This window comes from Citrus sinensis, chromosome 3 (genome assembly GCF_022201045.2).
Source record: "Citrus sinensis cultivar Valencia sweet orange chromosome 3, DVS_A1.0, whole genome shotgun sequence".
NCBI classification, from domain to species: Eukaryota; Viridiplantae; Streptophyta; class Magnoliopsida; order Sapindales; family Rutaceae; genus Citrus; species Citrus sinensis.
The window spans coordinates 10,428,012-10,538,621 of NC_068558.1; the positions used below are offsets into that span (position 1 = coordinate 10,428,012).

Here is a 110,610-nt window from a genome sequence, read left to right on the forward strand (position 1 = left end):
AAAAATTCAATTTGGAATTGTCTACATCTACTTTTTAAAAAATTAAAAATGAAAATACCGCATGATCATTTTCGTAATTTTGTTGTAGCTGCAAATTGGACCAAATTTCCCATTTGGTATTAAGGTGTCATACCGTAAAAGTTATAATTACTGTTCAAATAAAAATTTTGATAGAACTAGTAAAGATGTTACAAGTTTTTTATTATATAAAAATTGAATTAAATTATTCTAATTTTTAAATTAATATGTAAAGATGCTCCAGTTTGCAAACCATAGTACCAAACAGGGTCCAATACTTGTTGAATGGACCATGCAGATGCAATTTATTGCATCATTTTGTTGCAAATTTCGCTGGGTATGCAGCCGACCATTTATTTTATGATTACGGATTGCCCATGCAAGACTCAAAACAGTCCAACTTCCATTTTTTGTTTCCGTGATCAACTGCCATCGTTTTTCTGTTTCCGTCGTGGAAAATTCAAATCAAACTAAAGAAATTAAAATCTTCTTGTCAAAACAAACTGTTTCTCTATTTAGTATTCACCTGAAAAAATCACTGCGAATCGCTTTCGCAATTGCTCTTCTTACAGTCAAAAAATCCCGAATATCCTACTAGAATTATTTCCAAGATTTCCAATACAATTAACATTTTTCACTGATTTACTTAAATCTTGTTAAATAATTATTAATAATTTAATAAATAATACATCACATATCATATCGTTTGAAAAAAAAAAGTTAAGATAAAAATTTAAAATATCATCTACCATTTCGATTTGTTAATATTCATGTTGCCCTTTTCCGGCCATTGGTAAGGTTGCTTTGCTGGTATGTTTGTCTTCATAGTCACTTTCACCGTTTGCTTAAAATAATCTCAATCTACATTTTACCTACCAAGTCTGCACTAATCTCTCTCCATGACCTTTTGCAAAACTTAATCATGGGCAAAAGTATCCTCCCAGCACAAATTCGACACTGCATCCCCACAATCGTCTGCTTCTTTATTGCAGTACCGGCATCTTATAGCGACGTAGATGAACGGTATGCATTATGCAGTAGGCAGTTCTATTGTGGGACATTGTCACCTGATATCGGGTATCCTTTCTGGGGAGACGGTTTTAGGCCACGGTACTGTGGTCGCCGAGGATTCCGTCTCCACTGTCAAGGCTATGGGAATCCGATTCCGAGTCCTAAAATATATATGGAAAATGAAAGTTTTCAAGTTTCAGGAATTGATGGCGGTCGTCAAACGATGACTATCACCCCTGCTCGACTTGATTTGCTTGGTGGTTATTGTCCTTCAGTCGAATGGCCGGAAACAATTATCAACCACACGCTCTTTAGTTACAGTGAGACCGTTCGAAACCTCAGCAAGTTCTTCAATTGCAGTGGTGGGTTCACATCGGTGGGTAAAAATAACTTCAGCTGTCCTTTAGAAGATGGAGTTATAAATGGCTTTTATACCATCGATGGTGACTTTGGCCCACTGCTTGAAAATCGTAGCAGCTCTTGTCGCAGCGTTGTCAAAGTCCCCGTTCAATTGACAGCTTCCAATTTTGATTATCTTACAGCTGGAAAGTTGAGTGAGGTTTTAATCCAAGGGTTTCAGGTGCGATATCGCGCGGACAATGAATCCTATTCGGCATGTTCGTCTTCACAAGGCATATGCGGATCTAACGAGACTTCAGATGAATTTGCGTGTCTTTGCCGCGATAAACCCCATATGTCTACCTGTCCAACTGGTATGCTTACTTCCTTCTCATGGTCATCCTCTTAAATATTACGGTAGGAGGTATTAATATGAAATTAAGTTCTTAACAAGGCTTATATATAGAAGCCTACCATAGAAGGGTGACAAGCTTATAAGAGAGAAGTCCGTGCGCTGAGAAGGTCTTTGGTGCTTTTGGAGCATTGCTCTTCATCTATTCAGTGCTTGCCACGAAAGTATGCATATTATCATGATTGTTTGAAACATACAAGTGGCAAGGAATGATGAGAAAAATGAGCAGTATTTTAGGAGCACCCAAGACTTTTTCCCATGTGCTTGAGACGGGGCGAATGACGAAGCCATTTATGGAAACTGATTCAGTCTCCTCCAATTGCTTCTGTGGGCAAAGTTTGAACTTTGTTTTTGCAATTACATGCTGGCTTTTCTTGTTGGTTAGAGTTAGTTTTGGTTGCTGTTTTCGTCACTAAAAATTCAGAATATTGATTATTTTTCTATTGGCCCCTATTGCTTATGGATTCTTTTACTCTGTTTTCCTCTTTTTGACTGATTGCATGTTCTGCCAGTACAAGTGTTAGAATTTTGAGCTTGTTCTATCTAGTCTGAATTTGAGGCTTGATTGAAGTGAGAATTTGTGCCTGAATTATGCACAACAAAATATCTGCAGTACATATGGGTGTCTGTACAGTCTGTTGCTGACTCTTCCTTTTTTTACCTTGAATTACAGGCAAAGTTCAGAGCGACAGACTGAAGCTTGTCATAGGTAACCGTAAAATAGCGACCTAATTCTTTTAGCTTCATCTTTTTCACTGCATTTCAAACTTTCCAACTTAGCGTGTCATATATTCTTGTGAAGTTTTGTGACTAGCTGATGAATATTTACAGTTTAACCCAAGATTCCACAAAGATGGTAGACAACATAGTGCAAGAGCATGATAAATTTTAATATCAAACAATTAAAAGCTTGGAAAACCTTTTATGGATAAAAAAATCTAATTAATCTTGAATTAGTTCATTTCATCCTTATCAAATTATTAAAAGAAACAAAACCAATATCTGTACTATAGTGACATTTTTCATTGAAAGCGGAGTTGTGAGTAAAAGAGTTTATTAAACAAAACAATAGTAATCTAGCTAGCTATTAACAGAACCGAAGAGATATAACAAAGCATTTTAGGGGCTATTCCATGTTGACAATAGAGACAACTGCCGCTGCAGAGATTGTGGCAACTTTTCAGTTTTGTTTTTGTAATTAATTTAGCTATGCAAAGGCGGAAGATGCTGGACAATTGTTCATACGTGCCAGATTATTTGTCTGCCTCTTCCTGACGGTTCGGAGTTATGGTTTCACTGTGAATATTCTGAAGGACATCAATTATTTCTACACTATCTGCTTCATGCTTGTTCGCGTTGCTTTTCCTATATAGGTTTAATCGTTGGAATAATTGGCATAACAACCGCCTGCATAACTATGCCTTCCGCTGTGGGTTATCAACCTACCCTTAGTACCGAAATGGGTTCTTTACAAGAAAGAATTACTTCTACCAAAGAGGGGTCCATAACTTCTATTCAAGCAGTTTATGTACCCGCGGATGATTTGACTGATCCCGCTCCTGCCACGACATTTGCCCATTTAGATGCTACTACCGTACTATCAAGAGGATTAGCTGCTAAAGGTATCTATCCAGCAGTTGATCCTTTAGACTCAACGTCAACTATGCTGCAACCTCGGATCGTTGGCGAGGAACATTATGAAACGGCGCAAAGAGTTAAGCAAACTTTACAACATCGAAGAAGTTCTCATCAACTCTGTCAGCGGCCTTTCGTAGAAAGATAACAAAGAGTGATAAAGATCTTGAGGCCTTCATTAGAAACTATGGACCTCTTCCTCTCAAAAGATACAACTTTTCGGATGTTAAGAAAACAACCAACTCATTTAAAGATAAGCTTGGCCAAGGAGGATTTGGCAGTGTCTACAAAGGAAAGCTGTTGGATGGTCGTTCGGTAGCAGTGAAGCTCCTAAACGCTTCCAAAGGGGATGGACAAGATTTTATTAATGAAGTTGCAAGCATTAGTAGAACATCCCATGTCAATGTCGTCACACTACTAGCCTTTTGTTTGGAGGGTGACAACAGAGCTCTTATCTACGAGTTCATGTCGAATGGATCGCTTGAAAAATTCGTTTACAACGGAGATACTTCAAAGCCCTGTCAGTATTTGAGATGGGAAAAGATGTACGAGATTGTTATTGGAATAGCCAAAGGCCTTGAATACTTGCATCGTGGATGCAGCACTAGGATTTTGCATTTTGACATAAAACCTCATAACATTCTTCTCGATGAAGATTTCTGTCCTAAGATCTCTGATTTTGGGCTGGCAAAACTCTGCACTACGAAAGAGGGTATAGTGTCGTCGTTACTGGGGGCTAGAGGGACAATCGGCTACATTGCTCCAGAAGTGTTCAGTAGAAACTTTGGAGAGGTGTCACACAAGTCTGATGTGTACAGCTTTGGAATGATGATAATGGAATTGGTTGGATGCAAAAATAATCTGGACTCTGGAGTTGATAATTCTAGCGAGGTATATTTTCCACATTGGATTTACAGGCATGTTGAGCAAGACAGAGAATTTAAATTGCCTGGTGTCGTAACCAGAAAGGGAAATGAAATTGCCAAAAAGATGATTATTGTGGGTTTGTGGTGCATACAGGCCCGTCCATCTGATAGGCCGCCAATGAATGAAGTGATAGAAATGTTGCAGGGAAGCACTGAAGCCTTGCAAATCCCACCAACGCCTTTCCTGTCTTCTCCTCCAAGAGCCCCAATAGATTCTTCCACTTTTTCAACGTTAGGGCATAATGATCAGAATTGAAATATCGATGCAAGTTAAGACTTTTATGTTGCGTCTATTTCTGTTAGCGAAACAAATGGTGCACGAAATTTGAATTGATCATATGTTACATTCTATTCCAGCATTCCTCCCTATTTCATCCCATTCTCCGTTCCTTTCTCATCTTGATTCCTTTCCTTATGTTCTCGGATCCAAACATGACCTAAATACAGTAATGCTTATTGAAAACTGGGGTCTTCCTGTCAAAATCAGAAATTTTTTTATGATATTTCTTTTTTCTCAACCCCCCATCACCCCAAATTCATACGGAGGGAAAATGCTTGATAACCAATCCATCAATTTTTATCATAATGATTGAATTCCCAAATTCATATGGGAATTTGTTATTTATTTATTTTATTTAAGATAGAGGGGTAGACAAATTCAAATCAATTTTTATCCGCTTACTCTCTGTGGCTAATTAAATAAAACAGTTTGAACACCAATCCGGTCTTATTCCTTGTATTAATTTAATTCTTTACATTGATTTTGAATAACTGATCCGTGTTGACTCAATTTGAGTCTGTATATTTTTGTCATTTTCACTATTTTCGAAAACAGAAAATTTCCATGCCCATTCCCTACGTCTCTTCTCCGGCCAAGAAGACTTTCCATAGCTTTTCGGTCTCACTCGTGGAAAATTCAAATGGATTCCTTTTCAATGAATTTAATAGTTTATGTTTGCTATAGTCATAGTATAACTAAGACTAAGAAATCTTTTATTTTTTCAGTCCAATTGTTGTTTTGATTTTGGAAAATAAAAAATAACTATCTTTATCAATAGACTGACTCTTCAACATATTTATCTCCAACCAACTACAGTAGAAACTCACTAATACATAGGACTCATTGCATAAATTGATAGTCTACTCATGGGAAAACTCCTCCCAGTTTTCCTGAAGTTGTTGTTAGAGCAAATTAAAATCGCTTTTATAAAACAAAATTTCAACAAATCGCTTTCAATATTGAATTTCAAATTAAAATCAACTTCTTTTTTAAAATAGTTTTCGACCTGATCTCAAATCAAACGGTTTGGTGTGCATGGAAAATGGGGACAGAAAAGAGAGGAATGTGAGAAACAAAAATTAGAATAAAATGGTTTGGGTGCATGAATTTGTAAGGAGATATCTAACTCTTTGTTAATTTTGTTTGAGATAATACTCCGACGAGACCAGACGTGATGAGCAGATGTTTGGTGGCAGAAGTCTGCGAGCAGGTGTGTCCTGTAAGAGCCAGGTAGCAGGGAAACAAGGGTAGGAATATCCTGCTCATCCACGAGCACGTCATCCGCGAGGCCAATTTCCTGTAAGAAGCATAAAGCCATTCCTGCTGTATTCTTGCTAAGGGTTGATTCGAGGAGACCCGGTCAACGACAGTTGGCGAGGCATGCTCTCCAGCCCGAGAATCTAGGCACGAAGGCCACGCAACCACCCACGACTACGGAAATGGGGAATCCACGTTCGAGAGGTGGGAGGATAACGGACGTAGACTGCGGAAAACTGGGATTCAGAGGAAGCATATAAAAAGGTAGCCAACGAAAGTAAGAGGGTTAGCAATTTTGATTCTAAAAGAGAGAAAACAACCTAACAGCCATAAGATTTGTGGCAAGCGTTCCCCGAACCTTCATATCTGACTTGAGCGTCGGAGGGTTTGTGCCGAGAAAACAACCGGCGTACTCTGACCTGTCTGTGTGCGCAGGAACCTCTGGAGAAGAAGCTTTACGATGAGAGATCCTGGTCGTGGTGAAGTTGATCGAGCAGAGACCCTGGTCGTAGAACGAGGAGAACCAGAATCTCGCATCAACAATTTTTTTTTTGTATATTAAACCATTTGTTAAATTATTTTTAAGTGCAAGTAAATTCATGCACCTATACCTGTGATAATTCTCAATTAGGAATCTCTTCTTATTTTCCTTTTACAGTTCTTGAATCTTTTTTTTTTCATAAGTTATTGAAAAAAATAATTTAATTATAAATAAAATAAAAAAATAACTTGATTGTCAATATTAAATTGATAAGTTAATTTTAAAAATAAGAAGCAAGGAGAGAGGTGGGGGGGGGGGGGGGGGGGGGAGAGAGATAAGACACGTCACCCGACGATTCTACTCAGTTAATAAGTCGCTAATCCGCGTAGACTCCATTTGATTGGACTCATAAATATTTGTCATTCCAAACTATTCAAAAGAGTGCGAAAGCACATGAGACAAAATAAAGTTCAATGTGGCATGCCCCTTCCTGACGTTACCTTCAGCCAAGAAAACTTTACTCCAGGACTACAAGTTGTCGGCTAAATGGAATTAATTTTCAACTAATTATTTTCTTAAATTAAAATGTAACTGATATTACAGGAGAAGTCTATGTTACAGATTCTGTAACATACATCCCCTACTCCATGCACTCCACGTGTCCCTGCATGTGGAAACAAAGCAAGCAAATGGCACCCTTGGGGGCTGGCTAACCTGGTCTGTATGTTACAGAATCTGTACCGTAGCCAGCTCCGATATTACATATTATTGTTTGGATAAAAGCTTGCATGGCACTATACTCCAGGGAGACGGTTCACGTGGCACAGCAGTTAGTTTTCGTGTGCAGTTCACTGATTTTTTTAATATTAAATTCGATGGGTTCTACTATAGGTCGCACTATTCTACCACATGACATGTGTAATTTACTGATTTTTTAATATTAAATTTAATGGATTCCACTATACGTCCCACTATTCTATTACATGACATAGCGACAGTAAATTATTCTGCCACCTCGACATCTTCCACATGACTTTGACCACTTACTTATTGTCATTAATTTACTTGCTTTTGCCTAGATCAACCTTCTTCAGGGACATGTCCTGGGATGCGGACGTTAAATCCTTAATTCAATGTTGGGCTTATATATGAATGATTATTTATTGTGAATTATCATATAAGGTATTAAGTTCAATTAAAGATAATTTATTAAGATTTTTAATAATTTGAATTTTAATATATCAAATAGAATGTAGACTTTTAATGTATAGAAACTTAAAGATAATTTTTATTTTTATGATGGGTTAAAATAGAAATACCAAAAATAATAGAGAAATTTGTCTATATAAGTAATTATGGTCCCTAAATCACACGTAAAATTCTATTTTTTCCTGACATCCTATATGAGAGAGAGGACATAGAGAAAGTTAAATGATTTCCTAGGAAAATATATTAATTTAGAAGACAAACCACATGACTATAGAGAACAATTAGTTATTATGGATTCATGTGTGCTTTCTCATATTTGATTTATTAATTCTTGGTGATATAATATGAATATTTCTGGAATTTATGTGATAGTCCTTACCAAAGGCTATTCTCTAACAGTAGAAACCAGCAAACATTACTGTAGCTGCTAATCCTACTCGAGGTATGCAATACATTATTATTTTTTAATTCATATATTTTAAAATAATAAATAAGGATATATACATTATTTTTCTTAATCTTTTCAAGCTGCTCTATACTATAAATTCTTTAAGGCTTAGAGCATCTTCAAAAGACTCTTCAAATATCAATTTACTTACTGATATGGCAAATAAGAGGATAGAAAAATACAATCTCCTCCAGAAGACTCATCAAATAAGAACAAGTTAGCATTATTTTAATTAAATCTTTCCCACTATCAAATTTAACTACCCTCCGTTTTTTAAAGGAAACATAAATAATAATTATAGCAGTCTTATCTTTTCAATTAATAATAATAAAATATTAATAGAAGAGGGAGAAACTTACTTGGCAATATTGAAGAGTGAGAAACAAATCTTATTTGAAAAATCTAAATTAACGTGTCTTTTGGAGTGTTTAATATTGATATGACTCTTCAAATAAAAAGTAAAATTTTATTTGAATAGTCTTTTAGAGATGCTCTTAGATATGACTTATGAGACTTGAGATTGATGAGAGAAATCAGACAACCTTGGTTCTTATTTATTGATAGCATTTAGAGATGTATTAAGTAAGCAAGTGTTGTGCAAATTTTAATATACTCATAAGTACACGAGTCTATTGAAATATAAACTAGGAATAACGAGATTGAACTCATAAAGATTGTCAAATTTTAGGAAAGTAAAATTTAATCTAAGCTAATTATAACCATACCTTAATTGAAAATAAAATATTTTGTTCGACAACATTAAAACCAAAGATGCAATTAAAATTAAAATGAGTAAGTTAACACAAGAATTCAAGAGGTTGATGCTACTAAGATTTCAAAATCCACCATTGTTCAACTTAACAATTATCTAATTATCAATCAATTCTTAATTTTAGAGTGACAACTCGAAATTAATATATGTCCACTCATGAATATAATAGTTAAGTTCAATTAAAATTAATCTTATATAGGTTATTTTTCTAGTTAATAATATGATATCTAAGCATCCCTTATAAGTAATATTGAATAATTAAGAGTCAAAAGTTTTCTAAGTATTTTATATAAATAATTTAATGAATGACACAAAATTAAAGATAATCATATGTAAACATTATACATTCAAGTACAAATTTAGTCAAATATTAATCATAACAATCAATAATATAAAAAAGAATTAGTGAAAAGATTTAATAATATTGAACTAAATATGTGAAATAAGAATCATAAACATTAAAACATGGAAATTAATTAAATAAAAAGTAATTTATTTCCTGCAACAAACTTCATAAAATCAGTCGTGGAAATAAATTCGTAGCTGCTGCTCAATTGCTTTCGGCGGCTTCCGTCTCTTTTATTCGTCCCCGTGTCAAGGCCGAAGGTTGGCTTTTATAATGTTAAGCCACCGACCTCTTCTGTTCCTAAAGCCATAAGGCTTTACAATTTTTAAAGCCCATAATCTTTTACAATTTGAAAAGGCTTTACCCGTTCAAGCCCTTTTAATGACATGCACGTGTGACTCCTTCATCATCATCATGGATTGGGCTTTATGTTTAATCTCTCTTATTTGGTGTGCGGCTCCATATCTGTGCTTAATCCCGATAATTTCTAATTCTCTCCAATTTGATTGCTTTGCTCCATATCTGTGCTTAATCCCGATAATTTCTAATTCTCTCCAATTTGATTCCATTAAGCAATGTTTATCTCTTATGCCCCACTTAGTATTGAAATTGCACAGTTATAGTTTTAAAACTACAATACTAAAATTTTTAGTAAATAATAGCGGCTGTAGTTTGGAATTCAAGTTGATTTGATCAACCACATTTATTTAGAAAAACTTATAATATTTTTACTTTTTTGAATTATTATTTGAAAATTATGATTATTATATATTATTAATAATTATTTCATAGTTATAATTTTTTTTCATAATAGTTGTAACTTAAAAATTACAGCGTCTAAATACCAAAATAGACCTTAATCTCTAATTTATTACCTGTTCAATAAAATAATTCAATCAATTAAAAATGACAAATAAAAATAACTAATACACTTATAATAAACAGTAAAATATGTAGATAAATTATACTCATAACCAAGTCACTTCTTGAACGAGGGATATGCATTGTCGATGTTAATAACCTCTCATAAAGTTATACTATTATATAATTTCAACTTAGATTTAATAACTAAGATTAGATCTTAGAGAGACAATGCTTCAAGATCAAGAGCACCTCAATATTTCCTATTATATTTTATAACGCAAGTGTTAGTTGCATGTCGATTCACATGATGTCAATCTTTAAACCATTAGAATTGTTCAAGTCTTGGTAAATTCCGCAAGCCCGACTTTTGGGTGCGTTACTGGAAGCCTTTTCGTTTCACGGACATGTAAAAGCTTCAGAGAATATATATGATCAGTTTTAACGTTCGTCCAATTGCTTTTAATTCATCTAATTAAATCGGTTCGATGGATTTGCAATCTCCCTGTAGCTGCAAATGGGACCAAAATTTATGTCAAAAGGAATCAGTTCACGGTACGTGATTCATAGTAAGGTATGTAGGGGTTAGGCGACCTTTTGTTAATAATTTCGCCCAATTTGCATCCAAGATCTAACCAATCTATCTTGTGATTTCCCTTCCCACATGTAAAATTATAGAATACATTACAAATACTATAATCAATTAATACACATATATAAATAATACAATTAATTTTCAAAGGTATCAAAGCAAATATTGTTTTTAGAGAGCCCTCTCATCTTGCATGTGTTCAACTAAATTAAATGGGACTCATGACATCTAGCCATTTGCTTTGCTATGCACACATATAAACTACTGTTTGAACAATTTCTTTTTCGCATTTTTGTTTTTTCATCGATATGATAATAATATATTTTTTTTTCAGATAAATTACTAAAAATATTTTCAGTTATTTCATTTTTTATATTAACTTCAAATTAAGCTATGAAACACATTTTCATATTCACAAAAACTAATTATTGAGACACATTTTCATTTTCCTCTGATTAATTATTGATTGGCCGGAGGATGGGGAGAGGTTCTGAATCAAGGGTTTGAGGTCATATATCATGCAGATAACACTTACTGTTCGGCATGTAGGAATTCTCAAGGGATATTTATGTGGAAACAAAATGTCTTCAATGGAACTTTGCTTCACGCCCTTCTCTTTCATATAGTCTGTTTTTAAAAAAATAGAGGAAGCAACTGAATAATTTAACTCCTAACATTAAGAACTAAATGAGCATTTACCTTTTTATATTTTTGAAATTTTATCCTACGTTAAGATTAAGAACTTGTATAATTATCTCTAATTAGATATACCAAAACATGTTTCCGTTCTCTTAAAGAAAACCAAAATAGAACTGAATTTGCAAAACTCAAATTGAACCATTGCCTCTACTTCTACCACAATTGTAGATAATCAAACAATTAAGACTACTCAAGTAATTTAGGACCCTGATTAATTTCTCTATTTCAGGTCATTCTTGGTATTTGAGGTGATGTAACCTTTAAATTACAGCTGCTATGAAAAAAAGTATAAATATAAAATAAAAATTAATAATATGTAATTAATATGATATTTAAATAATAATTTTGACAAAAAATAGAAAATATATTATAGTTTCTTTAATCACAAAAATGTGAGATCAAATTATCTTAACTTTCAAATTATAGTACTAAGTGTTTACTAAACACTTTGGTAATGTAGGATTTAAGCTACAATTGTCCATACCAAACAGCTGCCCTGCCTATAAGTATGGGAAAAATCTCAAAGACATACTAAAAAACAGGACTTACAATTCAGTCATCGGTAGCGAAGCATCCAAGGAGAAGAAAAATCAACATTGCTAACGAATTGAACAATAAGCATAGAATTACTTTTTAACTGAAGTTGCATCCAACCGCTATCATAAGCGGTCTTAATGGCAAAGATGATAGCCATTAATGCAGTGTCATGACCAAGAAAATAACCAAAATTATCCAAATAATTGCGCAAATGATCCCGAAAAATACCACCACAAGCAGCAACGACTGGATTACCCTTAGAAAGGCCATTGATGTACACTCTAACCCAGCCAATGAGAGGACAATGTCAAAGAGTAAATTGACATCTAGGAGCCTGAGAAGGATCCCTAAAGTATCGAGGACTGCCTATCCGTACTTGAAGTAATAGTCTGTGCAAAACTTCGCAATATGTAAAAGATGAGAAACACAGTCAGCTTGAACATTCTGAATAGAAGGCTGAAAATGGTCAAACTGATGTTTGATCCGTGTTTTACAAATAGAGTAAAAAGGATGAAAGCATGCAACCAACCACAAATTCTTTAATTGTGGACACAAAGATTTAGCAATTATGTCTTCCCACAGAATCGCCAAAGTCCCGCTAAGATGAGTACGAGACCAAGCAGCTACCCATTGCCAAAGCCGACTAGCAAAGCTACAACTAGCAAACAGATGATCCACCGACTCCGAACAATAAAAAGTATCACATAAAGAGCAAACTGATATTGTAGAACTGATATTGTAGAAATACCATGAATTTGAACAATATCATCGGTTGGAAGCTGATTTAGTGGACAAACTGACATGTCACGGCCTTGAGAATTCGAACAATGTAAAGACTCATAGAAATCAATTATATGGCCAGCGATAGCTTCTTTTTTGTCTGTGTAAAATCCCCAGATCTTCAACAAAAAAATTCTGGCCCGGGCTTCTTTTGATTTAGCAAAGATATGAAAAGGCCGAGAACTTTTATCACCCTTCTTAAGCCATTTAAGTTTAAACGTAGCTTTGTCTCTCCAAAAAGAACATTCCAAATCAATGGCATCAAGGACGTCTTTTCTTGCCTTGATCTCTACTTGTTTAACGTCGTCATTGTTATCACCCGCATCATTCAAAGCTTGAATATCAAAGAGCTTGCTTCTAGTAGTTTAGACCTTCTCATGAATGTTACCAAAAATGCAGCTTTGCTCTAGGAACGAAGATGCATTTTAGAAGTTTAAGCTTGAGAGTTACTATATACATAGGATAACTAGAAAGAGCTTGAGAATACTAAACTTAAAATCAACATGCTTTAACCACAAATTTAGGAAACGAAAATGTCTTGGCCTTCAAAACTTAGAGGTGATGTAACATTTAAATTACAACTGCTATGAAAAAACTATAATTATGAAATAAAAATTAATAATATGTAATTAATATGATATTTAAATAATAATTTTGAAAAAAATAGTAAATATATTATAGTTTTTTGCATCACAAAAAAGTGAAATCAAATTATCTTAACTTTCAAATTATAGTATTAAGTGTTTACTAAATACTTTAATCATACAGATTTTAAGCTACAATTGCCCATACCAAACAGTTGCCCTACTTATAAGTATGAGAAAAATCTCAAATGTTAAAAAGTCAAGCTTCAAGCATGCAATTGTTGAAGAGACAGTTAGCTTTGACTACATTTGCATGAGAAAGTTGGCATTGCCAAGTTTTACAATTTGGCAAATTGAAGCCAAATTGAAACCGTGTGGTAGGTGAGTAATGCTCCTTATAAATAGAGAAACATTTTGTAATTGTTAACATCTCATCCCAATTGAGAGCAATTGTAAGTGAAACAATTAGAGAGTTTTGAGAGAGCTTCCACTTGAGTGCTAGTGAGGATACAATTGGGTGTACTAGGGTTGTGAGTTTTGAAAGCTTTCCCATTTTTGTAAATACACATTTGTTAGTAAAATTATCTTTCAGTCTTTACCTGTGGACGTAAGCTTTAGGCTGAACCACGTAAAATTATTGTGTCTTTTTCTTTGCATTTGTTCACCACATTTATATTTCTCCAGAAGTTGCAGTTACCGTAATATTGGTAATTGTTCAACACGCGCTTTCTGCAACAATCGGTATCAGAGTCGAAGGTTCGTGCTTGGGGCATACGGTACTGTTCACGTATATGAAATTGTTCATAGATACGGTACTGTTCACGTATCCGATATTGTTCATTGATACGGTAGAGACAATCATTTATACTTGGGAGACAATCTATTGTAAATAGTGTGTATTTTTGCATATTTAGGAAAATTCTGTCAACAATGCGATAAGAGCCTAAGGAGTATGGGTTTTAAGTGGGACTGTTGTGACCCCTCCATTCTCTTAAGAAATTTCTTGGTGCATTTATTCACGCAAAATTAATATCATAGAGGTTGGTTTTCAAAATTAAATAGTTATTGAAGGTACTGATCATTTGAGTTAAGAAAAAATGGCAGAGGCATCGTCGTCGTCGTCATCAATGAGGACTATTGTGACTAATGTAAAGTTTGAAATGGAGAAATTCGATGGTACCAATAATTTTTGTATGTGGCAATGTGAGGTGTTAGATGTCTTATGTCAGCAAGAGTTGGATGTTGATCTTGAAGAAAAACCTGATAATATGGATGACAAAGAGTGGATAAAGATTAATAGACAGGCATGTGGTACTATTCACTTATGGCTGGCTAAAGATCAAATGTACTCTGTCATGAGGGGGACATTAGCAAAAACATTATAAGAGGCGCCGGAAGAAAAGTACAAGAAAAAAGCCTTGAAAATAGATTTTATATGAAGAAAAAAACTTTATCGATTCACATATGAACCTAGTATATCAATGAATAATCATGTGAACTCATTTAACAAGATATTAGTATATTTGCTAAATTTGGATGAGAAATTTGAAGATGAAGATAAGACACATGTAACAAAACATGGTGAAGAGTTAGACTTTAGTCTGGTTGGAATGACATTGACATATCATTCAGATGAGTAGATTTTGGATTCGGGTTGTACCTATTATATGTATCCTAACAAGGGCTGGTTTTCTAGTTTCAAGGAGTTGGACGGTGGAGTTATTTTTATTGGCAATGACAATGCTTTGTAAAACCATGAGAATAGGTTCAATCCAATTAAAGAATCATGACAGCTTAATCCAAGTCTTACAGATGTTCGTTATGTACCAAGTTTGAGAAAAATCTCATCTTATTAAGAGTTCTAGAATCTAAAGGGTTCACAATCACTTTGAGAGATGAATTGTTGAAGGTAGTAGCTAGCACACTGACAGTAATGAAAGGCATAAGAAGAAATAACTTGTATTATTTCCAAGGGAGTACAGTTATTGGATCAACATCAACAGTCTTTGGAAAAGATGCAGATTTAGAAGCAACCAAGTTGTGACATATGCCTTTAGGACATGCTGGTGAAAAAGCATTGCAAACTTTAGTGAAACAAGGCTTACTGAAGGGTGTAAATTCTTGCAAATTGAAATTTTATGAACATTGTGTTCTGGGCAAGCAGAAAAGGGTAAAGTTTGGTTCATCAATTCACAATACAAAAGGAATTCCGGACTATGCTTACAGTAATATGTGAGGACCTACCAAAACAACTTCTTTGGGAGGTATACACCATTTTGTTACTTTTGTTGATGATTATTCAAGAAAAGTATGGGTGTATTTGATGAAGAACAAAAATAAAATTTTTAGCATATTTCTGAAATGGAAGAAAATGGTCGAGACTCGGACTGATCGAAAGGTTAAAAGACTTCGCTCAAACAATGGCGGTGAGTACAAGAATGATCAATTTCATCAAACATGTCGAGATGAGGGCATTGTGCGACACTTCACTATTCGACATACACAACAGCAGAATAGAGTGGCAAAACGCATGAATCAAACTATTCTGGAGAAAGTTCAATGTATGTTGCCTAATGCTAGATGGGGCAAAGAGTTTTGGGCTGAGGTAGTTGTATATGCGTGCCATATGATCAATCGTTTTCCATCAGCTACAATTGAGGGCAAAGTTCAATGTATGTTGCCTAATGCTGGATGGGGCAAAGAGTTTTGGGCTGAGGCAGTTGTATATGCGTGCCATATGATCAATCGTTTGCCATCAGCTACAATTGAGGGCAAAACAATCATAGAGAAGTGGACGGGTAAACCTGCTACTAATTATAATTCTTTACATGTTTTTGGTTCCATTGCCTATTATCATGTAAAGGAGTAAAATGATATTGTCTCTAGGGTCCTATTATAGAGAAGATTATTTTCAGTAGAGATGTGACTTTTGATGAATCAGCCATGTTGAAACAAAAAGATACTTAAGAGGATGACAAAACCAATAGCACTTTGCAGTAGGTAGAGTTTGAAAAGATTAAAATAATCTAGCCGTTGTTGAGGAGACATATAGTGATTCTCCATGGACTGAAGATGAAGAAGAGATTCTAACCTTTACAGAGAAGCAATAAGTAGCCCTTAAAGTGTATAGTAGAAGCTAGCAATGAATAAAGAAATATAGCCTCTTCATAAAAATGGAACGTGGGAGTTACATTGCCCAAAGAGAAAAAAAATAATTGAGTGTAAATAGGCATATGCAAAAAAGGAAGAATTTCCTTGCAAAAATGAAATTCGATACAATGTTAGATTGGTAGCAAATGATTATGCTAAAAAAGAAGGAATAGAAAACAATGAAGTATTTTCTCCAATTGTGAAACACTCATCTATTAAAAATTTATAGCCATGATTGCGCGACTTGATCTTGAAGTATTCAGGTTGATGTAAAAACTACATTTTTACGTGGTGATTTGGAAGAGGAAATCTACATGGCTCAGCCAAATGGATTTAAAGTTACTGGAAAAGAAAATTGGGTTTGCAAATTAACAAAGTCACTTTATGGATTGAAACAATCTTCGACATAGTGGTATAAACAATTTGATCAGTTTAAGAAAGGGCAGAGGTACACAAGAAATAAATTTAATCATTGTGTGCATTTTCACATACTACAAGAGGGATCTTTTATATATTTACTCTTATATGTTGATGATATGCTAATAGCATCTAAGAGCAAAGATGAGATTGAAAAGTTAACGACTCAACTCAATCAAGAATTTGAAATGAAAGATTTGGGGCAAAAAAGATTCTTGGCATGGAGATATGTAGAGATAGAGCTCATGGCAAAGTCAATTTATCTCAGAAGCAATATTTGAAGAAGGTACTACAATAGTTTGGTATGACTGAGCAGACAAAACCTGTGAGTACTCCATTGGCTTTTCATTTCAAGCTTTCTACACAATTATCTCCTTTAATATATGCGGAACGAGAATACATGTTATAAGTTCCGTATTCAAATGCAGTGGGCAGGTTAATGTGTGCAATTGTGTGTACCAGGCCTGACATTTCACATGCAGTTGGTATAGTGAGCAGGTATATGCATAATCCTAGTTAAGGATATTAGCAAGCTATGAAATAGATTATATGATACATTTAGAAGACCGTAGATGTTTGTTTATTGTTTAAGCAAAATAATAGACTTGGTCAAGTTGTGATCGGGTAGGTCGATTCTGATTATACTGGTGATTTGGACAAACGATGGTCAACCACCAGATATGTATTTACTTTTGCTAGAGGGCCAATCAGTTGGAAATCTATACTATAGTCTACAGTTGCATTGTTAACCACAAAAGCAGAGTACATGACAATTACAGAGGCTGTTAAAGAGGCTATTTGATTACAAGACTTACTTGAAAACTTGAGATTGGTAAATGAGCACATTGATGTGTATTGTGACAGTTAAAATGTTATTCACTTAACAAAAAACTAAGTTTATCATGCACGTACAAAGTATATCGATCTATGATTTCACTTTGTACGAGAAATTATTGATGAGGGAAAGATTTTTCTTTAGAAAATCAAGGCTGCAGAGAATTCCGCAGATATGTTGACCAAGGTAGTGACGTCGATCAAGTTTGAAAGCAGTTGAAGAAGGTAAAGACTGGAGGATGGTTTGCTAATAGTCGACTCAAATTTAATAAATTTTCGCCGAGATGGAGAATTGTTGAAAAATCAAGCTTTAAGCATGCAATTGTTAAGTAATTGCATAAGACAACTAGCATGCAATTGTTGAAGAGACGACTAACTTTGACTACAATTCAATGGGAAAGTTGGCACCGATTGCCAAGTTTTCCAATTTGGCAAATTGAAGCCAAATTGAAACAGTGTGGTAGGTGAGCAATGCTCCCTATAAATAGATAAGCATTTTGCAATTGTTAGCATCCCATCCCAATTGAGAGCAATTGGAAGTTAAGCAATTAGAGAGTTTTGAGAGAGCTTCCACTTGAGTGTTCTAGTGATGATACAATTGGGTGTATTGGGGTTGTGGATTTTGAGAGTTTTTCTCACTTTTGTAAATTCTCATTTATTAGTAAAATTATCTTCCAGTCTTTACCCGTGGATGTAGGCTTTAGGCCGAACCACGTACAATTATTGTCTTTTTCTTTGCATTTGTTTATACCACATTTAAATTTCTCCAGAAGCTGTAGTCACCGTAATATTGGTAATTGCTCAACTTGTGCTTCCGCAACATCAAAGACATACAAAAAAATAGGACTTACAATTCAGTCATCGGTTGCGAAGCATCCAAGGAGAAGAAAAATCAATATTGCTAATGAATTGAACAACAAGCATATAATTACTTTTTAACTGAAGTTGTAGCCAACCGCTATTATAGGCCGTCTCAATGGCGAGAATGATAGCCATTAATGCAGTGTGATGACCAAGAAAATAACTAAAATTATCCAAATAATTGTGCAAATGATCCCTAAAAATGCCGCCACAAGCAGCAGCCACTGGATTACCATTAGAAAGGCCATCTGTATGCACTCTAACCCGGCCAATGAGAGGACAATTCAGAGAGTAAATTGACATTTGGGTGCCTGAGAAGGATCCTTAAAGTATCTAGGATCGCCTATCCGTACTTGAAGCAATATAGCATGTACAAAACTTCGCAATATGTAAAAGACGAGAAACACAATCGGTTTGAACATTCTGAATTGGAGGCTGAAAATGGTCAAACCGATGAAAGCATGCAATCAACCAAAATAAAAAGGATGAAAGCATGCAATCAACCACTAATTTTTTAATTGTGGACACAAAGATTTAGCAATTATGTCTTCCCACAATATTGCCAAAGAAGTCAAGTTAAGATGAGTACGAGATTGCGCATCTAGCCATTGCCAAATTCGATTAGCAAAGCTACAACCAGGAAATAGATGATCTGTCGACTCCGAACAATAAAAGGCATCACATAAGAACAAACTGATACTATAAGAATACTACGAATTTGAACAATATCATCAATTGGAAGCAGATTTAGTGGACAAACTGACATGTCACGGCTTTCAGAATTCGAACTATGTAAAGACTCATAGAAATCAATTATATGGTCAACGATAACTTCCTTGATGTCTGTGTAAGAATCCCCAAATCCTCAGCGAATAAATTCTTGTGCGGGCTCTTTTTTATTTAGCAAAGATATGAAAAGACCGAGAACTTCTATCACCCCTTTTAAGCTATTTAAGTTTAAATGTAGCTTTGTCTTTATAAAAGAAAATCCAAATCAATGGAGTCAATGACTCTTTTCTTGCCTTGATCTCTGCTTATTTAACATCGTCATTGTTATCATCCGCAACAATCAAACCCTGAATATCATAGAGCTAACTTCCAGCAGTTTCGACCTTCTCATAAATGTTACCAAATGTAGCTTTTCTCCAAGAACGAAGATACTTTTTAGAAGTTTAAGCTTAAAAGATATCATAAACCTGAATTTGTAAAAATTGACAAGCAAGACATCACTTTTCTAGAAGGCGGTGCTTGCCATTATTGAAGAAGAATGCGGCCGTTGCTACATTCTTTAAATCAAGAAAAAATAGAGAATGTGCAACAAAGTTTGAAGAAAAATAGAGGTAGACGACTTTGACAAGAAATAAGGAAGAAGAATGAAGAAAAATCAAAGGCAGTGCTATGAAGAAAATAATAATAGAATATTGCATGAACAATAGCCAATTTTGGCTATAAATAATAACGGTCCTCCTTCATTTTTATCATTCCATTTTCTTCTCTTCCTTTTCTCTTCTTTACAGAAAAATTAAGTGATTGAGAGGTTCATAACTATAAGCTCTTTCTTTAGTAATTTGAGAGATTAGGTGTATTGAGGTTTTGGGTAGTGAGCCAAAATATTGCAATACTTGTAATCCTCATTTCACTAGTAAAATATTTTTGATCTTCGCTCGTGGACATAGGCTAAAAGCTTAACCATGTAATTTTCTGATGTCCTTTGTGTGTTTGTTCTTTATTTTTTTTCAATTTCATTTTAGTTATGACCCTGTTTCATCCATAAAATTTATAATAGTGGTATCAAAGCTACTGATTACATTTTTTAGAGTCAAGGGTATTGTTCATGTATACAGTACTATTTATGTATACGGCACTATTTATATATACAGTTACTGTTCACGTGAAACAGTTGGAGCCAATCCTAGCAAAGTTAGTTCGTGGTGAAAAGTGATAGTGGCAAAATACAAAATTGAGAAGTTCAACTAGAATAATTTCTCGTTGTAGAAAATGAAGATGAAAGTTATTTTGAGGAAGAATAGTTACTTGGCAGCAATTAAAGAAAGACACACGGAGATAATTGATGATGACAAGTGGAATGAGATGAATGGCAATATTATTGCTGATCTACACTTGGCACTTGTGGATGAGGTGTTATTTAGTATGGCAGAGAAAAAAATAGTAAAGGAAATATGAGATACTCTCACAAAATTATATGAGACCAAGTCACTGCACAAAAAAAAATCTTCTTAAAAATGAGACTCTATACTTTTCGAATAGCGAAATCAACATCGATAACTAACCATATCAACACCTTGAAAACTCTATTTTCACAACTCACAACATTGGGTCATAATATAGAGGAAAATGAACATGCAAAGCTTCTACTTTAAAGTCTACCAGATTCGTATGATCAACTCATCATCAATCTGATGAACAACAACCCAGCAAAAAGTCTAATTTTCGATGATGTTATAGCTTCCATATTGAATGAGGAGAGCAGTTGAAAGAACAAAGAAGACAGACAAGAAAGTTCGTAGCAAGCAGAAGCATTATCGATGATGAGAGGGGGATCAATGGAACGTGACCCCAGTGGGAGTCACAACTAATGCAGATCAAAATAAAAAAGTAAGAAGAATGTCAAATGCTTCAACTGTGGCAAGAAAGAGTGTTGGAACAACGAGAAGAGCAAAAAAAGTAAAGATCCTGAGTCATCAAATGTTCAGGAGTTTGCAGCAAGTACCTCGGATGATGGCGAAATTCTCTACAACGAGGCGACAACTATTTCAGAAGGCATAAAATGGCTATCTGACGTCTGGCTTATAAACTCATGAGCTACCTGGCACATGACCTCTCGAAGAGAATGGTTCCACACATATAAACCTATCTCAAGAGGATCTGTATACATATGTAATGATCATGCCTTGGAGATCGCTGATATAAGTACTGTCAAAATAAAAATATTTGACGGTATAGTTCGCATAATTAAGGAGGTACGACATGTCAACGGTCTGAAAAAAAATATATTATCCTTAGGATAAATAGATAATCTTGAGTGCAAAACCCATGTTGAAAATGAGATTATGAAAATAGTCAAAGGCGCACTTGTACTGATGAAAGCATAAAAGATCGGTGCTAATCTATTCATACTTAAAGGAGACACACTATAGGAAGCTAATGCGTGTGTCGTGTCAAGTGGAGAAGAGTCGGCAATGATGTGGCATCTCAAATTCGGCCACATGTCAGAACAAGGTTTGGAGATTCTCTCTGAGCAAAAATTACTTCCAGGGCTCTAATCAGTGAATTTACTATTTTGCGAACATTGTGTTACAAGTATGCAACATAGATTGAAGTTCAGCAGATCTATTGCTAAAAGTAAATGCACTCTACACTTTGTTCATACTGATGCTTAGGAATCACCAGACATATTTATGAGAGGAGTAAAGTACACGGTGACTTTCATTGATAATTATTCCAATAAATGCTGGGTGTATTCAATCAAGAAAAAGTCATATGTATTTCCAATGTTTAAAGAATTCAAAGCACGGGTTGAACTTGAATTCGGGAAAAGGATAAAGTGCTTGAGGACCGATAATGGTGGAGAGTATACAGACGACGAGTTTCTTGTATACTGTAAGCAAGAATATATTCAGAGGTAATCACAGTGGCATACACTCCCCTATAAAATAGAGTGGCAGAACAGATGAACAGAACTCTTATAAAAAGAATAAGAGCTATGTTGAGAACTGGTGGTCTATCTAACTCATTCTAGGCAGAAATAAACAAAATTGTCTTTTATGTTGTAAATCAGTCGCCATCAACAACAATTGAGTTGAAAATATCGATGGAGATGTGGACTGGAAAACCAACTGATTACTCTCACCTACATGTATTTGAATGTTCTGTGTACGTGATTTACAATGCCCAAGAAAGAACATAATTGGATCCAAAATCCAAGTGGTGTATCTTCTTAGGGTATGCTGATGGAGTAAAGGGGTATTGTCTGTGGGACCCTACTGCCCACAAGATTTTCATCAGCAGAGATGTTATCATTGTAGAAGATCAACTTCAAAAGAGAGATGAGGATGATAGCACTATAACAGAAAAGTCAGAGATTGTACTGGTATATGTGAAAAGTAATCAGGGAAAAGAAGATTCAAATTTTTCTGAAGCATCATCAGAGCACGAGGCTAGTCGAGTTTGAGACTTTAGAAGTTCGTCAGTCAACTCGTGAGAGACAACGACCAACATGGCACTTGGAATATGTTACAGAGATCAATGTTGCATATTGTTTTCTAACAAATTATGGAGAGCTATTAACTTTCCATAAAGATTTAAACAATCCAGAAGTTGCTTTGTGGATGAGAGCAATGCAGGAAGAACTAGTTGAGTTTGAAGCTCTAGAAGTTCGTCGGTCAACTCGTGAAAGACAACAGCCAGCATGGCACTCAGAATATGTTACAGAGATCAATGTTGCATATTGTTTTCTAATAGAGGATAAAGAGTTATTAACTTTCCATGAACATTTAAACAATCCAGAAGTTGTTTTGTGGATGAGAGCAATACAAGAAGAAATTGAAGCTTTACATAAAAATAAAACATAGGAACTTGTATCACTACCATGTGGAAGAAAAGTCATTAGTAACACTTCGGTGGTTTGACTCACAATAGTCAGAATAGTCTCGGCGATGTGTGATACATACGACCTACAAGTAGAGCAGTTAGATGTGAAAACTACATTTCTTCATGGAGAACTTGAAGAAGAGATTTATATGCTCCAACTAGAAGGTTTTGTTGAAACATGCAAAGAGAACTTGATTTGCAGGTTGAACAAATCTTTATACAGTCTCAAATAAGCGCCGATGTGTTGGTATAAGAGATTTGATTCCTTCATCATGAGCCTTGGATATAACAGACTTATTTTAGACTATTGTGCATATTACAAGAGATTTAAGGATAATGATTTCACTATTTTACTGTTGTATATGGATGACATATTGGTAGTAGGCTCCAAAAAAGATCGAATCCAAGAATTAAAGGTACAATTGGGTAGGAATTTTGAAATGAAGGGCTTGGAACCAGTAAACAGGATTTTAGGGATGCAAATTCACCGAGACAAAAAAAACTAGAAAATTTGAATTTCTCAGAAGAATTACTTGAAGAAAATCTTGCAGCACTTCAATATGCAATATTGTAAGCTAATTTCTAGCCCACTTCATGTTAATTTCAATTTATCCTCAAGTATGTGTCCTAGCAATGAAGTAGAGAGGAAAGAGATGTCTCGAGTACCATATGCACCACCAGTAGGAAGTTTAATATTTGCTATGATATGTATTATACCGGACATTGCACAAGCAGTGAGAGCAATCAGTCGATACATGGCAAATCCTGGTGGAGAACATTGGAAAATTATGAAGAGGATTCTGAGATATATCAAAGGAACCTCAGATGTTGCATTATGTTATGAAGGATCAGAATTTACTGTCAGGGGCTATATGGATTCAAATTTTGTAGGAGACCTTGATAAAAGGAAATCCACCACTGGCTATGTGTTTATACTTGCATGATGAGCTATAAACTGCAAACCATTGTGGCCCTATCTATAATAGAAGCAGAATATATGACAACTACACATGCTTACAAGGAAGCTATTTGGATGGAAAGGTTATTGGAGGAGCCCAGACACAAACAAGAGAAAATACTCATGTTTTGTGACAGTCAGAGTGTCTTGCATATTGCAAGGAATCCAGCCTTTCATTCTAGGATATAGTATATAGGAGTTCAATATCACTTCGTTCATAAAGTAGTGGAAAGCATAAATGTGGATTTGCAGAAAATCCATACCAAGGAAAAATTAGCAGATGTTTTGACCAATCTAATAAATGTTGACATATTTGAATGGAGTAGATCATTTTTGTGGCCTTGTAGAAATGTAAGCAACATGATAGTGGCGAAGCAGAAAGGATGGTGTGGAGATTGATTGATCATCAATCAAATCTCCAAGTGGGAGAATGTGAAAAATGATCGACAAGTACCACCTTTCTAGAAGGCGGTGCCCGCCATTATGAAGAAGAATGCAGCTGTTGCTGCATTATTTGAATCAAGAAACAATGGAGAAAGTGCGACAAAGTTTGAAGAAAAATGGAGGCAGACGGCTTTGACGAGAAAGAAGGAAGAAGAATGAAGAAAAATCAAAGGCAATGCCATGAAGAAAATAATAATAATAAAATATTGCATGAACAGTAGCCAATTTTGGCTATAAATAAGAGGGGTTCCTCCCTCATTTATATCATCCCATTTTCTTACTTCCTTTTCTCTTCTTTATAGAAAAATTAAGTGATTAAGAGTGTCATAGTTATAAGCTCTTGTTCTAGTAATTTGAGAGATTAGGTGTATTGGGGTTCTGGGTAGTGAGCTAAAATATTGCAATACTTGTAACTCTCATTTCACTAGTAAAATATTTTTCTTCTGTCTTCGCCTGTAGACTTAGGCTAAAAGTCGAACCACGTAATTTTCTAGTGTCCTCTTTGTGCTTGTTCTTTATTTTCTTCTAATTTCATTTTAGTTGTGGCCCTGTTTCACCCACAAAATTTATAATAGAAATCAGAATGCTTTAACCACAAATTTAGGAAATGACAATGTCTAGACCCTCGAAACTTAGAGGTGGAACCAGAAACGATTAGTAGAGTGATTGAAGATAGTTCTTAGCATGACAAGGCAAAAAGAAATATTTCAATGAGAAGACCATGACTCATTATAACCAGCTCGATCAAGTTAATGACCTGAGACCTCATGTATAAAAGAGAATAGAGGGACTTGCATAAGATAACAACAATCCCAAAAATTATGGAAATCAGCACAAGAAATACAACGTGGTATTCTGCCACCTTGCTGCTCATGAACACCCAAAGTTGCATTGTAATCTCCCATAAGAAGCCACGGGCAATCAACAACAGAGTGAGCCTGCAAAAGCTCTACCCAAAGAGATCTATTTATCTGTACCACATACAAAACATTGGCTTGGCTAAAGCTTTTGTAAATTCTCTTGAGAATCCTACTTTTCATAACTTTGTTTCCTTTTTATCAGTAATTACTTTTGTTGGTCATTTTTTTCATCCAATGATTGGTCATGATCATCGTAATGTATGTAGTTGACTAGAATTTAACTTAATTTGATGTCTAGTTGAGTTATTTCCACCTCAACATGTTTGAACATGCCAACAGTCCAGTTCAAAGCGAGAAGCACCTTCGTATTTGCCTTTCGCTGGCCATTCCATAGTCAATGTGATTTTTCTTCCTGTTCAATTAAATTCTATCAACATTAAGATATTTTGCTCTGTACTTTAAAAAAAAACTTGCTCATATTATTCATATTTCCAAATTCATGTTTCCCAAAATTGGGTTTTATGAAAAAGGGATCAAACTCTTCTAAGTACAGCAGATAAAGATTCAGAACTAAACTGAATTTTTATTGAGAACTGAATTAATGGTTGTTAGGTATGAAAAATAAAAAATTAAAAACACAAAATAAATCGATCATTGATTCTTTGCTTTGCAAAATATAAGCACTGGATCCTAATTCAACTATAGCTGTGTATAGTTATAATACAATTAGATCTCAATATTTATCTCTCTATGCAGAATATTCACCCTAGCTTAAAAGGAAGTTTTTGATATTTTCGGTTTTAATGATTATGATTCCTTTTTGGATTTTATTCTTTCTTCATTTTGAGTACGTAATAGATTCTAAAACCATATGATGTCGCTGTTATTGTTGTCAATTCACAGGGACCTTTACTATTCGTCCAATTGCTCTCCTATTCAACTAATTAATTCACTTTGATCGATTGGGCAATTTCCTTAGACTGCAATTTAGACCAACACATGATAGCATATTAATATAGTAATGAAACGGTGAGTTTAAGATTGGCCAATTTGGGCATTGAACGACACCGTGTCTTGAAGCCTTTAAAAAAAATTCTAAGTGTTGGACATTCCTTTGAACTTCACATAGAAAACCCTAATTTCTACATCCAAACCGAATCACACAAAAATACACCATCACACTTGCCGACAACAAATTACTGTTGTTCGTCTTTGTCATCATCTTCATCCTCACTCCACAGCTTGCTGGCGATTCCCATTTCCCTTTGTTTATTTTCTTTAAGTAAATTTTATCGCTTGAACAACCGATCTTCTTCAATTTTGAGCCAATGTTACTAACTTCTTTCGCGAGAGGTAAGTGATTAGTTCTTTTTTTTAAGAGACAACAATCGCCATAAATTTCTCAAAATCCCTAAAATTATGCCAAAAAAAGAAAAAAATAAAGCCGCTCCATGGCCTTAAGGGACTGACTTCGAGTTCGTGGACTGACGTGCCAATGACTCCGCTTTATGGCTTTCGTGGAACGATTCCGTGACACGCGAGTGGCAGCGTGCTATTTACGTGGAGTCGGATCAGAGAAGATTTTACTACGAGGAGTTGGCAACGTGAGAAAGACAGCGAGTTAGTTGCTACGTCTTCGACTTAGGGTAAACTTTTGGCAGAATTTGAGCTGAAATTTAGTGAGTTTTAAGTGGTAAGACGAGGTTTTGAAAGAGGAAAAGGAGTGTTTGGCTGGCGAGAAAGTGAGAGAAATTTTTTGAGTGTGGAGTGATGGCTTCTCTGTTTTTACTTCTTTATTGTTCTTTATTGAGTAGATGGTGACGATACAAACTTTTAACATTGTTTACTTAATTAATTGGATAACAATCTCACATGATTGTTTTGATTTATCAGATAAATCAGTTAGAGAAGAATGGAGATGTTGTTGCTCAGGCACGAGCAATTACAACAGTCTAGACGCTCTGCCCCGTCTTTCTTTCAATGTTGTTGGCACACTGAATAATTTCCTTAGTGACAAGTTAATCAAATTTAGAGGTATATGTGGTTTTGATTTGACTTACTTTTAATGAAATACAATTAAGGAATTTTTCTGTTGTTTCTTGGCCTTTTGGAGAGTTAGGATTGAAGCAACGTTTGCCTTAGCTAATACAACATCTAAGGTATTGTTATTATTCTCACCTTTATTTATTAAATATATTGAGCACATGGTAGGTCCAATATTGTATGTTACCAAAATGTATGCAAAATCTATTCACCAGAGGTATTTGCATAAAGTGAATTTTTGTGAGAGACTATTCTTCAATTGTGAAAACTACTTTGGTAGTTCTCAAACCCATTACAATTGATTGGTGCTTGTGGCTTTCTATTAGAAAGATATCCTTAGTAAAATCTTTGTGAACTACATTTTTGGAAATGCAAATGCTTTGTGTGGTGGTGATTGTGCTTATTTGCTTGGCCTTCTAGCATTTCAGTTAAATGATTTATTTTGACTTGTGCTTATGACTAACTTGTTGATAGAGAAACTAGGCCGTTTATGGATGCACTGATATGAATCCTATAATTTTTCTCTTAAGTGACATGTTGAACTTTTTGGAAGATATTTTTTTTATTTGATTTGTCACATATTGTGCTTTATTAGTTGGAAATGTTTTGGTTTGTGGACCATGTTGCACTTACCAATTCTCAATATTGATATATGATATATATGCACTATTGTACAGGAAATTGATTGAGTTGGTTTGCTCCATCTGGTGAAATTTTATAAAAGTCGAAGGTTTGATGAGAATATTGGACTCCCCAAGTGAGATTCTATCTAAGTTTGAAATTGTTCTTATATCGTTGCTGCAGCACTTTGTTAACGTTTTTTGTTTTCTGCTGATCATTCCAGGCCAAATGATATCCGTGATTTTTCAGAGTATTTGTTCTTGAGGTAATGCCTTGAGGTAAGGTATGTAATGAGTTGTGTGAAGTGGGATGTGATAATAATTTTGCCCTTGCTTCATGTGATGAAATCTCATATAATTTGCCCTTGCTTTATGTGATGAAATCTTTGGTGGTTTATTTATTTAGTGTCTTTCTATTTCTTTTTATATGCTAATTTTCATAGTTTTAGAGCAAGTCTTTCTCTAGTCATTTTGAAATACTTCCACATGTTGTTTCTTAGCCAAGATTGTCTTGCCCTAATGAACAAGTTAAATGGATTTGCGTTGCTTGGAGTCTCAGTGTAATATATGTGTTTTAGAACTTAGATTGATAAACAAATTTGAACAAGTACATTGGAAGAAGAATAAAGAGAAGATTAAAAAAAAAAGAGAGTAGAAATAAAGAAAAGGATGGTGAAACTTTAGGAGAATAGGGGAATCAAGAGAAGAGGATAGAATTTTGATGGATTTTATTTAATTATGTAACAGAGGTTTTATGATGTTAGATGTTGTGCATTAATAAATTTGTAATCTTGGAAAAATACTTTACCATGAATTGAGTTAATTGTAAGTGGCCAATACGCTAATATATATTCTTCTAGCACTCATCTAAATGCAATCTGTGTTTCAGGTGATGTTGGTGGCTCTTGGGAATTTACTATCAGTGTTCTTTTTACGGATTAATTGTTTTTCTAATGATGGGGTAGTGATTGAATATTGTAGAGAATTTATGAGCTATTGTTACGGATTTGATTCACCATGTATTTTGATGATACTATTTGTTGGAAGTTTCAAGTAATTGAAATTTTTAGTATATGGTGATATTTGGTATTTGATAGTTTTTATGAATTTGAATATAATTTTTATTTCAGTTAATTCAAATTTTAAAATGTGGCTTTTGTTATTTCTATTTCAAAATTGTATAATTTAAATAGTATTAATTAGTATTATTATAATTTCAAAATTAAAAATAATAATTTTATTTTTTTAAACCTTAAATCTCATGACAGAGAATGTGAATCATTAATATATGAAAGATTTTGAAAAAGCCCACTAAATTCAATATAATTTAAATTACCTGCTAAAATTTCCAATTAATTCTCAAAAGTCTAGCAAAACGACGTCGCTTGGTTCGTGACATATGCGTGATAGATATACACTGTCACAGGAACATGTGATAAATAAATGTTGTCGTAGATTTATGACATGGGCTACAATGACAGATGGAAATTCTGTCATAAGTAGGGTCGTATGATAGATATTCTCTGTCATGGTAGCTCATTTTTCTAGCAGTGATGTCAAATATTAAGTAACAATTTTGATAGACCCATTTACTAAGTAATCAAATATTACGTTAATAAGTCTAATTTTGTTATGTCCTATAGATATAGAAATATATTATGGACAAATATAACATTTAATTGTGTTATTTTAACTTATAATAAAATGGACATTTTTATATTAACATATGAGAGATTCTTACAATCAACTATACTATTTAAATAACTCCGACCCATTAAAATTTACTGTTCTTTAGCCAAGAGTGTAGAGAACGTTTTCTCATTTTTGCTTCGCTGGGTTTTTGTGTATGCAACTTTAAAACTGGATCAATGCAGCAACTTGTAGATTTGAACTAAATGACAAGGCTGAAAAGGAAGCTGAGCGGCAATGATCAATTATTGCTAATCAAGGTACATAATTTTATTTCTCCCTCAAGCATGTGTTTGAATAGATTTAAAAGATTTTGGGTTTAAGTCTAAATATTTTACAGCAAATCTTTCGTTAAAAATTTTTGCCTAATTTGCATCCAAGATCTGTCCCACCTATTTTATGATTTTCCTTTGCAATACTCTCTATAAAATCATGAGTCAATCTACTTATAATCTCTATAAAATGATGAGTCATCTCAAATGTGGGTGGAGTAGAGTATAATCTTGTAAATTTTAAATGTTTCTAAATTTTGACAATTAAAAAAGAATTAAAATAACAATATGCAAAAAATGAGTATATCAAAACTATAATAAGTCTAAAATGAGTTAAATTTTAATAAACAATAGTAAGCTTAAAATGAGTGCCAAACAACAGTACATGAAAAGAACAATACACGTCAAATAAGTCATCAAAACAATAATAAACCTAAAATTATTTAAATTTAGGAAGTCACTAAAATCTTTGCAATATCCCCCGATAGTTGTGATCCCTTTTGGTGATTGTATACCAACTTGAACTCTGTAAATTGTAGACAATGAATGGTAAAACTAGAAAATTAAGACTAAGCAAAGATAATAAATAATAGAATTAATAGTAAAACCAGATTAAGGGCCAAAACAAGGGACAAAAAGAAATCAAGAGAGAAAAGCAGTTAAATATATGTAATTTTGCTGCTGTGAGAAAGCTCCAAGTCTGAAAATCTATGCATGAAAATCTAAACATGTTTGCATGGAAATCTTTTTTTGTGTGTGTATGTGTGCATGCACGAACACGTGCAATGATAAAATTAATATGATTACAAATTAAACCATTACTTTAATACCTCTAACAAACCTTGAAAACTACTTTCACCAAATTTCTCTAATGAATGGCAATCTCTAGGTTTGATTTAGGCTTATAAACTCTAGGAATTCTTTATGACAATAAACAACTAAAAACTCCATGTTGGCAATGGCAAGTATAAAAAAGGACGTACAAGCGAGTCAAGGCAAGTTCAATGATCTTAAAAGATGAAATATCGCAGAGATACACCGAAACTGAGATCCTTATGAAGTTGTCACACAAACTCATAGCAGGGCTATTTAGACGTTCTCCATTCTGATAAAATTTACGAAAATTAACCTGTTAGTTGTAGCTGCACTTCTGGAAAATAAAATGATGGGCTGCTGCTAATATCAGGTCTAACCCCACTATGGAAATCAAAGCACAGAGGCCCAACCTTGTTCAATTTCACCCTAATGGAAGCAACGTTCAAGACAAGTTAATCATGCCTTGTTGATGAAGAAAAACAGTCAGCTGAATATAAAAAGACAAATTGATTTCTGCATACATAGTACGCATTACAATGAAGGCTCTGTGACGTTTGGATTAAGGGCAAGATGATCCATGGTTAGATTGAGAGGATAGATTACTTGGAGAGCACAAATTAAAATCCTTAATAAATTCATACTTTGTAAAGAATTTCATAAATGATAAAACAATGAACTTTCAAAGAAAAGGCATAGTCTCTACACTTAAAATTTTAACTCCACTATCACTTCAGAGAAGGATTTGTAACTATAGACTCTGAGGAAAAGAGTTCAAAAGGGTTTAAAAATCCCCTTACTCACTCGTAGAATATCTTTAATCACCAGCTATTAATTTAATTTAATAAATTCAAGTGGGATTTAAATATAATTTTTTTTACCAAAAAAAAAATCTAAATATGAGGTTGAACAAGTTAAATTAGGGGATCTTTATTTCTTGACTTCCAAGCTAATGAGAAAGTTGACCATGTTTTATTGTTTAAAGGAAGGGATGGCAAATGTTGGACTTTTTTTGTTGGGCTCATCTTGGTCCGGCTTGGCTCTTTTGTTTGTTTCCTTTTTTTTTTTTTAAATGTTGGGCCAAAAAACATAAATTTTTCTGTTTAGTTTTTTTAAAATAATTTTATTATGTTTCGCAAATTTATAGTTTAAAAAATTATTTTTATTAGATTAGGCTTTAAAAACTGGGTTTTGTATGTTATGGCTGCGTTAAATAAACGTTAAAAAGTGTATTTTATTTGAAAAATATATTTTTTTTATTTTTATGTTTTTTTATTTACTTTTGAACCTAGCCTGAGTAAATTTTCTAACATCTGCAGAATATTTTTTATTATCATTTTTTTTCAATCCTCAGAATATATTCTACATTGGAAGTGGCACCTAGGGAAATTGGAGTTAATTAACCAATGTCCAATGTTATCCGGCTCTTCTCAAATTTTAGTTATTAGTAAAATTAGACGCTCTGTTTTTTTTTTTTTGTGTGTGAATCTGTTTTGATAAATATACTTTCAAAACACTTATTCAGTGACAGATGATAGAGTTTGTGGGTTCTGTGCCTCTGGCCTATTCCTTAATTAATATTTACTCCGAAGTCCAAATAAAGAATGAATCTATCACTTCAAAACCACCACAATCAATTGATTTCATCATCAATTGCGTACTAAAAATAAATTGATGAATTGTCAGAGTATATCAGCCATTCAAACAAGACTTCACATATCCAAATACTAGGAAGCTAGCAAAGGATTTCAAGTCAACCCTTGTATTTGGGCAAATTCTCTCAGTTAATTACTTCAAACTGGACCTCGTTTACTTCCAATTTCCATACCTTAAGTCAACAACTGAAAGGAGTTGGTTTATTTTAGTAAATTAATGGTGGCACTATCCTTTAACAGCTAATCTGTCTTTGAAAGTTTCCGCTGAATTATATATCTCGTGTTAATCAATTTGTGGATATGTTAATGTCTATGAGGAGGCATATTCCAACTGTTCTGCTTCTTTCAGCTGCGGAAATTTCACCGGTATTGGCTATCCTTTTTGGAGAAACGACCAGCCTGATTATTGTGGTCATCCAGGCATCAAGCTTGATTGCCAGGGAGAAAGAGCCACCATTGATATCAATTCCCAGAAGTATGATATCATCGAAATCTATCATGACACTCAAATCCTGAAGATTGCAAAAGCAGATTTCATGTTGAACATTTGTCCTGTAAGCTTTATCAACAGTATTTTGGAGTTCAATCTCTTCGAGTACACATTCAGCGACCAAAACGCCAGCTTGCTTTACAACTATGATCATCTGACTGAAGATCATCAGCCACGGTTACAGGAGTTTACTTGTCCGATAAATAACTGGTCCAGTAATTGTTACTTCACTGCGCCGGCAATTTCAAGTAATGACGAATTTTCAAGCAGATGCAAGATCAGTCTCTTGATTCCAGTGCTGGCATTTGCTGTTGAAAGATTTACAATTTATTTATGGAACTTTGATCAAGTTATAAAAGAGGGCTTCGAGGTTAAGTGGATTATAGACCAAGGGCCATGCAATGATTGCCTTATTTCAAGAGGGAAATGTGGATATAACAGGACTATTAATGATTTTACTTGCTTTTGCCCGTATCAACCTTAGCCAAGGACATGCTCCAGGACGCAGCCACCAGCAAACAGTGTCGCCGCTAACCCTAGTACAGTTCCAGGTATGCACACATGATGGTTCTTTATTTATTGATTTATTTTTAACCGATACAAAGGGATATATATACTATTTTTAGTTTTTCCAGTTTTTAAGTAGCTACCGAGCTAGTTATGAGAGATAAGATTGATGAGATGAACCAGCATTCTTAGCCCCAATATTGTGAGAAATAATTAATAATTAAGATTTCTTTTTGAAAAAATATTATACACAACATAATCAGAATCCAGTAAAATTGAAGTTTATAAATCAACCCAATATATCAAAGTATACTACAATTGAAGTCTAACATAATAATAAACTCTCACAATAATCCTTCACCTTAGAGTTAAGAGGAGGCACTATAGACTGATAAAGGACACTGATAATAAAAAATTAGGACTAGATATATGAGAATGAAAATCCTCTACATACTAATCTATACTCTGAATTTTTAATAAGCTTGTGCTATGCCGCTACTTATATGGTTTAGGGGACATTACTTTCATGCACATCAGTCTTCAGCCAAAGCCCATTTGTTTAGGTGACATGGAAAAGCAATAGAATATGAGGAGTTTATTATTCTTCCAATCGCTTTTTTTTTTTTTTTTTTTTGAAAGGAAATTGCTTTTTGGTTCAACAAAAGAATTAAAAGCTTCAATCGATTCTGCAATTTCCATGTAGCTGCAAATGGGTCCAAAGCTTGTTGAAAGGGGGATCGGTTAGGCCAACTTTTGTTAAATAAATTTAGCCCGATTTGCAATCCCAGATCCAACCCATATATTTACGAGTTTACTGGCAAACCCTCTCTAAAAGTCAGAGTCAACGGCCATTGGATTTCAGTCTGGCTCTCTCGTGGAAAATTCAAATGGGGTTCTTCACCTTTAATTAATTTATTTGTCATGGGACCTAGCTAGTTTATACGTTATAAAATTTTCTACAAATTGCTTTCGCAACTGCTTTTCAAATTATAAAAAAATTGTTTTCTCCATTGAAATGTTGCACTAGGCAATTACCTCTTCATACAAGCAAACAAACCCATATAATCTTACCAAGTCTTTGTTTCTTCCAAAGAGATTATAGTTGCACATAATCATGAGTCATCTCTTCCCTCCGCCAATTCTCATCTCCATCCTCACCTTCATGATCTGCATCTTGATTGCCGTTCCTGCATCTCAAGGCGATAGTGATAGTGACGAACAGTTCATGTCATGCAACAGCTCTCACTCGTGTGGGGACTTGCAGGATATCGGTTATCCATTCTGGGGAAGCAATATTAGGCCTCAGTATTGTGGTCGCCAAGGTTTCGAGCTCCAATGTTATGATGATGAGTATGCTACCATACGAATCGGACATCAAAGTTTTCGAGTTTTAGAGATTAACAATACACATCCAATCATGAGAATTGTTATAGCTGATTATTTAGGTAGAGATTGTCTTGAATCAATTCGGAAATCCAGTATCAGCGACCCTCTATTTAATTACACTGAGAAGGTTCGAAACCTCAGTTTATTCTATGATTGCTCCGGTGATTCCTCCTCACAGCTGGGCAAAAATAATTATAATTGTACCTCAGAAGGTGGAGTGGTTATAAGAAGCTTTTACACGATCGACAACTATAAAGACTCGCGGCTTCACAATCTTAGCAACTCATGTTCCAGTGTTATCAAAGTCCCCATACAACTGACACGTCCCAATATTGGTTATCTTGAGGAAGGTAAATTGATCGAGGCTCTGAATCAAGGGTTCGAAGTGAGATATGATGCGGAAGATAAGCTCTGTTCGACATGTACTTCTCATCATCCTCGAGGGATATGCGGATCTAATCAGTCTTCAGATGAATTTTCGTGCCTTTATCCTCCTCGTCATGGTATGCGTCTACGCCCTTCATTTTCCGTATTATCGTTACAAATCTTTTAATCGTCAAAACTTAGGCTCGGTTTGTTTGCCAGTTCATGCGGCTTTGCCGGTCCACGCTGTTTACATATTAAAAATTAGTTTTAAAAGTGATCCCAAAAAACTTTCACTTAGAAACTGTGTCTAGACGTTCCTAAACTTTGACAATATTAGACTAACTTACGTTGAAATGAAGAAGGGCTATTGCACAGTTTATTGGATTCCAAATTTTTATTTCTAACATTTTCCGTACTAGAGGAATTATAACACTCCTTCTTATCTTTTGAATTTTTATTTTTTTAGATTAAATTATAAAGAAATCCAAAACCGGCACGCAGCATAGGTACAATTGACACTAATTTAGCAAGCACAGGTGTCTGAATTTTGAGCTAATTCTAGCTAATTTAAATTTCTAGATTGTTTATTTGATTTTGAATTAGAGTTGGCACAAGTATGCACAACCATGTTTTTGCAATATGCGAATATCTTTTCTGACTCTTATTGCCTCGAATTATTACTCTCCAATTAGGAAATAAAATCATTAAATATAAATAGATTATTTTATTGTAAATTATGTTGAGATAACAAGATAAAAAAAATTAATCATCCAAAAATATTTATTTTATTATTTATTATATATACACAATAAAAAAAATCTATGCATACAATTTTATAAATGTATAAATAAATTTTATTCAATATTATATCTATTTTAGTTATTTGTATTCTTACAATAGTTTAACAGTTAGATTACTAAGCACATACAATTATTTTTAAAACTCATAGCACTTTTAAAAATAAATTTTACCACAATATTTAACTAATTCTCTTGAGAACTAATTATTTTTACAACACGATTAATGATAATTATTTTAAAAATTCCAACATTACCAAATTAGCTCTTAACTTCGAAACTACAATAATAAATATTTATAAACATGCTGTAACTTTTAAATGACAACAATCATACACAATGGCAAATAAGTCTTGAATTGCTTTGATCGATTAAGAAACTTCCATGTAGCTACAAATTGGACCAAAACTTGTTAAAAGGGACCGTAGAAATGCAACTTAGGAGCCATCTGTTTTTAACTAACCTCACCCGATTTGCACCAAGCCATACGCTCATTTTAGTGATTTTGGATGCAACACTCGAAAAAGTCAAGAGTCAACTCCCATCGCTTTTCCGTCTCTCTCGTGGAAAATTCTAAAGGGGTTCACCTTTGATTAATTTGTTTGTCTGAGCACCTATTTTCTGTGTTTACATAATGAAATTTCCACAGATCGCTCTCACAATTTCATTTCAAATTTGAAATTAAGCAAATTAAACCCATATAATCTTACCAAGTCTTCGTTCACCTCGACAAGACGAAGAGACTAGTTGTACAAAATCACGAGGCATCTCTCTTCCCTCCACCAATTCTCAACCCCATTCTTACCTTCATGATCTGCTTCTTGATTGCCGCTACTGCATCTCAAGGCGATGGCGATGTAGACGACCTGTACATGTCGTGCAACAGCCCCACTCGTGTGGGAACTTATGGGAAATCCGGTATCCATTCCGGGGAAATAGTAATAAGGCCTCTCTATTGTGGTGGCAAAGGTTTCGAGTCCAATATGAGGAATATCATTTTCCTACCCTACAAATTTGGGTCTAATTATATTGAACTTTTCTATGGTGGAGAACTGATGATAACTGTATGATTATAGAGATAAATATTAAATTTGTACTTACTGCTATAATTTGACAAACATCATCAATGCTCCATGATGGAGCAACTCTACCATAGCCATTACCTACAAATTAAGTTTTTAAAATGATTCTAAACAAGTTTCACTTAATGGTAAACCATGTTTAGACACTCCTAAACTTCCACAATATTAGACTAGTTAATTACTTAAGTTGAAACGAAGAAAGGTTACTGCATAATTTACTAAATTATGAATTTCTATTTTCAACATTTTCTTGTGAATTTACTATCTTTAAATCACTCTTTTATCTTTGAAAACCTTAATTTATTCTTTATTTTTGTAAGAACTAAAAAGAAAAAAAAAGTTCATCAACCCACTTCTATTTTTTTCTTCTTCTTTTAAACAAAAAATGTGAGTAAATTATAATTTTTCGAAAGTAAAGAATTGATTTAAACATAATCAATTTACAAGGGATAATCCGAAATTTATCCTTAGTGGAATTATATGATACTTTTTCTTGTCTGTTGAATTTCTAAATTAAATTATAAAGAAATCTAAAAGAGTCCTGAAATATACGTATAACTGACGCTAATTTAGCATGTACAAGTGTCTGAATTTTGAGCTAGTTCTAGCGAATCTAAATTTCTGGATTGTTTGACTTCGAATTAGAGTCAGCACATGAAGTATGCACAACCATATTATTGCAATATGCAGGTATCTGTTCTTTCTGACTCTTTATTCCCTTGATTTATTACTCTTTCAGACAATGGTAGCTGGACATCGAGGTTTGACGTAGGTAATATAACTGATCCATTCTTTTGTTTCTTTTTTCATTTGCATTTCTTGTTGACACAATGAATAACATCATTTCCATCAACTGTCACTGGGAGAGGGCACTTTTTTTTTTCCTGTGGCCTAGCAGTAAAAGAAACATATAGTTTAATGGGATATTCTATCCTAACCACATAGAGAGCATAATATTACTTAAAAAAGATTTCGAGCCATACTCTTTTGAACGATATTACGTCGAGTCTAAAAATCTTTATATACATATATATAATTCTTGATATGAAATAACAAAACAAAAATGAATCAAATTACTAAAAGAAACTGTGGATCCAAATGCATGTTTAGAAGAAACAGTTGACGTGTCAATTGCTTAGTTGGCAACTGCTGGACCCACTTGCAGAGTTAGTTAAAGCCGGTTGTAACAGCAAACAGATACTGAAGCAGGGTATAAAGTTGATGACCAGAGTAATATGGCAAGATATTTTGTTATTGAATCAGAATTAGGAAGAGTCAAGTAAGACAGAATCGTTCTCTGATACAAGCTGGGTTTATCTTATAATCCCGTGTCGTCAATAAAGCTTGCTGTGGCTATTTCGTAGTGCCGAAGCAAGCTAACCTTGCTGAACTACAAGAAATAACTGGTGTCTTTCTTTAATCTTTAATCAATCTTACTATTTTCAAATCGGTCTTAGGATTGATCTTGATTGACCATTCATTAGAGTTTGTTAACCAATTGATTGAAATTATTTATTAGAAAAGAAAGCATCATAAAATTATTTTAGCTACATAGATAATGACGAGCGTAGAGAAACAACTGTAGTCAGCATCTAATCAATACTTGCTTACTTATTTGTTTCGACAGCTTTAGGTGCCGGAATGATGGGAATAATAATCACCTGTGCAATTATTTGTATATTCAGAAAGAAAAACAACCCATCAATTTTATGGACCGTCTGTTGTAGAAAGGCAACAAAGAGTGATCAAGACCTTGAGGCTTTCATTAGAAATTATGTATCTCTTGCTCCCGAAAGGTACAGCTTTCCAAATGTTAAGAAAATGACTAACTCCTTCAAAGACGAGCTCGGTCAAGGAGGTTATGGCCGTGTGTACAAAGGGAAGTTATCTGACGGTCGTCTTGTAGCAGTAAAGCTCCTCAATACATCCAAAGGGAATGGACAAGAATTTATTAATGAGGTTGCAAGCATCAGTAGAACATCCCACGTTAATGTTGTCACATTACTGGGTTTTTGTTTGGAGGGCAGCAAGAGAGCCCTTATATATGAGTTCATGCCTAATGGATCCCTAGAAAAATTTGTGTACAATGGGAATACTTCGAAGCCTAGTGGTCAGCACTTGGGATGGGACAAAATGTATGAAATCGTTGTAGGCATAGCGAAAGGGCTTGAATACTTGCATCGGGGGTGCAGCACAAGGATTTTGCATTTCGACATAAAACCTCAAAACATTCTCCTTGATGAAGATTTTGTTCCTAAGATCTCCGATTTTGGTCTGGCAAAACTTTACCTTAAGAAAGAGAGCATCGTGTCGATGTTAGAGGCTAGAGGGACAATCGGCTACATTGCTCCAGAAGTTTTCAATAGAAACTTTGGAGAAGTTTCACACAAGTCCGATGTGTATAGCTACGGAATGATGATTATGGAATTGGTTGGATGCAAAAATTACCGTGATTCTGGCATTGATCATTCTAGCGAGATATACTTTCCCCATTGGATTTACAAGCATGTCGAGCAGGGCAGAGAATTTAAATTGCCTGGTGTTGTGACCGGTGAGGAAAGTGAAATTGTCAAGAAGATGATTATTGTTGGTTTGTGGTGTATCCAGACTCGTCCATCGAATAGGCCGCCCATGAACAGAGTGATAGAAATGTTGCAAGAAAGCAACGAAGCCTTGCAAATCCCACCAACGCCTTTCGTCGATTCTCCTCCACGAGCACCAATAACATCTTCTTCCACCATTTCAACTTCGTGACATAATCATCAAATTATGTCATTTCAACATATTCTGATTTTTCATGCGAATCAAGTGCCATTTTGAAAGCTGCTCTGTTCGCCATTTTGAAAGCTGCTCTGTTCACCATCTCCGTTGACGTGACTTTGGCAATCAAACGCCCAGAACGCAGCAGTCGGTTTTTAGGTTGGAAATCAATTTCATATGAAATTTTCTGAGAAATCAATTGTTGATTGCGTGAACTTGAGGAGATACTATTGTACGAATACTTGGCACTGTCTGATTAAGTCGTAGTTGCAAAAATATTTGGTATTGACTGGAAGTTAGGAAAGTGTACCGCGTGTCCCATTAGTTACCATATATGATTTAGAGAAGAACTTGTGCGGACTGGGCACATTGTCCGTCCATTGAGATGGCAGGTGTGATGGAAATAAAAAAAATTTGATTAAAATAAAAAAATTTGTCCCATTGTGAACCAAATAACATGCCGTCAGTGCGAGGGCTGAAGTGGTACCCTTCTCAATATCAGTTTTCTTTATGATTTATGTTTAAGTTTCGTTATAAACAATCTTTGATAAAAAGGATTTTGGTCGTGAGAAAGAGTACAAAGCACTTTCCTATGAAAATACTTGTCGGGTTAAGACGAATTGACCAACACTTTAGAGCCAAACTGAGCTATTTTTTAGATATTATCAATGGTTAAAATCTTTTCACCATAGAAAGAATTTCTAAGATGTTACTGATGGTTAAAATCTTTTGAAGATAAAACAGGGAAACAAAATTGTAGTTTCCCACAATTATCTTTCTCCCTAGATTTGCAAGCGTTAATTAGTATTCTTCAATAGCATTAAGTTATTGTCCTCAGAACCCAATAACTAGTTCTCCTTAAAGAACAAAATCCAACCTTAGTTGAACTGTATAATGGTCTAGTCCTTACTCCACACACTCAAAGAGATTAGATCATTACGTATCCGATAATCATATCTCTATTATTATAGTGATTGTTTATTGCTCCCTCTATTTAACATTAATATAAAATCTATCATCAAAGCGGATCAGGGATTAAAGATTCCAAATAAGGAAGATATTAAAAAAAATTAAAAAAATAAAACATAAAAAATATCAAATCAAGGTAAATCGGTAATATAAATAAAGTCATATTTTGCAAAATAAGAGCGAGCCCATTTTGAGATCAGGCCCTCCTAGCGCAGCGTCAAAAATGTCAACAATTTCTCCCTTTTCTCTTCCTTTTTCAAGAATGTCTTTTTTATTTCTCTTGACACCACGGATCAACTTATTTTACTCTACAAATTTATCATGTATTTGTTCTCAATAACAAATCAAACCATATTTTCATCTCTTTTTTTTTATTCGCCACCACTCAACAATGGCTTTGGTTCATAATAATTTTTGAAAATAAGGGTAAATCTAACCACAAAACCACTTTGAAGATAAGTTTTCTGTTCGAATTTGTGCCCAAACCATTAAAAAAAAAAAATGAGGTAAGCTAAGTATAAAAAGTTTTTTCTTTTATTTATTTTTTTTGGGGAAACCTTTAAACAAGTATGTAACTGCAAGATTATTGTTGTTTCATTTGCCTCTAACTTCGAAGAACCAGTTTTTTGGATTATTTACGGCTTTTAAAGTGCATATTTATTTGGCCATTTATTCGGGTAAGTATAGTTGTTCCCATCAGGCCCCCCCCCCCCCCCCCCCCTTCTTTTTTTCCTCATATATATCCAAGCTATAATATGTTTTTCTTTTGTGTACTATATGTTCATTTCCTTCGTCTTTCCTACAATTGTTTTTTCCCCTTGTTAAGTAAAAACGCTTCGATTTCTTTTTCCCTGATTTTGTTGTATTTGGACTTGGAGATAGATATATTGTAGAGGTACGTTTTCTTGACTTACTTTCTTCACTCGTAAAAGGTTTTATAATTTTTTTTTTAAACTTGAGATATTCTAGTATTCTTTATATTCCATAATTGTTATGTAAACTGTGTGATTTGAGTTTGGTGGATATTACCGAGCTTCTATCATTATTGTTATTCAATTTAAATTTCAAAGGTGAAAATAGTTTATGGTGCAATTGAAATCAAAATTAATTAGGTTGTAATTAATTTCCACATTATGATTTTTTTTTCTTTTTTTTTAATAATAAAAGATGAGGCCCAAACATTACGTGATAGGCATTACTAATATATGTCATCTATAAATTTATTACAATAGATGACATTTAAAATAGGATCATCTTTTGTTGACCACTATAGATGACCGTTACAAAGATGACACATTCGGACGACTCATTATAAGCCAGTTTTAACTTTTAAGTGTCATCTTTAAGCAGCTTTGTAGTAACCAAATCTTGAGCAACTGCTGCCACAATAAGCTTTAGTTTACAAGCTAGTGATTGAAGAAAACTTTAAAGGTGTCGTATCATGATTATCTAATGCGTATTTCAAAATACTAAATCTTACATCAAAAAATGAATAAACCTCTAGGGTGGTTTATAACAAGAAATTCGTCTTTATTTTTATAAGTCAAGCATGTGGATGTCTATACACAAGCTGGAGGCTCAATGGTAGTAAATAATGATTAAAATTGTTCCAAATGTGTGATCGAGTGGTTTTCAAGTAGTTTTATTTAACTGACCACCAGGTTTAAATTTGGGAAAGATAAAAGTCTAAAAAAAATAAATTAGGGCTTTGCCCATCCTCTAACTTTTAAAAGACTAAATAATGATTTAAATTAATTTAAATATAACTTTAACTACTTCTTCAACAAAGGTTAAAATAAAATTAAAAATTTTGTTGATCACCACCTTGGGATCCATCATACCTTCTAAATAGAAGAGTGAAAAGCACATATTACCGTAAAATTAGTTAGAGTTGAACTATTGGCAACCCTTAATAATTCTTATAATATTACTTTCCTATTATAATTACATTAAAGGACAAAATAAATATACTTAACCCCTATATTTCTCTCTTTAATTATTTACACCCGCACAACAACTCCAAAGTCTTTTCTATTTTTTTGTGACCTCACAAACATTTTGTACTTTAAAATCTTTTTTTTTTCATTGATCAAGTTTTTATTTAAAAAAATTATATCATAGCTAATTGAGTTCACTTTTAATTTTACTTTTTTTATAAGACTTTTAATTTTACTTAATACGTATATATGTATGATTTTTTTTGGAGTTAAATATATGTGATTTCATCATTCATTTTTTTTTTAAAGAAAAAATGTAATTGGAGTTGAATGGAAGAAACTGAAATATTTTTCTTTTCTGAATTGGAAAGAAATTGAAAAACTAGAAAAGGAAATTCTGGCTTCTGGGAATGAAATCAGATTTTAACAAGAAAAGGGGTTTCAAAAGAAAATCAAAAGGACGCTAACAGTCCAATTCAAGTACTTATTGGACTAAGACGATTTTAAAGCGATTTTAGAGCCCAAACTGAGCCCAGTATATAGTCACAAGTTTATTGTGAAAAAAATAGAAAAAGAATTTTGAGATATTTGGCGATGGTTAAAATGATAAAATCTTTTGAAGATAAAAAGCGGAAACGAAATTATAGTTAGCCACAATTATCTTTCTCCCCAGATTTGCAAGCATTATTGACAATGTAGGATTATGTAATCATACTACTAATTATCAAGAATTATGATGACTTCATGGAGAAATTAGAAACAATATTGTTTATTTAAATTTCTCAAGTCCGTGACTCAAGTGTCTGGAAGGAAAGACAAAGGCAAAGGAGTGCCATCAAGTCTTAAAAATGATCTAATTGATACTTTTTGGATATGATTTTAGTTAGACCCAATAGATAAAGAACACATGTACAGTTCTAAGAAAAAAAAATGGTCTTACTTGGGCAATGCTTGCTGAGACTAATGACCATGTTGAGTATTTTTAAACACCATATGCTATAATCTAATGAAATGATATCCCTTATTATTCTATAATAAATTATCTAAAACAATTTCTTATGTAAAGTTAGGGGGGAAAAAAAAAATCAGACTACTACTCATAGCGCAGCTGCTCTAAATACACCCTAAAACAGAAGGGTCAAAGGAAACGCCAATAAACAATAGGAAGGCATTGTGCTTAAATGATGACCTCAGTATAATTGTATAAGCATTAAAAGCGAACTCTTACTTATGTACATTAATCCCATTAAAGATCATAGCTAATGGCAGAGGGAAGAAGAAAATGAAGTCACCCAATCCTTTGCTTTCTCTTCCTTTTGTACTCGAAAATTTGGTGAAATGAGAAACAGAAAACTTAACTACTGGAAGTTGGTGTCGTCTTCGTGCTGGTCCAAGAGAGAGTGACAGAATCGGGGGATTGTGTCATCATCTCCTCATGTGTCTTCTTGTCATCGTACCCATCACTCTCTATATCCCTTAAAGCGTCCAAGACGTCCACCATATAAGGCCTCAAATCCTTCTCACTTTGCAGACACTGGAATGCCAACTCTGCCACTGCATTTATCGTCCTCCTTACCTTGTTGTCTGATTCATATCCAAGAGTTTGATCCACGAGCTCGTGCAATGCTTTGTTTTGGATCTTGTTGATTGCCAGATTTGACAAATTAATCTCATGTCGGTGTCTAGTAATATCAACTGCTGGCATTGATGATATTAACTCAATCAAAACAACTCCGAAGCTAAACACATCACTCTTGTCAGTAAGCTGATAGCATTGGTGGTATTCGGGATCAACGTATCCCGGAGTCCCCTGTGGAGCAGTCGAAACATGGGTGACATGATTTGGAAAGAGACGGGAAAGTCCAAAATCTGCAACTTTAACACAGAAGTTGTTGTCAAGAAGAATGTTGTTGGTCTTCACATCACGGTGGATGATATCAGAAGCATGAAGATATGTCAATGCGCTTGCTGTCTCAATGGCGATCTTCAAACGTGTAGGCCAAGGTAGGGCACCAGGCTTGGCACGTTCCCCGTGTAAATGATCAGCAACTGTGCCATTGGAGATGAATTCATACACAAGCAAGAGTTCACGACTGTGACGGGAAGTACATCCGTAAAGAGAGACAAGATTTTTGTGGCGCAAGCGAGCTAGTATATCAACTTCATTCATGAATTGTTCAACTCTTTTGTAATTGTTTTCATATAAACGCTTGACTGCAACAGCTCGCCCATCTTGCAGTTCACCTGATTAATTAAAATGTGAGTTTCCCTTTAACTTGTTCATTGAAATAATTAATGAAAGTTGGGAACATAGGGTCTTGACACTTACCATAATATACAGTGCCAAAGCCTCCATCACCAAGTTCTCTGGCAGAATCAAAATAATTGGTGGCCTCTTCGAGTTCACCATAGCTGAAGACTTGAACTCCATGATAGTTACCTCCCTTCTCAAGATCCACTTTTGATGAGGGTTCAGACGATGTGTTGCGAAATAACAGAGTTGAAGCAGAATGTTTGTTCTTCTTACGACGTAGATAAATCAAGAAAATAGCAGCCATAATGCCCATACCCCCGAAAGCTGCACCAACTCCTGTTTACAGTAGTGAGACCAATTATCAATTCTTGATGCATGTGTTTGTATATGTTACTGAAACAAATGGAGGACTCGTATAGTGTATTACCTATAGCAACCTTCAGTTTCAAGTTTGCACCATTACCTGTGTCAGTGAAGATTTAGAAAAATACAAAGGCACAAATTATTATTAAAAAAATTATAATTGTAAAATAACCTCTTCAGAAATTGCATTTACGTCAATGCAGAAATTAATATTCAAATCAACTCAAAACTTGAATTCCAATTGAGTTGGAATTACACAAAATTCAGACACTATGACAGGCGTTGGTGAACTGATATCTACTAGAAGCTGCATTAGAATTCTGTAATCTAATCTATGATCAACTTATATTAAGTAATATAAAATTATCAATAACATCAAGATAGAAGATGAGATGGTCCAAATATCAGTTTCCCGATGACAGATTCATAGACTGACAGAATAAACTTCCAGCTTTCTTTGATTATGTACAAAATATAAAGCAAAAGGTCAAATGTAATTTAGAACAGAGGAAACAGAGTAAGAGCATTCATGAGCAATGGAAGAAAAGGAAAGCTTAAATATGAGCCTATGAACAAATTTTCTTGCACCATCATTGATGAACAATATGATTAATAGCTAGGAATCATAAGTAATACCCCTTTCCCAAGTGGTTTAATGCTCAAAAGTCATAGAAAGTTTTTAGTTCTAAACTAGAAAATGAGACGAGAAACAGAAAATCCTATTCTGGTTTGGCCAAGAAACTTGAGGGGGCAAAAGAATTTCTTCTTCCAAGCCTGAAACCTTTAGTTCTTTCTAAATTTCCAATCATAGAAGTCGAACTTCACTGAATGAATGAGATTCTCAAAGCTATCCACATTTCAAATGCAAAGCATTTTAGAATCATAGTAACATATAACAATATGATACAAAATAGCAAAAATAGAACTGGAATTGTGCCATAATATTGATAACCATAGTAAAGCAAATAAAAATGAAGAAACAAGATCTAGCAAAAGGCAAAAAAAAAAAGGCAAATGCACTGAAGAGTTACCATCATCACATGTTTTGAGATGAGGTCTATCTTCGCAAAAGCAAACAAATTCATTATTACTGAATCCACAGCGTCCACCACTTGCCTCACAATTGCTGCAACTATGTGCAGTCCAATTCAAGAGGAACCCCATCTTTAAAATTTCAGTGTAATTCATTGACCCCAAACTAGCCAAATCAACACCATTATCTAGATGCACAGGTGCGTACGCAAAAGACTGGCACGACTCGAATGAATAGTTTGCATCCACCAACACATCCTTGTGAAAACCGGCAAAAGAATGGAGTGTAGCATTACTATAACAATTTATAGGATACGTACCGTACTGAGGAGGATTCTCAGTGCAGTTGTACCAGATAAAAAGATCTGTTTTACTACTAAAATTGAAAGGAGTTCGGTCAAGAGTAAGATTCTGAAGAGGAGTTTGACATGATTCTTCATAGACCAAAGAATTGGCCACAAGAAGTGAAGTGTTAGGATAGAAGATATCTTTAATGATGTAATCATAACGAGAAATGGTAAGTACAGGGTTTTTGTCATTACAGGTGATCCCAAAGTTTGGATAGCCACAGAAGGGTTCTTGTTCTTCAGAAATCCAAAAAGGGTAGCTTATTATGAGGTCGTTGCCGCATGTTCTTGGGGCACAAGCCTTGAATTTGGGGTCAAGAGAAAGGGTGTGGCTGGAAAAAGTGATGATGATGATGATACATCGAAGAAGAGTTATTTTGAGTGTGAAGATGTTTTGGAGATCCATATGGATTTGGAAAATGAAGGGAAGAAGAGAAGAAGCGTAAGTAAATGGAGAGAAGCATAATGGAAGAAAATTCTAATGTAGTTGGTAGTGGTTGGCAGCGGAGGCTTTTGAGTTTATAAGTTGTTTAGCTTGTATATTTTATTGTCAATTCAATTGTGTGATGTGAATTTGCAAGTGGAAAAGAGACCAAGTGGGAAACAAAGATCCAAAAGAAAGCAAAGATGTCAGCTTATGGGCGAGATCAGCTTGTGGGCTATTAAGCTGTTTCAATAGTTCATTAAATATTTTAAAAATTCATATGGATGTTAGAAAATTCTATCCAAGAGAAATCTCCCAGTCCTAGTTTTTTTTTTTTTTTTAACTCTTTAAATGTTTTTTTAAGAGTGATTTAAACTCTTAGCATCCCATTTCCACTACCAGAAGCAAACAAGGTTATATGAGCTATTCTTTAGAGATGCGTCATCTAATCCTACATGGAGCTAAGGACAATAAATTAAATGATGAGGATAATGCTTGAAGTCCTGTTGCTGTGAGTAGGCGGGTGGGGCATTTTTGCTGCCAAAATATTAATGATTCTGATTCACTGCCCGACTTGTTGAGTTTTGGTTGGCTGAACGAAAACGTGTGGACAAAAAGAGAGTAACTGTTGAGGTTGGCTTGACTCTTTGGGGGAGGATGAAAATGATTTTTAGGTTTAGGGGCTGGCTACGGTACAGATTCTGTACCTTACAGACCAGGTTAGCCAGCTTCCCAAGGGTGCCATTGGAAACAGCTATTTGCACCGAATTAAACCCCGAATCAAACTCCGACTTCAACGCACCGTTTTACTTAAGCTAAAAACGCACCATTTGTAGGGTTATCTCTTTTTCGTTATTGATCGAGGTCACACCAGCCACAACTAAAGTCGTCCCAAAGTACCCCAGCTGCCGCCACTGTCCTTCTCAACTGGGTTGTTGTCTTTTGTTGTGTTTTTTTTTGGGAATTTGCCCTCTTTGATTATTTGGTTAACTTTTTCTTTTTTATTGTTTTTTTATTGAATTAAAGTATCAAGTCCCTGTTTTGGCCATTTTCATATGTTCTTTTCTGGGTTTTTCATTTCTTAGTTGTAGTATGAATTTCAAATAAAGATCAAATTTTAAAATTGAGTTATAAGTTATTTCTTCCTATTTCAAGTTGCTTTAGTTTTAGGATTTTGAAAGTGGGGGTAATCTGGAAATGTTTTGTGGGTTTAATCTATAAACAATCATTTGAAGCCGAGTTTGAGATTGAGAATGGCTACCAGAGTGGAGATTGATGAAGACAGTGACTAACAAGGGCAGCTTGTGGGTCTTCCACTAGAAGCTTGATGAGCCCGTGGATGAAGAAGCTGGCAGGCTTAGAAATATGTACAAAGAAATATGTAAGCTGGGTTATAGTGGTTTGATAAGCTGGTTCTATTTGAGTTGGTGGTATTCTGTTTCCTAAAATGTTTTTCATGGTTTTCTAGATTTATGCTTGGTAAATAAGAATTTTCAAATTTTAAAAGAAGCTTAATCGTTTGCCGAGAAGGAAGATAATAGTCGAGAAGGAAGATAATAGTTGAGAGTGTGTTTGAGAAGAAAGAGGGAAGATAACAATTAAGAGAAAGTAGAAGTTATCCTTGGTGCAGCGCAGATAAAGCTTTCGATTGAAAAGAAAAAGAAAAACCTTAAAATGATGTCGTTTTTAGAATTTTTGGGGTTTGACCCGGGATTTGACCCAGGGTAAATAGCAGCGGGTGCCATTTGCTTGCTTTGTTTCCACATGCAGGGACACGTGGAGTGCATGGAGTGGGGGATGTATGTTACAGAATCTGTAACATACCTCTCCGTTTAGGTTTAATGTTGTTGCCCAGATCTCAAAGATCTAAGATTGAGGTATGTCTTCATGATCATTTCTGTTATTACGTATGTTTCGGGTTAGATACTTAGACAATTTTATGTTTAATTTACAATAAATGATATTAAAAAGGACTGAGACTTATAGTGTTTCTTTTTTTCCTCGTAAGAGAAAATTATTAAATCATATTTTGTAAATTAACAATGATGATTAAGTGCACGATTGCAAAGGTGTCAAGTTTCTATTGAGGAATTCTGTAATAGAGCCTACAACTGTCTAATTAAATCTTGACATAAGTCACGCTCTCTATAGGCTAATAAAGAAAAGAGTAATTGATTTATAAAAATAACAAAACTCTTCACCTAATAGGCCAATCTCTTAAATTTTATGTTTCCAAATTCTAGACTCAACCCTAAACAATCACAAATTTAGTACGTACTCGAAACGAATAGAGGAAAAAATCCAAAAAAGAATCATAACCATTAACCATTACCGCAAAAATAGGAAGAATTTCAATTTGAGCTGAGGTTGAATAATCAGCATAGACTGATCAATATCGAGCCCAAATTGTGGTCAAACTAAACAGCTGTAGAAGATTTTTCACCCCTTTCTCTAAAACCCCGTTTTGGAAAACTTGAATTTGGAAATACACACACAAAATAAGAGCAGGTTTTTCTAAACTGTAGAGCAAAATATCTAAATGTTGACTGAATTTAATTGGACACCAAACAAAAATCACATTGGCTATGGAGGAGGAGGGGCCTACCGGCGAAGGCAAACTAGACGGTTGACATGTTCAAAGACGTTGACGTGGAAATAAACTAAATCGCACCAGACACCCAATTAAATTAAAGCCTACTCAACTACATACATTGCGATGATCGTGACCATTGACCAGTCATTAGATGTGACTTTTTCTCATTTAATAAATAAACAAAGACCCAGAAAAGTAATTACAATGAACAATAAACTGTTGTATAATTCGACCAATAGAAACGCTGTTAAATTAAAGAGAAAATATAACCGTTTCTATATATATGTATTTTTTATATATTCTAAAAGTTTCTTAAAATTTAGAATCGAGCAAATTACTGAATAACCCTTCTTCGTTTCCACTTAACTTTTTTTTTTTTTTAACACCGTTTCCACTTAAATTAGATAGTTTAAGATTGTGAAATTTAAACTTAAACACAGTTTAATATCCAGTAGAAAGTTGTTTGGTATCATTTTTAAACCTAATTTTTTATAAACTGTGTGAAAATGAAGGGCGTAGATGCATACCAGGAGGATAAAAGCACGAAAATTCATCTGAAGACTGATTAGATCCGCATATCCCTCGAGGATGATGAGAAGTACACGTCGAACAGAGCTTATCTTCCGCATCATATCTCACTTCGAACCCTTGATTCAGAGCCTCGATCAATTTACCTTCCTCAAGATAACCAATATTGGGACGTGTCAGTTGTATGGGGACTTTGATAACACTGGAACATGAGTTGCTAAGATTGTGAAGCCGCGAGTCTTTATAGTTGTCGATCGTGTAAAAGCTTCTTATAACCACTCCACCTTCTGAGGTACAATTATAATTATTTTTGCCCAGCTGTGAGGAGGAATCACCGGAGCAATCATAGAATAAACTGAGGTTTCGAACCTTCTCAGCGTAATTAAATAGAGGGTCGCTGATACTGGATTTCCGAATTGATTCAAGACAATCTCTACCTATATAATCAGCTATAACAATTCTCATGATTGGATTTGTATTGTTAATCTCTAAAACTCGAAAACTTTGATGTCCGATTCGTATGGTAGCATAGTCATTGTCATGACATTGGAGCTCGAAACCTTGGCGACCACAATACTGAGGCCTAATGTTGCTTCCCCAGAATGGATACCCGATATCCTGCAAGTCCCCACACGAGTGAGAGCTGTTGCATGACATGAACTGTTCGTCAACATCGCCATCGCCTTGAGATGCAGGAACGGCAATCAAGATGCAGATCATGAAGGTGAGGATGGAGATGAGAATTGGCGGAGGGAAGAGATGACTCATGATTATGTACAGCTATAATCTCTTTGAAAGAAACAAAGACTTGGTAAGATTATATGGGTTTTGTTTGCTTGTATGAAGCGGTAATTTCCTAGTGCAACATTTCAATGGAGAAAACAATTTTTTTAATAATTTGAAAAGCAGTCGCGAAAGCAATTTGTAGAAAATTTTATAACGTATAGACTAGCTAGTTCCCATGACAAATAAATTAATTAAAGGTGAAGAACCCCATTAGAATTTTCCACGAGAGAGCCAGACTGAAATCCAATGGCCGTTGACTCTGACTTTTAGAGAGGGTTTGCCGGTAAACTCGTAAATATATGGGTTGGATCTTGGATTGCAAATCGAGCTAAATTTTTTAACAAAAGTTGGCCTAACCGATCCCCTTTCAACAAGCTTTGGACCCATTTGCAGCTACATGGAAATTGCAGAATCGATTGAAGCTTTTAATTCTTTAGTGGAATTAAAAAGCAATTGGAAGAATAATATAACTCCTCATATTCTATTGCTTTTCCATGTCACCTAAACGAATGGGCTTTGGCTGAAGACTGATGTACCCAAAAGTAATGTCCCCTAAAACATATAAATAGCGGCATAGCACAAACTTATTAAAAATTCAGAGTATAGATTAGTATGCAGAGGATTTTAATTCTCATATATCTAGTCCTAATTTTTAATTATCAATAACTGTTTTATTAGTCTATAGTGCCTCCTCTTAACTCTAAGGTAAAGGATTATTGTGGCAGTTTATTATTATACTAGACTTTAGTTGTAGGATACTTAATTTGATAAACTAGGTTGATTATACGCTTTAATTTTATTGGATTCTGATTATAGTGTATATAATTTTTTTTAAAAGATGTCTTAATTATTAATTATTTCTTACAATATTAGAGCTAAGGATGCTGGTCCATCTCATCAATTTTATCTCTCATAACTAGCTTGGTAGCTACTTAAAAACTAGAAAAAGTAAAAATAGTATATATATATATATATATATATCCCTTTGTATGGGTTAAAAATAAATCAATAAATAAATAAGTATCATGTATGCATACCTGGAGCTGTACTAGGATTAGCGGCGGCACTGTTTGCTGGTGGCTGCGTCCTGAAGCATGTCCTTGGCGAAGGTCGATACGGGCAAAAGCAAGTAAAATCATTAGTAGTCCCGTTATATCCACATTTCCCTCCTGAAATAAGGCAATCATTGCATGGCCCGTGGTCTATAATCCACTTAACCTCGAAGCCCTCTTTTATAACTTGATCAATACTCCATGAATGAATTGTAAATCCTTCAACAGCAAGTGCCAGCACTGGAATCAAGAGACTGATCTTGCATCTGCTTGTCAATTCATCATAACTTGAAATTGCCGGTGCACTGAAGGAACAATCAATGGACCTGTTATTTATCGGACAAGTAAACTTCTGTATCCGTGGCTGATGATGTTCAGTCAAATGATCACAGTAATAAAGCAAGCTGGCGTTTTGGTCGCTGAATGTGTACTCGAAGAGATTGAAATCCAAAGTACTGTTGATAAAGTTTATAAGACAAATGTTCGACATGAAATCTGCTTTTGCAATCTTCAGGATTTGAGATTCATGATAGATTTCGACGATATCATACTTCTGGGAATTGATATCAATGGTGGCTGTATCTCCCTGGCAATCAAGCTTGAAGCCTGGATGACCACAATAATCAGGCTGGTCGTTACTCCAAAAAGGATAGCCAATATCGGTGAAATTTCCGCAGCTGAAAGAAGCAGAACACTTGGAATATGCCTCCTCATAGACATTAACATATATCGAGAAAACTAGTGGGAATTGAAGCTGGCTGAACATAAGGATGAAAAGAGAGATTCTGAAAACAGAGGAACTCATGATCCACAAATTGATTAACACGAGATTATTCAGCGGAAACTTTCAAAGACAGATTAGCTGCTAAAGGATAGTGCCACCACTAAAATAAACTAACTCTTTTCAGTTGTTGACTTAAGGTATGGAAATTGGAAGTAAACGAGGTCCAGTTTGAAGTAATTAACTGAGAGAATTTGCCCAAATACAAGAGTTGACTTGAAATCCTTTGCTTGCTTCCTAGTATTTTCGATCTGTGAAGCCTTGTTTGAATACGCAATTCATCAATTCATTTTCAATACGCAAGTGATGATGTAATCAATTGATTGTCGTGGTTGGTGGATTCATCCTTTATTTGGACTTTGGAGCAAATACTAATTAAGGAATAGGCCAGAGGCCCAGAGCCGATAAACTCTAGTGGTTGTCAATTGTCATGAAATGAGTGTTTTGGAAGTATATTTATAAAAATAAATTCACAAAAGTAAGAAACAGAGCTTCTAATTTTGCTAATAACTAAAATTTGACTAAGTCTCTCAGCATACATTCTACATTGAGAGTGGCATATAGAGAAATATGAGTTAATTAACATTCTGAGGATGGTAGAAAATTACATTTAGGCTGGGTCCAAAAGTAAATTAAAAAAATTAAAAATAAAAAATATTTTATTTTAACTAAAACACACTTTTTAACATTTATTTAACCCATGTACAACATATATTTAAAGTTTTAAATTTTTTAAACCCAACTTTTAAAACCTAATCTAATAAAAATAATTTTTTAAACTATAAATTTGTCAAAGATAATAATTTTTCTTAAAACAAATACAAGATATGAAATTTGGGTTTTTCGGCCCAGCTTTAAGGACAAAAAACAAAATGATCCAAGCCTGACCAAGCCGAGCCCAACAAAAATGGGCTTGTAAAAGATAATAATTTTTAAAAAAAAAATACAAGAAATTCGGGTTCTTTGGCCCACCTCTAAGGACAAAAAAAAAATGATCCAAGCCTGACCATGCCAAGCCCAACAAAAAATAGGCCGGCATTTACCATTCCTAAACTTAGACAATACAAGATAGTCAAGTTTCTAATTAACTTAGAAGTCAAGAAATAAAGATCCCTTAATTTAACTAGTTCAACCTCATATTTGGATCTTTTCCCCAAAAAAAATAAAAAAATAAAAACCTCATATTTAGATCCCACTTGAATTTATTAAATTAAATTAATAGCTTGTCATTAAAGATAATCTACGGGTGGGTAAGAGGATTTTTAAACCCTTTTGAACTCCTTTCCTCACAGTTTATAGTTACAAAATTTTCTCTGAAGTGATAGTGGAGTTAAAGTTTTTAAGTGTAGAGACCATGCTTTTGTTAGTAAAAGTTCATTGTTTAATGAATTTTTTTACGATAGGAATTTATTAAGTACTTTAATTTGTGCTCTCCAAGTAACCTATGCTCTCAATCTAACCGTGGATCATCTTGCCCTTAATCCAAACGTTACAGAGCCTTCGTTGTAATGCGTACTATGTATGCAGAAATCAATCTGTCTTCATATATCCAGCACACTGTTTTTCTTCATCAACAAGGCTATAGTGTGAAATGGAACAATGTTGGGCCTCTGTGCTTTGATTTCTATGGGCTTTGGCCTGATATTAGGAGAGGCCCATCATGTTATTTTCTAGAAGTGCAACTAGAGCAACGAGGCTTATTTTCGTGAAATTTATCAGGATGGAGAACATCTAAACGAGAAACATGATTTCTTCGATATGCCTCCTTATTACACGAAACATATATATGAAATATCCTCTGTTGACTATTCGTAATTAAATATACACATGATTAGATAATTTTTACAAACTAATATAATACATGAACCACAAAAAAGAAATCTAGCATATAGTTTAATTTAACGACTAACTAAGACATGGATGTGAAGGAAGAACCCATTGAAGATAATCTTGGAGGAGAAGAGAGGAAAGGTTTTGGTGGGATTTGCAAGGCTTCAATGCTTCCTTGTAACATGTCTATAACCTTATTCATAGCCGGTCTATACGATGGATGAGTCTGTATACACCATAAGCCCACAATAACCATCTTCTTGGCAATTTCAATTTCATTTTCGTCGCTGCCCATAACACTAGGCAATTTAAACACCTTGCCCTGCTCAACGTGTTTGTATATCCAATGCGGAAAGTATATGTCGCTTGTTTCATCCACTCCAGCATCAGGGTTATTTTTGCATCCAACCATTTCCAATATCATCATTCCATAGCTATACACATCGGACTTGTGTGAAACTTCTCCAAAGCTTCTACTAAGAACTTCTGGAGCTACGTAGCCAATTGTTCCCCTGGCTTCAAATAGTGATACATTACTCTCCTTTCGAGGGCATAGCTTTGCAAGTCCGAAATCGGAGATCTTCGGGCAAAATTCTTCGTCGAGAAGAATGTTATGAGGTTTTATGTCAAGATGCAAAATCCTGGTGTTGCATCCGCGATGCAAGTACTCTAGCCCTCTTGCCGTTTCTATTGCAATGTGGTAGAATTTTTCCCATCCCAAGTGTTGGTGTGCTTTCGAAGTATCTCCGTTGTGTATGAATTTCTCGAGTGATCCATTAGGCATGTACTCGTAAACAAGAGCTCTCTTGCTACCCTCTAGACAAAACCCTAATAATGTGACAACGTTAACATGCGATGTTCTACTAATGCTTGCAACCTCGTTAACAAATTCTTGTACATTTTCTTTTGATGTATTTAACAGCTTCACTGCCACAAGACGACCATCCGGTAACTTCCCTTTGAACACACTGCCGTAGCCGCCTTGGCCTAATTTATGTTTGAATGAGTTCGTCATTTTCTTGATATAAGAAAAGCTGTACCTTTTGGGAGCTAGAGGTCCGTAATTGTTAATGACGGATTCAAGATCTTGATCATCCTTTGATAGCTTCCTGAAAATCGAATTTGATATAATTGATGAGATGTTAAATCCGTAACAGCGAATAATGATGCAGGTAACTGTTAATACGCCGATTCCTGCGCTAGCAACACCTGCAAAAATAAGTAATAATTCATGAGGCCATATTCAATGTTACAGCTTAGAATATTATAGAATAGTAAACCAAAACTGCGCTAAAACGAAACGTAATTTGGTTCCAACATGCACAACCGTATTATTGTCTGTGATAATACGTATCGATTTGATCATTTAAATTTGGCACATATTATCTCTTAATCAATTTATGGTTGCCAAGTCCATTCATGCACAACCGTATTATTTTCTGTGATAGGGTGAACCCTTAATATCAAAATTCAAAGTCTTAACTTCAAAAAAAATTCAGTGAGTGCTGCAGTGAAAGCAATAGTTGTTGGGACAATGTATACAAGATGGGTAAAGTAAAGAAAAGGGTATTATTGGTTCGCAATATAATATACGCCAAATTTTATATGTATATTTAACCAACATGGGATACACGTACTAGCTAGCCAAGATATTCTATCACGTGTTACATGACCACCCACAACCCACATGGTATTTTAATATAATTGTATCCTGAGACACTGAGACTTTCAAACAACTCTTTTGTTTTAATAACATTACTTTGATATCCTTTCAAAGAAAGAGGAAAGCTATTGGCACCTTCATTATTCTTACAAAACCCCACTTCAAATAAAATTTCTATTCTCGACAAATAAGAATTAATACATGCAGATTTTTTTTCCCTATCAAATCACTTACATTTATAATCAATCCTTTTTTATTTTTTATTTTTTGATTTTCTACCTGAAACTTCCTATCAAACTAAAATAAATTACATAATTTTAGAATAATCTACAATCCTTTTTCAATTTCTTATTGATTTATTATTTTTATATTTAAGATTGCTTTCAAATTATAATTTAAAATATGTGTAATTTAAGTCAATAATTAACATTAAAAAATTTGTCACCTAGAAAACTTTTTATTTTTGTCTGCCGGGTGACGATAAGATTGAAAAAGAGAAAAAAAAAATACACAATACTACTTTGAGTTTTAGCAATAAAAAATTAGAAGATTTATTAAAAAAGGAAATTTTTGGTAATAAAATAAATATAACTGAAAAAAGGGTTTCATGGGAGATTAGAGGGTGCCAATAATCCAACTCTCAAGGAAAATAATATTACTTTTATAAAATTCATAAATTCAACAGTAAAACATCTATAAACTACTAGGGTTTGTACCATATGAAATCTATCAATTAAAGAGATATTAAATAACCGACAAATTAATAATTTATTATTTAATCGATGAATTAATAATTTATTAAGTTACAGAGTTATTTACAATTCAATTAACATACATTTAATAACTAGACATTCAATGTATTTTAATAATATTGAAAAATAAGAGATGAAATCCAAATAAATTTAAATCTTAAGCAAAAACAAGTAAAAATATAGTCATATTTTATGTAAACAAGTAACAAGAGAGTCATATTTTATCTAATTCAAATATCATAGTCAACAACATTTGTAATTTTAACAAATTATTAATTTATTATATGAACCGGACAACAAAATTATATAAAAAATTTTAAAAAAAATTATTTTATATTTTATCGAAATTATTAATTTAGTCCATTGGCCAAGTTGGGACTGTGAAAATTTATTATATAATAGAGATTATTAATTTATCAAGTATTAATTTGAAAAAGAGATGCTGCGAAACATTAAAAATTTATCCAGAATGAGCAAGCAAAACATATTGGTCTGTCACCTTACCTATAACAAGCTTCATTCCCAAGTTCAAACCCTTGCCTGTAAGACAATCATTCAAGGTTATTGAAAAGTTAGATCATCATAAAACTTCTGTATGAATTATTGTAAAAATTCAGACAACATATCTAACGTTAATCGATTGATTGAAATTGAGTACTGGTGATGGTTCAAAAGGGAGAACTTAGTTTTGAAAATTTGTTGTGAAATCACACAAATTTTTTAAGCATTTAGATAAATTAAGGACGAGGTTATATTACTTCACCAAACTAACATATATGTTATAATGAAAGAAAATATGTTACTAAAATATACTCTCTTTCATTAGATTTCATAGTTAAGAAATAAATGTAACAAAATTAACAAAATATACTTCAAACTATTGTAAACCTCTACTTACCAAAAACGAAACAAAAAGAAAAGGACAAGCATATACGCACCAGAACAGGTGTTTGCCTGGGGTCCGTCATGGTAAAAGCATACAAATTTCTCTGAATTCGAGTGATTAGATCCGCAGATTCCTCCAGAAGACTTGCATTCAGAGCAGGGATGCGAATGATACCCTACATCAAACCCTTGTTTCAGAGCTTTTCCCAATTCTCCAGCCTTTATATAATTAACAGCAGTCAACAAAACTGGAACTTTGATACTCGAATTACACGTCTTTGAAAGATTAGGAAACTGAACCTCCCCCGAAGCCTCATCAATATTTGTAATATTTGGGTAAAAGACAACTCTTTTTCTGCCTCCTACGTTGCAGCTGACAGTATTCGGAGCTCTTTCAGGAAATATCTCATCACCACAATTAAAGAATAAAGTGACAAATCCGACGCTGTTTTGGCTGTAGTAAAACGGAGAGTTGTTGAATGATGCTTCGTTGAATATTCCAGGACAAAGAGTATCCCAAAGATCACCCCGGGCAATCGTCATTATTCTCTCGGAAGCATTGATTTTCAAAACCCTGAATTTTTGGGGGCCGCGCTGTATGATGGAGAATTGATTGCCTTGACATTTGAGCTCGAATCCTTCAGCACGGCCACAATACCGGGGCCTATTGTTTCCCCAGAAAGGGTAGCCTATGTCCTGTAGGCTTGACCCACAGGAATAGCGATGACTGCATGCCGCGTATTGCTCGTCATGACGGCCGTAAGCTGCTGGGACATTTACAACAGTGATCAAGGTGCAGAAGATGATGATCAGTTGATTACTCATTTTTGTGCAAAGGCTATGGAGGGAGAAGTGAGAGAGAAATGTTAAGTTATATATTAATTTAAGTTAATTAGTTAGTTCAATGGTTTGTAGGGTACACACGTGATAAAAAGGAATGCAACGATGAAGGAGATAATCTGTTAGTGGAAGACAGCACAGTGGTCTACCAGAACTCACAAATAAATGTGGAGTCAAAAGCGCCGCTATACTCAGATTCTAGAAAGTCTTAGTTAAATTGAGAGGCACCGCACTCTTTAGACTCTTTAAAAGAAAGCAAGCAAACCTATTTTGAACGCCGCGTTTCGGTTTGCGAGTATAAGCAATTTTTCACCGGCTTTTCTCTCTCTGTCAATATAGTATGAGCAACTTTTAATTTATTCATTTTATTACATTATTTAGTCATACATGCATGTAACAATTTTGAATGACTGTCCCGTCACTTTGTAATTTAAGATCTGGGTTTCAATGATTTAGTCCCACGTGGTGAAAACGTAAAAATGTTAAAAAAGAAAAACGTGACACACTTGTCATCCAAACATGTATTCATGATTTTAGCTAAATTAAAATTCATTCAACCTCTCTAGGATGTGATTATGGTCATGTTTGGGATTGAAGTACCGTAATTTTTAAATTACAAATGTTGTAGAAAAAAAACTATAATTATAAAATAAAAGTTAATATTATCTAGTAAACATAATTTTAAATAATAATTTTGATAAAATTAGTAAAAACATAATAGAGTTTTCATCATACAAGTGTAAAATTAAATCAATTTATCTTTTAAGTCACAGCAGCTAATGTTTATCAAACAATTTAATATTATAATTTTTAAACTACAACAGTCCAATCTCAATCTTAAACAAGTCCTATGTAGGCTAGTCCTTTAACTTTCTACTTACAATTTCGATCAAAAACTACCCAATTACGGTTGGGGAAAAAAAATTCCTATAATAATTGCCCTAAATTCATGCTATTCATTTTCCTTTAAATCATTTAAAGCACTCAAACAAATCAACATCTTGTTCCTCTCCACATAAAATATAATAGCTGTGTTTGTTCTTGGTACTTATGCTTTTTTCTTTTTTTTTTGTGAGTTGTTGCCTTGTTGGTTTTATTTTAACTCCATGCTTATCAAACAAATCAACACCTTTCTCCTCTCCGCACTAAAATAATAGTAATGCGAAGCAAAGATACTTTTAGTAATAGTAACGGACATGCTATCATTAATCGTTATACCATGAGCACTAATATTAAAATAAAATAAAATGAAATAAAATGTTACGAAAAACAACGTTAATCCATCTGGTTTTTGCACTTAATTGCTAAGACAATACCTCCGATCAGATGTATACGCTAATTTTGTATACATTTATTCTCTTTATCATTTTTTTATCACTGTACATCATCCTTTTTAACTCTTTTTGTCTATTTTTATATTTACTCACTTATTATATTATGTCGCATCACCTTTTTTTTCCTAAAATATAATAAGAAAATTTGCATAAAAATTTTGTACTCTTCGCCAAATGCCAAACGATTTACAGGGAAGAACTGGGGAAAAGAAGTGCAATTAAAATTTAATTGGGATTTAGAAAATTTATAACTTACTAAAATGTGAAATTTATTCTTATTTATAACTTGTCTAAATTGGGACAAAAATTTTCTATAATTACATGAGAGGTATTCCTATATAGAGTATAGATCATCATTAAATAGAAATTTCACTGTATTCCAACAATCAAGCTTCTCTGTGAATCATGTTCATTTTTTTTTCTTTTTTCTTCATTTTTCTTTTCAAATAATATTATAAAGATACAAGGGTAAATTGTAAAATTATGTGGGTATAGAAAGAAAATTTTTATTTTTAAATTTTAATCAAGGGTTTATTAAGTAAATTTGTTTAGGGAGCAATTTAGTGGTTTCAAATAACCTCACTAGAAAAAAAGTAAACATCAATTACCAATATTCGTATTATAAAAGATAATTAAAAAAATAAATGTAGAATAATAGAAATTATACCTTAGCCACTTTATCATCTATTATGTAGAATAAAACGCTTAAAACCATCATATAGAAGAGTTTTTATTAGAATATTACTATTTTAAATTAATTGTTTGATTTGAGCCGTTATTAAAGTATTATTTTATTGTGATTTATATTAGTAATTTTTAAATTGAATAAAATCGGATCAGATTTTATTCCTTCCTTGGAGGATTGAGTTGAATAACAAGAAAAAAAAAATCAAATCATGGACTATTGGTTCAAAATATCATGATTTTTTTTTAATTCCATTTTTGTTCACGATGTTCGACCTTCATTAAATTTTTATTTCTAAGCCAAAAAATTATTAATGGTTTTATGCCTCCTCTTTTCTGATAAATATATTTTTTCTACACATATGCAGATATGCTTGTCAACTTTATCAAGATATCTTCTTTCTAAACCAAGACAGCTCTGCTTGAGAAGTTCCTATGTTTCTTCCTCCTGTGCACGCAAACTCTACGAATACTTTCTTGAACACGTTGAACCCTAACTCTAAGTAGAACCAAAAGCTTAAACATAATAGACGCTTAAGTAGAGAATATAGGGTTAAGTTAGCAGTGGTAGAAATTCAATTTGTATTCCATAAATATGTCCAAAATTCTCTTAGGTTTGCCTGAAACATGGATATCATCTGAAGAAACTTTTCGTCATACTACAGATTTCCATCCTAGTTTATGACGAAACCATTTCCTTACAGGTGCTTTTGGTTTCAAGGTAATGAACCTAAACATCCTATTATTCGATTGTTAAGTTGCATGTAACTTGTCTGATGTAGAACGTTATTTTAGGTATTATAGAATTCTAGAATTTTATTATTTTAGAGCTTTTTAATTGGAATCTATTATGGTATGTGATTTAGTTTTTTATTTCCATTATGATTGTGATTTATTTTTCCTTTTTAAGTTAACTTAGGGAAGTGGGTTTCCTCTATTATAAATGGAGAGGTCTTGTTATCTTTTTTCATAATTTCAAATTAATTATTCAATAAAAATCTTTTTTTATAATTCTTGTAGAGTCATTTGGATTAGAACGTCGTCTATTATCTATCAAAATCTCTCTTGTAGCACATTATTAGAATGAAATCTAATTATATTTCGATTAGAGCATATGCTAATCGCATTGGCTTGGTCTAGTACTAGAACGATATCTACCAATTGATAGAGTGGCGTAGCAGAAGCGGAGTTGGGTAAGAAAATACTAGATATCATGGTAAGAGAGGGTGGTTTTAAAAGAATTGGGACTATACTGAAAATTGAATAAAAATACCGGGTGCAATGGTAATTATGCAAAAGTTTAGGTTTCTAGTAACGGTGGTCAGAAATTGGTCAAGGATAGGTAGATCTGGAAGATTTGATGTCGGTGAACGCAATGGTGGTGGTGATTTGGCTCAAATCGTCTTGGATTAACTGGAAAAGTGAATTGAAGTGGTGGCAGTTGATGGTTGTTCATGGCGGTTTATGGCCAACGTTCAGGGGCAAAGGGCGATTGGGTTTTAGACGGCAGAGGATAGGGATGCTTTTGGTTGTGGTGTCGACGATGAGGCAACAAGATCTGTGGTGGCGCGTGTGTGCAGCCGCGAGTTTTGGGTGATTTTCGCAGCGATTACAGACTGCGGTTGAGGACGGCAATGATTGCAGCTTGGTCGGCAGTGGCTAACGAGGTTGGTGGGTGTGTTGGCCGACGGTAAACAACCGGTGGAGAGGTGGGCGCGGTGGTTGCGTGGCAGCGGCTAGGGTTTTCAATTTTTAGGTTTTTTTTTTAATAAACAATGATTATTTGGTGGGGGATAGATATGAGTAGCCGAGAAAGCTGTGCAATTGGCACAGAACCGCTAGCGGAAGCGGAATTAAAAAATTAGATATCATTCTAGTACTGGACTAAATTAATGCGATTAGCTTACACTCTAATCGGAGCGTGATTAGATTTTGTCTAATCCAAATGGACTAAACTAATGCAATTAGCTTATACTATAATCGGAGCATGATTAGATTTTATCTAATCCAAATGACTCAATGAGATTTTTAATAATGCGTAATGCATAATGCAAGATTAGATGATGCCCTAATCTAAACGACTCTATAAGAGAAATTTTGATAGATAATTCCAGATAATTCCAGAGGGAATTATAAAAAAAAAGTTTTATTAAATAATTGAATTTAAAGTTTAAAATAAAAAGTACCGAAAATAATAACAAAAATACTAAAATCTTAAAAAGTTCAATTAAAATAAAAGGTTCAAAATAATAAAATTCTAGAATCTTAAAATACCAAAAATAACGTCCTATAGTATTGTCTTCAAGAGCTTAACCGAGTGGTTTTAAAATGCCTTTTTTGCATGACCATCCGTGTTAAAATCTTTGGAGAGATATGGACTAAAAAAAGCTAATTTATACTTTATCCACGCCCTATCTTAGAAAGAAAAAAAAAGTTGCATGTAGCTTGAAAAATATTGTATGAATTTGAATTTTTTTTTTTGTTTGGTGCTTCAGACAATTGATACAAGGCACTCAATGAAGAGGTAACGAGAATGATAACGGATAGTGCAGACAAGCCAGTTCACAAGTTACGCTTGATTGATGAAGTACAGCGCCTAGGGGTGGCTTACATCTTTGAGGAAAAAAAATAGAAGATGCAATACAAAAATTATGTCAAGACAATATTGACAGTGATAGCCATGATCTCTCCACCGTTTCTCTTCATTTTCGATTGCTTAAGCATTAAGGAATCAAGATTTCATTTGGCAAATAGTCTCACTTAAACAACTTAAACAAGCGTAATGCTATCCCCACGAGTTTGACCGAATGGTTTTCAAACAGCTTTCTTCAACAAACTCTCTAAGTTTGAATCGTGTAAGGTTGGGACTAAAAATCAATTTGGGTTATATTTTTGCCATACTTTCTCTCTCTCTCTCTTTTTCCTATAGTATGGGTTGATTAATAAAAATATAAAATAATAAAAATAAATCATGTGTATCATGTGATTGTTTCATCTAACTAAAATTATTATGCCACTTCATGAGTTGGTACTGTACCAAAAATTCATGGCTCTAATATTATTACAGTTACATAATCGTTAACTAGTTATTCGTTTAAGTTTTTAGTAATTTAGTTTTTGAATGTGATCATCAGTTGGGTTTGAATGGTTCAAAGATGATGAAGGTAAAATTCAAGTCATCTTTGATGAATGATTTTAAATGGATGATAAGTTTGTATGAGGGAGCAGACATGTCCATTCGCGTAGAAGATATTTTAGATGCCTGAAGTCATCGGTACGTAGATCAGGATCATGTAAGCCCTAATCTTACTCTGAGACCCATTGATTTTATAAATATTAAATTTACTCTGTGATTCATCAATAGTCTAACTGTAGCAGCCATAATTCACGTCTAAATACAGTAGCCACTATTCTATCACGTGGCAGGGTACCATTAATCCATCGTACTCAATTAAAACCCTCCGTGAGTTGGTCTCATGCAAATTTTCTTAATGCCAAACAGAGGATAAGAAGTATAATTAAATTTGAAAAAAATAATAAATGTACATTTAGTCCTTATATTTTTATTTAAGTGGCCATTAGTCATTAAATTTTTAAAGTACCTCAAAACACTCCTGCAATTAAATATATTACATCTTACCCTATTTTTTTTTATTTTCACAATAATACCCTTCCAACAATATTCTTGACATTAATTAATTTATCGATAAAAAAGTTTATTAGAAAATTAACTAATAAACATCAGTGTGAAAGAACTAGTATTTTTTGTATATGTGTAACAACTTACTAATAATTATCTATAAATAACTTAATATTAGCCAACTTAAAGCAATATTTAATATCCTTCCAATAATCTTACTAATAGTTATTTCATAAAAAAATTAATGTACCAAATTAATCCTAAAAGTGAAATAATAATATAAAAGTTTGTGTAAACTTTTATGCGATTTGTAAAGTTTGTTTGATAAATTATCATTTTTCATTAATATCCTTAAGAATATTGTTGCAAGGGTACTATTGTAAAAGAAAATAAGAGCAAAAATAGGAGTGTAACATATTAAACAATATAGAGACTAAACAGACACGTAAATCAAAATATAGAGACCAAACGAGCATTTACACCAAAGAAAGGTTAAAAATCTTATTGATAATATAGCAAAGTGTCAATCAATGTGGATACATAAATATGAAAAACATTATTTTCTATTGTTTTTAAAATCATTTTAGCTATATGAAATTTGAGTTTTATTATCAAGGTTGCGGATGCTCTAACTAAGGTGGCGTTTGTTTTTTTATCTGAAATCTAAATAGACCTGAATTAATTTGAATTTTGAATAGATCTGAATGTCTGAATCTGAATAATATGTTTATTTTTTTGTCTGAATGTCAGAAAATAAGTATTAAGTTATTTGTTTTTTTTCAACTTAAAAAGCTGAAAATATGTACTTTTACATTTTTATCCTTATTAAATTTGAATGTCAAATAAATAATAAATTAAATACCACAATATTTTAACATTTATAAGTAAAACTATATTCAAGTGAATATATAAAATACCATAAATTTTAAATTTTATCGTATATAATATAAGAAAGAAAAAATAGGGAAATTTTTATGTGGGGTAAATGTCTATGGGTGAGTTTTGGGATAAATATGAAAAATAAATTATAAAGCAGAGATATTTTTGAGATTAGCAAGTAATTGACTTAATTCTTATTTCCCCATTAAGTAAAAAGTCAAAAAAATTAGCTTATTTTATTAAGTCAAAATTATCTAAAAAGTCTCATTAAGTTATAAAAACAAACACCTCTAATTAACTTAAATAATTAAGTTAAGTCACTTTAAGTCATTGAGTTAAAAAACAAATGCCGCCTAAGTTTCCGTTCTATTGTGCTAGTTTTCTTATTTGAGTGGAAGATTTTTCACAACATTTATCTCAGAAAAATTGAGGATTATGCCCTTGGTTTTCAGAGAAACTAACTGAAGCCCCTCATATGTTTGAAAATGGGTTTAAACCCCTTAAGAGTTATAATAATACTAACTTTATATATCGTTTCACTATTTTATTCTTGGTGTTGATGTTAGCCATAAAATTTAAATATCTTTGAGAGTATAAATCAAACAAAAAACTTATATTTATCCTTAATGATTACAATAGTTTAATAAATATGGAGAAAACTTAGCTTTGATTTACTAGGGTACTAAGTCATTTGCTCATGGTATTTGTGCTTAGAAGAGGAAACCTTATTATATAACATGGAGTTTGTTGGATTTTATGGCAAAAGATAAAACAAAATGAATGCATAAATATACCCACCGTGGTATATTTTTGGTGCCATTATCATCTTTTTGTCATGTTCAAACGCATATATTGCAATGGATACATACGGCCAAATGTTATTGCAATTTTAAATATGACCATACAATATTTGCCTCCCTTTTATGTAGTGCTTCAATGGTCACATATGACCAAATGTTATTATAATTTAAATGGATACTTTATACAACTATTATGGGTAATTATGACATTTTTTCTACTTGAAATCTTTGTCCAAGTTTATAATTTATTATTAAAATAAATTTGATAATTAAGGGTATATAAATCATTTTACTTGATTTATATTCTCAAAATATTTAAAAATTTTGGCTAATCAAGATTATGGGTAGAATAGTAAAATGATGTATAAAGTTAATCTCATTATAACTCTAGAGTGGTTTGGAATAACATAAAGAGGTTTTGCTTAGGATCTCCAGATAACATGGGGTAATTCTCATTTTCCTATATATCTTTTTACTTTTGAGTTTTAGAATTTTGATCGAGTGAGTGGTTTCGCTCACCTTATGGAGTGATGCTGCATATGTTTAAATATGATTAGCGGACTTGTGAAGTGAGACCCACAGCTAAATAGAAACTACACAGGTGCAACATTCCTCATATGATCGCTACACTTGAGTTTTAAATCCATAAAAAGGAATAAGAATTGTTATTTCGGTCAAAAAAAAAAAAACTGATGTCGTTTTCATTGATTATGTTAGATAATACAAATGAGTGTCTGTGTGTGCATATAAAAACTATAATGACAAACACTTGCTATTAAGAACACTAGCCGTTGGAGGAAATCATGAAGGCTTTCTTTGTTTATTTTCTGCTCTAATTTAAATTATATCTGGAAAAAATAGACTAATTTTCATATAATTAATTTATCAATTAAGATTTTTTTACTAAAATTGAATATTATTATAATTTAACTAAAAAGAAATTAATTTATAAAAAGAAAGAGTAATAGGTAGAGATTCTTATAATTTAATTGAAACTGCGGGAAACCGAAGAAAAACCGAAGAGATTCTTCAGTTTCTAATCAATCTTTTGAATCTCTAGTATTACATTTTTCTTTACTTCACTAAAACTTTTTTTTTTAATTTCTAAAATTTACAAAAGGAGGAGAGGATAGACCGATAGAGGTATGGTGTTGTTGTGGTTTGTTATTATTATTATTTTTATGCCTTTTAAGAATTACACGCATGCTTGGTAGGTGTCTCTCATATGCACCTTCACCCCCATTATTCAATCACAATGCTAAAACATATATATGCATGTTTGCGATGCGTCACCCACACGCTTTTGCCCATTCAAACACAAGTCACAATGCAACATGCATGCTTGCAATGCGTGACTCACAACTTTGTTCTATGGATAAGTGGCAATGCCACAAGTATCATGGTTAGGGTAACACTCGATCGGCAACTTGATTATCTATAAATACCATATCAAACTAGAAGCAAGATCTCGCAAGAACTCAACCATTTAATTACTTTTTATTACACTAAAGAGAGAGTTATTTTATGTATGGAAGATTATGAAGACCGCACAAGGAAAAGCAGGTATTTTTGGTTATATAAGTTAAGTTGAGTATGATGTTTATTTCTTATATTAATATATATTATTTATGAAATAATTAATTATTTTCATAAGAAATTTTTAGGTAAGAACGAATGTTCAAAACTGCCTATAATTATGGTTGAGGCTTTTATTTAGTCCTGGGTCGTGGCTAATTTTGTTGATATAGTAAATAATAATCTCAATCTTCTTGTAGTTTTTTAACATGGGAGAAATCCTAACAGGATAGGTTAAATGGCTGAATATGAATGACGTAACATTATGATTAAAAGTTTGTGCTTTGAAAAAGAAGTGATGTTGCGGCACTTAAAAATGTCGTTTAATATCTCTTTGTAGGTAACATAGAAGGCTGCGGATTTTATAAGTGCAATGCTACTCATTTATGTTATCTTTAATTAAATAAAAATGATGTACACTATCCTATCCTTTGTTAGTTGTGTGAGTGTTAATCCGTTTAAATAAAACTAAAAAGCTCTCTTAATGCATACAAGACATTTTTTTTTGCACGTTATTTTTTTAATATGAATAAATAAAAATGTTGTGCAACAATTTATTGATAGGCTACCCACTTCACTGTCAATGTGTATTTTTAACTTTTACGTTTTTTTTTTTTACTCTTTCTTTCGCTATAAAATTTCAAACCAACTCCATTATCTGCGGAATAAAATTAAGCATCGTCTTTGGAATAAAATTATGATATTATCCTTTTGCACATTTACTAAGTTCAAATTAGATAAAATATATTTTACTAATGTTATATAGTACCGATCTAATCCATAATACGATATTTAGATATCTTATTAAGGGAGGACAATGCAAAAATTAATATTATATCGAAGAAAATCAGAGATGAACAAAATGCCTAATAGCTAGAAATTATAAATGTATAACTATTGAATGTTACACGAAGTTAAAGACTGGGTTTGTGTTTGGAAGCTGAGAAAATGAGAAGAACATACAGAGAAAATTGAACTGATTTTTGTGAATAAAACTGAATCTTAGTCCTTAGAATCTATTGCATTTACTGATTACATTTACATATATACTTGGGTCTTGACACTACTAGAAAAATGGTCTTTACTGACTTTAGAATAGTGTCAGAAATTACTTTTACTGACATTTGTTAATTGTGTCAGTAATCTGGGAGTCAGAAAAATAGTGACACTTGTAATTGGTGTTAGTGATTATTGTTACTATAGAATTACCAGATTTATGACACTATGGTATTAGTAATTACTGAGAATGATCACTTGTTAAAAGTTACTTTCACCATAGTATCACAAAATATTATGACACTATAGTAATAGTATTTACTAACAATTATTACATGTCAATAGTTTGTTTTACACTGGGATATGACATGATAGAATAAACGGATACTAATACTTTAGTGTCAGCAATTTGTAATACTATAGCATCACTAATATTATGATGCTGAATCATTTTTTAGCGCTAATGGCTTCGATTAAATGGTGCTGAAATTATTGTTGTTACTCGATTATTTTCATTATTCTTTTAGTTTTGCCAATCAAATAATGGTATTCAAAGAAAATCTATTCAAATTAAACTAAAGTACAAATTTGAATACTTAAATATAAGTATATAATATCCGTACCAACATTTAAATAGGTATCAAATAAAATAGTAATACAAATATCCAAAATATTGTTTGAAAACATGTCAAATATTTACATGAACATATAATGACAGTTTGCAGGAAACAATCAGTACATCTACTCTTTGATCTTTGCCTTTCCCTTCACCTTTGCCACCTATAATTGCAGTATATAGAATCAATTAGCTACTATGCTACAAAAATCAATTCTTTGATATTTACAAGCAAAAATATAATTTACCTCATTATTGTATGCTATAAGTAACTTTGCAACATACATCGCCCACTAATCGCGAAGTTGCGAAAGATCGTCCATAGTGTACTCATTACAGCCCTTGAACTTCAAAAATAAAGCAACAAAATATATTCATATATTATAAAATATGTCCTAAAATAGAACAACACAATAACAACATATATTTTTAAGTTTGCCAGGATTAACATCAAAACTGAAGAACATGCAAATAAATTGTATTACCATAGCAAACAACGGTTACCAAAGTTGTCTAAGAAGCTGATAATTTATAATATATTATTTGCTTTACTCAATATTACTTCTAACACTCAGCACTGGGATTTATATGCTTTATATCTGTACATGCAGCAGGTCCAATCATTGCTCAATAATACTTTAACACTGAACACTGAGATTTATATGCATTCTATTTGTACATGCAACAGCTCCAGTCATTTTGGTTTCACTAAAGTGCCTTAAATACATAGTAGAACACAGTAAAAATTGGCATTAATTTTTCCAAACATGTTGAATGCATTCAGTAAAATGTATATAGCGTTATAGCTTTTACCTATAATAAATATGGCAAATGAAGTGTATGTGATTATCCTAAACATACACAACACTTCCTCTAATCCCTAGCACAAGATATGATTATATTGCTAGTTTCAAGCATAAAGCAGCAAACTGTTCACCCATTAACCATCTTTAACCATCTTCACAATTCACTTAAGAAAATCCATTTCACAATGCATTCTTCGAACAAATATTAAACAAGTTCTGGAGAAACTCACATTGTTTTCAAGAATGCACAAATCGCAAACAATATCCTGGATGTACTTCATCACATAGTAACCACATTCAAAGGTTCCAGCTTGTTTCGAACACTAAAAAAAAAAACAAAAACTTAGTTTCAAATATACTGATGAAGTAACAATGGAAATCATAATTTTGTTTCATTAATACCTTCACAGAGACCCACTGCACAGCCTTCTTTTTATTACTCTTCACTTGATGCATTGTTATCCCACTATAAATAATAAATAACAGATGCAACAAATTAATCTACAACATAAAAAATTAATAAAGAATTAAGTAAACTAATTAAACTTACTCATTCACCATTTGCTTCAACTCATCATCAGGATTATCACCTAATGGATCAAGATAATAAATTTTTCGCCTCACCATATCAATTGCTACTAGCACCCAGTGGCCACTAAACAAACAAGTAAAAAAAAAAAAAAAACAGATTACAAGATAAATTTAAATAATTTATGTTAAAAAATAAAATAGACAAAAAATAAATAAACTATACCCTAGGTTATATGGGAAGACAATTATTTGGGCTATTTGAATCTTGTCCAAAAGGTCTGAAATATAGGAACACCTATTTGGGTAGCTTGCTTGACTTGGGTGTAACTTAGCTATGCATCCAAATTGAATTGGAATAACACCACTGCCATTATCCATCTCTTCATACAAGTGTCTATTAAAAAAAGAAACTTTCATGGCATGAATATAAGAAATAAATAAATGACAGTTTGTAAAATCAGAAAACATAGTAAAAACATAAATCAAGTTTTTTATTTCTTACTTGATCCATATCTCCAAAACAGAATTTGAGAGCTCTGTAAACTCAATGACTTCATTGCAAATCTGCTCGTCCAATCTGCTCTCCCAGTAGACACCAAAAGTCTTCAAATCATGGGCAATCATAATCGTCCGTGGCAGGGAGCTCTCAATCATCAAAGAAAAGATGTTCATTTGTGAACTTTTGTTCTCTTTTCTTGCTTTCACAGCTCCACGAGTATTCTTTCTCAGAACCAGTTTCCTTGCTGTCACTGGTTTTACAACAACGGGTTCCTTTGTTGTTCGTTTCTGTTCATATAGATATACCACGGCATTTGTAGGAGAGCTTTGGCCATCCACTTTTCTCTTTGAAGGAGTTAATCTTGGAGATCTTCTTTGGGTGATTTTTGAAGTGGCTTCACAAACTACTGGGGGTGGATTCTGTGCAGGGGATGGCAGGGGAGGTGTGTTGATGTTTTTGTCAGGTTTTGGACAAACAGTGGGGTCATTGGTCACTGACTTTGGTCACCGACTTGGGGGTAGCTTTGGGGTTGTTGTTGGTCACTGATTTTGGGGTAGCTTTGGGGTTGTTGGTCACTGACTTTGGAGTTGCTTTGGGGTTGTTAGTCACTGACTTTGGAGTAACTTTGTTGGGTGATCGACGATCTATCTCCATCTTAACACTGCAACCAGCTTTGGAGTTAGGAAAGTTGGAACTGCCAACTTCAGTGTTGTTACAGGCGTTGATCCTTGCATTCATTTGATCTAATTGAGCTTGCATAAACTGAAAACTCTCCTGATACATTCTCCGTTCTCGCGCCAACTCCGTGGGGTCAGGGACATTGAAATACATGGATGGGGTGATGAATTGACCCAATCCTTGCACCCGACTTCCATTAGGCTTCTTTTGAAGTGCTTCACCTAGGATATCATTCGGTCCTTGGGATTGGAACGTTCCCTGCTCAACTTGACTTCTTAGCTCACTCTACAAAATAAATACAAAAATAATTTGATCAAAATTAGGAATAAAAAAACAAATAAGTTAAATAATGACAGTGGTGGTGGAAACTTACAATTCTCTCAGCCACTTGCTGCACTTCAGGTGTATAAGTTCCATTTTTTCTCCTATGAGCCAATAACCAGGCTTCACTGCGGTCAATCTTGCGCTCAGTAACTCCGAGGTCCAACTGCTGTAATAATTCAACAAAAATTGAATTGAAAACTGGTTTGAATCATCCTATTATTTGTATTGAAAATGTCATAAGTTTGTATAGAGTGGTTATTATACTTACTCTTTTATGCAACAACCCAGCATATCCTGTGCTGCCCAAGTGATGATTGTACATATTCTTTGCTCTTTTTTCCTTTGCTGCCTTACTTTTGTCCTGCACAAAGCGGATATTGATTAAAATGGTTACATGAACTCAATAATATTATCTAACTAACATAATTTTAAACATACCTGAAAGGCTTCAGATAAAATCTTATCAACAAAGCTCTTCCAGTCTTCTTTTCTAATGCCTTCATACTCAAGAGGAGGTTTTTTCAGTGAACTCAAGTTGTTTGCATTGGGCAGAATATATTCATTGGCCAACTTACATCTAAAGCCCCTTAATGCAATTCCCATCCACTTCAACACTTGGGTTTTCGCCTTAAGACTCAACTTAAACTTTTTCTGAAAATGAGTCCATAACGTTTCCTTGATGTCTAATGGCACTTTCCTCCAATCATCATAGATAATTGGAACTCTTTCTCGTACAATCACCCCAATGTAGTTCCTCAGATAATTTCTCTTTTTGCCAACTGGAACTCCGTAGGAATTGTACATAACCTCAGTGTCGTCACTAGCTCCTCTATGCAGGTCTTTCTTCTTTGTAAGGTTTCGTCTTGGTCTGCCTTCTAGATCTGGATCAAATGTTGGCTCCTTTTTTTCTGCCATGTCTCCAACAAACCTGTAAATACATCAAAGTGGATGAGTGCACCACATACCAATCTAATATCCTAATATAATAATAAAATAATAAAAAACAAATTTGTTGGTGACTTACGGGAAGTAGTGGTAATAAGGCATAATAGTTGGATTATTCATTTTCCGCACCAATATTTACAAGAAAAACATCAACAACTACTCTGACACAAACTCCTCATCACCCAAACCTAACTTATATTCTAGAAAATTGTTGGATAATGGTGCATACTCATCGATGCCATCACACAAGTCCTCATTTGAATAATTACATTTTGAGCTCACTGAACAAACAATTGATTTACTATTATCTAACTGATCTTTCACATAAAACACTTGCTTTGCATGACGAGCTAGAATGAAACAGTCAGATTTGTAGCCTATTCGATCTAAATTGACTACAGTGAACCCTAACTCATCAACATTAACCCCTCTATCATCTACCCAATCGCACTTGAAAAGTACGTTCTTAACCCCTAGATAATCAAGCTGCCAAATTTCACTGACAACCCCATAAAAAGGCATATCCCCAAAATGAGGATTTTTGTCTTTCGAACTTGAAATCTGTAAAGTGTTAGCAACTACATAAACGCCACTGTTTTGTGTTATGCGGTTGCTGTCCCGATCTCTTATAGCAAAATTAAAACCATTAATACAGTAGCCATCATATGTAACCACGCTTGAGCGGGGTTTGTTTGCCAGCGACCATACTTTTTCGTCAACCACTACATTATTTGCTTTATCAGTTGTTACCTATTGTTCAATTAATAAAATCACAATTATTAGTTGAAAGAGAAAAGTTTGTGCGCTTTTACTTGGATACTTTTATTAGATCTAATGAAGTTAATCTAACCTTTTGTTTCAACCAATCAGCAAACGTACGGGAGTGCTCGGTTGGCAACCATAAAGGCTTTTTTAATTGACGAGGGTGTGTTGATTGCAATAAGGCCAAATGCTCCCTAAAATTATACCAACAGAATTATTAAAATTGAAAAAAAATTAACGAAAAAGAGGTTCAAATTTTCAGTCACATACTCTATGTATGGTTAAATCTCGGGGGTGTTCACCAGAACACATTGGTGCGCTTGCGCCAATGTAGGGCCATCAACCACCTTAATATTTGCACCTCCGAGTGGCCTTTCGACTGTAAAATCAATTAGACAACCAGTAGGTAGTCCGATTGAATTACAATTTGAAAAGTATTCAGCACAAAATTCAAGTGCTTCCTCAGCAATATAGCACTCTACAATGCAACCTTCAGGATGGTATCGGTTGCGTACATAGCCCTTTATAGGTTTCATTTCTCTCTCAAATGGATACATCTATTGAAGGTAAACCGGGCCACATAATCTAACTTCTTCAACTAGATGGACTGTTAAATGGACCATTATATCGAAGAAGGCAGGTAGGAAAAATTGTTCTAAATTGTATAAGGTGATTGTAAGTTCTTTTTGCAATTGGTCTAGAGAATTGGGCTCTACTACCTTAGAACACAAAGAATTAAAGAAAAGGCACAACCTGATTATGACAGATCTGACATTTTGAGGTAAACAATTTCGAATTGCTAATAGTAGTAGTTGTTGCACAAGGTATGACAATCATGAGACTTAAGCCCATGAAGACGACAATCATCCATTGAAATAATATTTCTAAAATTAGAACAATAGCCATCAGGAACTTTAACACTTTGCAAGGTTTCACAGAACATTTTTTTTTTCCTTCTTACTTAAAGTGTACGGGGCAGGGGGCAGGACTTTGTTTTGTTCATCAGGAGCTAATACAATCAATGCTTTGTTAATTTTTTCTCTAAGGTCTGGATGTGTAAGATCTTTTCTAGCATTAATTCCATCTTTTGTTTTCCCTGGTTGATGGAGTAATGTGCCATAGATGCTCTCGCATACATTTTTCTCAATATGCATCACATCTAGTTGATGGCGAACTAACAAATGTTCCCAATATTCTAAATCAAAGAAGATTGATCTCTTTTTGTACAGCAACTGAGCTACATCCCCTTTACCCTCACCCTCACCTTCAATCTCACTATCTCCCTCACACTCACCCTCACCCTTACCCTCAACATCACCCTCACCCTCACCTTTACCCTTACTGTTACCCTTACTGTTACCCTCACCTTTACCCTTATTGTGACCCTCAACCTCACCCCGTTTACGCTTTTTTTAGACCTTTTTCCCAAACTTGGTGTCAATGTCAGCCACCAAGTTTAAGATATTTGTACCAGACAAAGGCTTAGGAGAATTTTCAATAAACAGCCTATGACCCATATATGACATTTTCCGACTATGCGGTAGCCAACATGCACATGTGTTTATCCCACAAACTGGACAACCATAATACCGCTTAACAGTACACCCAGACAAGTTTCCATAAGCTGGAAAATCACTAATTGTCCACATCAACACAGCTCGTAAATTAAAAGTTTGTTTCCTATAACCATCAAACACATCGACGCCTACATCCCATAGGGTTTTTAAGTCCTCAATCAATGGTGCTAGGTATACATCTATGTCATTTCCAGGTTGTTTAGGACCAAATATCAGTAGAGACAACATCATAAATTTTCTTTTCATACACAACCACGAAGGAAGGTTATATGTTATCAATGTAACAGGCCAACAACTATAAGTAGTGCTAAGTGTGCTATGTGGGTTAATCCCATCAGATGATAAAGCGAACCGAAGATTTCTCGGCTCTTGGGCAAAATCAGGCCATTTCTTGTCAATTAACTGCCAAGCTGGTGAATCTGCTGGGTGGCGAAGCTTGCCATCTCTAATTCTTTTATTTTCATGCCATGTTAAGTTCTCAGCAGTTTGTGGTGATTGAAACATTCTTTTCAACCTAGGAATTATAGGAAAATACCATAACACCTTTTTAGGGACCCCCTTTCTAATTTTTTTTTATCCATCTTTTCTTATTTGCCACCTAGATGCTCCACACCTTGGGCATTCACTAAGATTCTCGAACTCATTCCTATAAAGAATGCAATCATTTCAACATGCATGTATTTTCTCATAATCTAAGCCTAATAGCTTCATTATTTTTCTGGCCTCATACATGGACTTAGGCAAATTATTATCATTTGGCAATATCTCATTAAGCACTTCCAATAAAACTGAAAACCCACTATCAGACCAGCCATAAAGTCCTTTTATATTGTACAGTTTCATTAGAGTCGATAACTTTGAATGCTTTGAACCCGGATATAGGTGCTTTTCAGCATCTTCAAGCACATTCTTAAAAGAACTAGGATCTTTATCACAATGCTCAAAAGCATCATGAACCATGTCATCTACATAACTATAATCCGGACATCTAAAACGTTGATTTTGTGGCTGGTCTTGGCATTTTACAGAGGTAGGTTTCCGGTCCACCTCACCATGCCAATTCCAAACTAAATAATTTTCTAGAAAACCTTTTTTGAATAGATGTAGCCTCACTTGTTGAGGACTCAAAAACTCCATATTACAACAAGTAGTACAAGGACATCTAATTGACATTCTATTTTCAGAATTAAGAATGGCAAACTCCAAGAAATCATCAACCCCATCACTATACTCATCAGACAATCTATCACAGAATATCCAAGTTTTGTCCATAACTTGTATTGTTACCTGTTCATTTGTTAGATGTTGTTAGTTTAATAAGTTTACTTAAATTGCACAAATAACTCCAAACTTTAGGTTTAAATTAAAAAATACAAATTGCAAAATAAATCTAAATTCTATTTGTTTAGAGTCACTTAAATATATGTACGCATTCAGCAACCCAACAGAGCATATATGTAAGCATTCAGCAACCCAACAGAGCATATATCTAAGTATTCAGCAACGTAACAGAGCATACATGTACACATTCAACAAGCCAACAGAGCATACATGTACACATTCACCAAGCCAGCAAATCTAACTTACATGTACACATTCAGCAAGCCAACAAAACATGCCACATCCACATTTTTCAAAATTTCTTTTTCATATTAGAACAAACAAAAGTATATATTAGAATAAAAAATTTTATTCCAGAACAGTCTATGCAACAAAAACGAAAGTAAAACTATACATGTCAATATTTAAAACATCTCAGTACAAGTAAAACTTAGAACACAACGATAATATAAATTGAAAGTAAGTGAGTGATTTAAAAGAATTACCAAATGAAGACAGCTGTTACACCGTAAACTTTTGTGATTCTTCAAAAGTGACAGATTGTTAATTACTATGTCAGAGAGCTGTACAAGGGAAATCACATAAAAAAAGATTAAGGACAATACTTGTTGTTGTTGAAGGGTTTGCATGTGAGATATTGCATTTATACTAAGTCTAGCAAGTGCATTACAGGGAAAGGATTGATGAATTGACCCTTTGTTAATATGTATCTTTATCTAGCGCTAATTAAATGGAACAAGTTAGGCCCAAAATTAAAAGCATCATGCAAAATTTAAAATGCAATTTCGAGAAATGGGGAAAATGAGAAAAACCCAAATCTACATTGACATTGTATCCATCAATTCTAGTTAAAGTGTACATGAAATTCAAAGTCCAGTGACAAGGCAACTAAAGAAAGAGACGAAAGAAAACTAATTTGAATCAGGTACTTATAAAACTACTCTTAGTTAAAGACTCTAGTACAATAATTCAACTTCAGTTACCTTTACCTCTCTGTTAGGTTTTCCCATGTCCCAAATTATAAACAATCAAGATTACAAAAAAAAAACTAAGAATTTTAAAACTCATTCTACAGTTAAACCGCAACAAAACAACATGCATGAGGAAAATAGGCACTGTAAATTGGAAACATAATAATTAAAAATAAATAAAAATGAATAAATGGCACCTTCATAAACAAATTTATCGCAGTGAAGAGAGAGAGACAGAGAGAACCGAATCGTGATAGAAATGAATTCCTCTGCTTCGAGCTTGGTTGGGATCGACGCGAAGTTTGATTACAGTGAGGGGTATGATTTTAGGGTTTGGTTTACTTAGCTTTGACAGAGAAGGAGAACCGAGTGGTGAAAGACTGATGAGTGAATGACTTAGAAAAAAATTAGCTTCGATTTTGGTTTTAGGGTTGTATAAAACGATGCGTTTTACTTATCTTTATTTTCCTAAGTGAAACGATACCATTTTTAACTGAAAATATATTATTTACTAATAAATTTTCAGCCAAAACCCGCTAAAATTTTTAGTGAGCCGCGCTCAATACATTTCAAGTGCTTCATATTAAAATTATAATATTCTACTAATTCAGTTGCATAACTAACAAAAAGTCAGAACGGTTCCAATTTTAAACTTAAATGCTTTGGCTTTGGAAAGTCCTGGGTTCGAAAATCAGTTTGGAACGAAATTTATATTTTATTTTCTTTTACTGATACCTTAGTGTCACCAAGAAAAAGACCAATGGTCTTTTTCTTAAACTTAAATGTTTCGATGTTCGAGGTCCCAGGTTCGAATTCCATCTGTTACGTGATTAGAATTATTTTATTTTTATTACTAATACTTTAGTGTCAGCGATTTCTGATGTCACAATTACAGACACCATAGTATCATTAATTTGTGATACATATGTGTTAAACACGGAAAATGGCCCATATGTATACAAATACTGATACTTTGTAATAAAGTGTCACAAACCAAGTGTCAGTAAAGACCATTTTTCTAGTAGTGTGAACATTCTACAGACCATCAGCATGAGTCTGTACAATTTGTTAAGCTAAGTAACTTCGCTTTAACAAACTCTCAACAATGTAATTAACTTTCCTGACTCAACTGACATGTCAGCAGTTGTAACTAATCTTACTAACAGATTTGATCAGTATTAATCAATCCAATTATATTATCTTAACAGAGATAGATTAGTGGAATTTTATTTTTGGGGTTTGGAGACATATTTCGAGCCCCACTAGGCATTTGGAATAAAACTAAGAGAAATTATCATTGCACCACCTTTATTTTGTCTTATGTTCATCCAACCACTACAAAATTCTAACATGTACTTTGCAACACCTTTCTTTTCACATTTGTATCAACTAACCACTTTTGCATTAACATTATTAAATAATTTTAATAAAATGGCAATTTTATCCCAAATAAATTAAAAGACCATTTTATTTTATAAAAATTTTAAAAAATAAAAAATTATAATGATAAAAAAAATCCCTAAATTTAATAAAAATAAATCCCAAAATTAGAATTTTTATTTTTAATAAAAAATATTTTAATATAAAATTATAATTATAAAAATAATTGCAAAATTTTGGGATTTAATAAAAATCCCATAAATTATTAAAATTTTAGGATTTATTCTTTTAAGAAATAAATTCAGTTATTTTAATAAAAGTTTACAAAATTATAATTTTTTAATAAATAAATTCGTTTATTTTTATTAAAATTTTGTAAAATTATAATTTTTAATAAAAATAATTATTAAAATTTTGTAAAATCTAAATTTAGTAAAAATCAGTTGAGCACCTCCATTTGGGATTTATTTTTAATTAAATTTAGGGATGTTTTTATAATTATAATTTTTAATTTTAAAAGTTTTTATAAGATAAAATAGTCTTTTAATTTATTTGGGGATAAAATTATCATTTTATTAAAATTATTTAATAGTGTTAATGCAAAAGTGGCTAGTTGATACAAATGTGAAAAGAAAGGTGGTGTAAAGTATATATTAGAATTTTATAGTGGTTATATGAACATAAGAAAAAATAAAGGTGGTACAATGATAATTTCCCTAAAACTAATATTAACCATCTTATGATGCGCATGGTATAGTTGAAGAATTCAGCCTCTTTACGGAAGCAGTTCAAAGGTTAATTCCTTGCGTATAACGAATTAATTTTGAATTTCAGAATTTATTTTTGCTGCTGTTTATTATAAGATGGTTATTAATTTGATTTTCAGATGAAACATTGATTCCGCAGATATGCTTGGAGGGTAGAAATTGATTTACAGGATACTCTTAGATGCTTTTAATGAAATTGAGGAAGATATGGCCAAGCAAGGAAGATCACGCTGCGTAATTATGCAAAATATACGGTACACGTTATCATCTCTAACTCTTTTTTTTTTTTTAAATTACTAATATGTATATTGTACACAATTACGAGACAGATAAAAGGGAGAAATTGTTGGCATCTTTTACGCTGCGCTAGGAGGGCTTGATCTCAAAATGGGCTCGCTCTTATTTTCGAAAATATGACTTTATTTATATTACCGATTTACCTTGATTTGATATTTTTTATGTTTTTTTTTAATATCTTTCCTTATTTGGAATCCTGAATCCCTGATCCGCTTTGATGATAGACTTTGTATTAATGTTAAATAGAGGGAGAAATAAACAATCACTATAATAATAGAGATATGATTATAGGATACGAATCTCTTCGAGTGTGTGGAGTAGGGACTAGACCATTATACAGTTCAACTAAGGTTGGATTTTGTTCTTTAAGGAGAAATAGTTATTGGGTTCTGAGGACAATAACTTACTGCTATTGAAGAATACTAATTAATGCTTGCAAATCTAGGGAGAAAGATAATTGTGGGAAAAACTACAATTTTGTTTCCCTGTTTTATCTTCAAAAGATTTTAACCATCAGTAACATCTTAGAAATTCTTTCTATGGTCAAAAGATTTTAACCATTGATAATATCTGAAAAATAGCTGAGTTTGGGCTCTAAAGTGTTGGTCAATTCGTCTTAACCCGACAAGTATTTTCATAGCAAAGTGTGCTTTGTACTCTTTCTCACGACCAAAATCCTTTTTATCAAAAATTGTTAATAACGAAACTTAAACATAAATCATAAAGAAAACTGATATTGAGAAGGGTACGACTTCAGCCCTCGCACTGACGGCCTGTTATTTGGTTCACAATGGGACACATTTTTTTATTTTAATGGATATGATATTTTGGGTCTCACCGACGAAATCCATACACAGCTGCCATCTCAATGGACGGACAATGTGCCCAGTCCGCACAAGTTCTTCTCTAAATCATATATGGTAACTAATTGGACACGTGGTACGCTTTCCTAACTTCCAGTCAATACCAAATATTTTTGCAACTACGACTTAATCAGACAGTGCCAAGTATTCGTACAATTCATCAAAGAATGTAGCTTACTAGACCATTACTCAAGAGTATCTCCTCAAGTTCACGCAATCAACCATTAATTTCTCAGAAAATTTCATATGAAATTGATTTCCAACCTAGAAACTGACTGGTGCGTTCTGGGCGTTTGATTGCCAAAGTCACGTCAACGGAGATGGTGAACAGAGCAGCTTTCAAAATGGCAATTCAACTTCACTTGATTCGCATGAAAAATCAGAACCTTGACAAATTACAATGTCATAACCTCATTTGTTGTACATAATTTGATGATTATGTCACGAAGTTGAAATGGTGGAAGAAGATGTTATTGGTGCTCGTGGAGGAGAATCGACGAAAGGCGTTGGTGGGATTTGCAAGGCTTCGTTGCTTTCTTGCAACATTTCTATCACTCTGTTCATGGGCGGCCTATTCGATGGACGAGTCTGGATACACCACAAACCAACAATAATCATCTTCTTGACAATTTCACTTTCCTCACCGGTCACAACACCAGGCAATTTAAATTCTCTGCCCTGCTGGACATGCTTGTAAATCCAATGGGGAAAGTATATCTCGCTAGAATGATCAATGCCAGAATCACGGTAATTTTTGCATCCAACCAATTCCATAATCATCATTCCGTAGCTATACACATCGGACTTGTGTGAAACTTCTCCAAAGTTTCTATTGAAAACTTCTGGAGCAATGTAGCCGATTGTCCCTCTAGCCTCTAACATCGACACGATGCTCTCTTTCTTAAGGCAAAGTTTTGCCAGACCAAAATCTGAGATCTTAGGAACAAAATCTTCATCAAGGAGAATGTTTTGAGGTTTTATGTCGAAATGCAAAATCCTTGTGCTGCACCCCCGATGCAAGTATTCAAGCCCTTTCGCTATGCCTACAACGATTTCATACATTTTGTCCCATCCCAAGTGCTGACCACTAGGCTTCGAAGTATTCCCATTGTACACGAATTTTTCTAGGGATCCATTAGGCATGAACTCATATATAAGGGCTCTCTTGCTACCCTCTAAACAAAAACCCAGTAATGTGATAACATTAACGTGGGATGTTCTACTGATGCTTGCAACCTCATTAATAAATTCTTGTCCATTCCCTTTGGATGTATTGAGGAGCTTTACTGCTACAAGACGACCGTCAGATAACTTCCCTTTGTACACACGGCCATAACCTCCTTGACCGAGCTCGTCTTTGAATGAGTTAGTTATTTTCTTAACATTTGGAAAGCCGTGCCTTTTGGGAGCAAGAGATCCATAATTTCTAAAGAAAGCCTCAATATCTTGATCACTCTTTGTTACCTTTCTACAACAGACGGTCCGTAAAATTGATGAGTTCCTTTTCTTTCTGAATATACAAATAATTGCACAGGTGATTAGTATTCCCATCATTCCGGCACCTAAAGCTGCCGAAAAAAAAAAGTAAGCAAGTATTGATTAGATGCTGACTACAGTTGATTCTCTACACTCGTCATTATCTATGTAGCTAAAATAGTTTTATGATGCTTTCTTTTCTTATAAATAATTTCAATCAATTGGTAAACAAACTTTAATGAATGGTCAATCAAGATTAATCCTAAGACCGATTTGAAAATAGTAAGATTGATTAAAGATTAAAGAAAGACACCAGATATTTCTTGTAGTTCAGCAAGATTAGCTTGCTTCGGCACAACGAAATAGCCACAGCAAGCTTTATTGACGACACGGGATTATAAGATAAACCCAGCTTGTATCAGAGAACAATTCTGTCTTACTTGACTCTTCCTAATTCTGATTCAATAACAAAATATCTTGCCATATTACTCTGGTCATCAACTTTATACCCTGCTTCAGTGTCTGTTTGCTGTTACAACCGGCTTTAACTAACTCTGCAAGTGGGTCCAGCAGTTGCCAACTAAGCAATTGACACGTCAACTGTTTCTTCTAAACATGCATTTGGATCCACAGTTTCTTTTAGTAATTTGATTCATTTTTGTTTTGTTATTTCATATCAAGAATTATATATATGTATATAAAGATTTTTAGACTCGACGTAATATCGTTCAAAAGAGTATGGCTCGAAATCTTTTTTAAGTAATATTATGCTCTCTATGTGGTTAGGGTAGAATATCCCATTAAACTATATGTTTCTTTTACTGCTAGGCCACAGGAAAAAAAAAAGTGCCCTCTCCCAGTGACAGTTGATGGAAATGATGTTATTCATTGTGTCAACAAGAACTGCAAATGAAAAAAGAAACAAAAGAATGGATCAGTTATATTACCTACGTCAAACCTCGATGTCCAGCTACCATTGTCTGAAAGAGTAATAAATCAAGGGAATAAAGAGTCAGAAAGAACAGATACCTGCATATTGCAATAATATGGTTGTGCATACTTCATGTGCTGACTCTAATTCGAAGTTAAACAATTTAGAAATTTAGATTCGCTAGAACTAGCTCAAAATTCAGGCACTTGTACGTGCTAAATTAGCGTCAATTATACGTATATTTCAGGACTCTTTTAGATTTCTTTATAATTTAATTTAGAAATTCAACAGACAAGAAATAGTATCATATAATTCCACTGAGGATAAATTTCGGATTATCCCTTGTAAATTGATTATGTTTAAATCAATCCTTTACTTTTGAAAAATTATAATTTACTCACATTTTTGTTCAAAAGAAGAAGAAAAAAATAGAAGTGGGTTGATGATTTTTTTTTTTTTTTTGTCTTTTTAGTTCTTACAAAAATAAAGAATAAATTAAGGTTTTCAAAGATAAAAGAGTGATTTAAAGATAGTAAATTCACGAGAAAATGTTGAAAATAGAAATTCAGAATTTAGTAAACTATGCAGTAACCCTTCTTCATTTCAACTTAAGTAATTAGCTACTCTAATATTGTGGAAGTTTAGGAGTGTCTAAACATGGTTTACCATTAAGTGAAACTTGTTTGGAATCATTTTAAAAACTTAATTTGTAGGTAATGGCTATGGTGGAGCTGCTCCCTCATGGAGCATTGATGATATTTGTCAAATTATAGCAGTAAGTACAAATTTAATATTTATCTCTATAATCATACAATTATCATCAGTTCTCCACTGTTAAACAGATTCAATATAGTCCCCCTAATTTGTATGGTACGATAAGTATATTCCTCATATTTATTGGGACTCGAAACCGTTGGGACCACAATACGAAGGCCTTATTACTATTTCCCCAGAATGGATACCAGATATTCCATAAGTTCCCACACGAGTGGGCCTGTTGCACGACATGTACAGTTCGTCAACATCGCCATCGCCTTGAGATGCAGTAACGGCAATCAAGAAGCAGATCATGAAGGTAAGGATGGGGTTGAGAATTGGTGGAGGGAAGAGAGATGCCTCGTGATTTTGTACAACTAGTCTCTTCGTCTTGTTGAGGTGAACGAAGACTTGGTAAGATTATATGGGTTTAATTTGCTTAATTTCAAATTTGAAATGAAATTGTGAGAGCGATCTGTGGAATTTCATTATGTAAACGCAGAAAATAGTTGCTCAGACAAACAAATTAATTAAAGGTGAGCCCCTTTAGAATTTTCCACGAGAGAGACAGAAAGCGATGGGAGTTGACTCTTGACTTTTTCGAGTGTTGCATCCAAAATCACTGAAATGAGCGTATGGCTTGGTGCAAATCGGGTGAGGTTAGTTAAAAACAGATGGCTCCTAAGTTGCATTTCTACGGTCCCTTTTAATAAGTTTTGGTCCAATTTGTAGCTACACGGAAGTTTCTTAATCGATCAAAGCAATTCAAGACTTATTTGCCATTGTCTATGATTGTTGTCATTTAAAAGTTACAGCATGTTTATAAATATTTATTATTGTAGTTTAGAAGTTAAGAGCTAATTTGGTAATGTTGGAACTTTTAAAATAATTATCATTAATCGTGTTGTAAAAATAATTAGTTCTCAAGAGAATTAGTTAAATATTGTGGTAAATTTTATTTTTAAAAATGCTATGAGTTTTAAAAACAATTGTATGTGCTTAGTAATCTAACTGTTAAACTATTGTAAGAATACAAATAATTAAAATAGACATAATATTGAATAAAATTTGTTTATACATATATAAAATTGTATGCATAGATTTTTTTTATTGTGTATATATAATAAATAATAAGAAGAATAAATATTTTTAGATGATTAATTTTTTTTATCTTGTTATCTCAACATAATTTACAATAAAATAATCTATTATTATTTAATGATTTTATTTCCTAATTCGAGAGTAATAATTCGAGGCAATAAGAGTCAGAAAAGATATTCGCATATTGCAAAAACATGGTTGTGCATACTTGTGCCAACTCTAATTCAAAATCAAATAAACAATCTAGAAATTTAAATTAGCTAGAATTAGCTCAAAATTCAGACACCTGTGCTTGCTAAATTAGTGTCAATTGTACCTATGCTGCGTGCCGGTTTTAGATTTCTTTATAATTTAATCTAAAAAAATAAAAATTCAAAAGATAAGAAGGAGTGTTATATTTCCTCTAATACGGAAAATGTTAGAAATAAAATTTCGGAATCCAGTAAACTATGCAGTAGCCCTTCTTCATTTCAACTTGAGTTAGTCTAATATTGTCAAAGTTTAGGAATTTCTAAACACAGTTTCTAAGTGAAAGTTGTTTGGAATCATTTTTAAAGCTAATTTTTAATAAATAAACAGCGTGGACTGGCAAAGCCGCATGAACTGGCAAACAAACCGAGCCTAAGTTTTGACGATTAAAAGATTTGTAACGATAATACAGAAAATGAAGGGCGTAGATGCATACCATGACGAGGAGGATAAAGGCACGAAAATTCATCTGAATACTGATTAGATCCGCATATCCCTCCAGATTGAGAAGAAGTACATGTCGAACAGCGCATATCGTCCGCAACATATCTCACTTCGAACCCTTGATTCAGAGCCTCGATCAATTTACCTTCCGTAAGATAAAGAATATTGGGACGTGTCGGTTGTATGGGGACTTTAATAACACGGGAACATGAGTTGCTAAGATTGGGAAGCCGCGAGTCATCATAGTTGTCGATCGTGTAAAAGCTTCTTATAACTACTCCACCTTCTGAGGTACAACCATAATTGTTTTTGCCCAGCTGTGAGGAGAAATCAGCGGAGCAATCATAGAATAAACTGAGGTTTCGAACCTTCTCAGCGTAATTAAATAGAGGGTCGCTGATACTGGATTTCCGAATTGATTCAAGACAATCTCTACCTATATAATCAGCTATAACAATTCTCATGATTGGATTTGTATTGTTAATCTCTAAAACTCGAAAACTTTGATGTCCGATTCGTATGGTAGCATAGTCATTGTCATGACATTGGAGCTCGAAACCTTGGCGACCACAATACTGAGGCCTAATATTGCTTCCCCAGAATGGATAACCGATATCCTGCAAGTCCCCACACGAGTGAGAGCTGTTGCATGACATGAACTGTTCGTCACTATCACTATCGCCTTGAGATGCAGGAACGGCAATCAAGATGCAGATCATGAAGGTGAGGATGGAGATGAGAATTGGCGGAGGGAAGAGATGACTCATGATTATGTGCAACTATAATCTCTTTGGAAGAAACAAAGACTTGGTAAGATTATATGGGTTTGTTTGCTTGTATGAAGAGGTAATTGCCTAGTGCAACATTTCAATTTTTTTATAATTTGAAAAGCAGTTGCGAAAGCAATTTGTAGAAAATTTTATAACGTATAAACTAGCTAGGTCCCATGACAAATAAATTAATTAAAGGTGAAGAACCCCATTAGAATTTTCCACGAGAGAGCCAGACTGAAATCCAATGGCCGTTGACTCTGACTTTTAGAGACGGTTTGCCGGTAAACTCGTAAATATATGGGTTGGATCTTGGATTGCAAATCGAGCTAAATTTTTTAACAAAAGTTGGCCTAACCGATCCCCTTTCAACAAGCTTTGGACCCATTTGCAGCTACATGGAAATTGCAGAATCGATTGAAGCTTTTAATTCTTTAGTGGAATTAAAAAGCAATCGGAAGAATAATATAACTCCTCATATTCTATTGCTTTTCCATGTCACCTAAACGAATGGGCTTTGGCTGAAGACTGATGTACCCAAAAGTAATGTCCCCTAAAACATATAAATAGCGGCATAGCACAAACTTATTAAAAATTCAGAGTATAGATTAGTATGCAGAGGATTTTAATTCTCATATATCTAGTCCTAATTTTTAATTACCAATAACTGTTTTATTAGTCTATAGTGACTCCTCTTAACTCTAAGGTAAAGGATTATTGTGGCAGTTTATTATTATACTAGACTTTAGTTGTAGTATACTTAATTTGATAAACTGGGTTGATTATACACTTTAATTTAATTGGATTCTGATTATAGTGTATATAATTTTTTTTAAAAGATGTCTTAATTATTAATTATTTCTTACAACATTGGAGCTAAGGATGCTGGTCCATCTCATCAATCTTATCTCTCATAACTAGCTCGGTAGCTACTTAAAAACTAGAAAAAGTAAAAATAGTATATATATATATATCCCTTTGTATCGGTTAAAAATAAATCAATAAATAAATAAGTATCATGTATGCATACCTGGAGCTGTACTAGGATTAGCGGCGGCACTGTTTGCCGGTGGCTGCGTCCTGAAGCATGTCCTTGGCGAAGGTTGATGCGAGCAAAAGCAAGTAAAATCATTAATAGTCCTGTTATATCCACATTTCCCTCCTGAAGAATGGCAATCCCTGCATCGCTCTTGGTCTATAATCCACCTAACCTCAAAACCTTCTTTTATAACTTGATCAATAGTCATTAAATAATTTGTAAAATGATCAGCAAAAATCTCCAGGACTGGTATCAGGAGACTGATTTTGCATCTCCTTGAAAGTTCATCACTTGAAATTGCCGGCACGGTGAAGTAACATTCACTGGACCTGTTGTTTATCGGACATGTAAACTCCCGTTTCCGTGGTTGCTCTTCAGTTAGATGATCACAGTCGTAAAGCAAGCTGGCGTTTTGGTCGCTGAGAGTATACTCGAAGAGATTGAAATCCAAAGTACTGTTGATAAAGCTTACACGACAAATGTTCAACATGAAATCTGTTTTTGCAATCCTCAGGACTTGAGATTCATGATAGATTTCGTTGATATCATACTTCTGGGAATTGATATCAATGGTGGCTCTTTCTCCCTGGCAATCAAGCTTGAAGCCTGGATGACCACAATAATCAGGCTGGTCGTTTCTCCAAAAAGGATAGCCAATACCGGTGAAAATTCCGCAGCTGAAAGAAGCAGAACACTTGGAATATGCCTCCAAAGAGACATTAACATATCCTGAGAAAACTAGTGGGAATTGAAGCTGGCTGAACATGAGGATGAAAAGAGAGATTCTGAAAATATAGGAACTCATGATCCACAAATTGATTAACACGAGATTATTCAGCGGAAACTTTCAAAGACAGATTAGCTGCTAAAGGATAGTGCCACCATTAATTTACTAAAATAAACCGACTCTTTTCAGTTGTTGACTTAAGGTATGGAAATTGGAAGTAAACGAGGTCCAGTTTGAAGTAATTAACTGAGAGAATTTGCCCAAATACAAGAGTTGACTTGAAATCCTTTGCTTTTGGAAGGCTGTACCTTTTGGGAGCAAGAGATACATAATTTCTAATTAAAGCCTCAAGGTCTTGATCACTCTTTGTTGCCTTTCTACAACAGACGGTCCATAAAATTGATGAGTTGTTTTTCTTTCTGAATATACAAATAATTGCACAGGTGATTATTATTCCCAACATTCCGCCACCTAAAGCGGTCGAAAGAAATAAGTAAGCAAGTATTGATTAGATGCTGACTACAGTTGTTTCTCTACACTCGTCATTATCTATGTAGCTAAAATTATGATGCTTTCTTTTCTTATAAATAATTTCAATCAATTGGTAAACAAACTTTAATGAATGGTCAATCAAGATTAATCCTAAGACCGATTTGAAAATAGTAAGATTGATTAAAGATTAAAGAAAGACATCAGATATATCTTGTAGTTCAGCAAGATTAGCTTGCTTCGGCACAACGAAATAGCCACAGCAAGCTTTATTGACGACACGGGATTATAAGATAAACCCAGCTTGTATCAGAGAACAATTCTGTCTTACTTGACTCTTCCTAATTCTGATTCAATAACAAAATATCTTGCAATATTACTCTGGTCATCAACTTTGTACCCTGCTTCAGTATCTGTTGGCTGTTACAACCGGCTTTAACTAACTCTGAAAGTGGGTCCAGCAGTTGCCAAGTAAGCAATTGACACGTCAACTGTCTCTTCTAAACATGCATTTGGATCCACAGTTTCTTTTAGTAATTTGATTCATTTTTATTTTGTCATTTCATATCAAGAATTATTTATATGTATATAAAGCTTTTTAGGCTCGACGTAATATCGTTCAAAAGAGTATAGCTCGAAATCTTTTTTAGGTAATATTATGCTCTCTATGTGATTAGGATAGAATATATATCCCATTAAACTATCTGTTTCTTTTACTGCTAGTCCACAGAAAAAAAAAGTGCCCTCTCTCAGTGACAGTTGATGGAAATGATGTTATTCATTGTGTCAACAAGAAATGCAAATGAAAAAAGAAATAAAAGAATGGATCAGTTATATTACCTGTGCCAAACCTCAATGTCCAGCTACCATTGTCTGAAAGAGTAATAAATCAAGGGAATAAAGAGTCAGAAAGAACAGATACCTGCATATTGCAATAATATGGTTGTGCATACTTCATGTGCTGACTCTAATTCGAAGTCAAACAATCTAGAAATTTAGATTCGCTAGAACTAGCTCAAAATTCAGACACTTGTACATGCTAAATTAGGGTCAATTATACGTATATTTCAGGACTCTTTTAGATTTCTTTATAATTTAATTTAGAAATTCAACGACAAGAAACAGTATCATATAATTCCACTAATGATAAATTTCGGATTATCCCTTGTAAATTGATTATGTTTAAATCAATCCTTTACTTTTGAAAAATTATAATTTACTCATATTTTTGTTGAAAAGAAGAAGAAAAAAATAGAAGTGGGTTGATGAAATTTTTTTTTCTCTTTTTAGTTCTTACAAAAATAAAGAATAAATTAAGGTTTTCAAAGATAAAAGAGTGATTTAAAGATAGTAAATTCACGAGAAAATGTTGAAAATAGAAATTCAGAATTTAGTAAACTATGCAGTAACCCTTCTTCGTTTCAAATTAAGTAATTAACTAGTCTAATATTGTGGAAGTTTAGGAGTGTCTAAACATGGTTTACCATTAAGTGAAACTTGTTTGGAATCATTTTAAAAACTTAATTTGTAGGTAATGGCTATGGTGGAGCTGCTCCCTCATGGAGCATTGATGATATTTGTCAGATTATAGCAGTAAGTGCAAATTTAATATTTATCTTTATAATCATACAGTTATCATCAATTCTCCACTGTAGAACAGATTCAATATTTATAGTCCCCCTAATTTGTATGGTACGATAAGGATATTCCTCATATTTATTGGGACTCGAAGCCTTTGGGACCACAATACGAAGGCCTTATTACTATTTCCCCAGAATGGATACCGGATATCCCATAAGTTCCCACACGAGTGGGGCTGTTGCACGAGATGTACAGTTCTTCAACATCGCCATCGCCTTGAGATGCAGTAACGGCAATCAAGAAGCAGATCATGAAGGTAAGGATGGGTTTGAGAATTGGCGGAGGGAAGAGAGATGCCTCGTGATTTTGTACAACTAGTCAGTTCGTCTTGTTGAGGTGAACGAAGACTTGGTAAGATTATATGGGTTTAGTTTGCTTAATTTCAAATTTGAAATGAAATTGTGAGAGCGATCTGTGGAAATTTCATTATGTAAACACAGAAAATAGTTGCTCAGACAAACAAATTAATTAAAGGTGAGCCCCTTTAGAATTTTCCACGAGAGAGACGGAAAAGCGATGGGAGTTGACTCTTGACTTTTTCGAGTGTTGCATCCAAAATCACTGAAATGAACGTATGGCTTGGTGCAAATCGGGTGAGGTTAGTTAAAAACAGATGGTTCCTAATGTTAGGAAATTGGTGGGTGAAGCAGACACGCAGCTAAAGTAAAATTGTAAGAAAATAAAGAAAAAGCACAATAGAGGACACCAGAAATTACGTGGTTCGGCTTTTAGCCTACATCCACGGGCGAAGACAGAAGGAAATATTTTACTAGTGAAATAAGGATTACAAGTATTGTAATATTTTGGCTCACAACCCAAAACCCCAATACACCCAATCTCTCACTCACTAGACTCTCTGCTCTGCAAGAATTATTTCTCACAACTCTCGACTCTCTCTAAATTACTCTCTGAATAATGGAATTGGATGCCCAAATCGAAATGGGAGCTCTCCCCTTTTATAGCCAAAATTGGCTATTAAAATAATTTTTTTTTTTTTTTCACCGCCATTGAATGTCAAAGTTTCTTCTCTTTCATTCTTCAAGAAAAGCTGCTGCTGCTACCAACTTTCTTCTTCTTTGAACTGACCATCTAGATGGCTGCTTCATCTAGATGGCCACCTTATTTGACATTTCTCCCACTTGGAGATTAGACTGAGAATCAATCAATCTCCACACCATCCTTTCTGCTTCGCCATAATCATGTTGCCTACGTTTCTGCTAGGCCACAAGAGGATCTACTCCAGACAAACTTATCAGTATTTATCGGCTTGGTCAAAACATCTGCTAGGTTCTCCTTCGTATGGATTTTCTGTAAATCCACACTTCCATCTTCCACTACTTCTCGAACGAAGTGATACTGAACTCCTATGTGCTTTGTCCTGGAATGAAAAGCTGGATTCCTTGCAATGTGCAAGGCACTCTGACTGTCACAAAACACAGGAATTTTCTGTTGTTTGTGCCCGAGCTCCTCCAATAATCTTTGTATCCAGATAGCTTCCTTGCAAGCTTGTGTAGCTGCCATGTATTCTGCTTCTGTTGTAGATAAAGCCACAACGGTCTGCAGTTTCGAAACCCAGCTTACAGCTGCTCCCGCAAGTGTAAACACATAACCAGTAGTGGATTTCCTTTTATCAAGGTCTCCTGCAAAATCTGAATCCACATAGCCTCTGACAGTAAACTCTGATCCTTCATAACATAATGCAACATTTAAGGTTCCTCTGATGTATCTCAGAATCCTCTTCATAGCTATCCAATGCTCTCCACCAGGATTCGCCATGTATCGACTGACTGCTCCCACTGCTTGTGCAATGTCCGGTCTAGTACATATCATAGCGAACATCAAACTTCCCACTGCTGATGCATACGGTACTCGAGACATCTCCTTCCTCTCCGCTTCATTGCTAGGACACATACTTGAGGATAATTTGAAATTAACAGGAAGTGGGGTAGAAATTGACTTACAATCTTGCATGTTGAAGCGCCGCAAGATTTTCTTCAAGTAATTTTTCTGAGAAAGCCAAATCTTCCTGTTATTTCTGTCTCGGTGAATTTGCATCCCTAGAATCTTGTTTGCTGGTCCCAAGTCCTTCATTTCAAACTCCCTAGCCAACTGTGCCTTCAATTCTTGGATTCGATCTTTGTTGGGACCTGCTACCAACATGTCATCCACATACAACAGTAAAATGATGAAATCATTATCTTCAAACCTCTTGTAATATGTACAATGATCTGAACTGAGTCTGTTGTATCCAAGGCTCATGATGAAGGAATCAAATCTCTTATACCAACACCTCGGCGCCTGTTTAAGACCGTATAGAGATTTGTTCAACCTGCAAACCAAGTTCTCCTTTCCTTTTTCTGCAAAACCTTCTGGTTGGAGCATATAAATTTCTTCTTCAAGTTCTCCATGAAGAAATGCAGTTTTAACATCTAACTGCTCTAGATGTAGGTCAAATGTAGCACACATTGCCAAGACTATTCTGACTGTTGTGAGTCGAACCACCGGAGAAAATATCTCGTTGAAGTCAATACCTTCTTTCTGAGCATATCCTTTCACTACCAGTCTCGCACGATACCGCTCCACTTGGTCATTGCCATCACGTTTGATCTTGTAGACCCATTTGTTTCCAATGGCTTTTCTTCCACGTGGTAGTGGTACAAGTTCCCATGTCTTGTTCTTGTGTAGAGCTTCAATTTCTTCCTGCATTGCTGTCATCCACAAAGCAACATCTGAGCTGTTTAAAGCTTCATGGAAAGTTGAAGGCTCTCCATCCTCTGTTAGAAGACAGTATGCAACGTTGATCTCTGTGACATACTCCGAGTGCCACGTTGGCGGTCGTCTCTCACGAGTTGACCGACGAACTTCTGGAGCCTTGGACTCAACTGGTTCTTGTTCCTCGTGCTCTGATGCTACTTCAGAAGAATCTGAATCTTCTGGATTATTCTCGACATATACCGGCACAGTCTCTGACTTTTCTTTTACAGTGCCATCATCTTCATCTTTTCTTTGCAGTTGATCTTCTACAAAAATAACATCTCTGCTGATGACGATCTTGTGGGCAGTGGGGTCCCACAGACGATACCCCTTTACTCCATCAGCATACCCCAAGAAGATACATCTTCTAGATTTTGCATCCAGCTTTGTTCTTTCTTGGGCATTGTACATCACGTACACAGGACATCCAAATGCATGTAGGTAGGAATAATCAGCTGGCTTTCCAGTCCACATCTCCATCGCTGTCTTCAACCCAATAGCTGTAGATGGCGACCGATTTACTATATAACAGGCAGTTTTGGCTGCTTCTGCCCAGAATGAATTGGGTAGACCAGCAGTCCTCAACATAGCTCTTATTCTTTCTGTAAGAGTTCTGTTCATCCGTTCTGCCACTCCATTTTGTTGAGGAGTGTATGCCACCGTGAACTGTCTCTGAATACCTTCTTGCTTACAGAAAGTAAGAAACTCGCCGTCTGTATATTCTCCACCATTATCTGTCCTCAAGCACTTGATCTTTTTACCAGATTCAAGTTCCACCCGCGCTTTGTATTCTTTAAACACAGGAAATACATCTGACTTTTTCTTAATTGGATACACCCAACATCTTCTGGAATAATCATCAATGAAAGTCACCATGTACTTTGCACCTCCCATGGATATATCCGGTGATTCCCAAACATCAGAATGAATCAAGTCTAGAATGCATTTACTTCTAGCAATAGATCTACTGAATTTTAATCTATGCTGCTTACTTATAACACAATGCTCGCAAAATGGTAAACTTACCGATTTGAGCCCCGGAAGCAATTTTCGCTCAGAGAGAATCTTCAAGCCTTGTTCTGACATGTGGCCGAGTTTGAGATGCCACATCATCGTTGATTCTTCTCCATTTGACGCGACACACGCATCAGCCTCCTGTAGTGTTTCTCCTTTAAGCATGAATAAATTAGCACCAATCTTTTCTGCCTTCATCAATACAAGCGCGCATTTAATGATCTTCATTATTCCATTCTCCACATGAGTTTTGTACCCATGACTATCCATTTGTCCCAAAGACAATAGATTTTTCTTCAGGCCATTGACATGTCTTACCTCTCCAATTGTGCGAATTGTACCATCAAACATTTTTATTTTGATAGTACCAATACCAGCGATCTCCAAGGCATGATCGTTACCCATATATACAGATCCTCCTGAGATAGGTTCATATGTGTGGAACCATTCTCTCCTAGAGGTCATGTGCCAGGTAGCTCCCGAGTCTATAAGCCAGACATCAGAAAGTCGTTTTCTGCCTTCTGAAACAGTTGTTGCCTCACTGTAGAGAATTTCGCCATCATCCGAGGTACTTGCTACACACCCCTGAGCATTTGATGACTCAGGTTCTTTGCCCTCTCTTTTCTTCTGGTTACTCCAACACTCCTTTTTGACGTGCCCTTTCTTGCCACAGTTGTAGCATTTAACATTCTTCTTACTTCTGGATTTTGATCTACCATGATTTTGACTCCCACTGGGGCCACGTTCTGTTGATCTTCCTCTCGTCACCGATAGCGCCTCCGCTTGCTGCGAACTTGCTTGTCTGTTTTCCTTGTTTTTTCGCCTGCTCTCCTCATTTAATACGGAGGCTGCAACATCGTCGAAAACTAGACTCTCCACTGGATTGTTGTTCGTCAGGTTGATGATGAGTTGATCATACGAATCTGGTAGACTTTGAAGTAGAAGCTCTGCACGTTCATTTTCCTCTATATTATGACCCAACGTTGTGAGTTGTGAAAATAGAGTCTTCAATGTGTTGATGTGGTCGGTCACCATTGTAGATTCCGCCATTCGAAGAGTATAGAGTTTCCTCTTCAAGAAGATTTTATTGTGTAGTGACTTGGCCTCGTACAATTTTGTGAGAGTATCCCATATTTCCTTCGCCGTATTTTTCTCTGCCACACTGGATAATACTCCATCCGCAAGTGCCAAGTGTAGATCAGAAATGGCGTTGCCGTCTACCTCGTTCCACTTGTCATCAGTTATCTCCATGGGTCTTTCTCCAATTGCTGCCAAGCAATTATTTTTCCTCAATACAGCTTTCATCTTCATTTTCCACAACGAAAAATTATTTCCATTAAATTTCTCAATTTCATACTTTGCCGCCATTTTATTGATAAATACTGTACACAAGCTAGTGTACCACCTTGAATAGTTGTGAGTATGTGTGAGAATGCACACCAGGAAAGTTCCCAGGAAAGACTGGAGGGGTCACAATGGTCCCACTTAAAACCCAGACTCCTTAAGCTCTTATCGCCTTTGTGACAGAACTTTCCTAGACATGTACAGAATCACACAGTTGCTTTACTCACACCACTATTCCCTGCTTTGCACCGCAAAATTCTTGGATCGCTTCCACCGTTTCACGTGAATAGTACCGTATACATGAATAGTACCGTACACCGTATACGTGAATAGTGCCGTACTCCGTATACGTGAATAGTGCCGTACTCCGTATACGTGAATAGTATCGTATGCCGTATACGTGAATAGTGCCGTACACCGTATACGTGAATACGTGAACAATTCCTGACTCCAAAAATACAACCAATAGCTCTGATACCACTGTTAGGAAATTGGTGGGTGAAGCAGACACGCAGCTAAAGTAAAATTGTAAGAAAATAAAGAAAAAGCACAATAGAGGACACCAGAAATTACGTGGTTCGGCTTTTAGCCTACATCCACGGGCGAAGACAGAAGGAAATATTTTACTAGTGAAATAAGGATTACAAGTATTGTAATATTTTGGCTCACAACCCAAAACCCCAATACACCCAATCTCTCACTCACTAGACTCTCTGCTCTGCAAGAATTATTTCTCACAACTCTCGACTCTCTCTAAATTACTCTCTGAATAATGGAATTGGATGCCCAAATCGAAATGGGAGCTCTCCCCTTTTATAGCCAAAATTGGCTATTAAAATAATTTTTTTTTTTTTTTCACCGCCATTGAATGTCAAAGTTTCTTCTCTTTCATTCTTCAAGAAAAGCTGCTGCTGCTACCAACTTTCTTCTTCTTTGAACTGACCATCTAGATGGCTGCTTCATCTAGATGGCCACCTTATTTGACACCTAAGTTGCATTTCTACGGTCCCTTTTAACAAGTTTTGGTCCAATTTGTAGCTACATGGAAGTCTCTTAATCGATCAAAGCAATTCAAGACTTATTTGCCATTGTGTATGATTGTTGTCATTTAAAAGTTGTTTGGAATCATTTATAAAGCTAATTTTTAATATATAAACAACATACAATTATGGAAGTCAGTTCCAATATTTTAGTGGAGTAGATTTGGAATTAAATAATTGGGCTAGTTTAATTACAGACCTAATTATTGTAGCCACTATTGTATGTTCCCAAATGATCCCCGGTTAGCTCATTTAATTGACTGCACCACTACTGGATTAATAAGTAAGATAACTAGTTATTTGGGTCAAAAATCTAAATATATTATTTAATGAGAGACTTCATTAATATGCTTGAGTGTAATGGGCCTTGTGTTATTTTACAAGTTGGCCCCTATAACACAAGAGCAAGTACCATGACTTTTGTTTTAATTATTTTTTAATTTAAATCAAAAGAGATTTAATAGAATTAAAAAATAAATATGGAGCCTAAGGTTTCCACTAGATAAAAATGTAAAAGGTCTTATTTTCTCCTAAAAGAGATAGAGCAGCCACTTTATACAGATCAAGGAAAAATATTTTTCTCTCTGTTGTTGAGAGAAAAATATTTTTCTCTTCGTGCTAGTTGTTTTGGTAGTGATAAAGGCGCCCACATGTCAAGTGCAGATCAAACTTGAGTCACAGCCTGAAAGATTATTTGGTGGCGGAACGTGATCTACCAGGAGTAGTAGTGACGGATCGTGATCTAACAGGAGTGGTGGTGATGGATCGTGATCTAACAGGAGTGCTGGTGACGGATCATGATCTTGGAGCCTAAATTACTTCAGCGGAAAAAGTCAAATCGAATTTTCAAGGTACGATTTTTATATTACAAATTCTTATATATTGTATGAAGCGGTCTTAAAAGTTTTTATAAAATTTTAAAAACTAATTTTTCCCCAACAATTAGTATCAGAGACTTCTCATATTAATATATAAGAATTTCGTACGAAATCAATCTTGATATTTATGTATTAGAGTGGCATAATTTATTCAGATGTATATTATTTATTTAATATATAAATAACACATGTTATGATTTGTCTTAATTCATGGTTAGATTTTATGTTGTATTTTTTGTTTGGATCTGTAACAAGAGGGATAATTTTTTATCATCATGTTTCCTTCTTAATTTACTTTAATGTAATAGAATTTTTTAAAGCCAAAATTGGCCTAGGAAATTTGTAAATCGCTGAAGATTAATCACGCGACGATTGATTAAAGGAACATCAAAGGAACGAAGGCTGGATTTTTCAGCAGCAGCCACCAACCAGCAACGCAAGCACGCAAGCTGCCAGCAGTGCACGCTGCGCATGCAGCAGCAGCTAGCGCACGCTGCACGAACAGCAAGCAGCCCGCTGGCACACGCTGCTCACGCAGCAAGCAGCGCACGGGACCAGCCTGGCCAGCAGCGCGCGCTGCACGTACAACAAGTTGCGCACGCGAGTTTCTGGGTTTCCGGTGACGTGGCGATGGCGGCTCGGTGTCGGAGATGCGTCGGAGATGGCTGGCGTCCCTGAACAGTGGCGGGCTTTGTGCTAGTGGCGGCTGGGCAAGAAGAAAAAGATGGGTTTAGGGTTTAAATGGTTTTTATCATTGAGGTCCCTATGGCTCCATAGTTTTTCTTTTGGGTAGACACGTTTAAATTTTTTGTATTTAAGTCCAAAAATAGTTTTGGACAAAATGAATAATAGTTTTAGGTCCAATTCAAATTAGGCTTAGTGGATTAAAATGCATAGATAAAATTTAAACACATTAAATTTATTTTTGGTCTAAAATTTTTTTTAATAAAATTTTTTAATTATTTATTTATTTCCTTTCAAAATTAAAATTGAACCAACAATAAATTTAAAAGCTCAATTTCCCCTAATCCATTAACAAAGACAAACCTATGAAAAGATGGACATTGACAAGAAGCCCAATGAAGATTAGGCTTAGGGTTAATATATTTTTTTCATTTTAGGAAAGTTATGAATTAAGATTATTTAATTATTTTTTTATATGTTATATTTTGGCTGATAACATGCCATGATAACATGTCATATAGAATTGGTAGTACCACTCTATTCATAATGATACATGTCATTCATATATTATGAATCTCATTATATTGTTTGTAATTTGCGTATGCTTAATAATATTGGATATCATCTAGATAATATTATAGGAAGCATACAATTAACAATATATATGTTCTAAAAAGGAAAAACCAATTTTAACATATTGAGTGGGAGAGGGAAAATTGAAGATAATTTTTACCACATGCTTCATTGTTAGTTCAATAATTAAATTATATAGATATCTCGACTTCATGATACGGTGATGCTCCCTATGAAGGGTATATATATTAGATATTTTATTTGATGAACTTCTTCAAAGATAAAATTGAAATATTTTTCAATCGATTGTTCACCTCAACGGTGACTATTGATATGAAAAATAAGTAGATTGAAACAATGGTTATACACTCAACTAAAATTTGTTATTAACCTTCCAAACGAAGCTCTATTAACAAATTTAGGCCCAAAGGGATAACGATAATTATTTATCATATATCTACATGAAGTAAATAATCCAATGGATAATTGGGTCTAGTAAGTGTAAACATGACTTCCCCAACGGATAGCTTGTCAAAGCGGTACTAGATTATCGTTACAATAAATAAAAATGCATTTATGATTTTTTTGCATTTTTTTCATTTATTGTGAATATTGTTTCAAAGTATTTATGCATGTTTATTTTGTTTTTCCAGAAAATATCTTCCATCAACCCATTATTAATTATCCTTGTTAAAAATGAACTCACTGGCGAAAATTATTTAGATTGGAAATACAATCTATTTAATATTCTCACGGCTAAAGGCTACAAATATGTGTTGACCTAGCCATGCCCTCCAGAACCAACGTCATACGATTATAGAAATTAGAGGGAGCCTAATGAGAAATGGTGCGAAGCTAACAAAATGGCTAAGCACTATATATTGGCTTCAATTTATGTGGAACTGCATAATAAACATCAGAGCATGGAAACATCCATTGAAATAATGGTTAGTCTTCATTAGATGTTTGGGCAAAATACTCATTTTGCCAGAGAAGCAACATTAAAACGTATTACAGATACTCAAATGGAAGAGGACACAAGAGTTCGTGATCATGTCCTCAAAATGATGGACTATTTGAATGAAGCAGAGATTCATGGTGTTCAAATCAATGATAAAACAAAGATTAACATGGTGATTGAATATTTGCCTGATACATTCAAAGAGTTTAAGGTCAGCTATATCTTAAACAATAAAGATATGATCTTAATTGAATTAATGCACGAACTACATGCTATAGAAGAATTTTATCATAGCAGAAAACTTTCTGAAAAAGGATTTTCTTCAAGGCTTAAGTCGAAAGATAAGAATGAGCAAGAAATAGTTGGGATCGGCAAACTGTCCGTTAAAAGAAGTGGCAAGCCAAAAGGCAAGTGTTACAAATGTGGACAGAAGGGCCACTGGAAGAAAGATTGTCCTAAGTGTTGTGCAAATTTTATTGAACTCGCAAGCGCACGAATCTATTGTAGAATAGATTAATGGTGACGAGTGTCGATCCCACGAGGAGGTGGATTTTAATTGTGTGTAGAATTAATTTTCTAAATGGGTGGTTAGATTTGTGGTGAAAATGATTTGGATTATCCTAAAATTGGAATTTAAATGGCGAGAATAAATTGAATAGAAATCTATTAAAATGACGTACTTGGGTATCTGGATCCGTATCAACATGCACCATAGGCTAAATATTCCTTACTAATATCAATTAAATCATGAGGGGGGAATCCACACCTCATTAACCACACTCTAATCACTATGGTGCTAAGGGCTTATCGTGCCAAATAATAATAACCTTGTACTATGGAGCCGGTGTAACCAGGGCGGTATCTAGACAAGCTTATTATTATTTGTCGACGAGAAGTCAAAACATCCACAAAAACTAGAGGGGAAGAGAAAATAAATTTACTAAACAAAGCCCATGACACATGTTGAGACTTCACCTTCAACCCAAGCTTGAAAGAAAATTAGCTACTCATAATTGAACTAGGGACAAAATGAGAATTTATTAAAATACGTAAAAAATACAAGATGGAGAAGGAATTATAGAAAATGGATCCCAAAAATGGATTCAGAGCTCTCAAATTAGGGGGGGAGGCCCCCTTTTTATAGATACATGGAGTAAATCATGACCATCGGATTAAAAACAGTTTGGACGCTCAGGATTGCGCCACATCATCAGTCAACAGTACGCGATGTGACCACGCGGGTGAACAGTAACACGGTTTGGTTGAAAATAATCCTGTGTAATGCATGTACCGTACGCACAAGTTTTGGTCCACTAATATGCTGTCACGTCACCATCAACAGTTCATAAGAATTTTAGACCAACAGGATCATGACACCTCATCAGTCAATGCCACATCATCAGTCAATACCACGTCATCGATCCGTCAATGTGAACAGTGTCGTGAACAGTAACGTAGATAGTACCGTACATGTGAACAGTGCCATTTTTTCCTTTTATGCTCCTCCTAATGTTTTCGACCGTCCTGAGTTCAAAAGTGATGTCCGTTTTGCCGTCTGGTCTCTCGTTTATTGTGAAATGACTATGATGCCCCTAAAATATACAAAATACTTAATTAAAATAAAACACACATAATTAAATTACAAGAACCTTAAATACATAAAAATAAGGGTTGTTAGTAAGACTCGAAATGTAAAATGACGATTTTCTCCTTTATAAATATACATTTTCTAACACTCAACACCCCCCCAACCAGCTTATTGCTAGTCCCTAGCAAATAAAGCGAAAACAAAATTTAAATCTAAAATAATATTTTTTATTTTTTAGTTTTTTTAACACTCATGTTTATTCAATTAGACTAATGATAGTAATCAAATAAAAGAATAAGCATTACCTCCAGTCTAAAGAAACATCACACCCACATCAACCATCCACATGAATCAGACCAGTAGACTTTGTCACAGCTACTTTCAACAATGACATGTCAAACCCCAAAATCTCACTGGAAGTAGTGACACTCTCACAAAGAAATTAAACCCAATAAAAATAGTCACTCCAATGAATAGTGCTTGAGAGAGAAAATAATAAAGAAGTGATATCACATGCTCTCACCAAGATGAAAGAAATGTGCCCTCAGCTTAGAAATAATACGATCTCAAGTCAAATAAAAATGATAGTCAACCCAATTTATTTATTTTTATTTATTATTATTTTTTAATGCACAACTGCATCTTTTTAGCCCATATTACTAGCTTCTACTTCAGACTATAGTTCCCTAAAATCAAGGACTTTTATTATGATGTAACGTAGGCTAACAAAGAAGGGAAATAAGAAAAATAAATTGTATGTTTGAGAAAAATGCAGAGAATTTTTTTTTTTTAGGGAAGTTGCAAGGTAGATTTAACCTATTATTGTTATTTTTATTTTTGAAACAATAATTTTTTTTTATTTTTTTTTTGAAACAACAATTTTTTTTTTAGGGCATAACTTCACTGTACAAAATGTTTATTTACATTTTTCTCAAACATAATAGGTGATGGAACTTGGAAGATATTGGGTAATACTCCAAATCGGAGTGGGTCAAGATGATAAGTTTGACAAATAAAATGTTTTTTTTTAAAAAGGCTCAAAATGGTTAACTATGGATATTTCACAAAAGGGATGGGTATAAATGCTCAAACGGATCAAAAATGGCATTTCCATCGTCTTTTAATGTTCTAAATAATCTTCCATATCTACTAGTTAGATGGGCCTCCAAATGTAGCAACACACTTTTTTTTTATTTTATAATTTTTTTTAGGATTAACTCAAAAGAAATCTAGAGATCGTGTATACAATAATGAACTGCTAAGCTGTATAAAGAATGAGCAAAAGGGTTACTCTCAAAAATAATTTGTGAGTGCTTAACAAAAAGTCATATTTAAGAATCTTGGTGACAGTGGGTCACAACTGTGTATGAGGTGGCATGTCAGTGTCAAATAACGCGTAAAGCACATGGCTCGCGAGTCAAAAAGGAAATAGTAAAAAGAAAAAGAAACAATGATAAAATAAAATTATTAAAGACAATGATGGAAAAGATAAACAATAGTGAAATAAAATAACAGTGAAGTAAAATGATATTTACAGGTAGTTGCGACTGTGGCTCACATCTTCCTTTGGTTTTACGTCCAAAAACTGCTTGAACGCCCTCTATGGGTCGAGGATGGGCTTCCCATCCAGTTTTCTTATAAACTGACAAACAGAGTCGTTTATAGTCAGATTCCCGAGACTATATCGTGCATGCTCTTTTTGGAATAATGGCCATAACTGGAGAATCGCTCCTTGCACATATCTACTGGGATGCGTTTCAAGAGACAAAAGAATATCATCAAATGACTCCTTATTCAAGCCATCCTTAATGAATTGAATCTTATCTTCCCTGTTATCAGACACCATTCCTAAAGAACATGGGTTTTTATCGCAAGTCATTCTGGCACACTTATAACAAGCAACAGAAATTCTGCGAGCTCGTCGTTTTCTTGCATAATTTCCTTTACCACAACCAGGCATGTATGCAATAAATTTTGGAGGTAACTCACCTACCAATCGTACTTTAGCCTCGATTAACCAACAGATGTCAGCAGGTATGTTATTCCTCATGAGCAATCGCATGCGTTCGGACCGGGCTTTATAGATCGTAAGGAGGGCATTTTGAGGAAGTGAAGGGAATCGCTTGTGAAGCTTTGCTAGAATCTCATTTCTGTCCATACATTCGCCTCAGAATATCAGTTATTATGGAAAAACTGAAGTAACCGACTTGATTGTCACGGAGTACCGTTATCCGCCACTTCACCGGGGTAACAAACTAAAGCACACAAATAGAAAAACAAATTAAAACACACAAAAAAATTAAAATCGTCCTCTTATTGAATTTACCTCAAGCTCCAACTGGATGTCGTAAACATAGGATACTAACTCTGGTGGTTGCAGAGCCCAAATACGATGTGTTTTACAAAATTGAATCTACCTTTTGAGATGAGTTTTAACACGTGGAAGTGGTTTAAGAATATTCAGGAGGAACGGTCTAAGTATGGTACTCATGATTAATAATGATAAGAGAAAACTTAATGGTAAAACAAACACACTTATGCAAAAATAATTTCAATTAGCAAAAGAATAATAAAAAGAAAGAAAGAAAAATCAAACAACCGAAAAGAAAAAAAATCAATTCAAATATGGTGGGTCACTTAAATTTATTTCGGTGTCTTCTCCATGTGGTTGGTACTCTAGATATGGCTTTAATCTTTGACCATTAACTTTAAATGTAACACCGTTCTTTGGGTCCTTAATTTCAATTACCCCATGTGAAAAAACAATATGAACAATAAATGGACCAAACCAACGAGAGCGTAACTTACCTGGGAATAGGTGCAAGCGAGAATTGAATAAAAGCATTTTCTGACCTGGAGTGAATGATTTTCTCATAATTTACTTGTCATGGAAGACTTTCATTCGTTGCTTGTAAATCTTGGCATTTTCGTATGCATCATTGCGAATTTCTTCAAGTTATGCCAATTGTAATCTTCTTTCTGAGCTAGCTTGCTGCATGTAAAAATTGAATTTATTGATGGCCCAATATGCACGATGCTCGAGTTCCACAGGTAGGTGGCAAGCTTTTCCATACACTAGCCTGTAGGGTGACATCCCAATCAGGGTCTTGAAAGCCGTTCTATATGCCCATAATGCATCATCAAGTCTTAATGACCAATCTTTTCTGTCCGGCCTCACCGTCTTTTTTAATATGTGCTTTATTTCTCGATTGGAGATCTCAACTTGGCCACTGGTTTGCGGATGATATGGGGTCGCCACTTTGTGAGTGATTAAATACTTTGTCAAAAGAATTTTGAATGCTTTGTTACAAAAGTGGGCACCACCATCACTGATTATTGCTCGAGGGAATCCAAAGCGTGAAACAATGTTATTTTTAAAAAATCCTATCACCACCTTATGATCATTGGTTCTACATGGAATTGCTTCTACCCAATTCGATACGTAGTCAACAGCAACCAATATGTATTGATGGCCAAAAGAAGAGGAAAAATGTCCCATGAAGTCGATACCCCATACGTCAAAAATCTCGACCACTAAAATTGGATTTAGTGGCATCATGTTCCTTCGTGTAATGCTCCTCATTCGTTGACACCTATCACATGAAGAACAGAAAGTGTAAGCGTCTCGAAATATAGTTGGCCAATAGAAACCACATTGTAAAACTTTAGTCATTGTTTTCTTAGCACTGAAATGACCTCCACAAGCTTGTTCATGGCAGAATGAAAGAATATTCTGAATTTCACTTTCTGGGACACATCATCTAATAATTTGGTCTGCACAATACTTGAACAAATACGGGTCATCCCAAAAGAAATTCTTTATTTCTGCAAAAAAAATTAGTCTTGTCTTGCTTGGTCCAATGCTCTGGAAGTTGACCTGTAACAAGATAATTAACTATATCAGTATACCATAGCAATACTTCTACACTCATCAATTATTCATCTGGAAATGACTCATTCAATGGTAATGATTCCATAATTGTGTCAAAATAGAGACGAGAGAGATGGTCAGCTACAACATTCTCTGTGCCTTTCTTATCTTTAAATTCCAAGTCGAACTCCTGCAAAAGTAACACCCAACGAATTAGTCTAGCTTTTGCATCTTTCTTTGTGAGAAGATATTTAAGAGCAGCATGATCTGTGAACACAATTATTTTACAACCAATGAGATAAGATCAAAATTTTTCCAATGCAAACACTACTGCTAGCATTTCTTTTTCAGTAGTTGAATAGTTCAATTGTACATCATTCAATGTCATACTAGCATAGTAAATAACATGGGGACTTCGATAAACTCTTTATCCTAAAACTGCTCCTATTGCATAATCATATGCATCACACATGAGCTCAAATGGTAAGCTCCAGTTTGGGGCCTGAATGATAGGTGATGATGTCAACAATTACTTTAATTTTTCAAAAGCCACAAGACATGAATCATTAAAGATAAAATGTACATCCTTAGCAAGTAGATTGCATGAGGGTCTAGAAACTTTGCTAAAATGTTTAATGAAACGTCTATAAAAACCAGCATGCCCAAGGAAATATCTTACTTCTCTGACTGTTTTAGGTGGAGGAAGATTAGAAATGAGATCCACATTGGCTTTGTCAACCTCAATATCTTTGCTCGAAATAATGTGACCGAGAACAATACCTTGTTTTACCATAAAATGACACTTCTCCCAATTTAAGACCAAGTTCTTTTCGATACATCTCTGCAGAACTAGTGTTAGATGATGTAAATATTGATCAAACGAGTCACCAAAGACAGAAAAATCATCCATAAAGACTTCAAGGAATCGTTCAACCATATCAGAAAAAATGCTCAACATGCATCGTTGAAATGTAGCATGTGCATTACATAATCCAAATGGCATTCTCCTATATGCAAATGTGCCAAAAGGGCAAGTGAAAGTAGTTTTCTCTTGATCTTTTAGTGCTATGGGAATCTGATTATATCATAAGTAACCATCTAGAAAGAATTAAAATTCATGGCCTGCTAATCTATCAAGCATTTGATCGATAAATGGTAAAGGAAAATGGTCTTTACATCTGACAGAATTCAACTTTCTATAATCAATGCAAACACGTCATCCTGTAGTTACTCTAGTTGGTATCAATTCATTATCGGCATTGGTAACTACTGTAACTCCTGACTTTTTAGGGACAACTTGTATAGGACTGACCTATGAACTATCAGAAATTGGGTAAATGATACATGCGTCTAATAGCTTAAGGACTTCAGTTCTAACAACTTCTTTCATATTAGGATTTAACTGACGTTGCATTTCCCTAGTAGATTTAGCATTTTCATCAAGGTGAATGTAATGCATGAAGTCTACTGGGTTTATACCTTTGATGTCTGCTATGTTCCATCTTAATGCTCCTTTGTGCTCTTTTAAAACATCCAACAACTTACCTTTTTGTTCGTCATTTAAGGATGATGAGATGATTACCGATAAAGTACTTTCTTCTCCCAAAAATGCATATTCCAAAGTGTTAGGTAATGGTTTGAGCTCGAGTTTCGGTGGTGATTCTAATGATGGGATGAGTTTCTTCTCTGATGGTGCTAGTTGTTCAACTCTTGACTTCCATTTATTAGTATCCATAGATGGTGTTAAGTCAAGTAGGACGTTGACCTCATCGACCGATCTGTCAATATCAAAATCCAAACCAAAGTGAGTTAAACATATTTGTAAAGGATCATCACTAAGGTTTGAAAGAAAAGTATTATCAACTATTGTTTCTATTAAATCCACATCAACAATTCCATCATCTGCATTGTGAGGCTGTTTGGCAATGTTGAAAATGTTTAGCTCCATAGTCATGTTGCCGAAGGACAACTGCATATTTCCAGTCCTGTATTGAATGTGAGCATCCGCAGTTACCAAGAAAGGTCGGCCTAAAATAATGGGGATGTGCTTCCTTGAATCCTGTATTGGTTGAGTGTCAATTACAATGAAATCAACAGGAAAATAAAACTTGTCTACCTAGATAAGCACGTCCTCCACAATACCACGAGGTATTTTCGTGGACCAATCTGTAAGCTGTAACACCACTTGAGTTGGGTGTAATTCTCCAAGTCCAAGTTTCAAAAATACTGAGTAAGGCAACAAATTTACACTAGCTCCTAAATCCAATAAAGTATTCTCAATTGTGTGGTTCCCTATACTACATGAGATATTGGGGGAGCCTGGGTCTTTTCATTTTAAAGGAATTTTGTGTTGGAGTATAGAACTAACGTTTTCTGTTAAAAATATCTTCTTTTGAACGTGAATGTTTCTCTTTTTGGTACAAAGGTCTTTAAGAAACTTGGCATAAGATGGAACTTGTTTTATAGCATCAAGTAAATGGATGTTCACACTTACCTGTTTGAAGATTTCGAGAATCTCACCTGTGGATTTTCCCTTCTTTCCTTTTGCTAACCTCTGAGGAAATGGAGCTTTGGGAACATATTCTCGAGGGTTGGTTTCTTCTTTCTCTTCCGGTGGTGAGTCCTCAACACTCACCGGTACAATTTGATTTTCTTTTGTCACCGGCATCTCCATTTTGCTGTTGACTTCTTTTCCTTTTCGCAAGGTCATGACTGATTTGATCTCTCCATGCTGCTATGGTGAACTGGTACTTGCTTCATGTACTCCTTTAGGATTAGGCACTGGTTGACTTGGAAACTTGCCTTTCTCAACAATCATTGCCAAGGTCTGAACTGAAGAAGCAAGTTGTCCCACCATCTTTTCGAGGCTTGAAACTGATTGGGCTTGTGAGTTGAAGCCTGCTCGCAACTCATTTCGTAGTCCATCAATGGTGCGGTTCTGTTGCTCAATCGTAGAATGAGTAACATTCTTGAAATTCTGGAATGCATCCTCCCATGGTCTGGGTTGAGAGTAGTTCTGGTTCTAATTGTATGGTCTAAATGGTGGCTGAGAGGCTTGAGGATTTTGAGGAATTGGTGGAGCTGGAGCTGCTGGTCCATTCTGTTGAAATCCTTGAGACCATGAAAAATTGGGATGGTCTCTCCATCCAGAGTTATACGTGTTGGAGTATGGGTTGTAATTTGATAGATTTTCTACTATAACAAGCTTATGGTACGAAGGGGTTCAAATTTCCGATATTTAATTTGAAAAAGAGATGCTGCGAAACATTAAAAATTTATCCAGAATGAGCAAGCAAAACATATTGGTCTGTCACCTTACCTATAACAAGCTTCATTCCTAAGTTCAAACCCTTGCCTGTAAGACAATCATTCAAGGTTATTGAAAAGTCAGATCATCATAAAACTTCTGTATGAATTATTGTAAAAATTCAGACAACATATCTAAAGTTAATCGATTGCTTGAAATTGAGTACTGGTGATGGTTCAAAAGGGAGAACTTAGTTTTGAAAATCTGTTGTGAAATCACACAAATTTTTTAAGCATTTAGATAAATTAAGGACGAGGTTATATTACTTCACCAAACTAACATATATGTTATAATGAAAGAAAATATGTTACTAAAATATACTCTCTTTCATTAGATTTCATAGTTAAGAAATATATGTAATAAATTAACAAAATATACTTCAAACTATTGTAAACCTCTACTTACCAAAAACGAACCAAAAAGAAAAGGACAAGCATATACGCACCAGAACAGGTGTTTGCCTGGGGTCCGTCATGGCAAAAGCATACAAATTTCTCTGAATTCGAGTGATTAGATCCGCAGATTCCTCCAGAAGACTTGCATTCAGAGCAGGGATGCGAATGATACCCTACATCAAACCCTTGTTTCAGAGCTTTTCCCAATTCTCCAGCCTTTATATAATTAACAGCAGTCAACAAAACTGGAACTTTGATACTCGAATTACACGGCTTTGAAAGATTAGGAAACTGAACCCCCTCCGAAGCCCCATCAATATTTGTAATATTGTGTAAAAGACAACTCTTTTTCTGCCTCCTACGTTGCAGCTGACAGTATTCAGAGCTCTGTCCGGAAATATCTCATCACCACAATTAAAGAATAAAGTGACAAATCCGACGCTGTTTTGGCTGTAGTAAAACGGAGAGTTGTTGAATGATGCTTCGTTGAATATTCCAGGACAAAGAGTATCCCAAACATCACCCCGGGAAATCGTCATTATTCTCTCAGAAGCATTGATTTTCAAAACCCTGAATTTTTGAGGGCCGCGTTGTATGATGGAGAATTGATTGTCTTGACATTTGAGCTCGAATCCTTCAGCACGGCCACAATACCGGGGCCTATTGTTTCCCCAGAAAGGGTAGCCTATGTCCTGTAGGCTTGACCCACAGGAATAGCGATGACTGCATGCCGCGTATTGCTCGTCATGACGGCCGTAAGCTGCTGGGACATTTACAACAGTGATCAAGGTGCAGAAGATGATGATCAGTTGATTACTCATTTTTGTGCAAAGGCTATGGAGGAAGAAGTGAGAGAGAAATGTTAAGTTATATATTAATTTAAGTTAATTAGTTAGTTCAATGGTTTGTAGGGTACACACGTGATAAAAAGGAATGCAACGATGAAGGAGATAATCTGTTAGTGGAAGACAGCACAGTGGTCTACCAGAACTCACAAATAAATGTGGAGTCAAAAGCGCCGCTATACTCAGATTCTAGAAAGTTTTAGGTAAATTGAGAGGCACCACACTCTTTAGACTCTTTAAAAGAAAGCAAAAAAACCTATTTTGAACGCCGTGTTTCGGTTTTCAAGTACAAGCAATTTTTCACCGGCTTTTCTCTCTCTGTCAATATAGTATGAGCAACTTTTAATTTTTTTCATTTTATTATATTATTTAGTCATACGTGCATGTAACAATTTTGAATGATTGTCCCATCGCTTTGTAGGGTCTGGCAACAGTGCAACTGTAGTACCGTGTCATAATTGCATCCAACAGTTGGATGCACTTGAATGGGTGGGGTCCATTAGCATCCAACGACTGGATGTAACTGTGGCACGGTACTACAGTTGCACCACAGGTTTTCCCCACTTTGTAATTTAAGATCTGGGTTTTAATGATTCAGTCCCACCTGGTGAAAAAGTAAAAATGTTAAAA

The 110,610-nt window shown here is 34.3% G+C and overlaps 7 protein-coding genes and 1 long non-coding RNA gene across 12 annotated transcripts; 4 read left to right on the top strand and 4 right to left on the bottom strand.

Moving 5' to 3' along the window:
* The first annotated feature begins 858 nt into the window (after window positions 1–858).
* Window positions 859–3,698, top strand: LOC107177976 (LEAF RUST 10 DISEASE-RESISTANCE LOCUS RECEPTOR-LIKE PROTEIN KINASE-like 2.1). Its single transcript, XM_052438315.1, has 3 exons — window positions 859–1,742; window positions 2,454–2,489; window positions 3,154–3,698. The coding sequence occupies exons 1-3, from the start codon at window positions 941–943 to the stop codon at window positions 3,561–3,563; spliced, it is 1,248 nt and encodes a 415-aa protein (XP_052294275.1). The 5' UTR covers window positions 859–940; the 3' UTR covers window positions 3,564–3,698.
* Window positions 3,699–3,880: 182 nt separating this feature from the next.
* LOC102625754 (PR5-like receptor kinase) lies at window positions 3,881–4,597 on the top strand. The gene has a single exon (XM_052435701.1). The coding sequence runs from the start codon at window positions 3,881–3,883 to the stop codon at window positions 4,595–4,597; it is 717 nt and encodes a 238-aa protein (XP_052291661.1).
* A 22,361-nt stretch (window positions 4,598–26,958) lies between these two features.
* LOC102630705 (uncharacterized) lies at window positions 26,959–29,065 on the top strand. 2 transcript variants are annotated; one of them, XR_008053455.1, is made up of 4 exons: window positions 26,959–27,481; window positions 28,043–28,122; window positions 28,210–28,269; window positions 28,875–29,065. It is a non-coding gene; the product is annotated as an uncharacterized LOC102630705 (long non-coding RNA). The 2 variants fall into 2 exon arrangements; XR_008053456.1 differs by having other exon boundaries at window positions 28,210–28,264.
* A 5,166-nt stretch (window positions 29,066–34,231) lies between these two features.
* On the top strand, window positions 34,232–40,401 carry LOC127901296 (LEAF RUST 10 DISEASE-RESISTANCE LOCUS RECEPTOR-LIKE PROTEIN KINASE-like 2.1). The gene is made up of 3 exons (XM_052438314.1): window positions 34,232–35,300; window positions 37,782–37,814; window positions 38,670–40,401. The coding sequence occupies exons 1-3, from the start codon at window positions 34,526–34,528 to the stop codon at window positions 39,794–39,796; spliced, it is 1,935 nt and encodes a 644-aa protein (XP_052294274.1). The 5' UTR covers window positions 34,232–34,525; the 3' UTR covers window positions 39,797–40,401.
* A 3,461-nt stretch (window positions 40,402–43,862) lies between these two features.
* On the bottom strand, window positions 43,863–86,954 carry LOC102609569 (LEAF RUST 10 DISEASE-RESISTANCE LOCUS RECEPTOR-LIKE PROTEIN KINASE-like 1.2). Of its 4 annotated transcripts, none has more exons than XM_052438015.1 (5): window positions 86,206–86,954; window positions 50,249–50,395; window positions 45,390–45,425; window positions 45,038–45,298; window positions 43,863–44,952 (listed from the first exon to the last, which is right to left on the bottom strand). In XM_052438015.1, exons 1-5 carry the CDS (start codon window positions 86,825–86,827, stop codon window positions 44,063–44,065), a joined length of 1,956 nt encoding a protein of 651 aa, XP_052293975.1. In that variant the 5' UTR covers window positions 86,828–86,954; the 3' UTR covers window positions 43,863–44,062. The 4 variants fall into 4 exon arrangements, with proteins under 4 accessions (XP_052293975.1, XP_052293973.1, XP_052293974.1 ...); XM_052438013.1 differs by lacking the exon at window positions 86,206–86,954 and adding an exon at window positions 52,073–52,991 and having other exon boundaries at window positions 50,249–50,932; XM_052438014.1 differs by lacking the exons at window positions 50,249–50,395; window positions 86,206–86,954 and adding an exon at window positions 52,073–52,967.
* Window positions 54,648–58,905, bottom strand: LOC102610994 (LEAF RUST 10 DISEASE-RESISTANCE LOCUS RECEPTOR-LIKE PROTEIN KINASE-like 2.1). Its single transcript, XM_006477727.3, has 3 exons — window positions 58,052–58,905; window positions 57,618–57,653; window positions 54,648–55,907 (listed from the first exon to the last, which is right to left on the bottom strand). The coding sequence occupies exons 1-3, from the start codon at window positions 58,821–58,823 to the stop codon at window positions 54,778–54,780; spliced, it is 1,938 nt and encodes a 645-aa protein (XP_006477790.2). The 5' UTR covers window positions 58,824–58,905; the 3' UTR covers window positions 54,648–54,777.
* LOC107174250 (LEAF RUST 10 DISEASE-RESISTANCE LOCUS RECEPTOR-LIKE PROTEIN KINASE-like 2.1) lies at window positions 81,106–86,199 on the bottom strand. The gene is made up of 3 exons (XM_052438017.1): window positions 86,053–86,199; window positions 83,527–83,559; window positions 81,106–82,671 (listed from the first exon to the last, which is right to left on the bottom strand). The coding sequence occupies exons 1-3, from the start codon at window positions 86,147–86,149 to the stop codon at window positions 81,545–81,547; spliced, it is 1,257 nt and encodes a 418-aa protein (XP_052293977.1). The 5' UTR covers window positions 86,150–86,199; the 3' UTR covers window positions 81,106–81,544.
* A 358-nt stretch (window positions 86,955–87,312) lies between the features above and the next one.
* LOC127900553 (LEAF RUST 10 DISEASE-RESISTANCE LOCUS RECEPTOR-LIKE PROTEIN KINASE-like 2.7) lies at window positions 87,313–88,918 on the bottom strand. The gene is made up of 2 exons (XM_052435702.1): window positions 87,861–88,918; window positions 87,313–87,383 (listed from the first exon to the last, which is right to left on the bottom strand). The coding sequence occupies exons 1-2, from the start codon at window positions 88,672–88,674 to the stop codon at window positions 87,313–87,315; spliced, it is 885 nt and encodes a 294-aa protein (XP_052291662.1). The 5' UTR covers window positions 88,675–88,918.
* Between the last annotated feature and the right edge of the window lie 21,692 nt (window positions 88,919–110,610).

What these genes read in the sequence shown, in the direction of transcription:
- LOC127900553 (XM_052435702.1), bottom strand. Translation starts at nt 88,674, where the DNA reads ATGAGTTCCTATATTTTCAGAATCTCTCTTTTCATCCTCATGTTCAGC. An exon ending in TAATCCTAGTACAGCTCCAG is followed by an intron (nt 87,384 to 87,860) that starts GTATGCATACAT and finishes TATATGTTTTAG; the next exon opens with GGGACATTACTTTTGGGTAC.
- LOC107174250 (XM_052438017.1), bottom strand. Translation starts at nt 86,149, where the DNA reads ATGCGCTGTTCGACATGTACTTCTTCTCAATCTGGAGGGATATGCGGA. An exon ending in CCTTTATCCTCCTCGTCATG is followed by an intron (nt 83,560 to 86,052) that starts GTATGCATCTAC and finishes TTACTCTTTCAG; the next exon opens with ACAATGGTAGCTGGACATCG. An exon ending in GACATCGAGGTTTGACGTAG is followed by an intron (nt 82,672 to 83,526) that starts GTAATATAACTG and finishes TTTTTTCGGCAG; the next exon opens with CTTTAGGTGCCGGAATGATG.
- LOC102609569 (XM_052438013.1), bottom strand. Translation starts at nt 52,892, where the DNA reads ATGAGTTCCTCTGTTTTCAGAATCTCTCTTTTCATCCTTATGTTCAGC. An exon ending in TTCGTGCTTTTATCCTCCTG is followed by an intron (nt 45,426 to 50,248) that starts GTATGCATCTAC and finishes TCACTGACACAG; the next exon opens with GTAATGGTGCAAACTTGAAA. An exon ending in GAAACTGAAGGTTGCTATAG is followed by an intron (nt 45,299 to 45,389) that starts GTAATACACTAT and finishes TACTGTAAACAG; the next exon opens with GAGTTGGTGCAGCTTTCGGG.
- LOC102610994 (XM_006477727.3), bottom strand. Translation starts at nt 58,823, where the DNA reads ATGAGTAATCAACTGATCATCATCTTCTGCACCTTGATCACTGTTGTA. An exon ending in CCAGGCAAACACCTGTTCTG is followed by an intron (nt 57,654 to 58,051) that starts GTGCGTATATGC and finishes ATTGTCTTACAG; the next exon opens with GCAAGGGTTTGAACTTGGGA. An exon ending in GGGAATGAAGCTTGTTATAG is followed by an intron (nt 55,908 to 57,617) that starts GTAAGGTGACAG and finishes TTATTTTTGCAG; the next exon opens with GTGTTGCTAGCGCAGGAATC.
- LOC102625754 (XM_052435701.1), top strand. Translation starts at nt 3,881, where the DNA reads ATGTCGAATGGATCGCTTGAAAAATTCGTTTACAACGGAGATACTTCA.
- LOC127901296 (XM_052438314.1), top strand. Translation starts at nt 34,526, where the DNA reads ATGAGTCATCTCTTCCCTCCGCCAATTCTCATCTCCATCCTCACCTTC. An exon ending in CCTTTATCCTCCTCGTCATG is followed by an intron (nt 35,301 to 37,781) that starts GTATGCGTCTAC and finishes TTACTCTTTCAG; the next exon opens with ACAATGGTAGCTGGACATCG. An exon ending in GACATCGAGGTTTGACGTAG is followed by an intron (nt 37,815 to 38,669) that starts GTAATATAACTG and finishes TTGTTTCGACAG; the next exon opens with CTTTAGGTGCCGGAATGATG.
- LOC107177976 (XM_052438315.1), top strand. Translation starts at nt 941, where the DNA reads ATGGGCAAAAGTATCCTCCCAGCACAAATTCGACACTGCATCCCCACA. An exon ending in TATGTCTACCTGTCCAACTG is followed by an intron (nt 1,743 to 2,453) that starts GTATGCTTACTT and finishes CTTGAATTACAG; the next exon opens with GCAAAGTTCAGAGCGACAGA. An exon ending in CAGACTGAAGCTTGTCATAG is followed by an intron (nt 2,490 to 3,153) that starts GTAACCGTAAAA and finishes TTTCCTATATAG; the next exon opens with GTTTAATCGTTGGAATAATT.